We start from the raw sequence: 144,179 nt of genomic DNA, 5'->3' as shown, positions 1-144,179 counted from the left end.
TATTGAACCATTGGTAAATCAATTGAATCCAAGCTCATATGACATCGTAGTTTAAACACAAGCACGTAGCCATGTTTTTCCACAATCTTACATAAGGCTTGGCTAATATCCTGTCGCAACATTATCCTTTGTGTTTTCATAGTAGCTACAACAAGGTCTTTGAAGACTGTTTTGGGTAAGGGAAGAAGCACGTCCATGCTTGTGTTTGGGTCCACATATTTTTTCCTCCATTATTATCTCTAATTTCTTCTCTCTCATCTTCGCTCCTGTCCTTGCTCTTTCCTCATCCTCCCTCTCTTTTCATTCTTAGCATATAATCATTGCTCGCCCTCTCCCCCCTCCCTTGCTCCTCTCTGTAAAAGGGTGCGGTTTGAGCTAGAGGCTCCATGTGACACTCTCCCTCTCTCTCTTGCTTTCACTCCCTCCCCTTTTCCCCTCTTTCTCGTTCTTTTTACCATTTGTCTGTCTTTATATACAGTTGAAGTCAGAAGTTTACATACACCTTAGCCAAATACATTTAAACTCAGTTATTCACAATTCCTGACATTTAATCCTGGTAACAATTCCCTGTCTTAGGTCAGTTAGGATCACCACTCTATTTTAAGAATGTGAAATGTCAGAATAATAGTAGAGAGAGTTATTTATTTCAGCTTTTATTTCTTTCATCGCATTCCCAGTGGGTCAGAAGTTTACATACACTCAATTAGTATTCGGTAGCATTGCCTTTAAATTGTTTAAATTGGGTCAAACGTTTTGGGTAGCCTTCCACATGCATCCCACAATAATTTGGGTGAATTTTGGCCCATTCCTCCTGACAGAGCTGGTGTAATTCAGTCAGGTTTGTAGGCCTCCTTGCTCGCATACACATTTTCAGTTCTGCCCACAAATGTTCTATATGATTGAGGTCAGGGCTTTGTGGTGGCCACTCCAATACCTTGACTTTGTTGTCCTTAAGCCATTTTGCCACAACTTTGGAAGTATGCTTGGGGTCATTGTCCATTTGGAAGACCCATTTGCGACCAAGCTTGAGATGATGCTTCAATATATCCACATCATTTTCCTACCTCATGATGCCATCTATTTTGTGAAGTGCACCAGCCCCTCCTGCAGCAAAGCACCCCCAAAACATGATGCTGCCACCTCCATGCTTCATGGTTGGGATGGTATTCTTTGGCTTGCAAGCCTCACCCTTTTTCCTCCAAACATAACGATGGTCATTATGGCCAAACAGTTCCATTTTTCTTTCATCAGACCAGAGAACATTTCTCCAAAAAGTACGATCTCTGTCCCCATGTGCAGTTGCAAACTGTAGTCTGGCTTTTTAATGGCGGTTTTGGAGCAGTGGCTTCTTCCTTGCTGAGCGGCCGTTCAGGTTATGTCGAAATAGGACTCATTTTACTGTGGATATAGATACTTTTGTACCTGTTTCCTCCAGGACCTTCACAAGGTCCTATGCTGTTTGGGATTGATTTGCACTTTTCGCACCAAAGTACGTTCATCTTCCGGAGACAAAACATGTCTTCTTCCAGAGCAGTATGATGGCTGCATGGTCCCATGGTGTTTATACTTGCGTACTATTGTTTGTACAGATGAACGTTGTACCTTCAGGCGTTTGGAAATTGCTCCCAAGGATGAACCAGACAATTTTTTTTCTGAGGTCTTGGCTGATTTCTTTAGATTTTCCCATGATGTCAAGCAAAAAGGCACTGTTTTAAGGTAGGCCTTGAAATACATCCACAGGTACACCTCTAATTGACTCAAATTATGTCAATTAGCCTAATCAGAAGCTTCTAAAGCCATGGCATCATTTTCTGGAATTTTCCAAGCTGTTTAAAGGCACAGTCAACTTAGTGTATGTAAACTTCTGACCCACTGGCATTGTGATACAGTGAAATAATCTCTCTGTAAACAATTGATGGAAACATTACCTGTGTCATGCACAAAGTAGATGTCCTAACCGACTTGCCAAAACTATAGTTTGTTAATTAACAAGACATTTGTGGAACAGTTGAAAAACTAGTTTTAATGACTCCAAGCTAAGTGTATGTAAACTTCCGACTTCAACTGTAACTCTCTCTCTCTCTTTGTTCTGTCCTTCTCTCTCTCTCCCCCTCACCCCCTTTCTCTGCCTCTCTGTTTTTGAGGGGCTCTGCTGTTCAGATTCCTAAGCAGTGAGTGTATCAGACGCACCCTACTGCTGCCAGACAGACAGTCCGTGCAGCAAAGCCACCTCTACCCAGCCTGCTTCAGCTCCACCCATCTCTATCACTATTAAATATATGCCGATGACCAGCACTTCACTATGCTTAGGACTTGGTCAGCTCACATTACAACACATACAGTACATTCACTGCTTTGTAATCATTACTAATTTCTACATGTAGGCTGTTGTATCTGTATTATATATATACATATGCACAAACACATACAGTCACAAGACCCAGCCCAAACCTTCCCTCACACATGTAGGGGATTTGATTATCTGGCCCGTGTTGCCCCGGTGGGAGGAATTTGCACCAGGTGAAAAGTGATTGCATTAGTTTTGGAACCAGGGTGCCTCCCAGGCGTGATCCAGGTGCCCCGCTCTGGCTGGCGGCGAAGTCAGCTCAAAACAAAAGTGGCGTAGGTTAAGCACGTGGAGTAATGCGTAGGATTCTGTTTTCAAATTCAAAAGTGATTGCTTTTGATAAAAATACTTTATCTGCCTTCCCAATGAGAACAAGTTTGAAAATTCCAACATATATTTTATGTTTCTGAACGATGTACCATGCTGCCTTATTGACAACATGGCAGAGCGGCGCAGATTACTGTTCGATTTTAGAAGGCCGCTCCTCCCTCACCGTTTTTTTCCGTCACGCCACGGGCCATAGACCGGTGAACCGCGGTTTATTTTAATCAAACTCCCTCGGTGGAACTGACTGGTCTTGTTTGTTTTTCCTGGCTAGTCTTGTGAAGGAGGCGGGCACAGTGTCCCCTTTCAACCAATCGGATCCACTTCCTTTTTTGAAAAGGGGAGGGGCTTGAGCAGTACTGTCCTGTCAGACTTGTCCCATTGGGAGGAGCAGATGTTTTTATCTCTAGTCTGTTTATGTGAGTGTGTGAAAGTGTATGCATGTGTGTTTTGTGGGACGTATATGCTTCATCCATAGGGAATATAAGGTAATTTAGCATCAGGACAGAGTCGGGGACTATCCAGATAAATATAGGATACACTCAAATCTATGGTATGTACCTAAACAAAGCTTTTCTATGTGTGTGTGATTTGTGGTTTCCTCTTTTGGTGCCAGCCCTATAGATTTAGTTTGATGGTTTTGTCATATCGCTGAGGTGGCAGTTGACAGACGCTGTTGTGGTGAGTGACGTCATGTTTTATCTGTTATGAGCAGACATATCCACCAAAGACGTTACTTAAGTCAGTCAGACGAAGCCATGGGGCTTCTGATGTTTACATGTTCTTAACATGTTAACTAGAAAACTTGGCAAAGAGCTCAAAACTGCTGTATGTGACCGAGGGGGAAAAACAGATACTTATATGCATCGCTTGGAGGCAAATTGCTTCGTCATTCAGTTGAACTCAGGCAGACTTGTTCCGTACTGTAAGATGTTACTTGGCAAGGGTCTAGGAAGGGAACTCTGTGATGTCATCAGAGTGCTGCTGGCGGTGTAAATATAGTGATCTGTTGAGATTATATTAGGTTCACAATGAGACAGTTAGACTCAAAACATTCTCCACATCATTTGAGGATAAGAGAGAGCCTACTTGTATACACGAACACACCCACACCCACACCCAGTCTTGTACAGCTAACTGTGGGGACACACAATTCAGTCCCATTCAAAATCCTATTTTCCCTAACCCCTATCCTGTACCTTAACCCAAAACTCTAACCCTAAACCTATCTCCTGACCCTAAACCTACCCTAACACTAATTCTAACCTCAACCCCCTAGAAATAGCATTTGACCCTGTGGGGACCAACAAAATGTCCCCACAGTGACCAATCAGAAAAACCTTTCCAAGACAAATCTCATATCATAACTGCTAACCGCTAAACACAGCCTACATTGTTGTCACCAAATTAAGTAACATCAAGTCAACATAGCTGCTAGAACTAACATGTTAGTAAACCGACTACAATCACGCAGAACAGTGTACAGTTAGCAAGCAGTTTAGCAGTTACACCGCCGGCCCGGTGGCAATACATTTATAAAACCGAAAGCTTACCTTGACTTGGAAGAGTTCCAGTGTCGGATAGCCATAGGAAGCTAGGTAACGTATCATCCCTCTCTGTTTGAGTAGGCTAAAATAGCTAGCTGCAATGGCTAATTAAGTAATTGAACATTTAAAAAAAATAGATATATATAGCTACCTCTCTGTCTTTCTCTCTTGCTTTTCCTTCATTTTAAGAAATTAATTTGTTAACTATTCAACTATTGTCTTTATTTTTGAGTCAACTGCTCACCACATTTTATGCACTGCAGTGCTAGCTAGCTGTAGCCCTTCAGTATGATTACTTCTCTGATCCTTTGATTCAGTGGACATCAGTTCATGCTGCAAGAGCTCTGATAGGTTGGAGCACAACTTCCAGAAGTTGTCATAATTACTGTGTAAGTCTATGGAAGGGGGTGAGAACCATGAGCCTCCCAGGTTTTGTATTGAAGTCAATGTACCCAGAGGAGGATGGAAACTAGCGGTCCTCCGGCTACACCATAGTGCTACCCTACAGAGTGCTGTTGAGGCTACTGTAGACCTTCATTGCAATTACTGGGTTTTAATCAATTATTTGGTGACATGTGAACATATTTAGTATAGTTGTACCTTTTTATGAAATTCACTGAGGAGGATAGTCCTCCCATTAATCTTGCCAATGATAAATCTTTAAAGTAGTAGGCAATATCAGTGGGTTTTGTGATGAATGAGCCATCTGATTCAATGAATGCCTTTTTTCCCCAAATTTCATTGAATGGGCTCCAAAGCTTTACTATCATTCTTTGTCATTTATCTTTGTTTCATAGTGTAGTTTCTTCTTCTTTTTATCCAATCAGTTGTCCAGCCAGACCTATTTTCCATCTCTTTTGCCTCATCCATCTCAACCATACAAATGTTTAATACCTCATCAATCGACAGGGATTTAACAGTTGTACAGTCATTTTCTTAATGGGTGCATGCTTAATAGTAACTGGAATAAGCAATTTCATAAATGTGTCAAGTACAGCGTCTGGTTGCTTGTCATTACACGCCACGAACCAACAAATATTCTTCACATCAATAACATAGGAATCACTACAAAACGTATTGTATGACCTCTTATACACAATATTAGGCTCAGCCTTTGGAACTTATATGGCTACTATATTGGGATCACTACAGCCGATGGATTTGGATACTGCTTTCAAACAAATTGATGCAGCATTAGTAAAGATATGATTAATACATGTTGATTTCATTCCTGTACTGTTTGTAACTACCCTGGTAGGTTGACTGATAACCTGAACCAGGTTGCAGGCACTAGTTACAGTTTGAAGCTTTCTTTTGAGTTGTCAGCCTGATGAAAGCCAGTCAATATTTAAATCCCCCAGAAAGTATACCTCTATTGATATCACATACATTATCAAGCATTTCACACGTTATCCAAATACTGACTGTTAACACTTGGTGGTTTATAGCATCTTCCCACCAGAATGGCCTTTAGGTGAGGCAGATGAACCTGTAGCCATATTACTTCAACAGTAGTTAACATGTGATCCTCTCTAAGGTTTACAGGAATGTGGTCCTGAATATAGACAGCCACACCTTTTGGCATTTCTGTCTTTTCTGTAGATGTTATAACCCATGTATTGCTACCACTGTATCGTCAAAGGTATTATCTAAGTGAGTTTCAGAGATTGTCAGAATATTAATGTAATTTATACTAGGAAATTATTGATTTCATGAACCTTGTTTCTTAAGCTACATATGTTAATGTGGGCTATTTTTAATACTTTTGGGTTGGTTGATTGTTTTTCTTGCTTTACTGGGAAGCTTAGCAGAGGTAGACATGCTCAGGTCATTTTTAATAGTGGAGGGTGAGCTGCACATGGTGGACTTCCTACTGGGGCACACCACCTCAGTGCTAACAGTATTACTCTGGTTCATGTAGAGATTACTGCATACTAGGGATACATACTAGGGATGCAACGGTATACAGTATGTTGTCGAACCGTTCGGTTCGGTTCAATACACAATTGCTTATTGCGCTGCAGACTATACTCACGTTGTACATTCAGATCCATAGAACCAGAAGCACAGCCTGTGAACAGGCAAGGCAGGCAACTGCTGGGGGCCCCAGGCCGTTAGGGGGCTCCTGAGGAGTGACACACTTTACTCCACAGCAATGTCTCAAAATGTGGCAACCGCAGTGACCGCAACCCCCTCCCCCTTAAACAACCAATGGAAGACTTGCAATGACATCTCACTAGGAAACCCCCCTAAAGGGGCCCCATGTAGAGAACGGAAACTAAAAACAAATATTCTCTCAGCTCCAACGTGACTATGGCGAGCGCTAGCGAGGCAGAGAGAAGCACATTTGAAGAGGTACCGCCGTCTTTCAAATCCGCTGTGTGGGAACGTTTTGGATGGAGCGTTCAATACGATGACGAGGGTAAGAAGACCGTAAACAAACAAAGTAAGTCTGCAAGCATTGCTTTTCCACTGTCGGCTACTCGAGTGGAAACACTTCTAACCATGTGTCATTTACGTCACCATCACAAAGCCGTATGTCTTGCAGGTGGAGCTGAAACGAGGAGAGTCCACTCGTTAGCGAAAACACAGCAATCCCTCTCTGCTTCCTTCCAACAACAATTAACAACACATTCAGAAAAACATAAAGAAATAACGAAAGCAGTGGAAGTATTCATAGCCAACGATTTGCAGCCCTATTCGGTGGTTACATTTAATATTGCCTATACAAGTATGTACCCTGTTTATTTAAAATAGAGCAGACTTTTTAATTGTAATGTTTTTCTCCCCTTGATTTCATACAGTAGAGACAGAAACCAGGCCTAGTCAGTCATGCAGTCATTTTTCTAAATGTTTTATTTGTCTATAGGCAGAATAAAGAGTTAATTGTTTAAAGGGTGATGTGTTCATTTTTTCTTACAAAGACCGTACCGTTAAAGAAGTTTACATGCACCTTAGCCAAATACATTTAAACTCAGTTTTTCACAATTCCTGACATTTAATCCTAGTAATCATTCCCTGGTTTAGGTCAGTTAGGATCACCACTTTTATTTTAACAATGTGAAATGTCAGAATAATAGTAGAGATAATGATTAATTTCAGCTTTTATTTCTTTCATCACATTCCCAGTGGGTCAGAAGTTTACATACACTCAATTAGTATTTGGTAGCATTGCCTTCCCCACAATAAATTGGGTGAATTTTGGCCCATTCCTCCAGACAGAGCTGGTGTAACTGAGTCAGGTTTGTAGGCCCGCTTGCTCGCACATGCTTTTTCAGTTCTGCCCACAAATTTTCTATGGGATTGAGGTCAGGGCTTTGATGGCCACTCCAATACCTTGACTTTGTTGTCCTTAAACCATTTTGCCACAACTTCGGAAGCATGCTTGTGGTCATTGTCTGTTTAGAAGACCCATTTGCGACCAAGCTTTAACTTCCTGACCGAAGTCTTAAGATGTTTCTTCAATATATCCACATCATTTCCCTACCTCATGATGCCATCTATTTTGAAGTGCACCAGCCCCTCCTGCACCCCCACAACATGATGCTGCCACCCTCATGCTTCACGGTTGGGATGGTGTTCTTCGGCTTGCAAGCCTCCCCTTTTTTCCTCGAAACATAACGATGGTCATTATGGCCAAACAGTTCTACTTTTATTTCATCAGACCAGAGGATATTTCTCAAAAAATTATGATATTTGTCCCCATGTGCAGTTGCAAACCGTAGTCTGGCTTTTTTATGGCAGTTTTGTAGCAGTGGCTTCTTCCTTGCTGAGCGGCCTTTCAGGTTATGTCGATATTGGACTTGTTTTACTGTGGACAGGTACAAAAGTATCTATGTTTTCTCCAGCATCTTCACAAGGTCCTTTGCTGTTGTTCTGGGATTGATTTGCGCTTTTCGCACCAAAGTATGCTCATCTCTAGGAGACAGAACGCGGCTCCTTCCTGAGCGGTATGACGGCTGCGTGGTCCCATGGTGTTTATACTTGCGTACTATTGTTTGTACATATGAACGTGGTACCTTCAGGCATTTAGAAATTTCTCCCTAGGATGAACCAGACTTGTGGAGGTCTACAAAAAAAATTGAGGTCTTGGCTGATTTCTTTTGATTTCCCCATGATGTCAAGCAAAGAGGCACTGAGTTTGAAGGTAGGCCTTGAAATACATCCACAGATACACCTCCAATTGACATCATTTTTCAGAAGCTTCTAAAGCCATGACATAATGTCCTGGTATTGTCCAAGCTGTTTAAAGGCACAGTCAACTTAGTGTATTTAAACTTCTGACCCACTGGAATTGTGATACAGTGAAATAATCTGCCTGTAAACAATTATTGGAACAATTACTTGTCATACACAAAGTAGATGTCCTAACCGACTTGCCAAAACTATAGTTTGTTAACAAGAAATTTGTGGAATGGTTGAGAAACGAGTTTTAATGACTCCAACCTAAGTGTATTTAAACTTCCGACTTCGACTGTAAGTGTTGATATTAGTTGGGTAGGCGTCTTTACTTAAACATGATTGTGTTTTGATTGATTTCTAATACCTTTTGACTTTTTTTTCTGGTAGATGTTGTCTAAGACCCATTTTCCATCTGTTTGACCAGAAATCAAAGCCTTTGCTTATTCCTAATTTGTAGGATGGGAAATGTGTATAGAATGTATAAATGTCTTCATTTCGCAAAAATATAGACTCTTAGCTTTCATTGACACCCAATTTTGACATGCTCCTTTGAACTTCACATGTTGGTGCTCATGGGTCCTTTTGGATGTAAATGTCCATTAGCATAGCTATAACACCAGCTGAACCAGTACATGACACTACTAGGCAGAATTGTCCATATTTTTTATTTTTTTATTTATTTTACCTTTATTTAACCAGGCAAGTCAGTTAAGAACAAATTCTTATTTTCAATGACGGCCTGGGAACAGTGGGTTAACTGCCTGTTCAGGGGCAGAACGACAGATTTGTACCTTGTCAGCTCGGGGGTTTGAACTCGCAACCTTCCGGTTACTAGTCCAACGCTCTAACCACTAGGCTACCCTGCCGCCCCATTTAAGTCAGTATGACATACTTTGCAGCCTACACTGGTTAGCTTACTCATTTGGTATCACTGTAGCATCTAGCTTTCTGTTGCTATCAGGGTTGGAGTCAATTCTGAAGTAATGACATACTTTGTCCCCGGGTTAGCCAAATGCTTTGTCATCACTATAGCAGCTAGCTGTGTTGCTATACCCAGCCCTTTTCACATGTCTGTCTGTGGGGTGGGGCCCAGTATAAGTCAACACTTTTCATAGCCCAGCTCAGTAAAGTAAAGATTATCTTTAACCCTATTGTTGAAGAAGCGCTCCTATTAAACCCCTAGGAGTAACAACCCTACTCCCTCCTGGTTACACAGACTGACATATGAATATATTATTAACCATGGCAGCATTGGGGTGGCAGGGTAGCCTAGTGGTTAGAGCGTTGGACTAGTAACCGGAAGATTGCAAGTTCAAACCCCCGAGCTGACAAGGTACAAATCTGTCGTTCTGTCCCTGAACAGGCAGTTAACCCACTAGGCCGTCATTGAAAATAAGAATTTGTTCTTAACTGACTTGCCTAGTTAAATAAAGGCAAAATAAATAAAATTGGCTCCTGTGCCACGCTGGCTGCCCCTGTATGCACCATTTAAATGGTGCTGTGAGTAATGTTTCTGTGTCACCAATTGATACACACCCTTCTCGGGTGTGGCTATAGGACTGACTTTGTGTGTGTGCGTAGATCGTTTCAACTGGTTTCAGGGCAAATGTCCCTTAAAACAGACATTCTATTCTGGCCCAATGTCCCGTTTTGGTAACGGCTGCCAGTAGCTCCCATTGTGTGTGTGTGTACCTGTACACAATAACGTTACAGTAATGCATGTTTATCCTATGCGTACTCCTCTTTGCAAATAACATTTTCAATGACAATAATACCTTGGACAATAATACCTTGGACAATAATACCATCTCATTATTTCCTTCCTCATAAAAAAGAAGCCTGACAACTCCCGCCCCGTCCCCCTTTCCCGTTATCATGTCAATCACAACCCAGTACAACTGTATGAGAAATGGAGAAGAAATCATTATAACACATGAGCACTCTTCATTATGATGCGGGTTATAATGCATTGTCATTTAAAAAAAAGAAGTTTTATTTAACTAGGCAAGTCAGTTTAGAACAAATTCTTATTTGCAATAACGTCCTAGGAACATTGGGTTAACTGCCTTGTTCATGGGCAGAACGAGATGTTTTTTTTTAAAAAACCTTGTCAGCTCGGGGATTCGATCTAGCAACCTTTCGGTTACTGGTCCAACGTTCTAACCACTAGGCTACCTGCCACCCCATTGTAAGACTTTATAATGCCTTATCTCATATTGACCCCGGACAAAATAACATCCAGTTTGAGACGGTTGAAAAGTTTTTGAGAGAACATTATGTATCTGTCATGTTCTGAACATGTGTAAGAACAGTTTATTGACTGTAAACAAGGGGCTGTCATGGCTAGCATTTTTGGTTTGGTTACCCCCCACAGACCTGTTCACTGTGGAATGCATGAGGAATGTTGAAACGACGTTGGACGCAGGTAGGTAGACAAACACTGAGACTCTGGGCTAGACTCAGGTGAGCTGGAGGAGCGCTAGGTCAGACTCTTGTGAGCCAAAATCAACTACGTTTTTACCTCAGTGATACAGTTTTGGGTTATACTGTCTCGTGAGAAGTAGTAGTGCTTGGTTGGACTTCTAATCAGTAATAGTGTTTTGGAACTGTCTGATAAGGATGATAGTGTTTTTGTTACTCTTTGTTTTTGCTGGAATAGTGTTTGGTTAGCTCTCAGCTAATCAATATTTGTGTTTTGATACTTTCTGATAAGCAGTAGTACAGTAGCTTTGCCACAATTTAGTTATAGAAGCAAGGTTTGGCCTAGCTAGTCTATACATTAACTACTAATAGATTGGCAATAATAGTGTTTTGCTATAATTCAATAATAATAATAATAATAATAGCAGAACAGAATTCCCGGTTAGACTTATGAAGTAGGCCTACTCCAATAAGTTACACCCAGTCTTGTATCACAATCAGCAGGAAAGGGGACTGATTACAGTTTATAACACTGTTTAGGTTGGCCCCTGAGAGATGCATTTGTGTGGTTGACTGGTTTCTGCTGTACAGTCACTGTTGACATTAAGACTTGTTGTTATGCTGCCTGGTACCCGCCCTCTATTCTCTACCCTGCCAGTGCTTTGTGTGATTCTTAATGGACTGTATGCAGTAGGGCTGACTGTTTATCTATCTGCCTGTATTAAAGGGTATCTGGGTGGTTCTGGGAGCTAGGTGAAATAGCCTAACCTGTCTACGTATGTCTGCATGGGTAGAGACCTACTCAGGGATTTTCCCTGAGAGAGAGCCTTGTTGTTGTGACTGGTGGTTTTAATGGTGTGCCACTCAAGCAGATACAAATCCATTTAGCATACTTTTGTGTACACTAGTATGGGCTTAATTTCACTAATTTAATGTCACTCACCTGGTGTCCCAAATGTAAATCAGTCCATTATTGGAGAGGAAGAATGCTGTGGACCTTGAGGCCGGATTTGAGAATAGGGGGACATAGGTAGTGATGGGGGGGGGGGGGGGGCATTGATACATATATCAGGATATTATTTTTGACAATATTTGGTATAGTTTTGACAATATTGCAATAATATCTTTGCGCTAGTTGGCTGTACCTGCACCAAAATTCCAGTGTAGACAGTGCATTCGGAAAGTATTCACACCCCATGTCCGTTACAGCCTTATTCTAACAATTGATTAAGTTTTTTCCCTCAATCTACACACAATACCCCATAATGACAAAACAAAAACTAAGGCTGTGTCCTTAGGGACATTGTCCTGTTGGAAGGTGAACCTTTGCCCCAGTCTGAGGTCCTGAGTGCTCTGGAGCAGGTATTCATCAAGGATCTCTCTGTACTTTGCTCCGTTCATCTTTTGCTTCGATCCTGACTAGTCTCCCAGTCCCTGCCGCTGAAAAACATCCCGATAGGATGAGGCTGCCACCACCATGCTTCACCGTAGGGATGGTGCCAGGTTTCCTCCAGACGTGACGCTTGGCATTCAGGCCAAAGAGTTCAATCTAGGTTTCATCAGACCAGAATTTTGTTTCTGAAAGTCCTTTAGGTGCCTTTTGGCAAACGCCACTAAGGAGTGGCTTCTGTCTGGCCACTCTACCATAAAGGCCTGATTGGTGGACTGCTGCAGAGATGGTTATCCTTCTGGAAGGTTCTCCCATCACCACAGAGGAACTTTGGAGCTCTGTCAGAGTCACCTCCCTGACCAAGACCCTTCTCCCCTGATTGCTCAGTTTGGCTGGGCAGCCAGTTATAGGAAGAGTCTTGTTGGTCCCATTCTTCTTCCATTTAAGAATGATGTAGGCCAATGTGTTCTTGCGGACCTTCAATGCTGCGGAAATTTTGTGGTACCCTTCCCCAGATCTGTGCCTCGACACAATCCTGTCTCGGAGCTCATCGGACAATTCCTTCGAACCCCATGGCTTGTTTTTTTGCTCTGACATGCACTGTCAACTGTGGGGCCTTACATAGGCAAGTGTGTGCCTTTCCAAATCATGTCCAATCAATTGAATTTAATCAAGTTGTAGAAACATGTCAAGGATGATCAATGGAAACAGGATGCACCTGAGCTCAATTTTGAGTCTCATAACAAAGGGTCTGAATTCTTATGTAAATAAAGTATTTCTGATTTTTATTTTTTTTTAATTAATTTGCAAACATTTCTAAAAATCTGTTAACGCTTTGTCATTATGTGTTATTGTGTGTAGATTTGATGTGGGATAAAAAAATATATATGTACTTTTAGAATAAGGCTGTAATGTACCAAAATGTGGAAAAGTGAAGGGGTCTGAACTTTCCAAAGCACTGTTTATATAGCTTGTTCTCCATCTTCTTTTTAAATAGGGTGCCAGTTTATTTTCAGTACTTTTATTTCCATGACTGATCAAAACTTGTTTTCTCATGGCTCTCTCTTGTTCCTCTGCAGCAGATATATGGTGAGAAATGTTTGGAACATTAATTCGCAATAAGGTCACAGTATCGAATCATAATACATATAGAATTGTGAGAATTGCAATACATATTGTATCGGCAGCAAAGTATTGTGATAATATCGTATCGAGAGGTCCCTGGCAATTCCCATCCCTAGTCATAGGCTGTATATAGCTGGAGTGTGGAACGGTATGGCTGGAAGAGCTATAGCGAATCCGTGTGTTCAGCTGAAGTAAGTAACCATGCTGAAGAAAGTCAGTCATCCTCAATCTGCGGCCGTGAGGTCACCGACTACGGCATGTGAATGGGATGTCAAAGGCCAACAGTTATCGCACACTGGTCTGACATCAGCTAGGTGGTAAATGTTTCCCATTCCTGAGGCCCTCATATGCCTGGTTAACATTATTCTTGTCTGGCCTAGCTAGCAGTTAGCACACCAGGGGAGAAATCCCATTGGTACACATTAGCCAAATGTGCTACAATTCTGTTCATCATTACCCTTGTGTAGTGAATGCAGACTAACTGATCCAACTGATTTTTCACTTGACTTGACAAACATGTCTCTGAGTTGATGTCTGGTGTGTACTTTTTGACGCTGAATTAAGAGCTAAGGCAGACCGTGGTAAGTTTGGCATGGCTATTAGCTTGTATGCTGTTGCCAGTGATGTACTAGGCCATACGCACTACCCTCTGTAGCGCCTTACGGACGGTCAGATACCAAGGAGTTGCCATACCAGGTGGTGATGCAACTGGTCAGAATGCTCTCTGCTACAGCTGTAGATCTTTTTGAGGACCCATGCCAAATCTTTTCAGTCTCCTGGGGGGGAGAAGGTGTTATCGTGCCCTCTTCACCACTGTCTTGGTGTGTTTGGATCATGATAGTTCGTTGGTGATGTGGACACCAAGGAAATGAGAACTCTCGACCTGTTCGACTTCAGCCCCATCAATGTTAATGGGGGCCTGTTCGGCCTTCATTTTCCTATATTCCATGATCAGCTCCTTTGTCTTGCTCACATTGAGGGAGAGGTTGTTGTCCTGGCACCACACTCACTATAGGCTGTCTCATCGTTGTCAGTGATCTGTTGTGTCGTCAGAAAACTACATGATGGTGTTGGAGTCGTGCTTGGCCACGCAGTGGTGGGTGAACAGGGAGTACAGGAGGGGGCTGAGCTGTAGTCAATGAACAGCATTCTCACATAGTTGTTTCTTTTGTCCAGGTGGGAAAGGACAGTGTGGAGTGCGATTGAGATTGCGTCATCTGTGGATCTGTTGGGGCGGTATGCGAATTGGAGTGGGGCTAGGGTTTCCGGCATGATGGTGTTTATTTGAGCCATGACCAACCTTTCAAAGCACTTAATGGTTACCGACGTGAGTGCTACGGGGCGGTAATCATTTAGGCAGATTACCTTCGCTTTCTTGGGCACAGGGACTATGGTGGTCTGCTTGAAACATGTAGGTATTACAGACTCAGACAGGGAGAGGTTGAAAATGTCAGTGAAGATACTTGCCAGCTGGTCTGCGCATGCTTTGAGTACACGTCCTGGTAATACGTCTGGGCCGGAGAGCGTGATCACACAGTCGCCCGGAACTGCTGGCGCTCTCATACCTGCTTCCGTGTTGCATGCCTCGAAGCGAGCATAAATGGCCACGTCTCGGTGAAACATAAGATATTACAGTTTTTAATGTCCCGTTGGTAGGAAAGTCTTAATCGTAGATCGGACAGTTTTTTTTATTCCAATGATTGCATGTTGGCCAATAATACGGAAGGTAGTGGTGGTTTGCCTACTTGTCAGTGAATTCTTGCAAGGCACTCCGTCCTGTCCCTTTTTTTCCGTCTTTTCTTCACGTGGATGACGGGGATTTGGGCCTTGTCTCGACAAAGCAGTATATATAATTAGGTTAGGTGTAGACAAACAGTGAAATGCTTACGGGTCTTTTTCCAATGATGCAGAGTTTAAGATACATTTGTTTATATAATATAGACACAAACAATAAATACACAGTGAATAAGGAGTTACAATTAGAGTAAAAAAAATGGCAATATACATGTTAAAACAGTTAAATGCGGACATGAGCATGTGTTCATATAATCTAGCTTTCTACTAAGTCCTAACAGTGATGTGCCAGTGTTAAATCTCTGTATATCTATAGTGTACTGATGTTAGCCTCTGTGTTCAGGTGTGTTATACTCTGAGTATACTTAACATTAACATTAAGAACACCATGACATAGACTGACCAGGTGAATCCAGGTGAAAGCTATGATCCCTTATTGATGTCACTTTAAATTAAACGTTAAATCCACTTCAATGAGAGTAGATGAAGGGGAGGAGACAGGTTAAAGAATAATTTAAAGCCTTAAAACAATTAAGGCATGGATTGTGTATGTGTGCCATTCAGAGGGTGAATGGGCAAGATAAGAACGCTGCTGGGTTTTTCAGGCTCAACAATGTTCTGTGTGTATCGAGAATGGTTACCACCACTCAAAGGACATCCAACCAACTTGACACAACTGTGGGAAGCATTAGAGTCAACATAGGCCAGCATCCCTGTGGAACACTTTCGACACCTTGTCGAGTCCATGCCCCCGACGAATTGAGGCTGTTAACAAGGCAACACTTCATCGTAACTCCTCCTCCACATTTACTGGATTGGTTGAACAGTGCAGAAGAGAACCTCCTCCTACAGTCTTCTCGTCAAGACCAGTATGTAGGGGATCTAGTTTCAGGCATTTGTTTTACGCCTGCTACGTTAGGTTAGGGTTAGGTTAGGTTGGGCAGGGTAGGGTAGTTAGTCATTAGGGTTTGTTGGAGTAGGTTTTGTTGCATTAGAAATGAGAAGTGCAGTTTGTTTACACACCCAAAGCCACTTCCTTTGTCATGTGCTGTCGGTTGGAAGACAGAGGAGAAAGCTCGCAGTGAGATGCCCGTGTTCCTTTGCTGCCATGATCACGAGTAGATGTGCAACCAAATGCCTTTTGAATCAACGTCTTTGTCTCAGTTTTGTTTATAAACCATAATTAAATTTGAAATAAACATGAGTCATACTTGAGTAGCTAGGATCAAACCAGAGTCATTCAAGTAGGGTGCTCTGGTATAGTTTTGCCAACATAGAGATACAGATAACAAACTAATTGTATCTCTTTGGTTGCCAAAAGATGAGCCAGTCAGAATTCCAGGTGCCACGCCCAAGCCTCCACCCTCTCTTTGTCTGTCCTTTCATTCGCCGTCAGTCTGGTGTGTTGCCTAGTGCAAAAATATTTATCCAAAGAGAGGGCAGTGTGACTCGTTAGCCCACTTTCCGCCCCTGGGTGTCTGTGATCTCACTTTCCCCTCCCTACTTCCTCCCAATCCATCTGAGTGGGGACTTGTTCCAATACTTTACAGATGCATCCTTCCTTTCCTTCCTTCCTTTGAGGTTCATTACTGAGTATTACTTACTGGTGAAAACAGCAGGCCGCAACCATTATTTCACATATCTAATCACGTACAGTACAAATCAGCTCGCTAAGGCCCTTAGCTGGGTTTTGACAAGGCCTTTGTGTCAACACCACTCTCCTTCCACAAGACGCACTCTTAGAACAAAGGGTTCCAAAAGGGTTCTGCCTCTGTCCCCATAGGAGAACCCTTTTTGGTTCCGGGTAGAACTATTTTGGGTTCCATGTAGAACCCTCTGTTGAAAGGGTTCTATATGGAACTCAAAAGGGTTCTAACTGGAACCAAAAAGGGTTCTCCTATGGGGACAGCCGCAGACCCTTTTTAGATTCTAGATAGCACCTTTTTTTCTAAGAGTGCATAGATTAAGTAATGTTGTCAGAGTGAACATCAAATCAAATCAAATTTTATTGGTCACATACACATAGTTAGCAGATGTTAATGCGAGTGTAGCGAAATGCTTGTAATCAGTAATCATCTCCAAGTAATGTTGTATGGCAAAATAAAGTTAATCTGAATAGTAGAAGTAGTATACAGTTAGTATAGCGCAGGATTTTACGTGTAAGAATTTAGTATACAGTTTGACTAGTGAGATCGAAACTTCTTAAAGATACTTAGCAGGGTATGAGACACTCACACACATCCTTGGGACTCATACCATAAGAAATACATTATGCTGTGCTGTAACCCTGGGACATTTTGAGACCCTGGAAATCTCATAACACATACTCCTCGCCTCCTTCTCAAAACCCATTGGATAAGAAAGCCAGAAGTCAAATCAAAGGTCCCGTCTCTCTCACCTTCTCCTCTAATGGGTTTTGCGAAGAAAGAAAGTAGAGCGGACATGAGGAGAATGCAATTGAGATTCTCCAATAGGCAGTATGGGTGGAGAGGGTGAAACTCAAACTCCACCTGGTTTCTGCATTCCTCAAACCAGCAATGTTAGTTACCCTCACCGCTTCAGTCACAATGTGTACATCCCACATACACCAAACAGTAGGGATATGGGATGTGCTTGGTTACGTAATATCAGGAGAAAAGCTGTATAGAGGTCCTTGGGCAAACTGTTTTGATTTTATTATATAATGCTATCAGTCCACTGACACGTGGGGTGTCAGTCTTGTCATATCATTTCCCCTTCTCTCTAGAGATCAGCTCCTTCTCATGTCTCAGTTGTAGAGTGTATAACAGGGGATGTAGAACCTCTGGGATACACAACTAAGGTTGGTAATTGACGGGTCCTCTTTGATGTGTGAACATGAGCTAGGGCACGAGAGAAAGATTCCCGATTTCCTGTAATATTGGTTCTGACCAAGTCTAGATACACTTTCAAGGAAATGTATCGTCGACTCCTGTGGTCTTGAATATATAACTGAAAATTGATATCATTAAGAACTACAACTTGGGCATTATAATAACACACGGTTAAAATCCATTTCAATTCAGTCACTTTTTGACAGCAGCCCTTTTGATTTGAATAAAACCTTCCATACTATTTGCTCATTGTAGAAGTACTCAGAAAGTGACTTTTTGGACCTGAATGCCAAAACATTCAAGAGATTAAGGTGTTCAGAGTTGACAGCACCACATCAAAGTTGCGTACCATACCATACCATGAGACATACAGTGCCTTGCGAAAGTATTCGGCCCCCTTGGAACTTTGCGACCTTTTGCCACATTTCAGGCTTCAAACATAAAGATATAAAACTGTATTTTTTTGTGAAGAATCAACAACAAGTGGGACACAATCATGAAGTGGAACGATATTTCAAACTTTTTTAACAAATCAAAAACTGAAAAATTGGGCGTGCAAAATTATTCAGCCCCCTTAAGTTAATACTTTGTAGCGCCACCTTTTGCTGCGATTACAGCTGTAAGTCGCTTGGGGTATGTCTCTATCAGTTTTGCACATCGAGAGACTGACATTTTTTCCCATTCCTCCTTGCAAAACAGCTCGAGCTCAGTGAGGGTGGATGGAGAGCATTTGTGAACAGCAGTTTTCAGTTCTTTCCACAGATTCTCGATTGGATTCAGGTCTGGACTTTGACTTGGCCATTCTAACACCTGGATATGTTTATTTTTGAACCATTCCATTGTAGATTTTGCTTTATGTTTTGGATCATTGTCTTGTTGGAAGACAAATCTCCGTCCCAGTCTCAGGTCTTTTGCAGACTCCATCAGGTTTTCTTCCAGAATGGTCCTGTATTTGGCTCCATCCATCTTCCCATCAATTTTAACCATCTTCCCTGTCCCTGCTGAAGAAAAGCAGGCCCAAACCATGATGCTGCCACCACCATGTTTGACAGTGGGGATGGTGTGTTCAGCTGTGTTGCTTTTACGCCAAACATAACGTTTTGCATTGTTGCCAAAAAGTTCAATTTTGGTTTCATCTGACCAGAGCACCTTCTTCCACATGTTTGGTGTGTCTCCCAGGTGGCTTGTGGCAAACTTTAAACAACACTTTTTATGGATATCTTTAAGAAATGGCTTTCTTCTTGCCACTCTTCCATAAAGGCCAGATTTGTGCAATATACGACTGATTGTTGTCCTATGGACAGAGTCTCCCACCTCAGCTGTAGATCTCTGCAGTTCATCCAGAGTGATCATGGGCCTCTTGGCTGCATCTCTGATCAGTCTTCTCCTTGTATGAGCTGAAAGTTTAGAGGGACGGCCAGGTCTTGGTAGATTTGCAGTGGTCTGATACTCCTTCCATTTCAATATTATCGCTTGCACAGTGCTCCTTGGGATGTTTAAAGCTTGGGAAATCTTTTTGTATCCAAATCCGGCTTTAAACTTCTTCACAGCAGTATCTCGGACCTGCCTGGTGTGTTCCTTGTTCTTCATGATGCTCTCTGCGCTTTAAACGTACCTCTGAGACTATCACAGTGCAGGTGCATTTATACGGAGACTTGATTACACACCAGGTGGATTGTATTTATCATCATTAGTCATTTAGGTCAACATTGGATCATTCAGAGATCCTCACTGAACTTCTAGAGAGAGTTTGCTGCACTGAAAGTAAAGGGGCTGAATAATTTTGCACGCCCAATTTTTCAGTTTTTGATTTGTTAAAAAAGTTTGAAATATCCAATCAATGTCGTTCCACTTCATGATTGTGTCCCACTTGTTGTTGATTCTTCACAAAAAATACAGTTTTATATCTTTATGTTTGAAGCCTGAAATGTGGCAAAAGGTCGCAAAGTTCAAGGGGGCCGAATACTTTCGCAAGGCACTGTACATGTCTTCATCACTGGAAAAGTAAAAAGCTTACAAACAGTATTGTTAAACTATTTTATCCTTTCTTGTAATACATTTTTTATTTTCTATTGTCATTTTTTTTCTCCCTTAAACGTAATTTATCCAAAAAAAATGCATAAACTGATTATTTTCATATTTGCATATGTTATAGCTTAGACCCTTAGTTTACATCATCTGAGGTGTTTGTGTTGTGCTCGCCATCGGTTGAAACACTATGCTCTTGAATATAGCATGGGTGTCATGTTTTGGCTGATAAATGTACTAAAATGGGAATACAATTGAAATGTAGACATTCAAATGGTACCACAAAGGTCCACACATCAGAGAATGTTGACTTGGATGGGAATATCTGTTGTTTTAAATTATACGGTCAATCCTCCATAGGAAACCTATTGAAATCATAGATAATAGAATAAACATGACCATTTAAGTTCACATTTGACGGTGGGTGGACGAGCGAGGTTTAGACATTACTCTGACACTTTGTGGCTGTGGTAACTAGACACAACATGCACTTGAATACAGGGTGGTTGTCATTTTAATCATAAAAATACAATTCATAGAATGGATCTATCCCTTCACACCACTGGTAGACCATTGAAATGTAAATGTAATTTAAATGTTGACTTTTAAATACTACCACAAAGATGGCCGCCATTTCAAATTTAGTTTAAAGCACCAATATTTAACTTTTTGGGCAACCTGACCAAATTCACAAAGAAATGTGAGTTATAGATCTGTCATTCTCATAGAAAGCAAGTCTAAGATGCGGTAGAGCTGTTCTATGTGCACTATTTCCATGCTTCCGTGCTTAAGTTAAACAATTTTGTATTTTACTTTCGGTTTTGAAAATACAATATTTTGGGCTATGGAAAAAATATTTTACAGTGGTTTAAATGGTACAATGACTCTACACAATGATTGCTTGTTTTGTCACATAAACTGAAATTAGACAAACTATTAGAATTATAGCAAACATATTGCCTATTGCACCTTTTAAATGCCAGTGTTGACCAGCTAAATTGCTGTGGTCTGAAGGGATAGGTCCATTCTATTAATGATATTTCTAGGATTGAAATTACGCCTACCTTATGAGGAAATTGTACAGACATTTGAGCAGCATGGAATGTTTTGTTTTGCTGTGGTTAATTTCAAGTTAAGTTTATGCTTAATTGCGTCAGAGATTCTGACAAGGATTAAGTCTGTGTGTCCTACTATAAGTGATACTCCTCCGTTCATTTTATGTTTTTTAACTCTCTTTCTCTCTCTCTCTCCCCAGTCGCAGCCCAGACAATATTCATCCACTTCAGTGGCCCAGGTTGCCGTGAATCCAGCACAATTTGAGGTACCATTACTACACACTCCTTAACTCCTTAACCTATCTTCTCTCATTCTCTCTCACCATGCCCCACTCTCTTTCTCCCCCTCTCTCACACACACACACCTCTTCTTCCTCTGCCCAGCCTTCACCTTCTTTTCTTTGGGATAGGTCCCAGTTTCTGATCTGGCTTCCAGTGTATTTGACCCCTTCTTTGGGCGATGCTTGGTATTGTTAATATCTTTCCTGTTGCGACAGAGTAGCGGCTGCTCAGTGTGTCCCAGTCTGTGTTATTACCATAACACCATAAAGGACAGTGGAAACAAAAAGCAAGATCACATAGAAAAACAACACTCCCCTCTTCCTCCCATTCAGGCAAAGAGTTGGTCACACCCAAATGTTCAGGGAGTGGAACAATGGCTTTAGAATTAGATATAGGCTTATGTTATTCAGCTCATTTTGATTTTGCAATTGCTTCCAACTAGAATGTTTTAAACATATCCTGAATGATTCTATACATTTCCAATAGGCTTGGTATTTTGTGTTTATTTTGTGCTTGTTGCTTTATTGAGGGAAAACATGCAGCACTTGCAACACGTTTTTAAATTCTTGACTCTGTATAGGTGGGGGGGGGGGGGGGGGGCAGTATTTCTAGTTCTGGGGGGTAGTAGCGATGTACTTGGCCAGCCGCAACACTTTCACAACAGTCAGTGTCTTCCCCACTAATGTCAGTGCAAAAGCTCTATGCTAAACAGTAGCACTCTTTTAGTTGCTTTCTCTCCAGAAAAGAGAGAGATTAACTACAGTGAACACCTATAGTCAGCACACATTGCACAGCACCGTCTTTAACTGGTCTCCAGCCCGATATTTATAGGGAACTACAGATTGGACAAACTTCCTTTGGTTGAATGTCGGTTTTTGTTGTTGTGGGGTTGGGCTGGCAGTGAGGGAACTGAAAGTAGTTTTTTTTGTAAATGGGTTTTAATCAACTTGCAAAACACAAAGTTTATAACCTTGGTTAAGGTAGGTCGTTGACCACTCAGGATAAAGGAATTACCAAACTGGTTTCCCTAGAGAAGTTGTATCAGTTCCCTGAATCTCTTTCCTGAATCTATTCCAAAAGTCCTCTCTCCTATGCCCAAACAATTCCATGGTGACAGCAAAGGGCATAGATGCCAACCCGAGGTGGCGTATTCACGTGTCCCCCAACTCCATGACAACACAACATAAAATGTCACCTGTTCTGGTATCTGACGTAAAACCCAGGAAGAGTGAAAATGCCTTTGCCTTGTGAAGATGTGACAGACAGTTTGCCACTTAGGAAAGCTACTAATGTTTCACTTGTATCATATGCATGCACTGCATACCTATGTAGAGATGCATGCATACACACACGGTTATGTATAGTACTATATGCATATGTACATACTCTGCCGTATCGTCTTCATTTTTACTTGTCAGTCATTTGATGTTCGTTTGTTGAGGGGAAAGCATCACTAGGCACGGAATTTTATATAGATAAGCAATTGGATAAGGCAAGCTGAAAATAATCGAATGTTACCGAGCCAATCACAATCCTTGTTGCATTGCAGAGTGCATCTGCCGCCTCGACCATGGCTACGAAGCCAAGGGCGGAGTCCGTGACAATGGGTGGAACCACAGGAAGTGGTGTCGCAGCGGGAGGAAGTCCTACTACAGCCGGGACAAAGCAGAGTGGAGCGGCCAAAGTGATGATGCCAGAGGTAGACTGGAGATTCTTGTGGGACAATCATGGCTTATTCTGACATCTTTAACTCTCTTCCCAAATGCGTTCCCATGCTCGTAGTGTACACTCTGTTAAATGGAATCTCACTCTTTACCATTGCCTCCTTCACAGCTTGGCCTAGGGTGTGTTCCGATCTGCTTACATCACTATTCACAATGACCCCTATGAGCTTATTGATTGACTGTGCTTTTTTACATGCTGGAGTATGGGATTAGGACCCTTCACTGTCCATTGGTGATGTGCATAACATGTTGCTGACAGGTTTTCTGAACCACGTTTCCATAATGTGTTCTACGCTTGCTTCTTGGTTTATAGACGACACTTGTCTCTCCAAACGCTGCTGGAGCAGGTGCTACTATTATTGACATACCAACACCTGGGACCAGAGGCAGTCCTAAAGACACCCCAAAGGTAATGCCAAACACCCCTCCCCTAAATATAGTAATGGTCTCATCCTCTGGCCCTGGACCTCTTAATGGCCTGAATGACTGCTGGGTTTCAGATTCCGGGTCGATGTTGCCCGTAGGCACAGATCTAGGATCAGCTTACCCTCTCTAAATGCCTAACTTAACCAATTTGGGAAGGGAATACAAAACTGACTGTAGTTTAGTGTCTAGGGACAACTTTACCCTACTTTAGATTTGAATGTCCCCTGCACCTCATACTCACTGGGGCCCCATTCACCTTTACATATTTGAATTTAAAGGGTGCCAATACATTGAATCTGCTCTGTTTGTGTTGTAGCCATTGACTTTTAACTCATTCCTCTTAAATATAGACTGCACCCATGCACCCTGCCAAAGCTACACCTCCTGCCCCTGGGGGAGTAAACATTGTCGGAGTGTCGGCGACACCGTGGAGAGCTGACGTACCGAAGCTCCAAGAGTCCCCCAAACAGGCAGCCAAGGTAGATGGCAGACTGTCGATGAGTGTGGGGCGAGGCCTCTTTCTTCTGGATCTTTTATTCTTTGCCCGGCCTGGCTCTCTTTTTAAACTCACTCCCCCTTTCAACACTCTCTTCCTGGGTCACTATTCCACGTCTTCTTCGTCATTAATCTCTCCCCCGTGACCTTGAGGTTTAAGTCATTCTCTTTATCTTCATATTCTTCCACGCCTTTTATATAGTATCCGTTCTCCGGTTTTTCTCTCCGGCGATATCCTTCAAAACATATCTCTTCTTTTGGACTTCCTTACTTCTGGCCCTCGGGTGTCTGACTGGGAATTGAACGGACACTTCTGCTCTAATGCGACTGAGTCTTACCAGCATGTCCACACTTGTGTTACGCTCACCACGTCTAGACAAACGGTGTCTGACACATCACCACAGAGAAGGCACAATGGTATTTCCACCTTTTTAACTTTTTCTTCTGGTTGCGTTGCACCACATCTTGTATTGCTTCTGGCTTTGTTTACCTGGTTTAGGTTGAATGGGGGACCTGTTGTTGTATTTCTGTTTTCGCTGTACCCTCTTTGATGCCTTACGAGGGGGTGCTTACTACCGTCCTAATACTTTTCTTAACGGTGACGGCAAATGACATTCTGATTAGGCACTTATCTTATCATGGTGCCTTTCCTTTGTCATTATCCTTACGGCGATAAGCTGTTTACTATCGTCCTATCACTCTACTAAACTTTGACTCTAAGGCTATGTGCAGCTCTCTGAGCTCTGCACCTCGTCTAATGGCGTGAACCATATGCCTTTTTATAGAGTGTGCCCACCACATCAAGCAAAGCTGACATGGCTAAAAAGGATCTTGCTAAGTTGCCCCAGGCTGTTTCTGCAGGCGGTGCCGCGGCTGGAGGCCCCTCTCAGAAAGGTCCAGAGACCAAGGTAGACTCCGGATTACTGTTCGATATTCACTAAGCTATAGTAGAAGAAGACTCTTGGGGGTGGGGCTATCCCTGGTGTTAGGGGGTTATCATTGATCACTTCCTGTGTCCTTGTCATTCTTTCTCTGTTTTCACACAATGTAGCCATGAATTAAAGCAGTGGAAGCGGTGAAGAATGTTTACTGTACCATTCTATATTTTATTTGACGACAGGAAAAAGAGAGTGCTTTTGCTCCTGCGTGAGTGTTACCTTTGTGGGTTTGGTTGAATTGAGTCCACAGCCACCCAGAAGCTCAGTTGGGCATAGGAGCTGAGCAGTGTCACAGATAGTAACCCAGTGTTGTATTCACTAACCTCTCCTGCTCCGGGTTGCAGGTACAGGTGGAAGTAGGTCCCCCAGCAGCCAAGACCGCCAAAGAGGTAAATCATTGATCTATCTTTTCTCTCTATGTGGGTTTTATATTGCACAAAAAAAAATAATAATAATGGCATGGCATGGAATTTGCGTTGCTTGTGTTTGAGTTGTCGTGTCACGTGTAGGAGCTTGCTGCGGACCCCTTTGATGCCCTGGCTAATTTCCTGCCTTCGTCAGAGCCTCTCGCCCCTGCTGCCCCCGTATACACCGGGCCAGAGGTTATAGAGGTACAGCACCCTCACATAGTGTGTGTGTGTGTGTGTGTGTGTGTGTGTGCGCATGGTGCAAGTTGGATAGATGTATGTGTGTGTCCACCCAGTCACCAAATGTAACAATGTGTGTTATTGCATGTGTCACACAGCATGGCTTGACCCATCAGGAGGGAGTGATATGTGGGGGGAACAACTGCCCACTGCCCCCAGGATACCGATTTGAGGACATGGTCAGTCCCTAACTCTTAATCCCCCTTCTCCTCAAGTCTCCTTCCTCTTGCTCCTCCTCGTCGTCATCATCATCACTTATGTTGCTGTTAGAGAGCTTTACGTTTGTGTGTCTTTAGCGTTGCGCTACAGTACATTACACACTTGACTGGAACTCTTGGTCATCAGGTCTCTTAGCCCTTAGCCTATCCCTGGACACTTGACTTGATAGGTGTAAGCAATAGGGCCAAATGTCCACCAAGCTGATCAGAGACCAAGATGGAGCTACTACCATATCAATGCAATTCTTTCAGATCTACATGATGTGCCCTAGAGGGTCAGAGCCAGGGTTTGTTTCTGGACCAGGTGGGGAAAAGCCTGTGTGTCGTTACCGCCCCTGAATAACCTTTTTGTCATTATTTTCTGAACATGATCAGAGTTGATTTAAATGTAGGCGTACTCAACTATGTAATTAATTAACTTATATTATATAGAATCATTTCTGATTTCTTTTCATTTTCGTAGGCCCCAGTTACAGATGTCAAGCCAAAGGATGTCCCGGTAAGTCATTGTATTTACTACCAGGCGATGCACTGTATGCTGTGGCGAAAACACAGAGATATTGACTCCCCCCCCCCTCTCCTTTCCTCTTTCTCTCTGCCTCTCTCTCTCAATCTCTCACATACCCACACGGACTCACGCACACACACTTTATGAACAAACTAAACCATAGGCCTGATGCCCCGGTCTCTTCTGACAGTGTTGGATACCTCTACAGTGTGGAATGTTGCATTGCGCTGAGGGGTGTTGGCTTTGCAAACAACAGTAGAGCCATCTCAACCAGTCGGTTCTAGTTCTGCCACACCCTTTTGTGCACACACACTACAAGAGGATACATTGTCAACACACAGTCCCTCATTACTCCACGCCTATTCACCCATACACAGACCCCACATTTGTGTAGGAAGTGACGTGTCACATTTTCTGGACTATCCAGATAAATTTGCTCTTCCAACTTTGAGCGGCCTGGGAGACAGCATATGAACGGTGACAGTCTAGTGAATCCAGCCGTTGTGGTTTCATCTCACTGTGATATTTTCTGCCGGATTTAAAGCTCTCAACATGAAAAAATACAAAATAATTTCATAGAATTGAAACAATACCACTTTATTTTGGTCACAGACGGACGAAATTGTGCTTAAAGCTGAAGTTGGAACGAGTCTGCACACATTTGAATGGTGTCGCTCAGTGGACGTTAAATTGAAAATTCTCTGTCGGCAGTTAAATGAAATAGTGCTAATATTGTAATATTAAGTATGATCATATTTATTTTACAGTTATAAGAAATGTGAAAGTTGTTTAGAATTTGATTGTTACTATATTTAGAAAGCATTTCAGTCATTTTAAGCCATATTGTCCGACTTTGTTTTAAATAAAAAGAATATCGTTTGGTTATGTCTATTTTGGCGGAAATCAAAATGTTGCCCTATTATTCAATTAAGTGCCAAATAAAGTAACAGGGTTGACTGCAACAGGGTTGACTGCAACAGGGTTGACCGCAACAGGGTTGACTGCAACAGGGTTGACCGCAACAGGGTTGACCGCAACAGGGTTGACCGCAACAGGGTTGACTGCAACAGGGTTGACTGCAACATGGTTGACTGCAACAGGGTTGACTGCAACATGGTTGACTGCAACAGGGTTGACTGCAACAGGGTTGACTGCAACAGGGTTGACCGCAACAGGGTTGACTGCAACAGGGTTGACCGCAACAGGGTTGACCGCAACAGGGTTGACTGCAACAGGGTTGACTGCAACAGGGTTGACTGCAACAGGGTTGACTGCAACAGGGTTGACTGCAACAGGGTTGACCGCAACAGGGTTGACTGCAACAGGGTTGACTGCAACAGGGTTGACTGCAACAGGGTTGACCGCAACAGGGTTGACCGTAACAGGGTTGACAATTTAATCTTAAATCAGCCATAAATTGTGACAGGGGAAATGGAAGTTTGTTGTGTGCAATAGGGAGTGGCTATTAAATGCAAGCTTTACAAAAACGTTGAAATTGTTAAATAAAAATGTGCCTGTCTAAGTTTTGACGTGTTACACCAGAACATGGCCAAAAACAGTAGAAACCGCTCACCTGCTTTTACTCTATGATTTGACTATTAGATGTTCAATGTTTCTTTTGGGGGAAAAAAATATTTAAAAAGGTATAGTTTCACCATATTAAATCAAGAGTTCAGTACACATAACAGGGTTGACCTTAAAATGAGGGACAGATGTAAATGAATCACTAATCACATGACATAAATAATAATCTTCAGCAATGTGTGTGAGTCGTGTGTGTAGGTGGCAGGGAAGTCAGGCGCAGGAGAGTCAAACGGAGTGTAAAATGGAGTATTTTAATGAATGTCCACGTAAAATGCCCCATAACACTAATAAGAATAGAATATAAACAAACATGGGTACGAGGACCCGTCACGTCACGCATACAATAAACACAACACTGACAATAAACAATCTCTGACAAAGACATGAGGGGAAACAGAGGGTTAAATACACAACAGGTAATGAATGGGATTGAAAACAGGTGTGTGGGAAGACAAGACAAAACCAATGGAAAATGGATCAATGATGGCTAGAAGACCGGTGACGTCGACCGCCGAGCACCGCCCGAACAAGGAGAGGCAACGACTTCGGGTAGAAGTCGTGACAAAATGACTTTGTCAAAGCAACAAATTAACTAGGGCTGTACGATGATGGTGAAACTTGGCGAAATGTTGTTGTTAAATGGGTTAAAATACACAGGGTTGACGTAGGGACATGTCAAAATGCTGAATTTTGCCACTTTGATTTATTCAGATGTATTTAATTCATGTTGTCTATATAAAAGGGCACTTCATTTAATATAACAGGCATTTCAAATTCAATATTGGTGCACTATTTCTACTTTAAATATTTAAAGGGACGCAAAAGAAACCCATTTCGTGGAACGACCCATATACGCACTTATTCACCCTCTGTCCCAACTTTGGGCCACACCTTATCCTGCACTGTAGTTCTCTCTGTTGTATACCTCTGCTTCTAAGAAATTATTTGGATAAGAGGCAAACTCTTTTACCGATCAAGTATTTGGCCAAAGTGAGTTGTCTAAAATTGGCCATTGGTTATGTGTTGTTTTTAAAATTATAATACAACTGATGCTAAGTAAAGGGATTCTTTGCCAAGTGCTTGGTTGCGAGTAAGATCCTAGGGAATGTAATGGGTGTGTCAGTACTTTTCCTTCTGGTCTGCTACGTGTGGTCTGGTCTACATTATTCTGCCCTCTTTCAATTGTTGGAGTTAGTCTAAAGCGCCATCTAGTGACAGATTATGAAAACACAACTTTTACTGTAATCCTTTATGTATAACTATGCTTTGTTTGTTTGCTTGTATCAGAAACCCATGAGCACAGATGAAGCTCTGGACTCCCTCTCCTTTGGGTTCACGACCTCTACTGCTCCCATCCCTCAGAAACAGGAGAAGGTGAGACTTCACTATTTCCAGGTTATAATCACTTATGGGGTCATGTTCCCTGAAACATACATTGGGTAACAGGATCGTTATTAGTCCCATAGTCTTTCGGTTGAGACAGCGGTCCCGACTCTTCATGTTTTAACATATGATAGTGATACAATTTCATCTATTAACAGAAAGTGGAGGACTTGGCTGCCATTGATGCTTTGTCTGCTGGCTTCTCCAACTTCGCTCCCCCTCCACCCGCTCCCGTCAAGGTAACTGAAGAGCGCTGATATTTCACTCGACTCCTCCATTGTAAAACTGTATTCTAAAAGAAATTAGCGTGACATGGTAAACTCTTATGAAAAGCCATGTCAGGGAATGTCAATTGACATAACATGGTCATAATGACACCTGGCAACATTTTGGCTAGCTTGTCGGACTGCTTACTTTCTAGCCACCTACTGGTTACTATGTCATGGATGAATAGCCTGCCCTGCATACTGTTGCAAACAACATGACAGTGTCATGTAATTTTGACGCACACCAATGTCGGCTGTAATAGCTTATGACAACTGTTATGTCATGTAAAGATATGCTGCTGTGAAGACCGCTTTATAGTGAAGGGTTCAAGTGAGCTTTTTACCAAAGGGTTTCCCCATCTTCCTCTCAACTAGAACCCAAGCAACAGTATTCAACGGACTCAAATAATCTCTCTCCTCCATTCCAGAAAGCTGAGTTTAAGTCTCCCGTTGTGACCAAGTCGGCTGCTCCCCCCGCGGACAAGAAAGCTAAGGTGGAAAAGGTAAGTAACCCCAAAGAAAGCAAGTCCTACGTCATGACCACACATTAATACGCCATGCGTAACAATGTCATGAGCACTACATAAACACTGACAAACGCTTATGTCCACTGTTATATTGGGTTGTCCATCATTGCAGCTCAGCCAACGGAAATCAAATAATCTCTCTCCTCCATTCCAGAAAGCTGAGTTTATGTCTCCCGTTGTGACCAAGTCGGCTGCTCCCCCCACGGACAAGAAAGCTAAGGTGGAAAAGGTAAGTAACCCCAAAGAAAGCAAGTCCTACGTCATGACCACACATTAATACGCCATGCTTAACAATGTCATCAGCACTACATAAACACTGACAAACACTTATGTCCACTGTTATATTGGGTTGTCCATCATTGCAGCTCAGCCTGTCATGCTTTGAGGCGGGTTGGGTTCTGTACTGTGTCGGCAACAAAAAATATTTCCATGCAAAATATGTATTCCATGTAATACTTCTGTCGGGTCATGAAGCTGTTATCTATTGACGTTTGTTGCGTTTCAGTTGGCTGACTCCCCAATGGACACCAAGCCTAAGACAGATGAGGTTTGTCATAGGAGGGATACAGTTTCTATCTAACCAATGAAATACTGTTACTGTTGTACTATGTATCATCCTGTGTGCTTGTTGATCATTCAATCTAACCCCTTGTGTGTCCCCCTTTCTCTGTCCCCCTTTCTTTCTTCATGTCCCTCTCTGTCTGTGTCTCTCCAGGGTATGTCCCTGGATGCTCTCAATGCTTTGGGAGACACTCTGGCTGCTCCAGAACCAGCGCCCGAACCTCCCAAGATCAGACCTGAGGACATTGTCACGGTACACTTGATTTGTATTCCGCCTGTGCTACATTTGTGTGTGCGAGTGCGTACGCGTGCGTAAAACGTTTTGGTGCACATTTCCGTTCTGCAGGAGGGCAAACTGACATCGGAGGCGGGTGTGTTTGTGGGTGAGAGGGACGACACTATCCCACCAGAGTACAGGTTCACCAAGGACAAAGTCAAAGACCTGCCTCCTCCCAAGAAAGAGGTGAGCCTTCTGAAGCCATCAAAAGCCTCATGTCCCACACCTATAGTAAATACCAGTGGCGACCTCCAAAGGGATCTGATGTTATAGTATACTGAGATTTGAGTCACAGTACTCATACTTCTCCCCTCTGTACTCTGTTTTCTCTCTCGCTCTCATTCTCCAGCCTTCCATGGACTCTGGCGAGGCTCTGGACATCCTGTCAGGTGACTTCATGTCTTCCTCTGTGGCTCCATCTGTCCAGGCTCCTGTCCTCTGCCCCCCAGCTCCTCCCAAACAGGTGAACAGCACCCTCTATCATTGGTTGTTCACTTATCAAACCATCCACTAATTGGTCAACTCTGTTATGAATCGATTTACCCCTCCAATAGTTAAATTTTCTATGGGTCTATTGGTAATCTTCTAAGTGAAAGTCACTCCAGTGCCATTACTTTAGGGCTATCATAATATGGCATGTGAGTAAGAATCAATAACAGCCATTTTGTCAATCTTATGACAGCCTTAGGAAGGCATTATAAGCTGTAAGTATGTGAGTCTCTCTCTCCCAGGCCAAAATAGATGATTTAGCAGCCCTGGATGCCTTGGCTGGAGACTTTGTGGCCCCTACTAAGGCCTCCGCTGTCCAGGCCCCTGTGGTGCCTCACTTCGACAACCCCCCACAGGTAAACTCACAGGTGTTTTGTATATGTTTAGTTATGTTGTGTGTTCAGTGTATTCAAATCATATTGTTTGTGTGTGTGTGTGTATGTGTGTACAAGTGCTTGTGTAGGTGTGCGTGTACCTTGTGTATTGCCGGCTGTCGGGTCATGGTGTGTGTATGCATATGTACAGTATACCCTGCGTACTGTCAGGTCATATCATATGTGTATGTGTTTTGCTCCTGTCTATAGAAAGCCGTTTGTACATTTGACCTTGAAGCCCCCAGCATGGCCCCTGTTGTACCCGGAGCCACTACTAAACCCGGAGCCACTTCTAAACCCGGAGCCACTACTAAACCCGGAGCCACTACTAAACCCGGAGCCACTACTAAACCCGCTGCCACTACTAAACCCGCTGCCACTACTAAACCCGCTGCCACTACTAAACCCGCAGCACCTACTAAAACCACCACTGATGAGGTAACCACGCTACGTGTAGACACAGGAGAAATCTAAGGCGCAGTAAGAGACTCAACTGAAGAAAAAAAGTCCCTGCACACAGCTGATCCCTGTGTGTGTGTGTGTGTGTGTGTCTCTCTCCAGGGTATGTCCCTGGATGCTCTCAGTGCTCTGGGAGACACTCTGGCTGCTCCAGAACCAGCGCCTGAACCTCCCAAGATCAGACCTGAGGACATTGTCACGGTATACATACACTGAACAATAAAGTTATTATATTAAATTCTTACAATGACTAGCTTACAGTATAGTACATAGTGTAGCAGTCCCAGTGACATTTTTTAAGGATAGAATTCATTTCAGCTCTGTTGTGTGTGTGTGTATATACACGTGTGTTTTTTTGCATGTGCTGTATAGGAGGGCAAACTGACAGAGATGGAAGCTGTGCTTGTGGGTGAAAGGGATGACACTCTCCCACCAGAGTACAGGTTCACAGAGGACAAAGGCAAAGACCTGCCTCCTCCCAAGATAGAGGTGAGCCTCATTTACGCAAAGCACAGGTCATTGGGAGATCAAAAAATACATTACTTTTCACTATGAGAAGAAACAGAACTAAAGATAACCAGGAGTTATTGGTGTAAGGGAATTTGATAATCATAACTATGTCTCTTCTTCCTCTCTTCACTTCTCCTCCCTATCCTCTCCCGTCCGCTCCTCCCCTGCTCTCTCTCTCTCTCTCTCTCTCTCTCCCCAGCCCTCCATGGACTCAGGTGAGGCTCTGGACATCCTGTCAGGTGACTTCATGTCTTCCTCTGTGGCTCCAACTGTCCAGGCTCCTGTCCTCTGCCCCCCAGCTCGCCCAACACAGGTGAACAACACCCTCTACCATTGGTCACTCACTTATCAAACCATCCAGTGATTGATCTGCTCTCTATAAAACTATGACCAGCCAATACGTGTTTTTATGTCTGGTTGCTTTAAGAGTCTCTTCGTTTTTCATCGGTAGCAGAACAACTCACTTAACATATACATTTTCCCTCCATCTCTCCTCTCCTCCTTTGTGTCTGTAGGCCACAGATGACTTTGCCTTGGATGCCCTGGCAGGGGAATTTGTAACTCCAGCTGTTGCCCCTGCAGTCAAATCTGCTGCTAACCGCCAGGTACTGATACACACACACACAATGTGAGATTATTGTTGTCCTATGCCTAATTCACATTTAGTGGCTCAGTCAGATACCCATTGTCAGCAGTGACATGTAACCGTGTGTGTGTGTAGCTGTCTACAGGGACGGTAGATGCTCTGGATGCCTTGTCAGACACCTTAGTGAACATGACTCCTATCCCAGAGCCCGTTCCTGTCTCTGTCAGGGACATCGTCAAGGTACTTATAAAGAGTGATATGAAGGCTTCATTAAGCCTACACATGATGTATTTAGTTTAAAGTGTGACCGACTGGAAATTCACTCTTGTGCAATACAACTGTTTAAGGCTATTCCTTGGTCAAAAAAATAAGCCTTACCTCACTGCAGTGAAACCTTTAGCCTATATGAGCTAATGCTAATGATATCTGTTGTTTTACCTGAGTCTGCTCTCTGCTTATTCTAGGAGAAGAAGATCATGGAGGAGAAGCTTATCAAGATGGGGGAGAGAGATGTCAGCCTTCCAGCTGAGTACCGGCACACAGAGAAAGACCTTAAGGTAACATATACAGGGTTGTAGTAGGAAATAAAAGGGGTATTCCTGAAGATGCTAATGTAATGTGCTAATGATAGCATAAATGCTAACGCTAATACGTGGTAAAAATGCAATACACCAAATAAAATGGTAGTAAACGGCCCTTACGTTATTTTTACGCTCTTCTATCGAAAATATGCAAAAACCAAGTAAGTTAAGAACAAATTCTTATTAACAATGATGGCCTAGGAACAGTGGGTTAACTGCCTTGTTCAGGAGCATAATTACAGATTTTTAACTTGTCAGCTCAGGAATTCGATCTAGCAACCTTTCAGTTACTGGCCCACCGCTCTAACCACTAGGCTACCTGCCACCCCAGGTGTAAGTAAGGCTGTATATTTTACAGGTTTTGTGTCTTTTCTCCTCACAGGCAAAGGCAGAGGCCAAAACCCAGGCGGATGTTAGGCCCAAGCAGGTAGCGTTTCTGTCCAATTGTATCTATAATCGCACAGATCAGTCGTATTCAATGTCGTACTGTGTTGAACACAGTGCCACTCATAAAAGTCATATTGAATTCAAGTAAACCGTATGTACACTTGTGACCCTTCTTCCTCCTACCTTAAAGCCATCTATGGATGACAGCAGTGCCCTCGACCTCTTGTCTAGCGACTTCTCTTCCTCACCTTGTCCTGCTGCAACAACAAAGCAGACACAGCCCAGTCTGGAGGTACGTACACAGGGCCCGATTCAGACTTTTTTGACGCGTTTTGATTTAAGCACTTCTCAGTAGTTGGTATACAGACTTACCGAATGCATGTGCGTCACGCACTCTCCAGATGTTGCTCCCTTGCACGCTCTCTGCATTTGAGGCTACTAAGCCCATGAAGCTGGTCTGCAAAATTCTTGATATTTTTTTTTTAGCTCAGACTCCATGTCATTATCAGATAAGACCTTTATGTGCCTCTGCTACACTATCATGGCCTCTCTTTCACACAGGTACATGTTCATCTTTCTTTTCTTTTTTTTGTCAATGTACTTCTTCAGTGTCATTCAGTCTATTTTTTTTCATCACTTGCTGCTGCTCAAATGGACTTCTTCTCTTACTTCCTTGGCTGCTCTTTCAAGAACCTCCAAGGGGGCCTGCTTGTTTTACGTTTGTATAGACAGGGCATGATGATGTCTGCTCTGTAACAATAAAAAACTATCTTGAGTTCATATGCATGACACCTTGCAAAAATACTTAGCATATTATGCATTACCCGTACCCATTGGGTGCGTAACCTGATTAGGGCCGTCCACCCACGATGCTCAGAATGACAGAAATCCCATTTAGATTATGGTAATTATTTCTAACAGAACAGGCAAGTCGAGGATGCAATGATTTGTGATCCTTCTAACCTAATTCTGATGCGCACTTTGAAGATGTTATACTTACTGTCCACATTTACTTATCCTCAGCCAACAAGATGAGTAACGAACAGCAAAATCACTAGCCTATGTCAATCTACTATTCCCCATAGTAGAAAAGTTAACCTACAACAGTGGAGGCTGGTAGGAAGAGCGATAGGAGGAGGGGCTCATTATCTAGGAGGATGGGCTGGAATGGAATAAACGGAGCGGTATCAAACATATTGAAACCGCATGTTTGACTCCGTTCCATGAATTCCATTCCAGCCATTACAATAGCTCCTATAGCTCCTCCCACCAGCTTCCACTGGAAGATGAACTTGCCATTGATTCTCTGGTTATGGAGCAACAGATATGGTTGTTGGTTGTCTTACAGCGCCCTCTAGTCTTATTGAGACGTATTACAAGTCTCCCGTATCACTTTACCATAGCCCTCCCTGAAGTTATATCCACACTGAACAAGGTGTCAATTTTGTTTATTGCAGAGTAACAGCAAGTCAAGGTCTAAGTCAAAGGTAAGAACTAGACCTTAAGAAAACCAAATGAAATTAGATCCTAATAATCATTTGAGATACATGCCCATATTCATGTGATTTGATATAAATGTCCTCTAATTGACTTGACCTTTGACCTTTTGTCTCAGAAACAACAGGAGGAGAACCCATCAGCCAAAGACCACCTGTCTGGAAAGATGAGTTCAGATGTAGTGCCAGGATCCAAAAATAAGGGTGGCAAGAGCTAGACCTCTAGGTAAGGACTTGACCATCAAGTACCTCAGGAGCACAGATTTCAAAAGTAGCCTACAAGACTCAACCAACTTGAAACAATGTGACCGTGATACTGGAATGCAGGCTTCTATATGTACTAGCATACATACAATTTAGTCTGATTTAATATCATAGTATAGGATTATTTTGTTGTCTTCTGTGAAATTGACTGATGTATGTTTTTATGTATTGCAGGTTTCTAGCGCACTACATGTCCCCTGCCACATGGAGGCGCCACTAGAGGGAGCTGCTGTGAACGATGATTCTATTTTTCTAAATGGTGGAGAATGTATACTGGATGAAAAACAAACATGACCACACACACACACACACAGACACATGCTGTGTGCAATGCCTTTCCTGCTTGGTTTCGCACATGACAGAAGATTGTACTTGTTTTGGTTTCTTTCCTTTGAGATGAGGAGAGCAAAATAAAGAGAGAGTGAGAGAGAGAAGGTGAGAGAGAGAGTTTGTTGTAATTTATTCCTCATGAATGACAGAGCAGCTGTCCAATCCTGTGAGAAAAATAAAATGGAGGTGTTGCCCTAGCTAACAGTCTGTATTGCCCCAATGTTGCAGTGATGTTGCTTCAACATTGCTACAATGTTGGGTAATAGTGAGCGTGATCTGGGTTTAGGAACAGTGTATAGTGGGTATATAGGATTGTGATGTCTTTGCAATCTTGCTGTACACAGAAAAGCATGTTTTCTATTATGTGGACAGCCAACATAAGACACTAGCGTACAGCATAGTCTTGCTTAGTTTGATGATAATACTTAGTTTACAATATTGAAATGTGTAAAAGGATTTACAGGAAGTGATCTGCTTGGTACGGATGCATCTGATAGCTCATGCAATACTATATATTTACTTTCTTGATAGATATCGCTTTACAGAAGGGTCTATATGTGTGTACTTTGCCTCGTAGAAGCATGTATTGGTTTCCGAAAGTGCACTTACAAGTAAACTTGGGTGGTCACTACCTCTGTAAACTGCCTTTGTTTGTATACTGTAAAACAGTCCCAAGAGCTATCACTTCTACTCAAAAAGTCAAAAGCTGGTATGACAGAATTCTACATACAGTATTTCGGTGCAGGTCTCAAACTCAAAACTTGAGAGATATTTTGGAAATGGGAATTCTAATTTAATAAAAATGTCAAAAATAATTGGTTTGCTGTGTGTATTCAAGTGTCTGTAGTAACTGCTTGTGCCTCAACAACAGAAAAACAAACATGTTGAAGCTAACATGGGGTAGCCTAAATGTACTTTGCCCTATAAAATGGCAATAAGAAAATGACAAAAACAATTAATGACTAGTAGAATACACAAGAGGGTAATTTGGTATAGGGAACCTACTGTATATTTTGTTGCAGGAAAGAGAATACTTTTTAATATATTTTAGAAAGGATTTCACATGCAATATTAGGAAAATCTTTATCTTGTGCAAAGCAGCTCCATAGTTTTTACATTTAGTTAAGTTTTACAACGCTGCTTCCTCTGATATTGGCTGTTTTTTGAGTGCAACAGCCTTGGACGCTTGTAGAGTAGAATTTCAATAGATGTCAAGTGCTTGTAAACAAAACATTTGAATAAAAAAAGATGTAGCTTTACCATTTCTGTCTCATCATTCAGATTGTAAGAGATGAGTAATATAAAGTATTGGAGATTTCACATTAACATGCCTTTACAGTTACACGAACACTCACATTTTACATACACTATGTTACAATCATTCAAGTATTCCAAAAATATTGCTTTCCTCCAAATATACAAAAATGAATAGTATGGGGAAGAAGTCCAACAATTTGAGGCATAAAATGTTCAATTAGTTTTATGGGGGTTTCACTGCAGAGCTTGTGTCTTTGGTACTATTTACAGGACATGGAAATCAGAAAGTGAAAAGCATCTTAATACATCTCCATTTATTAGAGTAATGACATTAATCATATTCACAAAGCTGCCGTAAAGCCAGTATGTTGATGAAAGGAAGAGAGTGAGAATTAGGCTATTTCAACTAGATAAATGGTGTTACAGTTGAAATGTATCAAATATAATCAATTGAATGGTTCGTAGCAAAGAGACAACGTTGCGCCATCTTGTTTCCCTCTTTCGCAGTGGAAATCATTGTCTGTGAGAAGAAAAGACAAGGAACAGCCGTGTCATAAGCATCACCAACTACATTGTGAATGTCAGGTCGAAGTTTCAATCTGTTCAATATTTTTTTTATGTAGTTGTTTTGGTCTGTCTAGTTCCCCCCCCCCCCCCCCAGCAATAATTGTAATTACTTTACTACAAACACTGACCAATAATATTCCATAAAATATATTATTATGCAAAATCATATTTCAACTAACGAATATGTTATTTTTGTGTTCTTATGTAGCTTGTACATGCTGGTTTTACTATACCTGGTGTTTTTACTATCCTACACTAAAACACACCGCTCAATTTAAAACAAAGGAATATTTAGATGGTTGTGGATAGTTTAATTCATTGTATACATGTTTAAGATTACACTAGTCTGTTGTTGGCTATAGGATGTTGTTTCCCTGGTGCTCCCATTCTCGGCCTGAGTACAAGATAAAAACATAAGAGAAGCTTGTCTTTCTAACGACAAACTCTGTTAGGTCGTTTAGGGGAGAAAACTCCCAAAAGTGTGCACCTTGTGTGCTGAAAGCAGTCTCCACCAAAGCGGGAATATTGCCTTTAAATTTATGTCACTCTGTAAAGCTGAATTTCCGTGATGCAGATTGAATTGAGTCTTAACAGTCTGGTCCATAATTATTGGCACTCTTGATAAAGATGAGCAAAAAATATAATTTCGGACCTGTTTGCCATAGTAAATAGGTAAAACGTACTTTGTTTTGTAATAATGTGGGCATACAAATAATTGTAACATTTAAAAATAAATCTGGCCTCCTGTGTGGCGCAGTGGTCTAAGGCACTGCATCGTAGTTGGGGGCCGGGTGCTGACACGGTCACCAGGTGTACGGTGTTTCCTACGACACATTGGTGTGGCTAGCTTCTGGGTTAAGCGGGCATTGTGTCAAGAAGCAGTGCGGCTTGGTTGGGTTGTGTTTCGGAGGATGCATGTCTTTCGATCTCTGCCTCTCCCGAGTCCGTAAGGGAGTTGCAGTGATGAGACAAGACTGTAACTACCAATTGGATACCACAAAAAAATGTTTTCAATTAAAACATTTAAAAATAAATATTGATATATTATTATTATTAATAATAATACTAAAAATTAATGTAGAACATTGTGCATTTAAATTATAAATTATAGCTGAGTCAATAGAGCACAAGGACATCCTTTCCGGCCGAACTCCCCCCTAACCCGAACGACGCTGGACCAGTTGTGCGCCACCACATGGGTCTCCCATGGGACAGCTTGGGAAATTCCAGAAAATGATGTCATGGCTTTAGAAGCTTATGGTAGGCTAATTGACATCATTTGAGTCAATTGGAGGTGTACCTGTGGATGTATTTCAAGGCCTACCTTCAAACTCTGCCTCTTTGCTTGATATCATGGGAAAATCAAAAGAAATCAGCCAAGACCTCAGAAAAAAATTGTAGACCTCCACAAGTCTGGTTCATCCTTGGGAGCAATTTCCAAACGGCTGAAGGTACCACGTTCATCTGTACAAACAATAGTACGCAAGTATAAACACCATGGGACCACGCAGCCGTCATACCGCTCAGGAAGGAGACGTGTTCTGTCTTCTAGAGATGAACGTACTTTGGTGCGAAAAGTGCACATCAGGCCTCCCGGGTGGAGCAGTGGTCTAAGGCACTGCATCGCAGTGCTAGCTGTGCGCGCTGTGTTAAGAAACAGTGCGGCTTGGTTGGGTTGTGTTTCGGAGGATGCATGGCTCTCGACCTTCGTCTCTCCCGAACCCATACGGGAGTAGAAGCGATGAGACAAGACAGTAACTACTACCAATTGGATAGCACGAAATTGGGGAGAAAGAGGGGGTAAAAAAAAAAAATTGAATCCCAGAACAATAGCAAAGGACCTTGTGAAGATGCTGGAGGAAACAGGTACAAAAGTATCTATATCCACAGTAAATCGAGTCCTATATCGACATAACCTGAAAGCCCGCTCAGCAAGGAAGAAGTCACTGCTCAAAAACCGCCATAAAAAAGCCTGACTACGGTTTGCAACTGCACGTCCATCTTTCCCACTGCAAAAGCACAAGTCAAACAGGGAACACATTTTTGATCCTTCCAGATCCTTGATATCCTTCGTCTGCACTTCTGGACTGCCCTTTTCAATTCAAACCACGGGTTTTCAATGGGGTTCAAGTACAGAGACCGAGATGGCCATTGCATTTTGATTCTGTGGTCAATTAACCTTTTCTTTGTGAATTTTGATTACTGCTTGGGGTTATTGTCTTGCTAGAAGATAACCTGCGGCCAAGTGTCAGCCTCCTAGCAGAGGCCACCAGTTTTTGGCTAAAATGTCCTGGTACTTGGTAAAGTTCATGATGCCGTTGACCTCAACAAGGACCAGTGAAGGCAAAATAGCCCCATAACATCACTGATCCACCATTTTACTGTATGTATGAAGCATATGCTTCTGTTTTGATATTGTATTTCCATCAACTAGGTTCAATGCTCTTGTTTTGCTTGGTGGGCAAGGGTGTTTCATATGAGTGTATATACTGTAAGTGGGTGTTTCGTAAATACATGAGGGTATGAGTGGGTGTATACATATGCAGGACTCGCGATTGCAGTGGCATATAGGGATGAAGAGGAGGAGGAGGAAGAGGAAGCCACAGCCAGCAGCAAATGGGCCCAAATGATCAGATCACAGGATGCACTAGGGTCCATCTTTCCCACTGCAAAAGCACAAGTCAAACAGGGAACACATTTTTGTTCAGCCACATTGGATAATGGCAAATACCCAGTCAGTGTAACTTTGGTTATCCAAAACAACCCTATCAATCGATGATGATCGATGATTTAAATCATGTTGATGATGATGAAGCAAAACTTGGCAGTTGTAGATCTGGTTACCTCTATGCCTGTGGTCATTGGTGGCGTTGTCGTGGTTGTTTTAAGTGGAGTGAGGTGTGTTAGCATGGATAACTTTCAGACCGTTTAAAACGTATTTAGGCTATAGCTTTGGCTACAATAAACCTCTGATTGAAAAACCCTTGTTGCCATTGTTGTCTGAAACTGGATTAGTCCGATCAAATTAATGTATAAAATGTAGCCCAGCTGGTTTACTCACCTGGCCCAGCAAGTCAAGTTACTTCACCAAATACTTGCGCATTACTGTTGATTGATGCACAGCTGTAGACCACATTATCTCGGGCCTTTTTGAAAGCCTTCAATATCAAGATGTCTTTGTTTATCTGGTCCCCACTGAACACTTCGGAGTCAAAAAAGTATGTGCTTTTCTTCATTCTTGGAATTTAACGTTGCAATAAACTCCATTCCAGCGTTGTCCTTCCCCTGAAACCAAATCAACATGTTGCCCCTAGGTTTCGGTCTCTATCCCCTTTCTCTGTCAGAGAACTCAGTTCGAGAGTTTTTGATAGCGTTTGTGAACATAATTGAGATTCAACAAATAAATACATAAATCATTTCTTATTTAAATATGTATTTAAAAAAAGGAAATGACTGAAACGTGATCAATTATACAACTGGGTTACAAGCTTATAGCCTAAAACCATTTTGTTCACAATAAGACAGTCTAGAGACAAACCTACAACACAAATGAATTTACCCTTCACATCGAAATTTAAATAGCAGTAGACAATGCTATTTATTACAATGGTATTGTTTGTTCCAATAAAAGTTGCCTATTTAGTCAGTTTACTACATGAATGCCAAGAACGTTGTGCATATAGGCCTCCCTAGGCTAATTGTATTTCAGATTGAAAAAGCTAAAACATTATATATAGCCACACTTATGAACTAGGCCTTTTAGAGTGCATGTATTCTGGCGACGTGGAAATCCATCGATTACTTTTGTTTAAACTATCCGCCCTACATTGAAGGGAAAAACTCCATAGGCTATACCATGCTTACCTTGACAAAAGAACGGTGTCTGCATCCACTTTTGGCCCATTTTCATGTATTTTGGCACAGCAATACTTCCAAGATCTCCATCATGGTATGTACAGTAGAACCCGGTATGATGAGGAGCTCAAAACGACCTTAAACCCCGCCCCAAGTCATTTCTCATCACTGTTAAATCGAATCATTTGCAGGAGTCATTGCAGGTGGTCTGTAAAGGCTGCTCAAGCAGAGCTCACCAATCCACGCGGCGCCTCACAACAGGCTGGCGGCTTTGTGCACAAATTGCACGCGGTCTGTGCGCTCACCCACAGCACATTGTGGCGACAAAAACGAGGTAAAGACTAGGCCAAATACGAATGGAGTCAAACTTTCAACGGAGGAGGAATGAATGTAAGACAAAAGCAGCAGCTGCACTTTTGAGGACGAGATTCTGTGCTGCCCGGTTGATAAACATCTGTTGCAAGAATATCCGAATAATATCATCAGCAGGCCTATAATTATAAAGGCTATTATCGAGCCTTGAGACTATTTGTTTCAAATAATGTTAACACATTTTTTAATATGTTATTTATTTGTAGTATTGCTATTATATTTGCAACAAAATGTACTTATCAGGCCTATATTTCACTCATCTACAGCCTAAATCAGTGCATGGTGTCAAAGTTTAATAGATACCCTAGACATTAACAGATTAGACATCTGAAATAACCCTGAAAGAGTTTCACACAGCCATAGATCCTGACATACTGTAAGATAACGTTCAAATACATTTTGTTTTGAAGGGTGAGGCTCTGCTTATAAGATTAGTTAAGGTTCCTCTCTTGTGCAAATACAATAACATTGAATCGAAATTAATTTGGAAAACTTTTGGATCAATTTTGATAACAATCTGACACTATAAAGCTCACAAATAACAAGGCCTATTCATGAATGATAGAGTGATGTGAATAAATGTTTGGTTACATCGCCCCCTAAATGCAAGAAATAGTTCACCAAAAGTACATTTTTGTAAATTATTTTTCCTCAACCCTACCAACCCTTCCCTGATTGGAGTAAACTAATAGACAACACTTACAGCTATTTTTTACTTACACAGTGCACTCTAATCTTAATTTCAACCCTCAGATGTCCACAGACTAACCCATCTTTCCCAGTACTCTACAATTTTAATATTTCCTTTTGCAATACTTCCTACTATTTTACTGGGATGTCTTACGAGGGTCTTGAACGTCTGTATTGGTACAATTTCTACCGAGAATGCCCTAAAAATAAATACTTTACCTAAGAATATAATCATATTTCCCATTGATTGGTCGTGTTATTTGTTCAAGATCTGCTAGCACTGTTTGTAGGTCCATCTGAACACAGACATTATGATTTAACAACCATTCCTGGACCTGACTCCAAGAGCGAGCCACTGAAGGACAGTACCAAATGAGATGATCTGTTGATTGAGTTTCCTCGTGCTGCACAGGGCTGACTGTTCAACGGTAGCCTAGTGGTTAGAGCGTTGGACTAGTAACCGAAAGGTTGCAAGTTTAAATCCCCGAGCTGACAAGGTACAATTCTGTTGTTCTACCCCTGAACAGGCAGTTAACCCACTGTTCCTAGGCCGTCATTGAAAATAAGAATCAAACATCTCCCATCTAAAATCAAATCTAGAGTCGGCTTTCTATTCCGCAACAAAGCCTCCTTCACTCACGCCGCCAAACTTACCCTAGTAAAACTGACTATCCTACCGATCCTCGACTTCGGCGATGTCATCTACAAAATAGCTTCCAATACTCTACTCAGCAAACTGGATGCAGTTTATCACAGTGCCATCCGTTTTGTTACTACAGCACCTTATACCACCCACCACTGCGACCTGTATGCTCTAGTCGGCTGACCCTCGCTACATATTCGTCGCCAGACCCACTGGCTCCAGGTCATCTACAAGTCCATGCTAGGTAAAGCTCCGCCTTATCTCAGTTCACTGGTCACGATGGCAACACCCACCCGTAGCACGCACTCCAGCAGGTGTATCTCACTGATCATCCCTAAAGCCAACACCTCATTTGGCTGCCTTTCGTTCCAGGTCTCTGCTGCCTGTGGCTGGAACTAATTGCAAAAATCGCTGAAGTTGGAGACTTTTATCTCCCTCACCAACTTCTGCTATCTGAGCAGCTAAACGATCGCTGCAGCTGTACATAGTCTATCGGTAAATAGCCCACCCAATTTTACCTACCTCATCCCCATACTGTTTATATTTATTTACTTTTCTTCTCTTTGGCACACCAATATTCATTTATCACTCCAGTGTTAATCTGCAAAATTGTAATTATTCGCCTACCTCCTCATGCCTTTTGCACACAATGTATATAGACTCTCTTTTTTTTCTACTGTGTTATTGACTTGTTAATTGTTTACTCCATGTGTAACTCTGTGTTGTCTGTTCACACTGCTATGCTTTATCTTGGCCAGGTCGCAGTTGCAAATGAGAACTTGTTCTCAACTAGCCTACCTGGTTAAATAAAGGTGAAATTAAAAAAAATAAAAATAATTTGTTCTTAACTGACTTGCCTAGTTAAATAAAGGTAAAATAAATAAAACCTATATTGAGCATTATTTTTGTGGCAAGAATTTTATATGATATTTTAAGTGAAAATAACGGATTGATGTATCGATTGTTGTTTTGTATATACGTTCATAAACCCCTGTTCCCAACTATCTTGAACTTTATACGGCATAGTTGTCAAACCTCTCTACCTTCAGTGAAACTGCTACATTTTACGATTTACACTAGTCATTTTAAGCCATGCATGGTTTTTCACTGAAGGCAGACAAACCCATGCATTCCTTTTTCTTTTTAGTAATTACTTCCATTTTTGTGGCAGAGCTGCGTGAGTTGGAATTACTTTTGTAATTGACAACACGTCTCCATACACATTCGATAATTGCTGGTGTGACAATTTTACCGTCCTTATTTACAATGTCATTCATAAACATGATACCTTCCTTATACCTTTTTATTTTTCAAAGAAACAAGGTCTTTCCTCTATCAGTACATTTACGTTTTTCATTTGCTGTAATATTTGTTCTGTCTCTTCTGGAGGATGTAATTGGAATTGTACCCAACTCTGTATGGTTTAATTTAAAAAGGAGGATACTTTAAACAGGGTTTCATTGTCAATCCACCGGAAATGGTTGGTTTTAATCTGTATGACGGTTAAAAAAAATCATTTTTTTTAAACGTTTTGAAAATTAGATGTGTCTCTCTTAGTAGCCTGCTGGAAACCAGGTTTGGATTTCGAAATCATTTCGGCATAATGTTGGCTTTAAGAGAGAGGTTTAACGCCTTAATATTTAATAGTTTTAACCCTCCAAACTCATCCCACTGGGCACAAACTGGTTGAATCAACGTTGTTTCCACATTGAGCCAACGTGGAATAGACGTTGAATTGATATATCTGCCCAACGGGGATTTCCATATATAAATATGCCCGTTTAACTTTAGCCTACTTCCATTGATGATTCAAGTCGAGGAAACGAGAATGACTGCACCTGTTGTATCGATGACTCAGTGGGGAGGATTTGAGGATGGAGGTCAAAATGAGCAAGGAAACCCGCCTGCAGAACCCAATGTTTTGAGACATTTACATTTTTCAAAAGGCAACTCAATTGTAGTCTAGACTCATTGTAGACTCATGTATCCACTTCATTTATCACCGTTTACGCATATCAACATGGATAGGCTATTACGCTACAGTCTCACCAGCGCTATACTGGCTATTATAATAATTTCTTGCCTAATTGTTGGCGTAGGCGAATGTGTCGCCCGCATTATATTAGAATTTTGGCCACACTCTCAAAACTTAGCCAAGGACATGACAGTTTCAGCACGCTCGACAGAACCAATGACGAGTCTGTTCTCCTCTTCTCTTCACTTCTACTGGTCTGTTCCAGAAAATCCGCTGTCCTTTCTCCTAATACCTTTGTGCCTGTTTGTTTCTCTTCAGTTAGCTAAGATATGTAAAAAGAAGCTTCGATGGAAAGAGTCCTGACTCAAAGACAGATTTACCGGAAGAGTGTAGGCTTCAGAAACCAACTCATGCGATCAGCCAAGTGACATCACCTGTGGCGCAACGCTGTAGCCTATACATCCTGTAAAAGTGTGGAAACATGACTTTAGCTTCAATACACACAGTGCATTCGGAAAGTATTCAGACCCCTTGACTTTTTCCACAATTTGTTATGTTACAGCCTTATTCTAAAATGGACGAAGAAAAAAAAATCCTCATCAATCTACACACAAATTTACTACAAATTAAAAACAGAAACACCTTATTTACATAAGTATTCAGACCTTTTGCGATGAGACTTGAAATTGAGCTCAGGTGTATCCTGTTTCCATTGATCATCCTTGAGATGTTTCTTCAACTTGATTGGAGTCCACCTGTGGTACATTCAATTGATTGGACGTGATTTGAAAAGGCACACACCTGTCTATATAAGGTCCCACAGTTGACAATGCATGTCAGAGCAAAAACCAAACCATGAGGTCGAAGGAATTGAGCAATCAAGCAATCGGGGCAGAGTGGTCTTGGTCAGGGAGGTGACCAAGAACCCGATGGTCACTCTGACAGAGCTCCAGAGTTCCTCTGTGGAGATGAGAGAACCTTCCAGAAGGACAGCCGTCTCTGCAGCACTCTCTACCTTTATGGTAGAGAGGCCAGACAGAAGCCACTCCTCAGTAAAAGGCACATGACAGCCCTCTTGGAGTTTGCCAAAAGGTAACTAAAGGACTCTCAGACCATGAGAAACAAGATTCTCTGGTCTGATGAAACCAATATTGAACACTTTGGCATGAATGCCAAGGGTCACATCTGAAGGAAACCTGACACCTTCCCTACTGTGAAGCATGGTGGTGGCAGCATCATGCTGTCGGGATGTTTTTCAGCGACAGGGACTGGGAGACTAGTCAGGATCGAGGGAAAGATGAACGGATTAAAGTACAGAGAGATCCTTGATGAAAACCTGCTCAGAGCGCTCAGGACCTCAGAATGGGGCGAAGGTTCACCTTCCAACAGGAAAACGACCCTAAGCACACAGCCAAGACAACGCAGGAATGGCTCGGTGAAAGTCTCTAAATGTCCTTGAGTGGCCTGGACTTGAACCCAATCGAACATCTCTGGAGAGATCTGAAAATAGCTGTGCAGCGACGCTCCCCATCCAACCTCACAGAGCTTGAGAGGATCTGCAGAGAAGAATGGGAGAAACTCCCCAAATACAGGTGTGCCACACTTGTAGCTTCTTACCCAATAAGACTTCAGGTTGTAATCGCTGCCAAAGGTGCTTCAATAAAGTATTGAGTAAAGGGTCTGAATACTTATTTAAAATATACATTTGCAACAATTTCTAAAAACCTGTTTTTAATTTGTCATTATGGGGTAGTGTATGTAGATTGATGAGTTAAAAAACATTTTAGAACAAGGCTGTAATGTAACAAAATGTGGAAAAAGTCAAGGGGTCTGAATACTTTCCAAATGCATTGTATCTTCAATATGAAGCAATCTTCACTCGACCTGCAGCTGCGGGCGTAAAAACACTTCCATTTGACTTTCCAGAGAGAGAGATGAAGTGCTCATCTCGTCTTGTTCATGTTGCAATAACAGCGTGTGTTACTTTGGAAAAGGAAAGAGCACTTTTACTTACTTTAGATTATACTATAGTAACCCAAATCTGAATGTCATCTTGTATACTGAGACAATAACTCATAACCTTTTCAGTCAGCAGGGGGGGGATTGTGTTGGTGTGTTCTGTAGTTAGAAGGTGGGTGTCCAGGAAGAGCCAGTCAGACAGAAACAGAGGGGCCCTGACAGTTAGCCAGTTTCCATTCCTTTGTATCGGCATTGACTCACCTAACCATCCATGGTGCTTTCTGTCTACCCCCACCTGGGCTTCCCTGTCTTAGTCACACCAAGGGCTCTCTGACCCCAAACATTGTGTGTGTACGTGAGGGGGATGACCGGGGGATGCCGGTGAGAAAGAGAGTTCCCTGAACATTTAGCACCAAGCACCACATTAGACAAATGGAGAGTGTGAGTAACGTGCCATTGACATGTAGTCAGAAGAAGGCTCCCGTCATTGGAGATGCAACAAAAGCAGTATTAGGATAATTTCCCCTGCCCTTATAGGGGCACTATGGATTGTGGGAAGGGAAGAGACGGAGAAGCTTCAGTTGGGTGAACTCAGCGTACAGTAAGTAGCCCTGGCCGACTAGACAAACAGACAGACAGATTTTAAATACCTTATTTGAATCAACAAATCTCATTACAGTTGAGAAGGATTCAAGCAACTCAAAGGACACAGATATCTGGACACTTATGGACACAGAAAGCACCTCCTTCTCCAAACAACTAAGCTGCCCATGACAGCTGACACAGAGCAGTAGCTTGCTATCTGCTTTGCCTTTGTCCTATGCAGGCCTACAAAAGGACAAATACTTTCAATCTTTGTACACACGTACATGCACCTATGCAAGTATACACTCGCAGATGTGTATCCCCCCAAAAAAGTATATGGAATTGGCTATTTTTAAGACAATGGGACAATGTGTAAGACAATAGGACAATGTGTAAGACAATAGGACAATGTGTAAGACAATAGGACAATGTGTAAAACATTAGGACAATGTGTAAGACAATAGTGATCAAGTATATTATCAGTCCATTGTAAATGAACTAAGGCTACATTAGTTACATACATTTTGCTAAGGGCTTTCTAATTGGGAATGCTGAAGCCAATGACACGAGGCCTTTCAAGATGCAGATTTGAAATATTTCAACATCATTTGTTCTCAGTTTAAGCTGTCTGAGAGAGATATCTATTATCATGGTTGACATTGTTTCCGTTGTTTCTAAAGTTTGATGTCTCAACTTTATGCGTTAAGTTTTGCTAATGCTTTGTCTGTGTTTGTTTAGGACTAAAATGTAAATATAAACTCTATACAGCACTTCATTAAAATGTTTTGTCAAATGTTTTGTCTAGCATTGTTGAATTAATCACTGTGTATAGTCAACTATATTTCAATGTTTCAACAGTACATAACCAAGCCATGGCCGAGTGATCATAGATGAAAAATGTTCGGTAAAGTATTTTACCAAATATGCACAGGGACTGTGGTGTAGGCTATATGCACATAATAGGGGGAAAACCAAACAATAACAAATGTAAATAAATGTGGTTCTTGACATTGCTGTAGATTGCCCATTGGTGTAACAATAGAAAACGTAACAGAAATGGATGTGCCCAAGTTTACTATTATGGCTACTGTCAGAAGGACAATCTACAACTGAGACTACAAATACTAAACATTATGAGACTAGAAGAGCAACATTATCTTCAGCAATACTAAAATAATATTATGTGCAAAGGTTTAAACATGTACTTTTTAAACTAAAATATAATACTATTGTTTTCATCATAAAAAGCTATGTTTGGTTGTTTCATTTTCTCGTCAAATAAGAGGAAAGACCATAAAATTGTCATAGACTGTTTTCTCTGCTACAACCACGGCAAGCGGTACCGGAGTGCCAAGTCTAAGACCAAAATACTCCTTAACAGCTTCTACCCAAAGCCGTAAGACAGCTGAACAATTAATAAAATGGCCACCGGACTATTTACATTGACCCCCCTCCCCCCTTCATTTATTTTGTACACTGCTGCTACTCACTGTTTATTATCTATGTATAGTCACTTCACCCCTACCTACATGTACAAATTACCTCAAATAACCTGTACCCCCACACACTGACTCAGTACCCGTACCCACGGTATATAGCCTTGTTATTGTTATTTTATTGTGTTACTTTTTATATATTTTTTTACTTTAGTCTACTTGGTAAATATTTTCTTAACTCTTCTTGAAGTAAGCATTTCACGGTAAGGTCTACACTTGTATTCGGCATATGTGACAAATAAAGTTTGATTTGATTTGATATCTTTCAAAAGCATAAAAGAGAAGAAGAATTTTAGGAGTACTCTTGTTTTTTCATATAATCCTTATTACACATTACATTCATAGGCTAATAGGCTAATGTGTGTTTGTTGAAGTGGATATTTATAAAAGCGATATAAGTTATTTTTTACTATGCTCATACAGATACCATATATTAAAACATAGGATTACTTTTCAATTATAGTTTTTACTGTATATGCTTCCGTAACAATCATTGATATATGTGATTACTATTCTTTGTATATATTTTTTATTCTAATACACATTCAGTACATCTCTCTTTAGGATAACCAAATACCATTCCAGATAGATGTATTGGCTGTTGTGAACATGTGCACTAAATTGGAACATGTTGATGTGCAGAGCAAGAACATAGGATGCTTGATTTAGGGCAAGTGAAATGAGTAATGCTACTTTGATAGTACTATTTTCTACTGGTGTTTACCAGGACTGTAAAATAAAGTGTTTTCCTACGTATTTAGTATAGTATCAATGGGTACTTTTGTTCTGTTACCTGTGACAAAGAAACATTGTTTGTCAACCATAGGCTACCAAATACATAGTGATGCTTTTTTTCAATTAATCTTAAAAAGAAACTATGTGTAGGGTAACGTGGGGTAACTAGTGCTGTGTAAGGTGCCTCGCGACAAACCATGTCCAAGTCATCGTAAAGTATAAAAGATGACTGTGTAACTCAATTAATTTACTTGTAGATGATTTGGTAAATGCTAGTTTAGGCACCATTCACTTGCATTGGATTGCCGGGTGGGCAAGATGCCCCATTGGAAGGGGGAGGCAGTTACCCCCAACATTCTCACCTTAGTGAGACCTACTGCTTTATTAAAAACGGATAAAAATGTGTATCTCTAAACAAGTGGATTATTTATCTTTAGGCTCCCCTAATGGTATATACTGTATCTACACACAAGTTTATAGATCTAACTTAATCAGATTAATATATATATATATATATATAACTTGAGCTAAATGATGAAATATTTGATACATTTACCTAATAATTGTTAAAGTGACTTAAATGAGACAGATAACATTTTTAGTTGAGCAAGAGTAGTGGCAACTGTGACCTTGGTAACAATGAGTTGGGAGACAGGCGCAGGAATGCGTAATAAGGTTTTTTATTGTACCCAAATTACGGCGTGCCGTGTAAAGGCACGGGGACGAAGACCAAACAAACACTATACAAAAAACAAAGGGTTGAAACCCAAACAAAAGAGCGAGGAGTACCTCGAATAATGAACATACGCGCACAATGATTAACACAAGGGACGAGACCTGTAATCATCTGCGCAATCCACAATGGCACGAAAGCCAAAATACACAGCACAGGTATTCGCACGCACCAACGGACATTGTAACAATAATAGACAGCACCATGGTGAACAAAGGGCACATATATACAAATACTAATCAGTGGGAATAGGGGACAGGTGTGCGTGATGAAAGTTCCGGGGGGATCCGTGACAGCAACCAGGGAATGTGTTGGGGGGAAAAAATGGTTACCCCAGGTGGCTAAATACCCCATGTTACCCTAATTATTACAAAGTGATTAGATAAAAACTCTGTAAAATAAAGTGTAACAATGAACTGACATTCTGTGTACATTTCTGATGCCCACTTATCTTCCACCATCTCAACCACTGCAGTCAACTTTTCCCATTTATTTTGTCATGACAAAATATCAAATGAAATAAAGAATGAGACAACACAATGAGAGGAGTTTTAATAAAGTTGAGGGGTTTTTTCATGTCTGACGACAGTGTTTTCTCTCACTTTTCCTCCCTCCCTCTCTCTCTCTTTCTGTCTCTGCCTGTGGCGGGCTCTGTGGTCGCTCTGTGGTTGTTTTGTTTCAGCGTCAAGAAGAGGGGCTCAAAGTTGAAAGAAAAGAGAAAGAGTGATAGCGTCTCAATGTGCACAGTGCGCTCTCTCCTCTCTCTTTCTCGTGCCCTCTCTTTCTGTCACACAGGAAAGGGTCTTGTTCACTCGCTGAGACCTGAAGAACCACGGAAGACAGATGTTTTTGCTGCAGGTGTGCATGCTGTTTCGTACAAGCCTTATCGTTGTGTTTATTATACATATACACACTAATATTGTGGTTGACATCAAGAAAGACAGTTTTTATATAGTGTGTTACATGTCTCCGCTTTCTGTTCAATGCAATATGAAGTGAAATGGTGGAGCAGGCTTGATTATGTTTGTGTTTAAACGCACAGTCAGATTAAAAGTCTCCCACTCAACAGTTAAACAAGGAAATACCACACACACACACACACACACACACACACACACACACACACACACACACACACACACACACACACACACACACACACACACACACACACACACACACACACACACACACACACACACACACACACACACACACACACACACACACACACACACACACACACACACACACACACACACACACACACACACACACACACACACACACACACACCTCACTCTGGTCCCTATGATAAGATGACAGTAAATGGACATGAAGTAATGAATGATAAAAAAAAAACGATTTTATTCATCAACACATGAACCAGAATACAATGCTTCGTATTGCTTTGACTCAATTGAAAGTACAGTTTTGCCAAATATCAATAGGCAAACCATGGTATTGTTCTTCCAGATGGGCAATGCATGGCAAACACAAAACAATAGATATACAGTATGCACCTATTTACAAGTAATGTATTTTATTTATTTATTAAAAGCTGCATTTGTGGTATACTAGCACATGAGAGTAATACCAGTTCATAAAAAATGTCTTCTGTTAAATACATCCACTTAATTAGAAAACCAGAGCCAGAGGCAGTAACATTGTGGACAGCATCCTAAGAGTTTCATTTTAGACAGTTGCATTTTCAGGTAAGTTCATTGCTGCAATGAACAAAGAATAGAAAAGTGACATGCTAATAAAACTGTGTTCAGATTCAGTCGAATTGGATTCCTAGAAGGAGAGCTAAGGACACATACAGCACTGTCTCAGAGTCTGCAGTGCGGGCTCTCTGTCTTACTTCATTGGTCTTTTCCTGTGAGGCAGATACAAAACAGACAAACCGTCAAAGAGAGTCAACTACACAGAGATGAATACAGGGACAAAGATTGTCTCAATTATAGAGAAAGTCAGATCGATCACACAACACTTGAGATTAGAAGCGTGACCAGGACCTTTATTCACAAAACGTCTCAGAGTATAGGATCAGGTCCCCGCTGTCCATGTACTCACTGTGATCTAAAAGGCAAAACTGATCCTACTCTGACGCTTTATGAATACAGGCTCAGATCAAGTCAAAGAGTAAGTCACAGAAATCGATACAGAAGCAGGTAGAGATATTTTATTGTGTTGTGAGAAAAGGGGAGAGGAGGAGAAGATAAACATCACGTGGAACTTACTTGGCAAACTGATGTCGACACTTTTTGGGTAGTCCTGCAACACACACGCACACAATTAATTCAGAACAGCATACTAACAGTCATAAACATGAATACATTACTGTCTCCCCCTTTCAACCCCATAGGAGCAGCAGGTATACTGATATTCCACACAGAATACATCAATTACGATGTTGTTGCTTACTCCCAAAATAATGCACTTTATTGTCTTTCCCTTGTCAAACGTTAAATGTTGCAGGTTAAAATGTTGTTCGTCCCTGGTCGGGCTTCATTTATAATTTGATATCCACGTAACTCAAGTTTTCCCGCAAATATTCCATTGACATCAATACACAGTTTACACGAGAGTTAAGCACGTACATCTCAAGTAAGGATTAAGCCCTGCGTGAGCAGTGTCTTTGACAATTGACATTCCGAATTACAAACAGCACTGGAGCTGGGTGCTTCTGCTATGTTGCTTTACCGGCAGGTAAGCAAGGCGAAAAGACACTCACGGCTGAAGTAGTACAGTGTGTAGATCAAAGCCACAGCCAGGGTGAGGAGTACTCCGACCAACGGCCACAGAACTTTGTAGCCACAGCCTGGAACCCAATAGAACACACTGTTACAGTGTTTTAGCAGCTTGTAACACAACATACAACCAGTTGTAACATAACTAGACACACAAAAAGTAACCTGTAACACATTCAACTTGTTACGCAGGCAACAAACAACTTATTAGACAGACTTCTTAAAAGTTATGAACCTCACCTTCTGGGGTTTGATAGTTCCTTTTGGTGCAACGGCCGGTTGGGATTCCTGGGGGCTTGGGCTTGGGCTTCGTGACAGGGGTTAATGTTGGGCGAGTTTCTGGTGGGACACAAAAATAGACAGACAAACGTACGAGACACACCGTGAGAGAAACAAAATAAACAAAACATAACGGAGAGAGATTTGGACAGATGAAGAAGCTTAAGGATGACAACTCAAAATACAGGTCTGCAACTGGTCGCAAGGGAAACTTCTAATTGCTTTTATTTTCTATAACAAGGCTGAATTCTGACTTCACAATATTTGGTAATGAATTCCAACCCAGCTCTGAAGGGACACAAAGCGAAATCTGAATCAAAGATTGAACTGTTTCGGGGAGAACATGGAAAATGAGGAAACTGCTGTGTTCCCGGGTCATTCTAAATATAATATGGCAGATGAGAGTGAGTGCATTCCACAGTCGTGTAACTCGTTCTAGGAGGGAAATGTAGGAATTCTGGATTCAGTCAGGAAATCTTCTCATCTCTAATCAGTCATATGAACAATGGGAAGCGTCAGTGCCGTGCGGAGTAATGGCTTCCTCTCACCTCCGGGTCTGAGAAGAACTCCTGGCCTCCACAACTCGTTCTCTTTCTGGTTCTGGAGCATACAGGAGTACAACCCTGCGTCCTCTGCCTTTATTTTAATGATGCGCAGTGTGAAAACCACCTTGCTCCCCATGTCCCTTTTACTGGCCTTGAACCCGTGTTCATCCACCCCGGGTCCGAAGATGGCCCGCTCAGCATTGTTGAGGCTGAGAAGGAACTGGAAGCCGGAGTTGTTGTGGTGTGTGCGGAACCAAAAGACTGTCTGGCAGGAGCGGCTGGAACACTCACAGCTGACGACCTCTGTGTTGTTGATTGGGGGATACTGGACAAAGTGGGACTCGGTTGGTGTCAGGCTGTACACTGGAAAAGGAGAAGTGAATGGGGGTTGAGTTTGGCTGGACAAACTGTTGCCACATCAAAGAAGACCAACAATACTGATGAAATAAGGTCCTATTTTCATTTGTGCATGCTGGACAGAGATCACAATGATAAGAAGACATGGGATGTCCGTAACACTGGTATGCTCTTACATAATTTTTACCTGACAATTTTTTTTTATTAGATTGAAACATTATTTGCTTGTGCTTCACTGTAAATGAATGATTGTGCTTTCAACAGTGTTATTGAAACCTGTTAATTTACGACAGGTACATTTGACCAGAAATACATCAAGCGAGACAGAATTAGATCGGGTCGAGATTGTTCCATTTAAAATGAAGCAAAAAACCTGAAGTGGTGGAGGGATAGACACAAACACTGTGATCAAACCAATCATTTTGCAAGAATGGAAGTGTTAAATTATGGCACCTTGGAACCATGACATGTAGCAACACAACAGAAAGGTTAGACGAGAGACTTATCTATAAAAGGTGACATTCTGAGGCAAACATTGCGAGAGACAATGCTGAACTGTTTCACTTCGCTTCTTTACATGCAATGCTTCACAGAAATATGTATACATATCTTAACTTCAGAGCTCTCGTTTGGATTTAAGAAAAGCTATTGGTTGTCGTTGAATGTCAGTCATGTTTTGGAGATATGACAATTATTGAAGGTCTGTGCATTTTTGGCTCCGGCCTACTGTTTTTCGTTGACGTTTATCCGATCATCACTAAAACAACGTATCAATCAAATCACCCAAAATATTTTACAGGACTTCATACAAAGAAAACACTGGGGCCTCATCCACACTCCTTTAACATTTTACATTTCCTGGTGTCAAACCTTCTTGCAAACATACACAAGTCTAGACAGAAATAAGAACCTTCGCCAAAATGGAATGAGAAGTAAATAACAATAGCGCATACACTTGTCATTCTGACTCTCACTAGTTGTCAAGGTAGGCCTCACGCTGTTCCTGAGACCTCAACAGAAAATAACTTGTTGACCGTGAGGTAGAGAGAATATTGGGGTCCTTACCTGTTTTCCACAAGCACACCGTTGTCCATACCAGTGCCAACGGGGTCATCTTGAGTGGTCGTGTGTTTATGATGCGTGTCGTCTCGAGGGTTAGCTGAGGGTCGGCAAAACTGCTTTCTTTTCCCTTTCTGCATCTGTCAGAGAACAGGGGAGCAACTGAACTAACATGGCCAAGTGTCGCCTGGGTAACACCCCTACGTGACAACACACAGCCACGCACCAGGCCTATCAGAGAGTGAGACACACACACACACAGACTTCTAGTGAAGAGAGGAGATGAAGTTCAATGTATATCTAATGGCAACATGTCAGAAGTTCTCCACATATAAGACGCTTCATATCCTCTTGTTGATTGCTCAAAAGGCTTTGTCTGTATATGTCACAGTATCATACACTATAATCAATAGTGTATATGATACAGTCATGTAAAATACAATTTAAAAAACACATAAACCTTTGAAGTTTGTATACATTAACACTTTTTACTCCTAATTCAAAATGTTTATTGCGGTATGCTGTAGAAGTGCCCAGACACTTTCTAAATCATTTCACTTGGTTTTAAGAAACTTACCTCGCCAGTTATAACCCTCATCAGGAATATACTGCTATTACTTTGCAGTAAAGGGGATGCTACACAAAGATGAATCTACTCAGAATAAAGTAACGCTCATGGACCAACAAAGTGAACAATTCCATAATATCAACAATTACTTTTCCCAACCAATGGACATCTAGAACCATAGGCAGACATTTCAGTCAGGGTCGGCAGTATTTACAATCTGTAACAATAGTGCTGGTCTACACTATTTTTGTACTACGGTGCCTTTGGAAAATATTCAGACCCCTTGACTTTTCCCACACTTTGTAAGGTTACAGCCTTATTTCAAAAAAATAAAATAAAACGTTTATTTATTCCCCTCAAACTACGCACAATACCCCACAATGACAAAACAATAGGTGCTAATTTTTTTTTTTTTATGAACGTAAATATCACATTTACATAAGTATTCAGACCCTTTACTTTGTTGAAGCACCGCTGGCAGCGATTACAGCCTCGAGTCTTCTTGGGTAGGACGCTACAAGCTTGGCACACCTGTATTTGGGGAGTTTCTCCTATTCTTCTCTGCAGATCCTCTGAAGCTCTGTTAGGTTGCATGGGGAGCGCTGCTGCACAGCTATTTTCAGGTATCTCCAGATATGTTAGATAGGGTTCAAGTCTGGGCTCTGGCTGGGCCACTCAAGGACATTCAGAGACTTGTCCGAAAGCCACTCCTGTGTTGTCTTGGCTGTGTGCTTAGGGTCATTGTCCTGTTGGAAGGTGAACATTTGCCCCAATCTGAGATCCTGAGCAGGCTTCATCAAGGATCTCTCTGTACTTTTGCTCCGTTCATCTTTGCCTTCGATCCTGACTAGTCTCCCAGTCCCTGCCGCTGAAAAACAACCCCACAGCATGACGCTGCCACCACGATGCTTCACTGTAGGGATTGTGCCAGTGTCTTCCAGACGTGACCCTTGGCATTCAAGCCAAAGAGCCAGAGAATCTTGTTTCTCATGGTCTGGGAGTCTTTAGGTGCCTTTTGGCAAACTCCAAGCGGTCTGTAATGTGCCTTTTACTGAGGAGTGGCTTCTGTCTGGCCTCTCTACCATAAAGGCCTGATTGGTAGAGTGCTGCAGAGATGGTTGTCCTTCTGGAAGGTTCTCCCATCTCCACAGAGGAACTCTAGAGCTCTGTCAGAGTGACCATCGGGTGCTTGGTCACCTCCCTGACCAAGGCCTTTCTCCACCGATTGCTCAGTTTGGCCAGGCAGCTAGCTCTAGGAAGAGTCTTGGTGGTTCCAAACTTCTTCCACTTAAGAATGACAGAGGTCACTGTGTTCTTGGGGACCTTCAATGCTGCAGACATTTTTGGTACCCTTTCCCAGATCTGTGCCATGGCACAATCCTGTCTCGGAGCTCTACAGACAATTCCTTCGACCTCATGGCTTAGCTTTTGCTCTGGCATGCACTGTTAACTGTGTGACCTTATAACGACAGGTTTGTGCCTTTCCAAATCATGTCCAATCAATTTACCACAGGTGAACTCCAATCAAGTTGTTGAAACATGTCAAGGATAATCAGTGGAAACGGGATGCACATGAGCTCAATTTTGAGATTCATAGCAAAGGGTCTGAATACTTATGAAAATAAGGTATTTGTTTGTTATTTTGAAAAAACTTGCCAATTTCTAAAAACTTGTTTTTGCTTTGTCATTATGGGGTATTGTGTGTAGATTGTTGAGGAAAATGTTTAATTTGATACGTTTTAGCATAAGGCTGTAACGTAGCAAAATGTGGAAAAAGTCAAGGGGTCTGAATACTTTCCCGAATGCACTTTATATGGAATTGTTTTATACCAATACATTTAAAACGAAGGCCAAGCTTTTCTGGTGTGACTAGTTTGCACAATTACCAAGTCTCACCTCTCCTAACCTCTCTGCCCAGGTGTGTGACCTAGCCCAGCTGCAGCCGCACTGAGTACTGGAGCACGGCTGCAGATCAAGCTACTCCAGTTCATGTCAAAGAAATACAAAACCAACCAAAAAGGAAGCTCAATGAGTACTGCTGTAATTGCTAAACCTGATAAATACCTGAAAATGTCTGAGGCTTGACAATTTCAACAAAGCATGAACCTTACCACTGTGAGATGTGAAGCAGCATTGAGGTCACCTTTCCTACAATAAAAGTTAAGTTATAAGTAGCCTATTTTTCATATTCAAATATTCTATTTCACAGCAAATATTGTAACTCACATTTACTTGTTCACAACCTTACAGCAAGATTTTCAATGTTGTGGATACGTTTTTAATGTTGGTTCTCATGAACAAATATATTTAACACCACTCACTTACAACCCACATGTGATCATGCTTTCGTGTTTTGTTCACGTACATTATCTTATATCCTCTTTATGCCTGCCTTTATATGGGCACCCTGAGAGACGCACACAGCACACCAACTAAGGGATACAATTCAATAGAATGTGGAACGATCCGCAAAATTGGTTCATTTTTGTATTTCCAAAATATTTCATTTCGGTAAGAACATTACATCAGATACAGTGAGTTCCAAAAGTATTGGGACAGTGATATTTCATTTGTTGTTTTGGCTCTGTACTCCAGCACTTTGGATTTGAAATGATACAATGACTATGGGGTTAAATTACAGACTGGCAGCTTTAATTCAAGGGTATTTCTTATCCATACCGGGCGAACCGTTTAGAAATTACAGTACTTTTGTACATAGACCCCTAAAATGGGGGGGGGGACGACTAATAGGTATTGGGGCAAATTCCCTTTTATGTATATTAAAGTAGTCAAAAGTTAAGTACTTATTTAGTCCCATATTCACAGCACGCAATGACTACATCAAGCTTGTGAATCTACAAATTCGTTGGATACATTTGCTGTTTGTTTTGGTTGTGTTTCAGATTATTTTATGCCCAATAGAAATGAATGGTAAATAATGTAGTGTCATTTTGGAGTCCCTTTTATTGTAAATGAGAATGTTTCTAAACACTTCTACATCAATGTGGATGCTACCATGATTACGGATAGTCCTGAATGGATAATGATGAGTGAGAAAGTTAGACGCACAAAGATCCTAACCCCAAGATATGCTAACCTCGCACCATTACAATAACAGGGGAGATTATCTATGCATAGTCACTTCACCCCCACCTACATGTACAAATTACCTCAACTAACCTGTACCCCCACACACTGACTCGGTAAAGGTGCCCCTGTATATAGCCTCGTTATTGTTATTGTGTTACTTTTTATTATTACTTTTTATTTTAGTCTACTTGGTAAATCATTTCTTAACTCTTCTTGAACTGCACTGTTGGTTTGTAAGTAAGCATTTCACGGTAAAGTCTACACTTGTTGTATTCGGCGCATGTGACAAATAAAGTTTGGTTTGAATAGCATGTCTTGAGGGTATGATATTTGTGCGTCTTGAGGGAATGATATAAACGTTCTCTCTGATCATTATTCACCATTCATTCAGAACTATCGGTAATCATGGTAGCATCCACGTTAATGTAGAAGTGTTTAGAAACATATTGTATTCTTATTTACAACTAAAGTGACTCCAAGATGACACAATACATTATTTACCATTCAATTCTATTGGGCACAAAATAATATGAAACACAACCAAAACAAACAGCAAATACATTCATCAAGTTTGTAGAGTCACAGACTTGATGTAATCATTGCATGCTAGGAATATGGGACCAAAAACTAAACTTATAGCCTACTTTAATACACATAAGTGAATTTGTCCCAATATTTTTGGTCCCCTACTTTGCACAAAAAGTGCTGCATTTCCCAGACGTTCACCCGATATGGATGAAAATACCCTCAAATTAAAGCTGACCGTCTGCACTTTAACCTCAGTCATTGCAAAATTTCAAATCCAAAATGCTGGAATACAGATCCAAAACAACAACAAATGTGTCACAGTCCCGATACTTCTGGAGCTCACTGTATATATAGCAGGGTGATGGAGATATACAGTTGGGGTCGTGCAAAGTCACCCTGTACTACAATGCAGTAAAAAAGTGCTTAAAAGTCCATGTAACTGAACATTTCAGAAATGCTTTTCATAAAATCGGTTATTGTTATATAATTGCTAATGAACTTCATCCTGCCAGAGAGTTTGTCATAAAGGGAAAGTTCACCCAAATTACAAGTTATGAACAAATATGACAGCAATCCATGCTTTGGTCTATTTACCAGGCCAGTGTTTCCAAATGCTTAATCTAATGCAAGTCAATAATATTGATATTAGCATTTTACATTCTTCATGTCCAAGTAACTTAAGTGAAACTTAAGTGAAAAATGCTCATATCGGTACCATTGACTTGCATTGGATAAAAGGTTAGCATTTGGAAACAGTCAGGTCAGGTAAACAAAACCAAACCCTTTCCAAGGACTGTTTACAGAGTAACAAAATACATTTTGTAATTTGGGTGAACCCTCCCTTTAACAATGTACCTTGCTGCAGTAAAGCAAAAGCATTCTGAAATGGTAAGCTGTTAATGCCTAACTAAAACTGTATGGCTATGGAGCTTGGTTTTTTAGAGTGTGTGTGTGGGGGGGTATAGGGGGAGAAACAAGGCCTAGGTGGGGGTCGTATAGGAGGAGGATGTGGGCACGGCACAGCTCTACGGGGGTCGAGGGTTTGAGAGAGACAAGGAACCAAACCACAGGATTCTTTGAAAACAGGAGATCTCAGAGGGCTTCAGAGCATCTCTACGCGCCTCAGTCAAGCCTTTGTTGGGCTCTTGAGTCGCAAAGCTGAAATGGAGAAATATTTAGTCTCATGTCTGTTCAGGAACACAGTGTAGGAGATCTAAGAATGTTCAAGCATTATTTCCCATCTGTATGTTTGTATTATTGTTTGCAAAAAAAGTAATTAAAACATGGAACATCGGAATCTTGATAACAATGATCCAATTGACATTGTTCAAATATACACCAGATGTAACTGCTGTATATAAACTGTCATTCATTCTACAATAAACCATAGCAAGCCAAGTGTCCTCATTTTTACCACTTGCACCTGTTTGACCCAACACAGACACATTGCATTTTCCGCAGAACATTGTTCCAGAGATCCTCACTCTCTTCGAAACGAGATCTACCGGTATGTAGATCGAGGTATCAGGCAACCTCTACATTCAATCAGAGATACATTTGTTTTTCATTTCCTCCTACAGCTAATGTTATTACACTGAGAGTAACACAGTCCTACAGCATTGTAGCTAACTAATAGTAAAGTCATTTCAGCCCTAATTCCTAAGAACCTGATATCTTTTATAGCCAACATAACAGATATGCATTCTAATTTACAATCTAGAAAAGTAGATTTGTTGAAGACCACATGTGTGCTTGCTCATTTTAGTATTTTTCATGGCAGTGACAGACTCCAAGATTGCAGAGTTGGATTGATCGACTGCTGCCCCCCTGTGGTAAATCTTGGCCCAAGCATAGAAGGGGTAAGATCTTTTTGTTTTTGTTTTTAACAAAAAGCACTCTTCTTTTCTCTCGTGAGATTGTAGGCCAGCATCCCGGAGTCACCTCTTCACTGTTGACGTTGAGACTGGTGTTTTGCGGGTACTATTTAATGAAGCTGCCAGTTGAGGACTTGTGAGGCGTCTGTTTCTCAAACTAGACACTCTAATGTACTTGACCTCTTGCTCAGTTGTGCACGGGGCCTCCCACTCCTCTTTCTAGTCTGTTAAGAGCCAGTTTGAGCTGTTCTATGAAGGGAGTAGTACACAGCGTTGTACGAGATCTTTAGTTTCTAAGCATTTTCTCGCATGGAATAGCCTTCATTTCTCAGAACAAGAATAGACTGACGAGTTTCAGAAGAAAGTTATTTGTTTCTGCCCATTTTGAGCCTGTAATCGAACCCACAAATGCTGGTGCTCCAGATACTCAACTGGTCTAAGGAAGGCCAGTTTAATTGCTTCTTTAATCAGAACAACAGTTTTCAGCGGTGGTAATATAATTGCAAAAGGGTTTCCTAATGATCAATTAGCCTTTTAAAATGATAAACTTGGATTAGCTAACACAACGTGCCTTTGGACCTAGCTATTGGAGTAGGTACAAGGCTAAGTGCAAAACGACATTCAAGTTGGAAAGACGATTGTTTACCGACGGAAATGGGTCCTCTAGGATAGCTGTTAGCTAAAGTTGACCTTATCATAGGCTACAGTGCCTTATTCGACATTTAACAGTTAGTGAACTAACCTTAGCTCCCTAATTTGAGAATGCCCTTGCCTTGGCTAAAGACATTAGCATTGCCACCTAGCTTTTTAGCTACGAACTGTAATTTCACATTCTTATTGAACTCACTTTCAATCTGTGAAACATTGGTATTATTAGTGTTTATACAGAACCCACGTTATGAGTAGAAATGATGCTATTTTCAGTATCTGATTCCACTAGCAGCGGAGAACATACTTTGCTCTTCCACCTTTGTTCCTATCTGAGCAGCGCATGTGCATTGCATAGATAACTAAAAATATGTTGCAGAATGGTCCTTGTTGTCTGGGTTCCTTGGGATGTGACTTTACCCCATTGAAGTTGATATTTAAAATGGTGAAGGTAAATGACCACCATACAAATATTCCTCCCTTAGTGGTCTTATTTTTGTGGACAGACTTGATGTGGAGTAAACCTTCTCGCTTTGCCTCTTCCTCTCTGCTTTTTGAGATCTTATTCACTCTCTGTAAAGTTCGAATTTTGTACTCAATGTGCATATAATAACTGAGAACATGTTTGTTTTTCTTTTTGTTTTGTATTTTCAAATCATGTTTTCAAAAAGGTTAACATTGCTCTCATCATGTGTCTCTTGACCCATTCTTTCGTTGAAACAAATCAATTAAAGAGAGGACAATGATGAAGACATTAATAACAAAATAGATACTTTATTAAAGGAAATGGCATGTGCACGATGTTGCATCTGTAATTGATAGTCTACAGCAGCAAAAAGGGGACAGAAGGAGAATGCAATGGTAAAGAGTGATGCTATATGATTATCAAAGTGGATGAACCACAAAATTGGACCAAATCACATGAGATTAGAATAGAGGTCATGAAGGAAACAGACAGAGACAAGGAAGGATTTAAATCAGCCACGGTTGATAGGTTGTCTAAGGTTATTTTCGCTTCTGAAATTCTCTGGCCAGGGCATCCAACTGCAAAGAGAGTAACATGACATGAATTACAGGTACAGTATTTTTTTGGGGCTTAATTTATTCCACATGTCAAAGTTATTTTACTTCCGGACCCAGTTCCGCCCACCATTTCCACCCCTGGATATGCAACATGCTTGTAACACCTGTAGACAAATAATAATACTATGCTCACACACTAGTGGCATTTCATTATTCACCCTGAATGAGGGACTGATTTAGACTTGGGACACCAGGGCTACAATCATCAGGGCACAACATTATGGAAATATCAGATAGAAATACATTATGTAGAACAAACATGCCTCTGACAGTGAAAAGGGCATCACATATGCAATGTTCCGCAACATTTGCCTATTCATCGACCATGTAGAAAAGAAAAAGAGAAGTATTCCCGCCCCTCAGGCTCAGATTTGAGCTATCCCTGCCCTATATGATTGCCACCTGATACAGTATCATTACATGAATGTACTACTTTCGTCCCGCCACTGCACTCACAATAACGTTTTTAAGGATGTTCCTTCGCTGGGGTCTCAGGTAGCTGCATTCTCCTGCCTCACAGAGTTTAATCTCCTCTGAAATCTGAGACAGAGAGATAACAGCATGATGGTGACACAAATGGCTACTGGGTGTTACCCAGACAGGTGCTAAAAACACCCGTCTTGACTCCTGATGAAAAGTGCTGTATGTAATATCCATTTGAGTCATTGAGATTGTAGTACTGTGACCCACCTCAGAGGTGGTAAATGAGTCCAGCTCCCTCTTGCCTCCAGGGTACCAGCCATGGGACCAGTGCTGGGAGGAAGACAGCTGGGCTCCCAGACACAGCAGCAGCCCCAGCATAAACACCAGTCTAGCCACACTCACCATCACTGGATCTGAGTGGAGAGGGATGGAGAGGTGTAAGGAGAGGGAAGTTGTAGGTGAAGACAGCATGCGACACTTGTCTGTGCAATAAGGCGTACCTTTCACAAGGAAAGAAAGGGAGGGATGGGGGGCTGGTTATACAATTAATGCCTCAGTAACGAGAGAAAGTGCGAGCGGCTGCTTTAACACAGGCTGCTCAATTCCCCCAAAAAATTATCTAAACAAATGTGTCTTTTGACCAATCACATATTTTTCCAATAATTGGGCAAAAGATCAGAATGAGGCTGTCTGTGTAAACGCAGATTATGTGGCCTGTCCTACTCCTGCTGGTAGTGACATTGGTGTCAGAAGTGTGATGGCGCCTTCTGATCGGCCAGACTTGCAAATTAGGGTATCCAAATGTTGGCGAAGAGGAACAATTGGACAGGCAAACAGCAACACGCAACAACAAGCCTTAAAGTTTAAAATGTGTTTTTCTTGTGCCACTCATAACTTATCCAATGCAGGAGATATATTTGACACAATCAAATAATATTTATGCAGGGGGGGGAATTCTCCACAAACACATTTTGCAGTGGGTTTTAAAGATTAGTTTCTCATAGGCAATTGTTGAGGTAATTTCTTCTCAAGATTCCACCAAGGCAGGATTGAAAATAAAGAATATGTGAACAGCGGAATATTTATTGTAAAAGAACGATAAATATCAAGGATTTTTTTTACGTCGAATTATTCATAGACAGCATCAAACCCAAAGCAAATGCAATAATCCTATCCAAGATCTCACTTCATACCCATTAATACTCAAGAGCAAAAATCATAGCAAACCTTACCTTAGACCCTTAGTTCGATAATCACTGTGGTATTTAAATCGGTTGTCACTGTTGATGTCCCCCAGGTACGTCTGTGTCCACTGTTCACTTCTGCCTATTATTAACCTGTTGGTATACAGCAACTCAGTGGCACGTCACTTTTCCTGAGCCGATAATGAGTGTTGTAGAGCTGGTCTCTTATGGCATCTCTGAAGCATCCTCTTCCTCCTCAATTTATGTCCCCACCCCCACGCCACTTGGCCCTGCCCATCGCTGACCCCTTTGCTCCTTCCCCTCCCAGCGGTCAGCTGAGCGGTGTTCAGGGACGTGTGCGTAAGATCCGCTCAATTCCAATTATCATCGCCAAACAGTCCTGACCTCCCTCGGGATGTCCGTCCTCACTCTACCTAATACCCCCATTTCACCCTCCCTCCCTGCCCCCTAACACCTAAATCAACACATTTAGTGACGTAGGGTGAGTATTGGTTAAGTGGGACACATGGCAAAGTGGGACACCTTAGCTTTGTAACGGATATCGTTGCATGTGTACAATAACATAACCAACAATCAATGCCTGTGTGTTAGAGATGATAAAAAAAGGGTTCAGTGGGTATGATGTCATCATTATGGCCGTGGCATCCCGTGTAATGACACGTGTCTCTAGACACATAATGGTTAGTAAAATGACATAGGGTTCTGAGGTGAATAATCAAATGTTCAATTTTGTTTTCCTTGCTAGAAAAAGCTTGCATAGCTGCATTTTACTAAGAAAAATATAACCTAACCAACATAAAAATTCCTAGCTAACTACTGTATACTCATAACCATACATACATATGACAACAACAAAAAAGTTTATTTGGCTGTATTTGACTCTGGTGACAATAAAAGTCATTGAAACTGATGAGGGATAAGGTCTTTCTGGTTTCATTCTATAAAATGTCCATTAGAGTGTAGTGTTTAGAATGTTGAGCTGATAGGCCGAGATTAAGTTCATTTTATTTATAGTCTATACAATTACATATAGGCTACATCATATAACTATAATAAAGTATGACGATAATAATAATAATAAATTATCATTCTTAATGTTCCACAAAAATACATAAAGAATGTTAGTATGAATAATTTAAGTTTATCACAAAAATAATGAAATTACTCATATATCCTCTAATTTATCCTTCTTCACAATAAAGAATTAAGTGTCCCACTTTGCCAATCAAGGTGTCCCAATTTGACAGTATCAACGTAAAAAATGTGGTCTCAGCACAATTTGCGTTTGTAGAAGAGTCATCCATCCTGTGTTTAACATTTCTTGCTTTGCTCTTTTGTAGTGTATTAGAGTTCTTAAGATATTTAGAATGGTATCATGTTGGAGGTTAAGACAATGGGGTGGCTCTGTAAGGTGTTCCAGAAAACACATTTTCAGAAAGTGTCCCACTTTACCGACTCACCCTACAGTATATACACATACACTACCGTTCAAAAGTTTGTGGTGACTTAGAAATGTCTTTGTTTTTGAAAGAAAAACACATTTTGTCCATTAACATAACATCAAATTGATCAGAAATACAGTGTAGACATTGTTAATGTTGTAAATGACTATTGTAGCTGGAAACGGCAGATTTTTAAAGGAATATCTATATAGGCGTACAGAGGCCCATTATCAGCAACCATCACTCCTGTGTTCCAGTGGCACGTTGTGTTAGCTGATCCAAGTTTATAATTTTAAAAGCTGTTAGTAGCCCATGTGCCTATCCCTAACAATTTGGTCTGTTTTCACCTCTTAATTTATCCTACAGTTCTGACTTGGTGTACAGGGAGAACACTGTAAGAACAGCCCATGTTCTGAATTCTGTCGCTGTACATTTCAAAAGTGCTGAACAAATAGTTAGTCATATTGACTATGTCCGTCCTAGCTTGCTCATTAATGTCTTAATCGATAGCATTATATCTGCTTGTCGTCCCCTTTTGTACATCTCAATTGTCAGTAGAAACCACATTTGTTTAAGCAAGTCAGCCATATCAGCTATGTTTTTTTTAAAGGCAGTAAATGAGGCTGAATGAACTGTTTCGTTGCCAGATAAGGCTCCGCTAATAACCAGGTGTAGCACTGGTAAGGTGTTGGGACTGCTGTTGGGATAGCTTTATGTAGATCCTAACAGTTTGTAGGCACCGTTTGTTACTGGTATAGTGCAATTAATGTATTGTTTGGTGTTGTGTTGTGTAGTGGCTTTGCTGGCCTGCATCCCACTTTTTTGTTTGTTTAGCCCCACCAAGATTTACATGCTAAAATTGCCACTGACAAGTACAACTATCACTTGAGAACTGACCAAATTGGTGTCATTTAGCTAACAGTATGTGGGACCAGTCAACATCATCCCAGGGGTCAGTGTTGGTCTGCAGTCCGGGGGTTGAGGATCACTGACCTAGGCCAAATCCCATTTCCTCTGTATTTGCCCATGCTTAAAGTGGTGCCGTGGCCTGTCACATGACCTCCATCACACTGGAGTGACCGCCAGGACACGGTGACCATGGGGACACCAGACGAGCAAACACGAGCACGATCAAACATACCAGCCGCCACCATCACTCTCATTTCCGGTCTGACAGGCCTTTTTGCTTGGGGGAAGGGGTATCAATTGGAGAGTGGCTAATTTTCATGTTTAAAATGCATAGGGGGAGTTCCTATCAGGCAGTTGTTTGACAGTGTCGTCTCTCTGTTGACTTAGACAGAAATACTTTATCTGCTGACTGACACGGTGCTGACAGCGCGAGGGGAGAGCAGGAAGCAGAAGGACATGATGACAGAGCACTGCATGAGTCACCGAGGAGACATCGCCTTGTCCGCCAAACCTTTCTGAGACGCGCCAACGGAACCGGAGAACCTGGGCCCGTATTCACAAAACATGTAGGATTAGGATGTAGGAGTAGGATGTATGATCAGTTGATCTTGGATCAGTTGAGCCTTTTAAACCATAATGAATAACAGGAGGGACCTGATCCTTATTACTCTAGGGGCGTCAAAACTCATTTTGTCCTGGGGGCCCGCAACGAGGTCTGGAGGGCTGCACAGAAAATTGGTTATATTTCCTCACCGGTGAAATTTGCTAAAAAAATCTATAATTTGGGGAAATGTTGATACTCATTGACTGTCTAGCTTTCATTTAGGTGATTATTAGCTAGCTGGACACAGTCAAGGATCTCTATGAATGTAAGTCCACTATAATTTCTACAGTTTCCATTTGGTTTCAGTCATTTTAAAGTAGGGTATAATGAGTTTGTTTGCTTGCCCACCCGTGGGATAGACCGTGGTTAGTTGGATTAGGTGTGTTAGTGCATAAAAGCCTACACACACAGGCCTTCCAGGTCCAGATATCCATATCCTTGCATGAGTAGGCTCAATCAAGTTCTTACGACAAGCTGCATAATTTAGATCATGTATTATTTTGATGTGGATTAAAATAGGGGTCTTCAACATTTTCTTGCCCAGGCAAACCAGCGTCCCCCATTATGTTTTTATTTTATATTATTTATTTAACCTTTATTTAACTAGGCAAGTCAGTAACATTTTTATTCACGCTGTGGTCCAACTCATCCCAAACCATTTAAATTGGGTTGAGGTCGGGTGATTGTGGAGGCCAGGTCATCTGATGCAGCACTCTATCACTCTCCTTCTTGGTCAAATAGCCCTTACACAGCCTGGAGGTGTGTTTTGGGGCATTGTCCTGTTGAAAAACAAATGATAGTCCCACTAAGCTCAAACCAGAAGGGATGGCGTATCGCTGCAGAATGCTGTGGTAGCCATGCTGGTTAAGTGTGCCTTGAATTCTAAATAAATCACTGACAGTGTCACCAGCAAAGCACCATCACACCACCTCCTCCATGCTTCAGGAGTGGGAACCATACATGCAGAGATCATCCGTTCACCTACTCTGCATCTCACAAAGACACAGCAGTTGGAATCAAAAATCTCAAATTTGGACCCATCAGACCAAAGGACAGATTTCCACCGGTCTAATGTCCATTGCTCATGTTTTTTGGCCCAATCAAGTCTCTTCTTCTTATTGGTGTCCTTTGATGCAATTTGACCATGAAGGCCTGATTCATGCAGTCTCCTCTGAACACTGGATGTATCTGCTACTTGAACTCTGTGAAGCATTTATTTTGGCTGCAATCTGAGGTGCATTTCACTCTAATGAACTTCCTCTGCAGCAGATGTAACTCTGGGTCTTCCTTTCCTGTGGCAGTCCTCATGAGAGCCAGTTTCGTCATAGTACTTGATGGTTTTTGCGACTGCACTTGGAGAAACTTTCAAAGTTCTTGACATTTTTCGGATTGACTGACCATGTCTTAAGACAACAAGGGTGAAAAATGATCTGCCACTATGTTTAACAGCAGAGAAACCACCTAAATTATATTTTTTCAACTTGAAATTGGATTACTTTTCCTAGAGTGACCCCAACATTAGAAAAAATGAAACAACTCGTTTGTTCATATTTCCATGAAAGCTGTACACCACCAGGGTATAAAGATTGTCTTAGGGTCATAGACCCGACAGTTATAAAATCATGCACACACCACAAAAACACAATGAGAAATTGAGATTATGTGTGCTACTGATTGAATTCAGCCAGCAGCTCCTGAAGAGGAAGATCACCATGGTTGGCACAGTTAGAAAGAACAAGCCTGAGTTACTCCCTGCAATCCTCTCAACAAGTGGGAGTGAGGCGTTCTCATCAAAGTTTGCCTTCACCCCCACCCCCACTCTAGTTTCTTACCTCCCAAAGAGGAACAAGAATGTGGTCCTCCTGAGCTCACTGCACAAAACGGCTGAGACCAGTGATCGTGAGGACAGGAAGCCAGCCATCATCCTGGACTTCAACCACAACAAAGGAGGCGTGGACAACCTGGACAAGGTGATTGGAACTTACAGCTGCATGAGGATGACTGCCCGCTGGCCCCTGGTCATCTTCCATAACATCATTGATGTGTCCTCATACATTGCCTTCGTGATATGGAACAAGATCAACCCTACCTGAATGCCTGATGAGCGGAACAAGAGGAGGGTGTTCCTGGAGCAGCTGGGAAAGGCACTTGTAACTCAACACATTCAAAGAAGGGAGCGCCCCGCACAGAAGCCTCTGCAGCGCGTGTGAAAACTGTGCAGGGGGCTGAATCTCGTCCTGATCCACCTGAGGCTGCAGCTGGTGCAGGCAAGAGGAGGAGATGCCAATTCTGCCCCCCAAAGGACTGTAAAACAAATACTATGTGCGGCACATGTGAGAAATACATCTGCAAAGTTCATGCACCCACACTTGCATACTGTCCTACATGTGCTAATTAGAGTTGATTGATTTATGTTCTTCACGTTTTGTTTTGTATCCATTGTCTTATTTTATTCTTATTTATTGTTGTTGTTTATACACCTTGTGGGTGGGGGCAATGGTTAAAAAAAATAGGAGTAGACTACTATTTTGCAGTTGAATTCCTCATTGTACAGTTTAAAAACATATTATTTTGTCAAAAAAGTTCAAGACTGTTATTGTTTCCCTTCAATAAAATGGCTATACAAGTGCTATCTTTCGCAAACAAAAAAATTGTTTACACCTATGCAGTACCTTTAGTAATAATAATAATAAACATCTACTTTAGTAAAGAAAACAATTATGACAGGTGTGTTGTAATAAAAACGAGTGGTGTCCACTGATTAGATGCAGTCTTTCTGCATTGTGAAGAGGGAAAACCCAGATATTCAAAGTTTGTGATGAAGGACAGGTTGTTTCTTCATACAAAATATATTTGGGGTTTAAAATTTAATTTAGCTGATTTATTTTAGGCGTTTAGTGAAGGCGGGTCCTTTTTGACCCTTAGGACAAGGGGAGTATACAGAATGTTAAGACTACACAAAGGGTTAAAGTAATGATGGACGGTCGTTTCTCTTTGCTTATTTGAGTTGTTCTTGCCATATTATGGAGTTGGTCTTTCACCAAATAAGGCTGTCTTCTGTATACCACCCCTACCATGTCACAACACAACTGATTGGCTCAAAAGCATTAAGGAAATAAAATCCACAAATGAACTTTTAACAAGGCACACCTGTTAATTGAAATGCATGACTTCCTCATGAAGCTGTTTGAGAGAATGCCAAGAGTGTGCAAATCTGTCATCAAGGCAAAGGGTGGCTACTTTGAAGAAACTCACATATAAAATATGTTGATTAGTTTAACACTTTTTTGGTTACTACATGATTCCATGTGTTATTTCATAGTTTTGATGCCTTCACCATTATTCTACAATGTATATAATTGTCAAAATAAAAACCTTTGATAGAGTAGGTGTCCAAACTTTTAACTATATATATATATATATATATATTAATATATATATATAATAATTAAATAATATATATATATATTAATATTTATATATATATATATATATATATATATATATATATATATAAATATATATATATAAATATATATATATATATAAATATAAATATATATAAATATATATATATATATATACATAAAATATATATATATATATATATATATATAAATATATATACATAAAATATATATATATATATATATATATATATATATATAAATATAAATATATATATATATATAAATATATATATATATATATACACATACACATACAGTTGAAGTCGGAAGTTTACATGCACTATAGCCAAATACATTTAAACTCCGTTTTCATAATTCCTGACATTTAATCCTAGTAAAGATTCCCGGTCTTAGGTCAGTTAGGATCACCACTTTATTTTAAAGAATGTGACATGTCAGAATAATAGTAGAGAGAATGATTTATTTCAGCTTTGTTTATCACATTCCCAGTGGGTCAGAAGTTTACATACACTCAATTAGTATTTGGTAGCATTGCCTTCAAATTGCTTAACTTGGGTCAAACGGTAGCCTTCCACAAGCTTCCCAAAATAAATTGGGTGAATTTTGGCCCATTCCTCCTGACAGAGCTGGTGTAACAAAGTCAGGTTTGTAGGCCTTTTTTAGTTCTGCCCAAAAATGTTATATAGGATTGAGGTCAGGGCTTTGTGATGGCCACTCCAATACCTTGACTTTGTTGTCCTTAAGCCATTTTGCCACAACTTTGGAAGTATGCTTGGGGTCATTGTCCATTTGGAAGACCCATTTGCAACCAAGCTTTAACTTCCTGACTGATATCTTGAGTTGCTTCAATATTTCCACATAATTTTTCTGCCTCATGATGCCATCTATTTTGTGAAGTGAACCAGTCCCTCCTACAGCAAAGCACCCCCACAATGATGCTGCCACCCCCGTGCTTCACTGTTGGGATGGTGTTCTTCGGCTTGCAAGCGTCCCCCTTTTTCCTCCGAACATAACGATGGTCATTATGGTCAAACAGTTCCATTTTTGTTTCATCAGACCAAAGGACATTTCTCCAAAAAGTACAATCTTTGTCCCCATGTGCAGTTGCAAACCGTAGTCTGGCTTTTTAATGGCGGTTTTGGAGCAGTGGCTTCTTCCTTGCTAAGTGGCCTTTCAGGTTATGTTGATATAGGACTTGTTTTACTGTGGATATAGATACTTTTGTACCTCCAGTATCCTCCAGCATCTTCACAAGGTCCTTTGCTGTTGTTCTGGGATTGATTTGCACTTTTCGCACCAAAGTAGGTTCATCTCTAGGAGAAAGAACGCGTCTCCTTCCTGAGCGGCATGACGGTTGCGTGGTCACATGATGTTTAAATTTGCGTACTATTGTTTGTACAGATGGTACCTTCAGGTGTTTGGAAATTGCTCCCATGGATGAACCAGACTTGTGGAGGTCTGCAATTTTTTTCTGAAGTCTTGGCTGATTTCTTTTGATTTTCCCCATGATGTCAAGCAAAGAGGCACTGAGTTTGAAGGTAGGCTTTGAAATACATCAACAGGTATACCTCTAATTGACTCAAATGATGTCAGAAGCTTCTAAAGCCATGATATAATTTTGGGGAATTTTCCAAGCTTTTTAAAGGCACAGTCAATTTAGTGTATGTAAACTTCTGACCCACTGGAATTGTGATACAATTCACTGTAAGTGAAATAATCTGTCTGTGAACAATTGTTGTAAAAATGACGTGTCATGCACAAAGTTGATGTCCTATCTGACTTGCCAAAACTATAGTAGATAGGACATCAACTTTGTGCATGACACGTCATTTTTACAACAATTGTTTACAGACAGATTATTTCACTTACTTGTGGAGTGGTTGAAAAACGAGTTTTAATGTTTCCAACCTAAGTGCATGTAAACTTCCGACTTCAACTGTATGTGTGTGTGTGTGTGTGTGTAATATATATATTACACGTACATATGTAAACTCAGCAAAAAAAGAAAACGTCCTCTCCCTGTCAGCAAACCTAACGTGTAAATATTTGTATGAAAATTAGATTCAACAACTGAGACAAACTGAACAAGTTCCACAGACATGTGACTAACAGAAATTGAATAATGTATCCCTGAAGGGGTGGGGGTCAAATTCAAAAGTAACATTCAGTATCTGGTGTGGCCACCAGCTGCATTAAGTGTTGCAGTGTATCTCCACATGGATTACACCAGATTTGCCAGTTCTTGCTGTGAGATGTTACCCCACTCTTCCACCAAGGCACCTGCAAATTCACTGACATTTCTGGGGGGAATGGCACTAGCACTCACCTTCCGATCCAACAGATGTTGTTGCCGGTGATGTCTGGTGAGGACCTGCCTCACAACAGGCCTACATGCCCTCAGTCCAGCCTCTCTCAGCCTATTGCAGACAGTCTGAGCACTGATGGAGGGATTGTGCGTTCCTGGTGTAACTCAGGTAGTTGTTGTTGCCATCCTGTACCTGTCCCACAGGTGTGATGTACCTATCCTGTGCGGGTATTGTTACACGTAGTCTGCCACTGCGAGGACGATCAGCTGTCCGTCCTGTCTCCCTGTAGGGCTGTCTTAGGCATCTCACAGAACAGACGTTGCAATTTATTGCCCTGGCTACATCTGCAGTCCTCATGCCTCCTTGCAGCATGCATAAGGCATGTTCACACAGATGAGCAGATACCCTGGGCATCTTTCTTTTGGTGTTTTCAGAGTCAGTAGAAAGGCCTCTTTAGTGTCCTAAGTTTTCATAACTGTGACCTTAATTGCCTACCGTCTGTAAGCTGTTAGTGTCTTAACGACCGTTCCACAGGTGCATGTTCATTAATTGTATATGGTTTATTGAACAAGCATGGGAAACAGTGTTTAAACCCTTTACAATGAAGATTTTTGGATTTTTACAAATTATCTTTGAAAGACAGGGTCCTGAGTTCATATACATATATGCGCATCCACGCACACACACACACACACACACACACAATTAACTGAAATGACCACTGAACTGCAGTCTTTTGCAGACTGCACCAGATAATGCTGTGTAGTCAATAAACAATCTCAAGCACTTTATTTAGGTTTGAACAGTATCTTGCTTTGAAAGGCCATTTGGCATTATATAATTATATATAATTTTATCATATATATAATTATATATACACATATATTCAAAATTTTGAACAACAAAACACTATAAAATGAAACAAACGCAAATCAAAAATGATTTAAGACAATAATACAAATTAAAAATAGCCAAAACAAAAAACATCAAATACATTTCAAAATGGTCCCAGTACAGTTTTAATATAGATTCTTAAAAAATGAGAAAATAAAATAAAAAGCAAGGCAGCAGACAGGAATGAAATATAAATAACCCTACATTATGTACAGAAGGGAGTGGGACAGTGACCGGTTGGTTATAAGGGAGACAAAACCGGCCCAAGGGGCAAAGAGAACGAGGCGGAGGCGGAAGGAGAAAGAGGATAGGAGTTAAGAGAAAGAGCGAGACAACTTTGGGCATCTCAAAAGGGACAGGTAAATGGGCTCAGAGGAGAGACAGGTTTAGGGGGGAGAGAGGTTTAGGGGGCAGACAGGTTTAGGGGTGGGGGAGAGACTGGTTGAAACCTATGAAGTCCCACTCCTCCAGTCTGTTTCGCTATCGTTCACTGTCTCTGGAGAAAGGTGTGCCCTGTAACTCAGACAGGGATATTCAAAATGCTCTACGGGGGCATTGCGTCACATTTCAATCTGCAGACGGTATGGAACAAGGACCCAGACACGCTAGGCTGTCCTCTGTAATAACCAGTAAACTATGTCTTTGTGATTGCAGTAACTCAGGGCAATGTATTATACCAACTATATTTGGTTAGGTGGAGGACTCAACGAGTGGCCATAAAGAAGGAATAGTCAAAGGTCCAGCACTTCAGTGACATGGAGTGAAGACGTAGCTGGAACACAAAACAATGGGTTTGAATTGGAATGGAACCCGGCGTTACAGCATGAAATGGAAAGGGGGAAACCTAGTCCGTTGTCCAACTAAATGTATTCAACTGAAATGGGTCTTCCGCATTTAACCCAACCTCTCTGAATCCGAGAGGTGCAGAGGGCTGCCTTAATAAATCGGCATCCATGTCGTCGGTGCCTGGGGGAAGTGGGTTAACTGCCTTGCTCCGGGGACAGAGTGACAGATTTTTACCTTGTCAGCTCGAAGCTGGTTGAGCATGAACAGAAGAATAAAAAGGCCCTGATCTTGGTCTCAAGAGTTACAAAGCCAAGAGGCAGCTCGGGCTTTGTACACAGGTGCTTTGGTCGACAGAGTTCTATACGATGGCTCAGAGATAGTGGGAAGGGGGCAAATATATGTACTAATCTGTAAAGTGAAACTGGTTTACCAAGCTTCTATACACCAACACTCAACCAACTCACTGAGGGAGAGGTGCAGTCAACATTTACCATATAAAAATCAACCTGTGAGGCACTTTCAACCTGTGAAGCTTTAAGTCAACAGGGTTGGGGGTTGGCACAATGTCATTGGGAAAAAGGGATTATTACATTTGGCTAAACATTCAGACACAGCCAATGACAGACATAACCATAGCATGGAAGCAAGGTGGCTAGAACCGCAAACCTTCGGGCTCAAAAGAAGAGTAAAACCCTCCCTCCTCGTGGAGCACACAAACACCCACCCTGATGACTACAAAGATCCAACACACCCATGAAGTAAAACAAAAAGGTAACCAATTGTAACCCACGGGCACTTGGGTAGAACGGGGTCTGCAATGACGGTGACAGTTGAAGTGACTGGTCCAAATGAGACATCTAGTTTGAAGTTCTCTACCTAGCTATTTATGTCCCATGGTTTAACCTAGGTTTCCCAGTCAGAACTAGAGGCCTAACTAGAGGCCATAACCAGAGGCTTTTATAAGGCCCCTCCAATGTTGACATTAGGGTTGCAAAATTCCTCAAAAATGTCCCCAAAAAAAAGTATTGGAGGATTTCTGGAATCAGAAGGGAATAAAGCAGCAAGGTAATCCTCCAAACTGGAATTATTTTAAACAGGATAATAAAATCAACAATTGCAACCCTAGTTGACATCAAGTAATTTCCTATCTAAAGGGCCATGTTACCCATCTGGCCATTGTATCATTGGTTCAGTCATATCAAGGGCTTTTTTTTGGTGCAACTAGCACAAGCTTTTTGAACAATCAACAATAAACCAACAATTTCTCAATAATGGTGCGTTTTTTTGTGTGCAGAATATTTAGGGACTCTTGTCAAATTCAATGATCCGAACACATCGACAGAGTTGGATTCTGCTCCTTCCTTTCTGCTCTATAAAAATATATTAAAAAGGGAGAAGTCAAACCGATCTATTCCAACTACTGAACAGTGGGGGTTGTGCGCGGTGCAAGCGTTTGTCTACACACTGCTGGCTATCTTAATGACAAAAACGATGCCGAACCTCTTTGATGGGACAAATAGAGCCATCTGCATATAAGAGAATGAGTTTGGTATCGACTAGGCTTGGCAGATCTTCATGGCTCTCTAGCAGCCCTGGCAACTCCACAGACCATTGGAGAAACTAGGATCAAAATGGCAGCTCTCACAATTGACCAATAATCCCTGATCACAATTGACAGCTAAAAACCTCAAATCAGTTCCACCCCATTCACCCATACCAGGGTTGACACCTTGGTTCATGGGAAGGGGGTGGGAATCATATGACCTGCACTCTACACACTATTACTGTTTACTACAATCCTTTGGGGCCAATTGGTAGCTATGATTGGCTAATGGACCAGGGGCAATTCCATTTCCACTCAACCAACTAAGTAGACAAATTGAAATTCTATTCATACATTGAGAGAACATGTACGAGAACCCCCCCTCCCCCCCAACAACTGGCAATTTCAAGTAATTTCCTGAGTTGACTGAGATGAGATGGAATTGACCTCAAACTTGTTGCTAGCTAATTGACATCATTTATATTTCATTACAATCGCAACTAAAGACGGCGGCCTCATCCACAAACCCAGAGCGTGTTTCTAGCCAAGCTGCCCTTGTAGGTAGCCATTTTGAATGAGAAAAAAAAACAAACAAAAAAAAAACACTGCAAACATTCCATGTCACATGTTTCAACAATAAAAGTAACAATGCAATCCTTTGGGGTGGGAGTATCAAAGCAACAGCATTAAAGTATAAAACATTGCTCAGTATTAGTCATAAAAACACTAACAGCACAGTATTGAGGTGCCACAACAGATGGTGAAACATTCTAAATGTTGCAGATAGAAATATATTGAATAGAGCTGACAAATCTCCATTACATATGACAAACAAACAAATATGTTCTAAAACAGCACATTTCTATAGGAACATTCTATAACATTTCATCATCCTGAACAGGCCCCAGTTGAAAAACAGAGAGGGATGTCTTCACATTTTGACGCCATCTTCTCAAACAACCTATACCGAAAATAAATATCTGCAATGGAGTACAAGTAAACGGAATGATACGTAAATAATAGATAGGAAATGTCTTCCCCCATTCTAATTGTAAGCAATTAAATATATGAATACATGAGAATCTCCATGACGTTACAAAATGATAGGAAATGCACAGTAATTGCGTGGTTAGTTTATTTGACCCTTAATTTATGTAGTTTTCTAAACGGAAATTCTGAAATAATAATTGTATTATGGCAACATTCGGGCCTCCTACTCATTATCATTATGCATAGGCTATTTTGAATGCATTGTTGGCCTAATCTTCAACAGGCCCATTACATTTAAATATATTTGACGTTTGATATTCTATTTATTTTCGGTATGGGCAACTTCAAATTCCATAAATGTTTTACACACACAGAATCCACTGTGACGGCAAGCATGTGCAGGTACACCTAAACTACATTGTTTTCTATGTCCTTGAACACAAACGCAGCAAAGCCACAATGTCTTGGACTGTGTGTGAGATGTGGCTTGAGACGGCCTGGCTCGCAGATGGAGACACGCTCCTAGGAGGAAAAGTGGCCCCTAGGTTTAGATCTGGGATCAGCTTGCCCTCCCCAAATCCTATGCTTAACTATGAATGGGGGAAACGCAAAACTGACCCAAGAACAGCATCTAGGTGCAACTTCACCCTTCATCTGAAGAGACTGTTTGGCACATGGCTCCCTTTTAAAACACACACACATACAGTGTGTTTGTGCCCTGAGAAATCATTGGCTGTGTGATGCTATGCTCTTGTGTAACGGTGGGTTTAGCTAATGCCATGGCTCCTTGACCTCTGTGTGAACTGTGAACTCAAAGGAAAACTAGTGGAAAGAGTTTAGATCATGTGATTGGCTAGGCCAATTCTGGAAGTGCTCCTGGCCAGCTGTAACGTGTTTGTGTGTGTGTGTGTGTGTGTGTGCGTGCGTGTGCATATGCACAGATTCATTCTGATTGGCTGTGTAAATCCATTCCTCTAAGGAAGATCTATCAGCTTTTAGCTTCAGCCTGAATCAGATAAAGCCATCAACAACGTAAGTCTCAAATCACAACCGCAAAAAAACTAAAGAGAACAAAGAAAACCCAAAACACCATTTCCTCGACTCTCGATTTGACATACACCTCTAAAGAATACGATTTATATACAGTACCAGTCAAAAGTTCGGACACACCTACTCATTCAAGGGTTTTTCTTGATTTTTACTATTTTCTACATTGTAGAAAAATAGTGAAACAATCAAAACTAATGAAATAACACATATGGAATCATGTAGTAACCAAAAAAAAGTGTTTAACAAATCAAAATCTATTTCCTATTTTAGATTCTTCAAAGTAGCCACCCTTTGCACTGACAGCTTTGCACACACCTGGCATTCTCTCAACCAGCTTCATGATGTGGCCTGGTATGCATTTCAATTAACAGGTGTGACATGTCAAGTTAATTTGTGGAATTTCTTTCCTTCTTAATGCATTTGAGCCAATCAGTTGTGTTGTGACAAGGTAAGCGTGGTATACAGAAGATAGCCCTATTTGATAAAAGACCAAGTCCATATCAGGACAAGAACAGCTAAAATAAGCAAAGAGAAATGACAGACACGAAGGTCAGGAAATCCAGAATAATTTCTAGAACTTTGAAAGTGTTCAAGTGCAGTTGCAAAATCCATCAAGCGCTATGGCGAAACAGGCTCTCATGAGGACCGCCCACAGGAAAGGAAAACCCAGTTACCTCTGCTGCAGAGGATACGTTTATTAGAGTTACAAGCCTCAGATTGCAGCAATAATAAATGCTTCAGAGTTCATGTAACAGACAAATCATAACATCAACTCTTCAGAGGAGACTGCATGAATCAGGCCTTCATGGTCGAATTGCTGCAAAGAATCCACTACTAAAGGACACCAATAATAAGAAGAGACTTGCTTGGGTCAAGAAACACGAGCAATGGACATTAGACCGGTGGAAATTTGTCCCTTGGTCTGGATGAGTCCAAAGTTGAGATTTTTGGTTCCAACCGCCGTGTCTTTGTGAGACGCAGAATAGGTGAACGGATGATCTCTGCATGTATGGTTCCCACCATGAAGCATGGAGGAGGTGGTGTGATGGTGCTTTGCTGGTGACACTGTCAGTGATTTATTTAGAATACAAGGCACGCGAACCAGCATTCTGCAGTGATACGCCATCTCATCTGGTTTGCGCTTAGTGAGTCTATCATTTGTTTTTCAACAGGACAATGACCTCACACACCTCCAGGCTGTGTAAGGACTATTTGACCAAGAATGAGAGTGATGAGTGCTGCATCAGATGACCTGGCCTCCACAATCACCTGACCTCAACCCAATTGAGATGGTTTGGGAGGAGTTGGACCGCAGAGTGAAGGAAAAGGAGCCAACAAGTGCTCAGCATATGTGGGCACTCCTTCAAGACTGTTGGAAAAGCATTCCAGGTTAAGACAACACCAAGAGTTTGCAAAGCTGTCATCAAGGTAAAGGATGGCTACCTTGAAGAATCTCAAATATACCATCTCTTTTGATTTGTTTAACACTTTTTTGGTTACTACATGATTTCATATGTGTTACTTCATAGTTTGTGTCTTCACTATTATTCTACAATGTAGAAAATAGTACAAATAAAGAAAAACCCTTGAATGAGTAAATGTGTCCAAACCTTTGACTGGCACGGTCTATGTACACACACATACCCATAAAACACATTATGTCACCCTAAAAATGCAGCCAAACTTAAACTTAACCTAAAAACAAAACCCCCAAATGTGACAGGGTAAAGTACAGTATATGTACATTGGGTGGATTGGGGAGTGTCGATGTGGGGGGAACAGGGACAAGGGGCCCGTATTAACAAGCTCAATATGACAAAATATTCAAGAAGGCATCTCTGATATTCACTCCCTCCGGTACACTGCAGCGCTGCACTTGGATCCGTCACAAAACTTCAATTCCCTTTTCCTCTGTGCACGCAGGCTGCCCAGTTTGTTTCTTTCCGTCGGGTACGTGTGGGTTTGGTGTGTGTTTATGACTGTGTACGGATGTCCGTCCCGTGTGGGTCCCTACTTGAAGTTGGCGTAGTCAGAAAAGGCATCGATATACTCCTGGACCACTTTGTAGCAGAACTCGTACTGCTCCTAAACACGAGAGAGAACATCCCAATGATGAGTAGAAAATATAAAGTACACAACCAAGATCAATTCATTTTCACAAACTGAATTGCAAAAGTCGCCGAAAAAGTTGTTTCCGATGCCGTCTAAAAACAGCAGAGAAAAGGGCGGCCTAGCGGTTAAGAGCATTGGGCCAGTAACCGAAAAATCTGCCGATTTGCCCTTGAGCAAGGCACTTAACGTCTGCTAAATGATTCAAAAGTAAATGAACTCAAGCACACACACAGACAATGTCTCATTTGGTGATGATCACCTATTAAGAAGAAATGGAGGGGGGAAAAAATACATGTGAAACAGAGGGAGTTTCTAACTAGGTGAGCCAAGAGCTCGTTGAGGAGTTTACGCTAGCTTACTTGTGTTCACATGTTGTTGTTGACAACAAACATGGTATGCTAGACACGAAGCAGCACCATTTTCACAATACTTTCCACATTATTCACGAGGTGACATTTAGCACGAGGATTTTTGGCCGTGAGTTAACCATAATAATAAAAAAAAGACAGGAAGGCATATTACTGAATGCGGGTTCCTAAGCTTGCAACTCCTAAATGCATCACATGCAGTTAACAGCTGGCCAAACACATTTAAAAAAATACATCATTAAAGGTGTATAATTACATCACGCAGCAGATTATAATGAGCTTTACAGTATATATATATTTTTTCTCTTTTTGTGTGATAAATTATGTCCATAGTGTGTCCTCACCAGTGTCTGCACCATGTGGGGCCTCTGCAGCCGGAGGCTCTTGACAGTCTGAAAGACATCCAGGATGGCCTCAGCCTTCACCCGCTCCAGGACCGTGCTCAGGGCACAGAAGGTCCCCGTCCGCCCCGCGCCCGCACTGACAACACACACACACACAGAGATAAACCAAGGTTAGACGCACGCGCACCCACAAAATATAATAAATGGCAAATGCTACAGAGTTGGACGTTAGGTTACACATTTCTGTAAAGGTATTGACTCGAACATTGTTAGAACGTTAGGTGAATGTTACCTGCAGTGGACAGTGATGGGGTGGTTGCCAGATTGTTGCTGCTGCTTCTGGACCGCGGCGATGATGTTGATCATCCCCTTTCCGTCGCTGGGGATGCCCACCTCCGGCCAGCCATGAAAATGGAACTGCCTCACCGCACGAGCCTTGTTCTCCTAAAGAGAGCGAGCGAGTAAGAGAGAGAGCGTAAGGGAGACACACCCACACTCTGAAGACACACAGACGTGACTGAATTCAGTTGACCTTGGCTTAGGGTGTGTGTGCAGATGTTGTTTTGAATGGGTTGTGTTGACTAGAGTTTTTTTGGGGGGGGGTTTCGAGGTGGCCTCTGTCCTCACCCGGTTGTTGGTGACTAGAAGGTCTCTAACAGTGTAGCTCTCACTCTCCTCCTCCCTCTTCAGCTCGATGGAGAGGTCACCACACACCATCACCCCATCACTGGGCCAATACTGAGCACACTTTTCCTACAGAAAGACAGCGGGGGATGGAGAGAGCGGGAGATGGAGAGAGCGAGAAATGGGAGAGAGAGCAAGGCAGAGAGAGCCGGAGGAAAAAGAGACAAAGTATGTGAAGCGCAGTCGTTTCCCAGGCTCATGGCACTGTGCATTCAGCTCCAGGAAGTAGTTAAACTAGCAGAGAACGATCCTCTAATGACAAGACAGAACCGGGAAACGGACCAATAAGAGGACTTTCCCCTTCCAATAATTGTTCTCTCTACTTCTGGCATGGCATGACTGGGCTGAGTAAAAGGTCCATCTCTCCATACCTGTCCTCTCTCCTCCAGCTCAGTGAGCATGACTATGGAGCAGCTCCTCCACTCCCAGATCATCCTCCAGAAGTCTTCGATGGTGTGCTGCAGGGGGCCCTGACTGGCCATGTACGAGTCCTTCTGACGGTAGCCCTGGACCAGAGACACAGGTCAGCTAGGACACACGAAACCACACACACACACACCTCCACAACAACCATTGTAGGAGCCATTTCGTCCTTTATCAGTTGTGTAACCTTCCCAGACTCTTGCCAATGTTCTCTACCTCCACGATCATTTCAAGACAGGCTTATCCTTACATTCAACCTACATGTGAATAGTTACTTGTATTGGCGCTAAAGTTCTGTTAATTTGTCTAATTTTCAAAACCATCAAAACCCGTAACGCAGTACGACTGTCTACTCACATCAATGAAGGAAGCGTTGACATAATCCGTGCTCTCCTCCCCTCTCTTGACTGGATTGATCACTCTGTTGAACTCGTCTACAAGACACCCACAAACAGGTTACATTGCACGGAGTTCTGTGACCGACTTTAACATTAGATTGCAGTAATCTGCTACGCTAAAGCCTAGGCATTAGCTCGGGGAGCTAACACAAGTCTTCAGGTCTCAGGCGAGGTATCTGGAACAATAGAAGCCGTCAACTCACATGGGATGATCTGGAGAACTCGGTTCTTCTTCATGTTTGCCGGCAGGTTGCCCGTCCTCATCTTGTCGTTCTGGATCTTGATGGAGGTCAGCTTCTGTGTGGGGAGACAAAACCAGAGGCGTAGCATTCAGAGACTCTGAAAAAAATTACCCAGGGGGAAAAAATGCTCTCAAGTCAACTGCCACTGCAACAGTTTAAACTTTAAATCATATTCATTAGTGCACACCGTAGCAAAACATTTTGCAACATCAAACAAAAACAACCATACATTTTCTTCCATTTGAGTCAAATAGATGTGCTATGGTCAAATCCTTTTAAACACTTGTAGCTGAGGTGCGCTTGATTTAGCTTGCACTTTTGGGACTATTCCATTACACCAGACAAACAAAATCACCTTGAACTCTGCTTCCATGCCCCCACAGCCGGCGGCGGAGGGGGCGTAGAGCTTGGCCAGGTGGGACTCCAGGGAGGTCACCTCCAGCTCTGTGTCTCCGTACAGGTAGTGCTCCAGCATGGCCTGGAAGATGAACACGTATTGCATCTGTGGGGAGAAGGAAAGAGGGTGAAGTAGAGAGAGAGGGACGAGAGAGCGAAATCCTTATAGACTTTTAGTATACTTGCGATGCTCATATTATACATCCACAAGAGGTGTCAGAAGAGAACACAACATGAACAGGTAATACCCACACACTCAAAGCTCCCAATTTGAGACTTGAATGGAAACCTGTTTATTTAATTCATACATTATAATGATGTGAGTGTGTGGTCTTTATTCAAGTCAGGGTAACATTGTGGTCTTATTCAAGTCAGGATAATGTTGTGGGGTCTTGTTCAAGTCAGGGTAATAATGTTATGTTGTAATCTTATTGCAGTCTGGGTAATGTTGTGGTCATAACAACTTACGTCGGTCTGGACCATTTGGCAGCGCTGGGCTCTGATGCGAGTGACGAAGCCAAAGACGTCCACCTTCCTCTCGGTGTTCATCATATCCAACATGGCGTCTATCACTATGAAGGTACCTGTCCTCCCCACCCCCGCACTGATACAGTCCGACACACACAGGTAGAGAGAGAGAGCGCGAGTCAGAAACTAACGTAAACAGAAAGCTACTTTGTAGTGTGTGACTGAACCTGGGTCGTGTTAGCCCACTCAGCTTAAACCTAGGCATTAGCTTGGCATCAGTGAACCACCTCGGCTGCCACCAATAAGACACACACACACACACACACACTGACCTGCAGTGGACCACGATGGGGCCGGAGTACTGGGGGTTGCAGGTCTTGACCTTCTTGAGGAACTTAAGCATGCCGATGGGTGTGAAGGGAACGCCAAAGTCTGGCCAGCTGGTGAAGTGGAACTGGGTCACCAGCCGCTGGGGCTTCTTACCCCCCACATCCCCTACCTAGAGAGAGGGGTGGGGGGTGGCATAGACACCTTTAGTATAACTGTTTTGAAGTATCATACAAGCTTAGTGCCATCTTCACCTTAACCATTACCTCGCTCACATTTTCACAAACTTTGCCATCAGCGTACCAAACCTGCTAAGCGTGTTGTTCATTAGAGAATGCTTGGTGTCTGTAGGGCATGGGTTTGATAGATGGTGTGGTGAGAGGAGCCAGGAGAAAAGAGGATAAACGAGGGAGGGAGGGAAGAGAAGCGTACCTGTGGATACAGAGGTGAGAAGAGGGGGACGCCAGGGTTACCTGTTGGATGCAGAACTTGCGGATGGTGTAGTCCACCAGCACCATCATGTCTTCCACAGAGACCCGGATGTTGCCGTAGGTCCAGCAGCCCTGGTCAGGCCAGTACTGGGCACACTTACACTGAGACACACAGAGAGATTGCCGCTGTATGGATTTCTTTCAAATGAAAAGAAACAAACACTCATAGTTGTACACTCATACGTTCACGTTGGAAATTTGACATGCTGAACATACCCCATCATCTTCATATAGCCTCTACTAAGAAAGACCGAGCCGGGGTCTTTTCAGGAGGGTGCAAGTTTACAGAACGGTTCAGATCCAAATACATTTCTTAGACCATATATGATAAATGCCTTTAAACTGTTAAAATAGGCAACGTTCTGAACGTTTCACCTTCCTGAACACACCCCAGTTCTCACCCCACCCCCTTCTTTCCCTACCTCTTTTCTCTCCTTCAGGTTGGTCACCATGACGATGGTGGCGGTGTTCTGTTCCCAGATCATTCTCCAGAAGTCGTTTACCGTCTCCTCCTTTGGCCCTGAGACAGAAGAGATATATTATCATCACTGATTAAATACAAACCTGTACGTTTGATTTGGCATTGTAATATGTCGTCATATTACGATGCCAATAAAGCTCATCAGATTGAATGGAACCGAGAGACAGGGTACTTTAATCCGGGGCCTGCGTCCCATACGGAACACTATTCCCTATTTGGTGCACTACGTAGTGAATAGGATGCAATGACTCTGGTGCAAACGTAGGGCACTAAATTGGGAATAGGGTGCATTACATGAGCCTATCCCAGCGGCTAGCTAGAATAGCCACCTTACCTTGAGCTGCAATGAACTTGTTCTTCTCTTGGTAACCCTGAGAACAAGAGGACGGCAGAAAGGGAAAAGGGTTGAGAAAAAAACCGTTTTGTTTGAACGCTGAATCCGTTTACTGACCATGTCTTGCATCGTTAAGTAAAGTTCTGATGTCTCGTCTGTGTTTCTCTACTTTCTGATGTATTGATGCCGTTTCAAAACTTCATGCGCGCCGAGAGCGGGACATGCGTTCTCCAAATGAAATAGTATTTTTATAAAAAGAGAGAGCAAAGGAGAGCGACACAGAGGGACAGCGAGAGAGCAAGAGTGATGAATATGTCACCATTCTAACGCAACCTTTTATCGATCCGTTTAAACTTTATTTATCCAGGGAGCCCCATGGAGGTCAAAAGACCTCTCTGACAAGGGAGAACTGGCCAAGTGTAGCTCAATATAAAAAACTATTTTAAAAAAACACGTCAGACACAGCTTGTCATCGATGTCCATGGCTTGTGGCGTCACTCACGTTGATGAAGGACGCATTGATGAAGTCAGAGTCTGGAACTCCCTCTAGAGACAACAGATGCACCCTGGAGTGGTCATCTGAAACACACACAAACAGAACCTTGATTAGATGAACGGCAAGCCTGCGTTTTAAAAAGGAGCTACATGTAACATTTACATAATAGCGCCAAATGTCAAATACATGCCGATCGAAGCCAAGGAATAGAAATCCACGAGAGTAAAACATACTTTGTAGAACACCGCTCGATGCTGCTAATTAGCTCTTTTACAGAGACTAGCCGGGTCTAGCTGTTGCTGTATACAACTTCCCGAATTACGATTCGTTCTTGTTCGCAACGTTGATGTTTTCTGGATAAGGTAACAAGCGGTTCTATGCCATGCTAGCTATTTCTAAACAGAATTGGGCTTTAGCTCGGCGTTGGGGACTCACATGGCAGGATGTTGACGTATCGGTTCTTCTCCTTGTTCTCCTCCTTAGAGGCTGCGTCGCATGACGCCTGGATGGGACACACCGGCAGCGCCTGGACACACAGACAGAGGGCCATTAGCCACACAGACAGGTAACAATTATTTGAGATGAATGCCCTGTAATGCATGTTCCTATCGGTGTGTCCCTAGAGTGATATTCTTCTTTGCAATTCCACGAAAAGCAAATAAGGAAAGGAAGCTAAGGGTATTAGGTATTATTGGGACACAGCTTAAAGGCTCTGTGTAGGGGAGTATACCACTCCAATCAGTAGCTAGTCCCACGCATAGTGTTCTAGTTGCAAATTCTACCCGCCTATTGTCCTGACAGGGCCATAGATGACTAATGTGTGTAAGGCGTGTGTGTGTGCGCGTGCATGTGAGAGTATATATCGATATATATAGTACCAAAGTTTGTACACACCTACTCAATGAAGGGTTTTTTATTTTATTTACTATTTTCTACATTATAGAATAATAGTGAAGACATCAGAACTATGAAATAACACATACGGAATCATGTAGTAACCAAAAAAAAGGTTTAAGCGAGAAAAAAATATATTTTATATTTAAGATTCTTCAAAGTAGCCATCCTTTGCCTTTATGACAGCTTTGCACATTCTTGGCATTCTCTCAACTTGCTTCACCTGGAATGCTTTTCTAACAGTCTTGAAGGAGTTCCCACATATGCTGAGCACTCGTTGGCTGCTTTTTCTTCACTCTGCGGTACACCGCATCCCAAACCATCGCAATTGGGTTGAGGTTGGGTGATTGTGGAGTCCAGGTCATCTGACGGAGCACTCCATCACTCTCATTCTTGTTCAAATAGCCCTTACACAGCCTGGTGGTGTGTTTTGGGTCATTGTCCTATTGAAAAACAAATGAAATTTCCACTAAGCGCAAACCAGATGGGATGGCATATCGCTGCAGAATGCTGTGGTAGCCATGCTGGTTAAGTGTGCCTTGAATTCTAAATAAAATCACTGACAGTGTCACCGGCAAAGCACCATCACACCTTCTCCTCCATGCTTCACGGTGGGAACAAAACATGCGGAGATCATCTGTTCACCTACTCTGCGTCACAAAGACACGGCGGGCCGGAACAAAAAAAATAATCAAACATTTGGACTCATCAGACCAAAGGACAGATTTCCACCGATCGAATGTCCATTGCTTGTGTTTCTCGGCCCAATCAAGTCTCTTCTTATTATTGGTGTCCTTTAGTAGCGGTTTCTTTGCAGCAATTCGACCATGAAGGCCTGATTCACGCAGTCTCATCTAAACAGTTGATGTTGAGAGGTGTCTGTTCTTGAAGAATTTATTTGGGCTACAAATTCTGAGGCTGGTAACACTAATGAACATATCCTATGCAGCAGAGGTAACTCTGGGTCTTCCTTTCCTGTGGCGGTCCTCATGACAGCCTGTTTCGCCATAGTGCTCTATGGTTTGTGCGACTGCACTTGAAGAAACGTTCAACGTTATTGAAATATTCTGCACACTCTTTTACCAAATAGGACTATCTTCTGTATACCACCCCTACCTTGTCACAACACAAATGCATTAAGGAGGAAAGAAATTCCACAAGTTAACTTTTAACAAGGACCACCTCTTAATTCAAATGAATTCCAGGTGACTACCTCATGAAGCTGGTTGAGAGAATGCCAAAAGTGTCTAAAGCTGTCATCAAGACAAAGGGTGGCTACTTGAAGAACCTCAAATATAAAATATATTTTGATTTGTTTAACACTTCTTTGGTTACTACAAGATTCCATATGTGATATTTCAAAGTTGAGGTCTTCACTATCATTCTACAACGTAGGAAATAGCACAAAGAAAAACCCTTGAATGAGTAGGTGTGTCCAAATGTTTGTCTTGTAGGTTTGACTTGTATGTATGTATGTATGTATGTATGTATGTATGTATGTATGTATGTATGTATGTATGTATGTATGTATGCATGCATGCATGCACGCACGTATGTATGTATGTATGCATGCATGTATGTGCACGCAGACTCCATACATTGAACTCCTCCCGGAAGAGCTTGTTGTCATCAGCCATGCGACGATTCATATCCTCCTCCAGCTTGTCAACAACAAGGGGTGGGTACTTCCTGTTGGTGCTAGGCGAGCGGGCCAATAGCGGCACACTCTGGAGCTCTGCAAGAGCAGGAAGGGAGGGAAGTAATGGGACAGGAAAGATAGGTGGCGATTGAGGCCCACGGGGGAAGGGGGGGAGAGAAAAACCCTTATTGTTGAGACACTGCCAACAATAAAGATAGTGAGACATTCACCAACCAATTATTATAAATGAATGAACTATAGAAAATGTTATATTATGATAAATATGTTATACATTAAAACAGATTCTAATCTACACATGCAACTTCTCCAAACTGACTGTGTGTGTGTGTGTGTGTGTGTGTGTGTGTGTGTGTGTGTGTGTTAATAAAAGCCCACAAGGGGGCGCCATAAACCAATCCAACACTGCTAGTGTGCCACAATTCATCATATTGAACAACTGCTTTGCCCAAGAATCAGTAAATGATCAGAAAACCAATGTAATTTTATCTGAACACAGAACAATGGAGAAAGTTGGCTATGATAGAGACATGCATAAAAATTCCGGTAAATGTACGACCACAGAAAAAACATGCACGTTCTCACACAGAAAACACACGTGTATATACACACACACACACGGTTACCTGTATCATCTGATCTACCGTTGGTCAGCCTGAAGGAGTTGGAATGGCTGCCGGCCTGCTTGTACTTCTTAAACCTGTCAATCATACGACACACACGAATACTCACACCCTTTGACTTTTTCCACATTGTGTAGTGTCACAAAGTGGGATTAAAACGTCAACGACCTACACAAAATACACGGTTATGTAAAAATGGAAGAGATTTACTACTTTTTGGTAACGTAAAACAAGTATTCAACCACCCCCACCCCAAGAGTCAGTACATGTTAGAATCACCTTTGCCAGCAAATACAGCTGTGAGTCTTTAGGGGTTGTACAACGCCTGCCCATTATTCTTTAAAAAAAATATTAAATATCTGTCAAATTGATTGTTGATAATTGCTAGACAGCCATTTTCAAGTTTTCCCATAGATTTTCAAGCCGATTTAAGTCAAAACTTTAACTAGGCCACTCGGGAACATTCAATGTCATCTTGGTCAGCAACTCCAGTGGATATTTGGCCTTGTGTTTTAGGTAATTGTCCTGCTGAATGGTGAATGTCCCCAAGTGTCTTTGGAAAGCAGACAACCAGGTTTTCCCCTAGGATTTTGCCTGTGCTTAGCTGTAGTCTGTTTCTTCTTATCCTAAAACTCCCTAGTCTGTCCTGATGACAAGCATACCCATAACATGATAGAGCCACCACCATGCTTGAAAATAGGAAGAGTGGGACTCAGTGATGCTACAATGTTGTTAATACCTCCTCAGTCACTTCCTAACCGGCAACGGAGTTAAAAAGGACGTCCATCTTTTCTTTTTTTAGGCCAATAGGCTATTTGTCAACCATTGGAAAACATCCCTGGTCTTTCTGCTTGAATCTGTGCTTGAAATTCACTGCTCGACTGAGGGAACTTACAGATAAATGTTATGTGTTGGGTACAGAGAGCTGCAGTAGTCGTTTAAAAATCAACCCTATTTTTTGCACACAGGAGGAGTCCATGCAACGTGTGACTTCTTGTTAAGAAACTTTTTACTCCTGAACTTATTTAGGCTTGCCATAACAAAACATACTTTATTGACTCCAGACATTTCAGCTTTTTATCAATTGGTTCACATTTCTAAAAACATAATTCAACTTCGACATGAGAGTATTTTGTGTAGATCATTGAAACAATCTCAATTTAATCCATTTCAATTCAGGCTGTAATAACAAAATGTGGAAAAGTCGAGGGGGTGGGAATACTTTCTGAAGGCCTTGTACATGCAGAATATCACCCACACAGTCACACACACGGCCATTGCCATGGTAACTACTATGACACTTGGTTCATTCACACTGGCCTCTATAGGGTGTTTGTATATGAAAGAAGACAAGCAAACTGTTTCCTGCTCTGCGCTTTTACAATGTGTAATGAATTGTGTGAGTAGGTGTGTACGACACCATTAGCATGGTACATGGGTCTCATATCTGACTATTGTATAGCTCTATTTCAAAGATAAATCATGCCTGCATCCAAACTTTTCTTTTCTGTTTAAAAATGCTTCCCTGAGACATAAGGCTGAAGGCACGACTGTGGGGGAGAAAACTGGGGTGTATTCATTATGGTACACCATATCAAAATGTCCAATAAAAGTTCAAAAAAAATATTGCTACAAGTTCAGGAACCCCCTCCCATTTTCAGTCCGTTTCTTCTATTTGGTGCCTGATAAACACGATCCAGGGACGAGTTTCTGCTGGACCACACAGGCCAAGTACAAGCTGAACTCCAGTGAGATAAGACTTCTGGTTTAGATACAAAAAGTTTTGAACACAACCCAGATGAGTGGTGTGGGTTGTTTCTGCCAGAGGAACATGACTGACCTGAGCATATAGAGGATGATGATGATGAAGACGATGACGAGCAGGGATGACAGAGCCACCATCACCGCAATGATGGGCGTGTCATCTGATTGCGTATTTTGGTCTGAGAGAACGAGGGAGAGAGAGAGAGAATTTAACAACATTCTAAAAATGAGTACAAGTTCGATTTGGCATTTGATTGAGCCGGTCTCGGGTGCCCCAATGGGGTTTGGGTTGGCACTTTTTGGACAATTCATTGGATCCATCGCACCAGGCAAGCTCGATCAAGCGCACAAATCAGCTCAAGTATTTGAAAGAAAACCAATACTATTCAATACTGTTAATAGTTAACAGTATGCGTCAGACAGGCTGTATGAAACTGTCCACTCCATGATTTCTGCACCGATTAAATGAGCTCCTAAGTAAGGACATCTTGGTAACAGTTTTTTGGACAGCATCGTCATTAGTCTTACATAACATTTTCATAATAATGACAGTAGCGATGCCGTTAACTGTAGTTACAGAGCAGAAAGAGTCAACATGACACAAACGATGAGACTTTACAGAAGCAGAGGGGTTAACCAAATAGATGAGGAACAGTCATATATTGCAAATACTTAAGCAATAAGGAATGGGGGGGGGGGGGGTGGTACATGGCCAATATACCACGGCTAAGGGCTGTTCTGGATACAGCCCTTAGCCGTGGTATATTGGCCATATACCACAAACCCGAGGTGCCTTATTGCTATTATAGTCATTTTTGGTTATTCTGTGGAATGTTCAGTGTTCTCTGTGGGACACTGTACACATTGAATGGTGCTGCACCATGTTGGTAGGAAGGTAAGTGAAACTGATGAGCAGTAGAGGACTATTCAACCCATTCCAATTCAACGGCTCATACTGCGCGCACAGAGGACAGATACAAATATATACAGACAGAGGAGAGATGCAGAGCTTGAATACTGCGTGTGTTCGACAGGCCAGTTTAATTATTGGCACGGCGCTGCCACGACTGCTTATGACTTCAGAAAAGCAGTCACACCCCTGGACTTTTCTCTAAACGTTGTGTTACAGCCTGAACTTAAAACAGAATCAATTGAGATCTTGTGTCACTGGCCTACACACAATACCCCATGATGTCAAAGTGGAATGATGATTATAAATGAATGAAAAATGAAAAGCTGAAATGTCTTGAGTCGATAAGTATTCAACCCCATTTGTTATGGCAAGCCTAAATAAGTAAAAATGTGCTCAAATCACATAGGTTGCATGGACTCTGTGTGCAATAATAGATTTTTCAATGACTACCTAATCTCTGTACCCCACACATACACTACATGACCAAAGATATGTGGACTCATGCTCATCTTACATCTCATTCCAAGATCATGGGCCTTAATATGGAGTTGGTCCCCATTTTCTGCTATAACAGCCACCACTCTTCTGGGAAGGCTTTTCACTAGATGTTGGAACATTGCTGTGGGGACACGCTTCTCTTCAAACACAAGAGCATTAGTGAGGTCGGGCACGGATGTTGGGCGATTAGGCCTGGCTCGCAGTTGCAATTAATCCCAAAGGTGTTTGATGGGGTTGAGGTCAGGGCGCTGTGCAGGCCAGTCAAGTTCTTCCACACCAATCTAGACAAAACATTTCTGTATGGACCTCGCTTTGTGAACTGAAACTGCAAAGGTCCTTCCTCAAACTTGCCACAAATCACAGAATCATCATTGCTGTAGCGTTAAGATTTCCCTTCACTCGAACAAAGGGGCCTAGCCCAAACCATGAAAAACAGCCCCAGACTATTATTTCTCCACAAACCTTTACAGTTGGCACTATGTATTCGGGAAGGCAGCTTTCTCATGCCATCCGCCAAACCCAGAACCGTCCATTAGATTGCCAAATGGTTAATCGTTATTAATTCATCACACCAGAGAACGCATTTCCACTGGTCCAGAGTCCAATGGTGGTGAGCTTTACACCACTCCAGCCGACACTTGGTATTGTGCATGGAGATCTTAGGCTTGTGTGCGGCTGCTCGGCCATGGAAACCCATTTCATGAAGCTCCCGACGAACAGTTCTTGTGCTGAAGTTGCTCCCAGAGGCAATTTGATGCTCGTCATTGAGTGTTGCAACTGAGGACAGATGATTTTTACGTGCTACGCACTTCAGCACTTGGTGGTCCCGTTCTGTGAGCTTGTGTTGCCTACCACTTGTTTCCACTTCATAATAACAGCACTTACAGTTGACCGGGGCAGCTCAAGCAGAGGAGAAATTAGATTAACTGACTTGTTGGAAAGGTGGCAACCTATGAAGGTGCCACATTGAAAGTCACTGAACTTGTCAGTAAGGCCATTGTACTGCCCATGTTTGTCTATTAAGATTGTATGGCTGTGTGCTCGATTGTATACACCTGTCAGCAACGGGTGTGGTTGAAATAGCCGAATCCACTAATTTGAAGGGGTGTCCCCATACATTTGAATATATAGTGTATAATTATCTGAAGGTCCCACAGTCGAGCAGTGAATTTCAAACACAGATTAAATTCACAAAGGAGAAAACTGAAGATCGATCAACAATATTGCAGTTACTCCACAATACTAACCTAATTGAGAGAGTGAAAAGGAAGCCAGTACAGACTGAAATACTACAAAACATGCATTCTGAATGCAAAAAGTAATACTGCAAAAAATGTGGCAAAGAAATTAAATGTCCTGAATACAAAGCACTAGGTTTGGGGCAAATCCAACACAACATCACTGAGTACCACTCTTCATATCTTCAAGCATGGTGGCTGCATCATGTTATGGATATGCTTGTCATCGGCAAGGACTAGAGAGATTTTAGGATAAAAATAAACCTAATAGAGCTAAGCACAAGCCAAATCCTAGAGGAAAACCTGGTTCAGTCTGCTTTCCAACAGCCTCTGGGAGACAAAATCGCCTTGAAGCAGGACAATAACTTAAAAACACAAGGCCAAATATACATGAGTTGCTTACAAAGACAACATTGAATGTCGCCGATTGGCCTAGTTACAGTTTTGACTTGAAAATGGCTGTCTTACAATGATCAACAACCAATTTGACAGAGCTTGAAAAAAAAAAAAAAAAAAAGGCTAATATTGTACTATCCAAAGTTCTTAAGAGACATACCCAGAAAGACTCACAGCTGTAATCGCTGCCAAAGGTGATTCTAACATTGATTCAGGGGTGTGAACACTTATGTAAATTTGATATTTCTGTATTTAATTTTCCATACATTTGCTAACATTTCTAAAATCATGTTTTCACTTTGTCATTATGGAGTATCGTGTGTAGGTGGGTGAGATTATTTTATTTAATCTATTTTGAATTCAGGCTGTAAAAACAAAACTTGGAATAAGTCAAGGGGTATGAATACTTTCTGAAGGCACATTATGTTGTGCTCATGTTAACATACAAACACTCTTACCCGTGCCGTCTTCTCCACCACCTGGGTGTAAAAGAGTATCATTACTATCCAACATTAAAAAAAACATCCTGCACATCACACAGACCTGCTCGCCTTTCACTCACAAGCACACACACTCACACACCTGTTGTAGTATCACTAGTAGTGTCGGGCGACGTGGCTTCCACCGTAGGTTCTATGGTGGTCTCCAGCGAGGGATCTGTGCGACTGTCCGGAACAGAGGGTGTGGTCCCATTCTCCCCACCCCGACTGACCGTGGTCGGAGCAGGGGGTGGTTGCGGGGCAGTGGTTGCACCCGTGGGGACTTGGGGGGCTATGGTGGGGCCAGGGGGTGGTGGAGGGGGGATGGGCACCTGGGTGACACTGGGGCCTGCAGTCAATATGTTCCCCTCTGCGGTGCTGGTTGTTGTCAGTGTCGTTGCGGCTGTTGGAGGGGTGGTGGTTGTTGCCACTGGAACATTGTGGAGGGTGGTGGCTGGGGAATCCGTGGGTTTGGCAGTGGAGACTGGACCTTCTATGAGAGAGATACAGTTCATCAAGGCCACGGGTTCTGTGATAGTTAATTCATCGGGGACCATTTCATAATCAGAACACAACTTCAGTGAGATGAGAATAACATACAAGGAGTTTAATTATAACTTCGCAGTGCATGGACGGACGGACAGACCAAGTCTCGGGCACTGGGAAGGAACATTTTAAAGGCCTGCCTCTGAGAAAATGAGAAAAACACAACACATTTTGTCGTGGGGCAGAGAGATGTTTTGTTGTTGCAGCTTTAACGCCAATTCTACACATTTTGCCATGAGGCAGATAGAACTTTGAAGTTTAAGTAAATTACGATGCATTTTATATAAAAAATAAAGAAAATATTTGGGGAAATACATGAAGTATTGAGTTGAAAAAAAGTATAATTGGTGGAGTAATGTGGATACCAATATTCCCATGTTGCCCAGGGTCAAGAAAATACATTGTAGATGAATAATTTTACATTGTATTATAGGACACCCTCTGAATTCAATCTGTTAGTAATATTTACAGTTGAAGATAGAAGTTTACATACACCTTCGCCAAAAACATTTAAACTCAGTTTTTCACAATTCCTGACATTTAAATCCTAGTAAAACCACCCTGTTTTAAGTCAGTTAGGATCACCACTTTATTCTAAAAATGTGAAATGTCAGTACAATAGTAGAGAATTATTTATTTCAGCTTTCATTTATTCCATCACATTCCCAGTGGGTCAGAAGTTTACATACAGTGCCTTGCGAAAGTATTCGGCCCCCTTGAACTTTGCGACCTTTTGCCACATTTCAGGCTTCAAACATAAAGATATAAAACTGTATTTTTTTTGTGAAGAATCAACAACAAGTGGGACACAATCATGAAGTGGAACGACATTTATTGGATATTTCAAACTTTTTTAACATCAAAAACTGAAAAATTGGGCGTGCAAAATTATTCAGCCCCTTTACTTTCAGTGCAGCAAACTCTCTCCAGAAGTTCAGTGAGGATCTCTGAATGATCCAATGTTGACCTAAATGACTAATGATGATAAATACAATCCACCTGTGTGTAATCAAGTCTCCGTATAAATGCACCTGCACTGTGATAGTCTCAGAGGTCCGTTAAAAGCGCAGAGAGCATCATGAAGAACAAGGAACACACCAGGCAGGTCCGAGATACTGTTGTGAAGAAGTTTAAAGCCGGATACAAAAAGATTTCCCAAGCTTTAAACATCCCAAGGAGCACTGTGCAAGCGATAATATTGAAATGGAAGGAGTATCAGACCACTGCAAATCTCCCAAAACCTGGCCGTCCCTCTAAACTTTCAGCTCATACAAGGAGAAGACTGATCAGAGATGCAGCCAAGAGGCCCATGATACCTCTGGATGAACTGCAGAGATCTACAGCTGAGGTGGGAGACTCTGTCCATAGGACAACAATCAGTCGTACATTGCACAAATCTGGCCTTTATGGAAGAGTGGCAAGAAGAAAGCCATTTCTTAAAGATATCCATAAAAAGTGTTGTTTAAAGTTTGCCACAAGCCACCTGGGAGACACACCAAACATGTGGAAGAAGGTGCTCTGGTCAGATGAAACAAAAATTGAACTTTTTGGCAACAATGCAAAACGTTATGTTTGGCGTAAAAGCAACACAGCTCATCACACCATCCCCACTGTCAAACATGGTGGTGGCAGCATCATGGTTTGGGCCTGCTTTTCTTCAGCAGGGACAGGGAAGATGGTTAAAATTGATGGGAAGATGGATGGAGCCAAATACAGGACCATTCTGGAAGAAAACCTGATGGAGTCTGCAAAAGACCTGAGACTGGGACGGAGATTTGTCTTCCAACAAGACAATGATCCAAAACATAAAGCAAAATCTACAATGGAATGGTTCAAAAATAAACATATCCAGGTGTTAGAATGGCCAAGTCAAAGTCCAGACCTGAATCCAATCGAGAATCTGTGGAAAGAACTGAAAACTGCTGTTCACAAATGCTCTCCATCCAACCTCACTGAGCTCGAGCTGTTTTGCAAGGAGGAATGGTAAAAAATGTCAGTCCTTCGATGTGCAAAACTGATAGAGACATACCCCAAGCGACTTACAGCTGTAATCGCAGCAAAAGGTGGCGCTACAAAGTATTAACTTAAGGGGGCTGAATAATTTTGCACGCCCAATTTTTCAGTTTTTGATTTGTTAAAAAAGTTTGAAATATCCAATAAATGTCGTTCCACTTCATGATTGTGTCCCACTTGTTGTTCATTCTTCACAAAAAATACTGTTTTATATCTTTATGTTTGAAGCCTGAAATGTGGCAAAAGGTCGCAAAGTTCAAGGGGGCCGAATACTTTCGCAAGGCACTGTACACTCAATTAGTATTTGGTAGCATTCCCTTTAAATGGTTTAACTTGGGTCAAATGTTTTGGGTAGCCTTTCCCCAACAATAAGTTGGGTGAATTTTGGCTCATTCCTCCTGACAGAGCTGGTGTAACTGAGTCAGGTTTGTAAGGCCTCCTTGATCGCAAACGCATTTTCAGTTTTGCCCACACATTTTCTATGGGATTGAGGTCAGGGCTTTGCGATGGCCACTCCAATACCTTGACTTTGTTGCCATTTTGCCACAACTTTGGAAGTATGCTTGGGGTCATTGTCCATTTGCGACCAAGCTTTTACTTCCTGACTGTTCAATATATCCAACTAATTTTCCTACCTCACGATGCCATCTATTTTGTGAAGTGCACCAGTCCCTCCTGCAGCAAAGCACCCCCACAACATGATGCTGCCACCACCGTGCTTCACGGTTGGGATGGTGTTCTTCGGCTTGCAAGCCTCCCCTTTTTCCTCCAAACATAACAATGGTCATTATGGCCAAACATTCTAGTTTTGTTTCATCGGACCAGAGGACGTCTCCAAAAAGTACGATCTTTGTTCCCATGTGCAGTTGCAAACCGTAGTCTGGCTTTTTATGGCGGTTTTGGAGCAGTGGCTTCTTCCTTGCTGAGTGGCCTTTCAGGTTATGTTGATATAGGACTCATTTTACTGTGGATATAGATACTTTTGTACCAGTTTCCTCCAGCATCTTCACAAGATCCTTTGCATTTTTCACAACAAAGTACGTTTATCTCTAGGAGACAGAACACCTCACCTTCCTGAGCGGTATGACGGCTGCGTGGTTTCATGGTGTTTATAATTGCGCACTATTGTTTGTACAGATGAACGTGGTACCGTCAGGCATTTGGAAATTGCTCCCAAGGATGAACCAGACTTGTCAAGGTCTACAATTTTTTTCTGGGGGTCTTGACTGATTTCTTTTGACATTCCCATAAGGTCAAGCAAAGAGGCACTGAGTTTGAAGGTAGGCCTTGAAATACATCCACAGGTACACCTCCAATTGACTCAAATTATGTCAATTAGCCTACCAGAAGCTTCTAAAGCCATGACATAATTTTCTGGAATTTCCAAGCTGTTTAACCTGTTGAGTATAGGGGGCAGTATTTTGATGTTTGGATGAAAAACGTACCCAAATTAAACTGCCTATTTCTCAGGCCCAGAAACTAGAATATGCATATAATTGTCAGATTAGGATAGAAAACACTCTAAAGTTTCCAAAACTGTCAAAATATTGTCTGAGTATAACAGAACTGATATTGCAGGCGAAAACCTCAGGAAAATCCAACTAGGAAGTGCCTCTTATTTTGAAACCTCCCTGTTCCATTGCATGCCTTCCCTCCATTTAAAAGGGATATCAACCTTTCCCTATGGCTTCCACATGGTGTGAACAGTCTTTAGACATAGTTTCATCCTTGTATTCTGAAAAATGAGCGAGAGCGATCACATCGCGTTAGTGGATGGCTGGGTGCCAGCAGAGTTTTGCATGCGCCAACAGCTTGGAGCAGACATTTTCTCTCTCTCTCCTATTGAAAAAGCTACGGTCCTGTTTAAATATTATCGACTATTTATTGTAAAAACAACCTGAGGATTGATTATAAAAAATGGTTGACATGTTTCTACGAACTTTACGGATACTATTTGGAATTTCCGTCTGCCCCGTCGTGACCGCTCGAGCCTGTGGATTACTGAACATAACGCGCCAACCAAATGGAGGCATTTTGGATATAAAAATAATCTTTATGGAACAAAAGGAACATTTGTGTAACTGGGAATCTCGTGAGTGCAAACATCCGAAGATCAAAGGTGAGCGATTCATTTTATTGCTTTTCTGACTTTCGTGACCAATCTACTTTGCTGCTAGCTGTTTGTAATGTTTTGTCGTCTGCTGAGAGAGATGTCCTCACATAAACACTTGGTTTGCTTTCAGAGCTACACTGTGTTTTGCAATATTGCACTTGTGATTCCATGAAAATTAAATATTTTTTGTAATTTATTTTGAATTTGGCACTCTGCAATTCGGATGTTGATGAAAATGATCCCGCTAATGGGATGGGTGCGTCAAGAAGTTAAAGGCACAGTCAACTTAGTGTATGTAAACTTCTGACCCACTGGAATTGTGATACAGTGAATTATAAGTGAAATAATCAGTCTGTAAACAATTGATGGAAAAATTACTTGTGTCATGCACAAAGTAGATGTCCTAACCGACTTGCCAAAACTATAGATTGTTAACAAGGAATTTGTGGAGTGGTTGAAAAACGAGTTTTAATGACTCCAACCTAAGTGTATGTAAACTTCCGACTTCAACTGTATATATAAAAATATATATATTATAATTTTGTTATATTAAGAGATCTGGCTGGAGACCCCCTGCCGTACCTCCATGACCGAACTTTGAGAACCTGTGATGTTTGTGTTGAGTCATTTAATGGCTCAACTGCAACTTGATTGGAGTTGCGGTGATACAAACAAGAATTTTACAATACAAGAACGTTCAATATGTCAAATGGTGTCAAGCGGTAGGTTCTGACTGTTCAGGTGATAATGTCATGTGGGTCCTCCTTACCTGTGGGGGTGAGAGATGGTTCCTGGGCTGAGACAGAGACCCCGAGGGCCACACTGAGCAGCAGGAGCAGGGGACACACACCCATACTGCCCTGGGAGAACAGGGACAAACGCCTTACTGACAACCCAAAAATGACCCTTTCACAGTGCAGCTGGTCATGATCGGATTATAAATTAATATGCGTGGTACTTGTAACTGGAGGCCTAATCGTAAATCCTTCATGATCACATTTAGAGAATAATCCAACAAAATTTGGGTACTTACATTTTTGGGTGGGATCAAGATTTTTTTTACAAGAAAATGCATCGATTATAGAGTAAATCATTTTGAATTCAAACAGTTTGACAGCAACGCTTTTTGATTTAAACCAAACTTTCCAGACATGTTTGCCCACGGAAGACATGGTCAGAAACGGACTTTTTGGAATGAATGAGGTGCTCAAACTTAACCAATTTTGCATACCCCAACATACCACGAGACATCCATGTCTTTCACTGGAAAAGATAAACGGTTGAGATTTATACCATTTTTAATCTCACACACAGGGTTGTCAAACTATTATAATTTCTGGATAATTTTTTTTTTAAATGCAAGAAATTATAAAATAGTTTAACAATGTTTTGTTTAGACCAAAAATGGGTGCAGTCAGAACATGATTGAAATTATATGGATTTACCCTATAATGATGAGTGGCACAAGGAGTTGATCTCTTACCTTAAGGAGCGAATTTGGCATCAATCACTCATTCGCACAGTGTGGTCCTGGATGCAAACAGAAAAGGAGGAAGACACTGTTAGAAACTCAAAGAGGTGCTTAGAAATGTTTCACTAGTTAGTTTAACTAGTTTTGTACTATTCGTTTAACTTGGATCTTGCTGGTTTGCCTGTTGAGAACATTCCTACTATACTGAATGAAAATATTGTTCATATACAGTGCCTTGCAAAAGTATTCATCCCCCTTGGCATTTTTTTGCATTACAACCTGTAATTTAAACCGATTTTTATTTGGATTTAATGTAACGGGCAGACACAAAATAGTCCAAATTGGTGAAGAGAAAAAAAGTAATAAAAAAAAAAAACACAAAAAAATGGGAAAGTGGTGAGTGCTTATGTATTCACCCCCTTTGCTATGAAGCCCCTAAATAAGATCTGGTGCGACCAATTACCTTCAGAAGTCACATAATTAGTTCAATAAAGTCCACCTGTGTGCAATCTAAGTGTCACATGATCTGTCACGCGATCTCAGTATATATATATATATATATATACACACACCTGTTCTGAAAGGCCCCAGAGTCTGCAACACCCCAAAGCAAGGGGCACCACCAATCAAGCAGCACAATGAAGACCAAGGAGCTCTCCAAACAGGTCAGGAACAAAGTTGTTGAGAAGTACAGATCAGGGTTGGGTTATTAAAAAAAATATCCGAAACTTTGAACATCCCACAGAGCATAATTCAATCCATTATTTAAAAAAATGGAAAGAATATGGCACCATAACAAACCTGCCAAGAGAGGGCCGCCCACCAAAACTCACAGACCAGGAAAGAAGGGCATTAATCAGAGGCAAGAACAAAGAAAACCCTGAAGGAGCTGCAAAACTCCACAGCGGAGATTGGAGTATCTGTCCATAGGACCACTTTAAGCCGTACACTCCACAGAGCTGGGCTATACAGAAGAGTGGCTAAAAAAGCCATTGCACACAGTAAAAAATAAGCAAACACATTTGATGTTCACCAAAAGGCATATGGGAGACTCCCCAAACATATGGAAGAAGGTACTCTGGTCAGATGAGATTAAAATGGAGCTTTTTGGCCATCAAGGAAAACGCTATGTCTGGCGCAAACCCAACACCTCACATCACCCTGAGAACACCATCCCCACAGTGAAGCATGGTGATGGCCGCATCATGCTGTGGGGATGTTTTTCCTATCAGCAGGGACTGGGGAACTGGTCAGAATTGAAGGAATGCTAAATACAGGGAAATTCTTGAGGGAAACCTGTTTCAGTCTTCCAGAGATTTGAGATTGGGATGGAGGTTCCCATTCTAGCAGGACAATGACCCTAAGCATACTGCTAAAGCAACACTCAAGTGGTTTAAGGGGAAACACTACTGTGACCCATGCGGGAATCTTACCTACAACCCCGATGTTGCCAGTACCATGCTGCAACCAACAGCCATCAGACCCGCATAGAAGCCCACCATTCTGTGTCTACTAAATCCCAGACGCCGCCTCTCTCACCGATTTCTAGATGTGTCTTGTATCCAGGTGGTGCTCCGTAACATAAATAATAAATTACCACATTCTGGGACACAGCGAAGGGAACAAAAAAAAAAGCACAATTTTATGTAGGCATATATGCATTTCAACTTGGGCTATACGCAAGACTGCAGATAGCCTAGTTACCCGAGCTCTGGGGATAAATCAAGAAGTTAGAGACTGAGAAGGAACGCAGAGACTGGATTGGAACGCAGAGACTGGATTGAGACAAATTTGTCCAGATTTGGACACGGATTTGGCAAAATTGCCATTATTGCGCAATAATTTCAAATCAAACGTTGTATTTCTGCATTGACTGCAGTGGAGCTGCTATGAAAGGGAGTCAGTTGAAATAAGGGCAAGTGTGTGTAGGAAAGGGCCTAAAGTGCAGGCTGGGTGGGCTGACAACTGTGTAATCCCACCAGTCCACTGGGTGCGGCCTCACTGACTGAGCTGTGATAGTCTCGTGGTCTTGATACAAGAATAATCCAGCCCGTCTGGCTCTCTGTACTGCGTTCCAGCTCCGCGCACACACAAAGTATGGTTATCAGGGATTTACTGCCAGAGCATCAGAATTGGGTGGGAAAAAAACACTACTGTGCCATTTGTATCTAGGGGGAATAACTGTGATCCATCCTTACTGTTTTGGGGAAAGCAAGTGGTTAAGATGGGTCTATCAACGAGTAGTATGTATTCTGTTTTGTTAGGGGCAATTCCACGTTAATGGAATTACGCCGAGACTCAGATTTTTCATGTTAGAATGTGTGCCAAACCAAATCTATTGATTTCAGAGTTTAACAAAGCATACAACTCTACGCACAAGGTCTACTAATTTACACAGAGAACTTCACAAAAACACATTTGCTGGAAGAACTGTTGGGTAACAGAATCTCCCTCCGCATTTTATGCGACCACATTTTCCAGAAAAATGGGGTGTCCGCTATGACTGACACCTCGAGTTTTACAGAACTACGGTAACGGAATTATGTCATGGGTCCCTGATCTGTACTATACAGAAATGCATAATTATGGATATGAATTTCATGCTCTTCATGGTGATGTATCCTGAATAGCTACAAAGGTAGAAATATGCAATATCCTTATTTTGCATCTTTGAATATTATTCTAATGAGCTCCGCCCCCAAACACGACAACATATGGTTGGTCCAGACCAGATCAAATCTGAACCAATCATAGACATTTATGATTCACAAGTTTGGACATCACAGTATAGTAGAACTTCTGTCCAAACTTGTGAAACATAGACGTCTATGATTGGTTCAGATTTGGTCCAGCCAGGGCGGACTGAACTAATTTCACCGTCCAAGGATGTCCGATGTCGGTCAGTGCTTAGTGGGCGAGGATGCTCGCTACAGTAAACGGAAAGAGGGTAGGTGTCACTAAGAACCAGGTTGAGGTGACATTAAGGAGAGCGAGCGAGAAGTTGTCCAGAATGTTTTTCACAGTCTTGCTTTGACCACCAGACAACAGAAAGAAAACAGTTGAGCTGAACATAACAGCATGCTAGTGGAAGGGAGGACAGTAGCAGGTGACCCAACTGTGGTTTGTGACAACGATGATTTCCTATTGTAGCCAATTCAATTGCAGTAATTCCACTACCAATTTGGTAACAGAATTACGAGTTTTAAACACTTAACTATTCATAAGCAAACTTGACATCAATAAATACACTAACGAATTGGTAGGTCTACCTTTACTTGTTACTTCTGTGAACTTTTATTATCCTGCCTTACGAGGGAGCAAAATTAGAAAATATCTTAAAGTTATGTGGGCTTTTGGTAACAGAATTACAAGGCAATGTTTCTTAAATTTACAGAAGGCAATTCATTTCTCTAAAACGAAATATAAGTGTTGATATTAGTTGGCAGGGGTCTTCAACATGATTGTGTTTTGATTGATTTCTAACACCTTTTCTGGTAGATGTTGTCAGAGACCCATTTTCCATCTGTTTGACCAGTATTCATTTGACACCCAATGTGAGACACTGCTCCTATGTATTGCACATGTTGGTGCTCATGGGTCCTTCTAGAAGGAAATGTCCCTTAGCACAGAATCATTTTAAAATGGATTGTGAAAACCACACTTGGTATTCAAGCTTGCAGACTCATGCTGCATATTATTTAGCCTAGCTCTGTACCTACCCTTCCCCCAATACTTTTGCCCTTTGCCCGCTTCCCTTCCCCGGTCTTACCCACCCACATTTACGCACCCACAGCTGACAAAAAACATCCACAATTACAGTTCTCCCTTCCATGCCCAAACCGTGCCAACCACCTCCCCAGAAACCTCAACCAGTGCTGCAGTTTCCCCTCAGACCTCAGCCAACTCTGCTACTGCTGCACACAGGGTGAATTTCACTTGTGCCGTTTTCCACCTCTAAACGAGAACAGGGAATGAGGATTCGTCCGTGCTAAATTTAGAAGAGGTGTTCCTAAAATCAAAGGGTGGCCTAGTACATCGGGAGTGTTTGTTTCACTTGACTTTAAAGCAAACTAATCGCTGAAGACCGCACTGAGCTGAATCCAGGATAGAATCAAAAGGAAAACCAACAGATAGCCTAGGCCTACAAACTCAACCCACTGGGCAAAAACTGGCTGAATCAACATTGTTTCCACGTCATTTCAACCCCCCCAAAAAATCTGTGATGACTTTGAATCAATGTGGAAAATTGATTGGATTTGCCTCAAGTCATCAACATAGGGGCATTTTTTTTTTTTTAAATGTCCAACTTTAAACCTAAATCCAATCATGTTTTCAGTTTATTTTTTATTAACATTAGTTGACAACAACCAAACGTAAATCAAAACTAGACGTTGAACTGAGGTATGTACTTAACTGTAGCTTATGCATGTCATACTAAAAAGAAATTGATCAACTTTCCTTCCTCCTAAATAAAACACTTAAAAAGACGTGCCCAATAACGTGCAGAAAAAAAGGATGGAACGGCGCATTTGACCCCTTTCTCTGCATCTCTCCCTCAATAGTAGGCTAGGCTGTCGATCCAGCTGACTCAGACTGCAGGAAAGTCTTAAAACGACGAGAACCCAGCACATTGCTTCCTTCGCCTGCAGTCTGGCTGCTAGTACCGCAAACTCCTCACTCATCCAAAGTCAGCCTCTGACCCTTGAACCCTTCCTGTACAATGCCCCAGCCTCCCCTCACCTGACCCATAGAGCAACCATCCTCATAACCAATGACTCAGCTATGACACAACCATTCCCCATTGACATTAGTGACTTTAAAATCACATTAGCCTGATTGAAGTAGAAGCTTCCTCTCTAAATTAGGCTAAATGTAGCATGGTTGCATCATCGGTCTGGTATGAATCAGACTTTGTGCTTATGAATCAGCATGCATCATTGGGAGCCTAAACAGCCTTTTTGGACAAACATGACTCACTGCTGTCACTCTGCTGTGATAGGGTGGCGTGTTCATGTTGGTGAGGTGAAGCTGTCCGACGCTAACTGGAGCTAGTAGCCACATGAATGCAGTTTATGAGTGTAGTGTCTACCAGTCTGATCTATAGGTCTGAGTGCATCAGTCTATGGGGACCTGGTTAAATGCGTTTTGCCCACCAAAGCAGTCCCCAAACCCTTTCAGTGTGTGTGTGTGTTCATCCACAGAGGAGTGTGTGCTGTGAGAGGGATGTCCCAGTGACTTAAGTGGAGAGAGGACATTATTAATTCAAGGAGGCACTGGTCAAGTGTTTCTACTTCATACCTAGGCTATACCCACTCAACACAACAAAGTGCCATCTTTTATAGTCAAGTAAGAGAGCAGCCACCCTTTGGCGTGATGGATCTCTCCATTTGTAGCGGAGACGGCAGAGAAAGCTTTCTGAACAATTTCTGGTTGTAGTAGCAGTAGAATGGGAGGGGAACGGAATCACGCACATCCATATGAGCATACGCAGCCTCATCACTAAGCTGCCGATACAGTCTAGCGTTCTAAAAATACAAGTTGGACAACACAAACATCTTATATGCCTAGTAGCCTATGCCAGAATACTGTGCACTGTACTGCACAAAAGGTACAACGTTCTCCTCTTGCGCTTACCAGTTTCCTGTTACGAAAGCGGTGTTGACAGCCGTGCCCGACCAAGATATTCCACTAGCGCAGAGAACAAAGAAGTGGGTCCACAGCGGCTTCCTCTCACTGCTTCATTTCAGATTGCAATCTTCCGCTATCTAGGCCTAGTTCCACACAAGCACATCCCAATTTGATCAAGGCTATATTGACCACGTCTATAACGTTCTAGCAAGCTCCTGTGGAACTAAAATACGTTTTCTTAACATTACGCCACCTGGGTTTGCTCGGGCCTGAATCTGCATAACTTTTCCAAAAGTGCCCCATTCTTCACTTCCTATGTTTCGATATATCTTGCTGCATTCTCATCACAGCAACCTCCTGAGATGAGATGTCTCGCCAAGTGGTCTATTTCTAGGTGGCTAAACAATTCTTCTACTGCGAGACTGATTACTGTTTTGATGCCACCCCACCTAAAAATGGAGAGTGAGTGTAGATTCAGAAGTGACTACAATACGTTCTATTAATTAGCCTAACTTTCATGACGCTTCATTTAGTCAAGTGCTATAATAAAGCCGTCCACAAAACAGTCATGTTCGATACTGCACCAGAAAGCCTGTTTTCTGTATTTTTTCCTCATGCTTTGTTTAGTTGTCATCTGATTTCAAAAGGATCGAAAGAGGAACGATCTAAAATTTCTTTGCAATTGTCGATAGGACAGAAAGGTGTTAAAGTGCGACCGAGCGCCCACCCAACCATCTTCATATTCGGACAAATGTGCCTCTAAAATAAACAGCAACAGTGGTCCATACACAGCCTATTCAGAACTCTGACTCCAGATAGAATGCAGAGTTCGCCAAGATATTCCAAAAGCATCATGCATGTTAGTCACTGTGGGTGACTGTTGCCTCAAACAATATGCTCCCAGGGGTTGAAGCTACAACATCTAACCTTTGGGGCAGCCTGAGTGGGATCTCTGCTAGTTTTTATGGCCCATTTCCATGGCCTCCTAGGCCATGTGACAAATCACAGCCCTCCTTTTAGGCTGGGGCGGTATCCAGATTTCCATATCGTCACACTGTCCACTTACCCTGGGATTGATGGTATTACCAACACAGCACGCAAGGGGGCGCTAACACCACAAGAAAAGACAATCGGGTCTCTTACCAGAATGCTAATAAAATTAGCACAAACTAATAGCAAAAATCAGACAACTAACTAAATGCAAAGAGAGGCAAATCCAGCTCATAAAGTTACACAAGCATAGCTAGAAGCTACCGAATGTCATTTTCAGTAAGTGTGGCATTTACAAGTTTAAGTGAACGAGAGAAATTGTTCAAATGAACAAAGTTGTGACGCTGCTCTTCCTTAAGAAAAGCATGCACGTGTACACAGAGCAGAGAAGAAATATAGAAGAAAATTGAAATCTAAATACTACTCATATTACAGAAAGTTGTAAAGCGTCATATGACACCAATGTTTGCAGCGTAGCACCTACAGATGAAACACTACGGCGTCTTAAAGGAGGCCAGGGTAAACCCAAAATGTCATAAGTCAACTTTGATATATTATTAATCAATTATGCTTTTAGATACAAAATGCCAAATGTGTCAACAGTCCTTCCTCCAAAGGACTGTTCTATGGATAACAAAATCCCCAAATTCATGTTCTTTTTTTTATGTCGGTTTCGTGAGGAATCACTCTTATCGAGCGTCTCTGCTCCTTTTCTTTCACATGGATTGTGCCTAGGCTAATACACAGAGGCCATTCTGTCCCGCTCCGTCCAATTAGGGATGCCAACGAAGAGACGATTGGGATGAAAACAAAGACACTTTGTGGCACAGCAGGATTAGAGTAGCCCCCCCCCATGCCTACTTTGCAGGTGTTAACATTAACCAATGAACGGATCCATTACAGAAGGTGAGCCTAACTTATCACAACGGTGACAGAAGGCTAAAGAAGCCGACGTGGGAATCTCAAAGGACAGTCCGATTTTAAGAGCAGTCATTTGACAAACATTTGACCATGACACAAAGAAAGAAACAGCCTGTTACTTCAAAGTCTTCCCTGCAATTGCAGTTTTAACAACCGTGGATATGGATGCAGACCTGTGTTTGTTTTTTTGTATGAGAGTGGTGACCACAGCATGACCACAGAATAAATACATGGTTCCCTCTCCGCCTGTGGCCAAGTGTCAGCCTAATCGGTGTGAAATTACTGCGTGGTCACAGGACTGTGTTTCTCCTCATGGTATTTCATTCACACAATGTGAGAGATTTACTTCAAGGGGCATTTTACCATTCGTTTCGTATCTCTTGTCCATTTGGTCTCTAAATATCACAAAGAAATGAAAACAGCTAAATCACAGTGCATTTAAAAAAAGGTACGCTAGATCCTCCCACTTGTTCACGTCTGCTTTGGGTTTAGGCAATGCTCGTATTAAGCAGGCCTACACTGATCGACAATCCTCTCCTCACCTTATAACATCAATCTGAGCAGCTGCACTAGACTCAGCGGATTCACCTAATTCTCTAAAGTAAAATTCTCTACAGTTGATACAGATATGGAAACTCAGCGCATCTGATAACAGCCATTACATTTGACTGAGTCACTCTGTAGACCTACAGCTCAAGCAAACAAGCTCATGAGTGTACATGGCGTGCCAAACAACATCAACTCTAGTTCATCCAAGGCGGGTAGCTTAGATTGTCAGGACACCGGCAGCGCCCGCTGATAAGCAGCCCAACGGCCTTGATGAACTGACGACAGCAAGAAAAGCATGTACTGGAGCAGCGCAAATTCCCCCCTGCTCACTCACTCGAGGGTGCACGGCTTCACGAGTCATCGCGAGGAGAGATAATGGCAGTCTGTCTGCCCTCATTCATGGCATATTAATACTCTGCCTGTGTCCTGAGGGGGATCCGCTGAGGCAGGAATACTCTGAATGATCCTCTTCATGGCGGCTCAAGTAGGCCATGCCCAAGACTCTCCCTCGCCCCCAACACAGACCACAGATTATACATCCTCAACGCCACACACATCACCCACAATACTCTGGACTTCCCTTTTTTTAGGGCTAGTACTGCTTCTAGTATGCTCTGTGACAGTGTTCGCTCACCTCATTCATATGAGCCAGGAAATTGGTGAAACGGAGTGAAAGATCCAGGATTTGCGCCAAGGCAAAATGTGCTGTCAGCCAAAGCTTGTGGGAGCTACAGTGTGTCCGGATCAAAGGACCAAGCGCAAATGTGGTGACTCAGTCAGGCTGTGCATGTAGGCTGCTTCTGCTTTGTTGTGGGGTTTCTCACAGAGCACGCCAGGGGACTCCACAGTCTACCCACATCACACAGAGGAGAGGATGTGGTGGCACTAAGCAGCGGCCTTCCCCTAAAGCCACTGTGACCCGGGAGCGTAGTGTGGGCTGAAGGCCACAAACCCACACTTACTCTCACTCCATCAGCAAATGTAGGGACGACGGGCTTCCATGCATTGGCCTGCATACAAAACTATAACAAAGGGTCAACATAGGGAACTTGTGCATTTCTAATGGTTTGAATTCCTTAAGCCTCCATGGAAACTCATGTGCCGAGTTAGCTAGGATTGGAAACTGTGGCCATCGAGTTGTAAAGTGCAATGGACAGTCTCATTGCTGCTTGCAGTCCTTCATACAATTTTGCTAGCATTAGCCTACTTTCATATTTACATGTTAGTCATTTTGCAGACGCTCTTATCCAGAGCGACTTATTGGAGCAATTAGGGTTAAGTGCCTTGCTCAGAAAAATGTTACCTAGTCGGCTAGGGGATATAATTTGAATAATCAACACACCGTCTTCTTTGCCAGCTACCCCGATTGGGAAGTGGACTGCAGTGTGAGGGGATGCAAAGAGGCTTGCCCCCTATGTGGACTGTTCGGATTATTGCCATGGGGTGGTGGTCTTACTGGTGCTTTTACAGTCGCCGAAGCATCACCCAGGTGGTTACTACAACACAGTAGTGGAAGATTCAGCCTACCAACGGGGGAAGAGCTGTGAACGGGAAATGACCAGGTGCCTGATGAAGATCTCCGGGGCCTGTAAGTCTGATGTTTCTACCTCCCTGCCTATGCAATAAATGCTCCCTATGCTCAAGATTCTACATTTCCAAATTGGCAATCACCTAAAAATGTGGAAGACTATCTCCCAAGAACTGCCAGATCCCTAAAATGTGTTTGTTGTTTATTTTTTAAAGCTACTGATTAAAATGAAGGGACCACAATGGAAATAAGTCATCGACTTACAGTATGCACTGTGAGTACAGTGCATTCGGAAAGTATTCAGACACCTTCACTTCCACAGTTACTCTAGAGCCTTATTTTAAAATGGATTAAATTAATGTTTTTCCCTCATCAATCTACACACAATAGCCCATAATGGCAAAGTGAAAACAGTTTAGAAAATTTGACAAATTATGAAAAATAAACTGAAATATCACAATTCGTATTCAGACCCTTTGCTATGAGAGTCGAAATTGAGCTCAGGTGCATCGTATTTCCATTGATAATCCTTGAGATGTTTCAACAACTTGATTGGAGTCCACCTCTGGTAAATTAAATTGATTGGGCATGATTTGGAAAGGCACACACCTGTCTATATAAGGTCCCACAGTTGACAGTGCATGTCAGAGGAAACACCAAGCCATGAGGTCGAAGGAATTGTCCATAGAGCTACGAGACAGGATTGTGTTGAGGCACAGATCTGGGGAAGGGTACCAAAACATGTTCCAAGATTCCTCCGATGGCATTGAGGAGTACACCACATCAGTCACTCGCTTCATCAATAAGTGCATCGATGACGTCGTCCCCACAGTGACCGTACGTACATACCCCAACCATTAAGCCATGGATTACAGGCAACATACGCACTGAGCTAAAGGCTAGAGCTGCCGCTTTCAAGGAGCAGGACTTATAAGCTTATAAGAAATCCCACTATGCCCTCCGACAAACCATCAAACAGGCAAAGCGTTAATACGGGACTAAGATTGAATCGTACTACACCGGCTCTGACGCTAGCTGGATGTGGCAGTGCTTGCAAACTATTACAGACTACAAAAAGGGAAGCACGGCCGAGAGCTGCCCAGTGACACGAGCCTACCAGACGAGCTAAACTACTTATATGCTCGCTTCAAGGCAAATAAAACTGAAACATGCATGAGAGCACCAGCTGTTCCGGAAGACTGATCACGCTCTCTGCAACCAATGTGAGTAAGACCTTTAAAACAGGTCAACATTCACAAAGCCGCAGGGCCAGGCGGATTACCAGGACGTGTACTGTGAGCATGCGCTGACCAACTGGCAAGTGTCTTCATTGACATTTTCAACCTCTCCCTGTCCGAGTCTGTAATACCAACATGTTTTAAGCAGACCACCATAGTGCCTGTGCCCAAGAACACTAAAGTAACCTGCCTAAATGACTACCGACCCGTAGTACTCACATCTGTAGCCATGAAGTGCTTTGAAAGGCTGGTCATGGCTCACATCAACACTATTATACCAGAAACCTTAGACCCACTCCAATTTGCATACCTCCCTACAGAGCCACAGATGAAGCAATCTCCATTGCACTCCACACTGTCCTTTCCCACCTGGACAAAAATAACACCTATGTGAGAATGCTATTCATTGACTACAGCTCAGCGTTCAACACCATAGTGCTCTCAAATCCCATGACTAAGCTAAGGACCCTGGGACTAAACACCTTCCTATGCAAATGGATCCTGGACTTCCTGACGGGCCGCCCCAGGTGGTAAGGGTAGGTAACAACACATCCGCCTTGCTGATCCTCAACACAGGGGCCCCTCTGTGGTGCATGGTCACTCCCCTCCTGTACTCCCTGTTCACTCATGACTGCATGGCGAGGCACGACTCCAACACCATCATTATGTTTGCCGATGACACAACAGTGGTAGGTCTGATCACCGACAACGATGAGACAGCCTATAGGGAGGAGGTCAGAGACCTGGCCATGTGGTGCCAGGACAACAACCTCTCCCTCAACGTGATCAAGACAAGGAGATGATTGTGGACTACAGGAAAAATAGGACCAAGCACGCCCCCATTCTCGTCGACGGGGCTGCATTGGAACAGGTTGAGAGCTTCAAGTTCCTTGGTGTCCACATCACCAGCAAACTAATATGGTCCAAGCATGCATACCAAAGACAGCCATGAAGAGGGCATGACAAAACCCATTCCCTCTCAGTACACTGAAAAGATTTGGCATGGGTCCGCAGATCCTCAAAAAGGTGCTACAGCTGCACCATCGAGAGCATCCTGACTAGTTGCATCACTGCCTGATATGGCAACTGCTTGGCCTCTGACCGCAAGGCACTACAGTGGGTAGTGTGAACGGGCCAGTACATCACTGGGGACAAGCTTCCTGCCACCTCTATACCAGGCGGTGTCAGAGGAAGGCCCTCAAATTTTCAAAGACTCCAGCCACCTTAGAGAGAACAGTGTATGACTGCTAAGTGGTACCGGAGCACCAAGTCTAGGTTCAAGAGGCTTCTAAACAGCTTCTACCCCCAAGCAATAAGAATTCTGAACACCTAATCATATGGCTACCCAGACTATTTGTCCCCCCCCCCTCTTTTACACCGTTGCTACTCTCTGCTGTTATCATTATGCATAATACTTTAATAACTCTACCTACATGTACATATTACCTCATCTAACCGGACACTAACCGCACATTGACTCTGTACCGGTACCCCCCCTGTATATAGTCTCTCCATTGTTATTTTACTGCTGCACTTTAATTACTTGTTACTTTTATTTCTTATCTGTATTTTTTAAAACTGCATTGTTGGTTAGGGGCTCGTAAGTAAGCATTTTCACTGTAACACCTGCTGTATTCAGCACATGTGACTAATAAAATGTGATTTCATTTTTAAACATTGGCACACACAAAATAACCAGTTGTTTCTTTGTCACTATGGGCTATTGTGTGTAGATTGCTTTTTTTTCTCCCCTCATCAATTTAATCAATTTTAGAATAAGGCTGGGACAAAATGTAGAAAAAAAATCAAGGGGTCTGAATACCTTCCGAATGCACTGTATATGAAAAATAATATGAATCTATTTATCTAATACCAGGCAGGCAGGCATTAAAAATATACGAGCACATCAGTTTGAGCGACGCACCAGGAAAGCAGAGTTTTCCCTTTAAACATTTCACTCCCCTTCCCAGTGCACAGCCAAATCAAGCACATCCTCTATTTTCAAAGGACTAGCCCCACCCATAACCTCCAGGCATATGTGACTTTGCCACACTGACCAACCTCTGCAGAGACCATAATCACACTCCCTCAGCCTTTGCAAGATAAGAGACCCATCCCAGGCCCATCAAAGACCCAGAGCTTCTCTACACCCTGTGAATCAGTGTTCCCTCTAGATTTGTTTTCTTATGTAGGGCAGGAACAATTGACACCAAATAACTTTTCCACTGATACCATTTGAGGACAAGCCTAACTGGGCTATGGTCAGAGCTAGGTGAGGTGGGAGGCCCACCATAAATTGGCAAATAGGTTGAGAATATTGTAGGACCTACATACCATAATACAACCCTCTCCAGACAGTTCTTGTGCGACCTTTTAATCCATAGGTGAATTAATGTCAGTGGTTTGGGTCCCCATTGAAAAGACACAGAAAAGAGAAGTGTTAGCGTCGAAATGAGACCATTACTCTTAACACTCACTGTGGAATTTAGCCTATATCAAAACCTTTTAATAGGTCTAAATTCTGCAACGAGTGCAGGTGACAGTGCAAGTTATCACGGTCAAAAATGAGCCTAAATAGGCTAATGTGTTTTGAAAATAGCTCCACTAGTATTTACAAGGTCAAACTGTCACTCAAAGTGCACTTTCAATGAGCTGCTACTACCGTGTGTAGACTCTGGGGCACTAGAAACTGTCCAACACCCCATAGTTGTTAGATAGGGCCTAAATATTTACCCTAGCATCTGATGTTATTTACATCAGTAGCTAGGCTTATGCTAGTGTTGCTATCTAGGGGCGTTGCTAGGATTTCAGGACATTGGGGGCTAACCGGGGGGAAAAAACTATTTAAAGTTTCAAAAGTTAAATGTATCAATCTAGTGAACTTTGAGATGAACATTGAGTGAGATTAAATCTACTAAGAATACTGAAGAAAGTAGAGGTCGACCGATTAATCGAAATTGCCGATTAATTAGGGCCGATTTCAAGTTGTCACAATCGGAAATCGGTATTTTGGGCGCCGATTTGCCAATTTTTTTTTTTATATACCTTTATTTAACTAGGCAAGTCAGTTATTAAGAACACTGTTATTTTCATTGAGGGCCTAGGAACAGTGGGTTAACTGCCTCGTTCAGGGGCAGAATGACAGATTTTCACCTTGTCAGCTCGGGGATCCAATCTTGCAACCTTACAGTTAACTAGTCCAACGCAATAACGACCTGCTTCTCTCTTGTTGCACTCCACAAGGAGATTGCCTGTTACGCAAATGCAGTAAGCCAAGGTAAGTTGCTAGCTAGCATTAAACTTATCTTATAAAAAACAATCATAATCACTAATTAACTACACATGGTTGATGATATTACTAGATATTATCTAGCGTGTCCTTGGTTGCATATAATCTGACTGAGCATACAAGTATCTAAGTATCTGACTGAGCGGTGGTAGGTAGAAGCAGGCGCGTAAACATTAATTCAAACAGCACTTTCGTGCGTTTTGCCAGCAGCTCTTCGTTGTGCGTCAAGCATTGCGCTGTTTATGACTTCAAGCCTATCAACTCCCGAGATGAGGTTGGTGTAACCGAAGTGAAATGGCTGGCTAGTTAGCGCACGCTAATAGCGTTTCAAACGTCACTCGCTCCGAGCCTTCTAGTAGTTGTTCCCCTTGCTCTGCATGGGTAACGCTGCTTCGATGGTGGCTGTTGTCGTTGTGTTGCTGGTTTGAGCCCAGGGAGGAGCGAGGAGAGGGACGGAAGCTATACTGTTACACTGGCAATACTAAAGTGCCTATAAGAACATCTAATAGTCAAAAGGTTAATGAAATACAAATGGTATAGAGGGAAATAGTCCTATAAATCCTATAATAACTACAACCTAAAACTTCTTAGCTGGGAATATTGAAGACTCATGTTAAAAGGAACCACCGGCTTTCATATGTTCTGAGCAAGGAACTGAAACGTTAGCTTTCTTACATAGCACATATTGCACTTTTACTTTCTTCTCCAACACTTTGTTTTTGCATTATTTAAACCAAATTGAACACGTTTCATTATTTACTTGAGGCTAAATTGATTTTATTGGTGTATTATATTAAGTTAAAATAAGTGTTCATTGTTCATTCAGTATTGTTGTAAATGTCATTATTACAAATAATAACGTTTTAAAAAAATTGGCCGATTAATCGGCATCTGCTTTTTTGGTCCTCCAATAAATCGGTCTCGGCGTTGAAAGAAAGAAGAAAGTAAAATCAACTCATGTCAATTCTATTCAAAAGTCAATACAATACAAGACATTCTGGTAACTTGCACCATCCCACCTGCCACAGCAGACACGGCCAGTTCCAATTACAGTAGCTGTGGGTCACTACGCTGGAACACACATCTACAGTGTATTGCCAAAAACCTCCATACCACTCAACAACTCTGACTTGTCCAATGAGCCAAACTGCTTAAAGAGTCAGTCACTCTCTCGGAAAATGATATCATAATCGAATGACTAACTTACTTTATCTTTCAAAGGAGAGATGTGGCAGACTTTAACGCCGAAGTACAGTGCTTTCCACTGAACACAATCATTTTCTGCCCTATATATTTACTGCTCTATTAAAACATGTGTTTTAGAATAGAACCCTAGGTGTATCTGAAACAAATCTGTAAATAGATTTGATGGCGCTTTATAAACAACACAAAGATATGTCAAATCAGCAAATGCCTGAATTAAGTATGCTTTCAAGTTATTGAAATGCACCATACCGGTAATGGAAAATTCATGAAAGAAAAAGGAAGATTATCAGGCAATCATTGTTTATGTAATCTTTCTGAGAACAGAAGATATGTTTCTGAGAGTCTTAGCTTTCAGGAATGGGGTCATAATTGCTAATTGCCCAAACCGTCCCAAGGCTGGAGCCAAATTCATAGGAAGAAGATCACAATTGAATTAGCATTTTGCCAAGGCAGCAACTACACTTCCTGGGGTCCTAACACATTAAAGCACTTACATTACATACAAAAGAAAACAGTACATCATATAACATCATTACACCACTACATATCTACAACACAAAATGTACAATACCACCATACAACAATATGTGTGTGTCTGTACCTTTGTGTGTGCCTCTTCACAGTCCCGGCTGTTCCATAAGGTGTATTTTTTCATGTTGATTTTTAAATTCTGCTGCTTGCATCAGTTACCTGATGTGGAATAGAGTTCCACGTAGTACTGTGCGCCTCCCAAAGTCTGTTCTGGACTTGGGGATTGTGAAGAGACCTCTGGTGGCATGTCTTGTGGTGTATGCATGGGTGTCCGAGCAGTGTGCTAGTAGTTTGAACAGGCAGCTCGGTACAATTCATTTCCCCCAGTAATTCTGTGCAGTTTTATAAAAGTCCTTTCTAATGAGTCATGCGTGACTTGTGAACATTGTAGAGGGAAACAGAGGGGAATCTTAGCTTTCATTTGTGGGGTCATAATAGCTAATAGCCCGAACAATTCACACGCTAGAGCCAAATTCATAGGAAATAAACTCAACATGCCACACTGGCTTTAGAAACGGCTGGGTGCAAAGTTAAACAGCCTGTCAGCCCCTTCCGATGCGTCTGCATTGTCCTAAACCACACTGAATCATTTTTATTTTTATTTTTTTTTTATTTTTTTTTACAGCAGGCAATTTGACAATTCTTCAAACATCAATAGGTTCGGGGCTGCACTGTGCCACACCCTTTTATCCATTTAGCTGATATCCTGTTTTTATTAAATGGATCACTAAATTTCCTTTGCAACTTTGGGTAGAAAACCGATAAATAAATTATGTGGTCATCACAATTCAAGCCAGTCGTCCATGAAAGCAATCAATTAGCTTAATTTCTCAGAGATCAAATTCTATTTCAACAAAATAACGTTTCAGCAACGCTAATCTTATCTGTTTCTAACTACATAAACAGATATCCTATTGATTCCTGTTTACTTGCAAAAACAATAGCAGGAAGCACAAGTGACTGTCAACAAAGAAGTGGTCAGACGACGCAGATGCTAAGCTACAGGACTGTTTTGCTAGCACAGACTGGAATACATTCCGAGATTCTTTCCGATGGCATTGAGGAGTACATCACATCAGTCACTGGCTTCATCAATAAGTGCATCGATGACATCATCCCCACAGTGACAGTACGTACATACTAAAGGTCGACCGATTATAATTTTTCGATACCGATTATTGGAGGACCAAAATAGGCCGATACCGATGAATCGACCAATTATACACGCGCGCGCACACACACACACACACAGTTGAAGTCGGAAGTTTACATACACTTAGGTTGGAGTCATTAAAACTAGTTTTTCAACCACTCCACACATTTTTTGTTAACAAACTATAGTTTTGGCAAGTCAGTTAAGACATCTACTTTGTGCACGACACAAGTAATTTTTCTCATTGTTTAGACGTATTATTTCACTGTATCACAATTCCAGTGCGTCAGAAGTTTACATACACTAAGTTGACTGTGCCTTTAAACAGCTTGGAAATTACAGAAAATGATATCATGGCTTTAGAAGCTTCTGATAGGCTAATTTACATCATTTGAGTCAATTGGAGGTGTACCTGAGGATGTATTTCAAGGCCTACCGTCAAACTCAGTGCCTCTTTGCGTGACATCATGGGAAAATCAAAAGAAATCAGTCAAGACCTCAGAATTTTTTTTTGTCTGGTTCATCCTTGGGAGTAATTTACAAATGTCTGAAGGTGCCACGTTCATATCTACAAACAATCGTACACAGTATAAGCACCATGGGACCACGCAGCAGTCATACCGCTCAGGAAGGAGACGCGTTCTGTCTCCTAGAGATCAACGTACTTTGGTTTGAAAAGTGCAAATCAATCCAAGATCAACAGCAAAGGACCTTGTGAGACGCTGGAGGAAACAGGTACAAAAGTATGTATATCCACAGTAAAACGAGTTCCATATCGACATAACCTGAAAGGCCGGTCAGCAAGGAAGAAGCTACTGCTCCAAAACCACCATAAAAAAGCCAGACTACGGTTTGCAACTGCACATGGGGACAAAGACCATACTTTTTGGAGAAATGTCCTCTGGTCTAATGAAACAAAAATAGAACTGTTTGGCCATAATGACCATCGTTATGTTTGGAGGAAAAAGGGGGAGGCTTGCAAGCCGAAGAATACCCTCCCAACCGTGAAGCACGGCGGTGATAGCATCATTGTGGGGGTGCTTTGTTGCAGGAGGGACTGGTGAACTTCACAAAATAAAAACTTCCAAGTTGTGGCAAAATGGCTTACGGACAACAAAGCCAAGGTATTGGAGTGCCCATCACAAAGCCCCGACTTCAATCCAATAGAAAATTGGTGGGCAGAACTGAAAACACGTGTGAGCAAGGATGCCTACAAACTTGACTCAGTTAGACCAGCTCAGTCAGGAGGAACGGGCCAAAATTCACCCAACTTATTGTGGGAAGCCATCTGAAACATTTGACCCAAGTTGAACAATTTAAAGGCAATGCTACCAAATACTAATTGAGGGTATGTAAACTCCTGACCCACTGGGAATGTGATGAAAGAAATAAAGCTGAAATAAATCACTCTCTCTACTATTATTCTGACATTTCACATTCTTAAAATAAAGTGGTGATCACAACTGACCTAAGACAGGGAATTTTTACTTGGATTAAATGTCAGGAATAGTGAAAAACTGTGTAAATGTATTTGGCTAGGGTGTATGTAAACTGCCGACTTCAACTGTATGTATGTATGCATGTTTGTATATATACTTGAAATAATGACAATTACAACAATAATGAATGATCAATGAACACTTATTTTAACTTAATATATAAAATCTATTTAGTTTCAAATAATGAAACATGCTCAATTTTGTTTAAATAATAGAAAAAGAGTGTTGGAGAAGAAAGTAAAAGTGCAATATGTGCCATGTAAAAAAAAAGCTGACGTTTAAGTTCCTTGCTCAGAACATATGAAAGCTGTTGGTTCAATATTCCCAGTAAAGAAATATTAGGTTGCAGTTATATGGATTATGATACGTCGACTATTTCTCTCTATACCATTTGTATTTCATATACCTTTGACTATTGGATGTTCAAATAGGCACTTTGGTATTGCCAGCCTAATCTCAGGAGTTGATAGGCTTGAAGTCATAAACAGCACTGTGATCAAGCATTGCTAAGAGCTGCTGGCAAACAGTAAAGTTTGAGTGAATACTTACGAGCCTGCTGCTGCCTACCACCGCTCAGTCAGACTGCTCTATCAAAAATTCAATCATAGACTTAATTATAATATAATAAACACAGAAATACGAGCCTTGGGTCATTAACATGCCAAATCCGGAAATTATAAGTTCGAAAACAAAACATTTATTCTTTCAGTGAAATACGGAACAGTTCCTAAGTCTAAATACTGCTGTTACATTGCACAACCTTCAATGTTATGTCATAATTATATACAATTCTGGAAAATTAGTTCGGAACGAGCCAGGCGGCCGAAACGGTTGCATACACCCGGACACTGCGTGCAATGAACGCAAGAGAAGTGACAATTTCCCTTGTTTATATTGCCTGCTAACATGAATTTATTTGAACTAAATATGCAGGTTTTAAAAAAAAAATGCTTCTGTGTACTGATTTTAAGAAAGGCAAAAGATGTTTATCTTTAGTCACATTCATGCACTGAATGTGCCATCTTCGCAAATGCGCCTTTGTTAAATCATCACAGGTTTGGTGAAGCAGGCTGTGATTTGATGATTAATTAACAGGCACCGCATTGATTATATGCAACAAGACAAGCTAGTTAACCTAGTAATATCATCAACTATGTGTAGTTAACTAGTGATTATGTGAAGATTGATTGTTTTTTTAAGATAAGTTTAATGCTAGCTAGCTAGCTAGCTAGCTAGCTAGCAACTACCCTTGGCTCCTTGCTGCACTCGCGTAACAGGTGGTCAGCCTGCCATACAGTTTCCTCGTGGAATGCAATGTAATCGGCATCCAAAAATGCAATTGTTGTGAAAACTTGAAAAATCGGCCCTAATTAAATCGGACATGCCGATTAATCGGTCGACCTCTAGTACATACCCAAACCAAAAGCCATGGACTACAGGCAACATCCACACTGAGCTAAAGGCTAGAGCTGCCGCTTTCAAGGAGCAGGACTCTAACCCGGAATCTTACAGTGGGGCAAAAAAGTATTTAGTCAGCCACCAACTGTGCATGTTCTCCAACTGTGCATGTTCTCCAACTTAAAAAGATAAGAGAGGCCTGGAATTTTCATCATAGGTACACTTCAACTATGACAGGCAAAATGAGGGGGAAAAAAATCCAGAAAATCACATTGTAGGATTTGTAATGTAAGTATTTGCAAATTATGGTGGAAAATAAGAATTTGGTCAATAACAAGCTTATCTCAATACTTTGTTATTTACCCTTTGTTGGCAATGACAGAGGTAAAACGTTTTCTGTAAGTCTTCACAAGGTTTTCACACACTGTTGCTGGTATTTTGGCCCATTCCTCCATGCAGATCTCCTCTAGAGCAGTGATGTTTTGGGGCTGTTGCTGGGCAACACGGACTTTCAACTCCCTCCAAAGATTTTCTATGGGGTTGAGATCTGGAGACTGGCTAGGCCACTCCATGATCTTGAAATGCTTCTTACGAAGCCACTCCTTCGTTGCCCGGGCGGTGTGTGGATTTCTTCAAACCAAGCTGCTTACCTATTGCAGATTCAGTCTTCCCAGCCTGGTACAGGTCTACAATTTTGTTTATGGTGTCCTTTGACAGCTCTTTGGTCTTGGCCATAGTGGAGTTTGGAGTGTGACTATTTGAGGTTGTGGACAGGTGTCTTTTATACTGATAACAAGTTCAAACAGGTGCCATTAATACAGGTAATGAGTGGAGGACAGAAGAGCCTCTTAAAGAAGAAGTTACAGGTCTGTGAGAGCCAGAAATCTTGCTTGTTTGTAGGTGACCAAATACTTATTTTCCACCATAATTTGCAAATAAATTCATAAAAAAATCCTACAATGTGATTTTCTGGATTTTTTTTCTTCTCATTTTGTCTATCATAGTTGAAGTGTACCTATGATGAAAATTACAGGCCTCTCATCTTTTTAAGTGGGAGAACTTGCACAATTGGTGGCTGACTAAATACTTTTTTGCCCCACTGTAAAAAAAAATCCCACTATGCCCGCCGACGAATCATTAAACAGGCAAAGCGTCAATACAGGACTAAGATTGAATCGTACTACACCGGCTTTGACGCACGTCGGATGTGGCAGAGCTTGCAAACTATTACAGACTCCAAAGGGAAGCACAGCCGCAAGCTGCGCATTGATACGAGCCAACCAGACGAGCTAAATTACTTCTATGCTCGCTTCGAGGTAAGTAACAAGCAGACCAACATAGTGTTCTTGGGCACAGAGACTAAGGTAACCTGCCTAAATGACTACCGACCCGTAGCACTCACGTCTGTAGTCATGAAGTGCTTTGAAAGGCTGGTCATGGCTCACATCAACACTATTATCCCAGAAACCCTAGACCCACCCTAAATTCCATACCGCCCCAACAGATGATGCAATCTCTATTGCACTCCACACTGCCCTTTCCCACCTGGATAAAAGGAACACCTATGTGAGAATGCTATTCATTGACTACAGCTCTACAGACTACAGTTCAACACCATAGTGCCCTCAAATCTCATGACTAAGCTAAGGACCCTGGGACCAAACATCTTCCTCTACAACTGGATCCTGGACTTCTTGACAGGCCTCCCCCAGGTGGTACGGGTAGGTAACAACATATCCGCCATGCTGATCCTCAATACGGGGGAGCCTCAGGGGTGCGTGCTCAGTCCCCTCCTGTACTCCCTGTTCACTCATGACTGCATGGCACAACACCATCATTATGTTTTCCGATGACACAACAGTGGTAGGCCTGATCACCGACAACAACGAGACCGCATATAGGGAGGAGGTCAGAGACCTGACAGTGTGGTGCCAGGACAACAACCTCTCCCTCAACATGATCAAGACAAGGAGATGATTGTGGACTACAGGAAAAATAGGACCAAGCACGCCCCCATTCTCATCAACCTGCAGATGAACAGGTTGAGAGTGTCAAGTTCCTTGGTGTCCACATCACCAACAAACTATCATGGTCCAGACACACCAAGACAGCCGTGAAGAGGGCACGACAAAACCTATTCCCCCTCAGGAGACTGAAAAGATTTGTCATTCGTCCTCAGAAGGTTCTACAGCTGCACCAGTGCCTGGTACGGCAACTGCTCGGCCTCTGACCGCAAGGCACTACAGAGTTTAGCGCATACAGCCCAGTACATCACTGGGGCCAAGCTTCCTGCCATCCAGGACCTCTATACTAGGCGGTGTCAGAGAAAGGCCCTAAAAATTGTCAAAGACTCCAGCCACCCTAGTCATAGACTGTTCTCTCTCCTACCGCACAGCCAGCAGTACGGGAGCGCAAAGTCTTGGTCCAAAAGGCTTCTTAATAGCTTCTACCCCCAAGCAATAAGACTCCTGAACAGCTAATCAAATGGCTACCCAGACTATTTGCATTGTCCCCTCCCCACACACTTTTACACTACTGCTACTCTGTTTATTATCTATGCATAGTCACTTTAACTCCACCTATATGTACATATTACCTCAATTACCTCGACTAACCTGTGCCCCTCCACATCGACTCTGTACCGGTACCCCCTGTATATAGTCTCTCTATTATTATTTTACTGCTGCTCTTTAATTAAGTGTTATTTTTTACTTAACACTTATTTTTCTTAAAACTGCATTGTTGATTAAGGGTTTGTAAGTAAGCATTTCACTAAGTTCTACACCTGTTGTTTTCGGCACATGTGACAAGTAAAATTTGTTTTAGTTTTTTGGTGGAATGACCCTGTATCAAGGTATCCCCTCCCCTCCCCAATCACTACTAGATTCCTAATTGCGAGGAGCAGTGATGAGCCCAGACATGACGAGGTTGGGCCAGCCCTGTCGGCATGCTAGGGCAGTCCAGGTCTGACGAGTCAATGTCAGATCGAGGCAAGCAGCTTCTGCTTTGCACTTGAATAGTCAAGACATGACAAGCCGAGCTCGGTGGAGAGGAAACTGCATTCTGGGATAGCGCATAGTGGGGCAAGACCAATGCAACTGCTCACACTGAAGCAGTCCAGACATGACTCGTCAGCTTCCTTTGTACACAGCTGCACACAACTCATTTATGATATGATGACACGCCAAGCTCTGCCATAGGCCTACTTCCTACTTGGAGTATTGCCGTAGTCAATCTATTCTTTCTTAATCCATTCCTTCCTTTCTTGACATAATGTTGATATTTGACCATGTTATCATGCTTCTTTGACCCAAATACTGAAAACCATAGTCTGTTCCCTTTTTGTAAGCTGTTGAGTGTTATCCATGCTGCTGGTTGTGACCGACAGTGAGCATACATGCATGTAGCTTTTATAAATAAAGCTTATGTGCATTAGGCCATATTCTATACATATAATATATCTCCACTGTCACCATGATTAAGTCAGGTCTCATGAGAACGAAAAAGACTCAAGTTGCACTACATTCTCAAGCTTTGCTGCAAATATCGGCTAATGATGAAACACAAATGGCATCAAATGACAGTTGTCTCCAGCTTAATAAAATTCCTTGTTTCAAAAGGTAAAGTGACAGAATGTAGCAAATTTTCCTGAATGACTCCTGCTTTGCCAAATGTATTTTCTGTGTTTAGTAACCTTTGTTGATTAGATAATTGAGGGAACTACAACATGTCACTACAACACTACCTACAGTATGTGGTAAGTAAATACTAAGGCCCTGCCCTGAAACTTTTTGAAACCAACCTACCTGCATAACTATATTTAGGCTTGACTAAGTCGACTCAGGATCCAGTCAAGCCAGAATAATTCGTATGAGAAGAGGAAATGGGGAGTGCGAGGCCGTGTCAAGCAGTATGATGCTTGTCGAAGCTAAATAGAGAATATCTGCTGTGATTTGAATGGGCCTGGCTGTCTAAAACGATCTAATTCCTGCGCTGTGGTCGCACTCAGCCCCCTATCCACCCCACCCCGGCAACAAAGCATTAATCAATATGTACTTTTCAGTGAGGTAGAACTCACTGGACCGCCTATTGGTTTTATTTCGCATTGTTACAATGTATGCGTTCACAGAACACACTAACATACGGACTTCCAATCAAAAAATAACTATGTAGACACTATTCCTCTCCCCCTTTCTCGCCAGCCCCCCTCGAAAAATGTCCCTCCCTGCCTCCGAGCTAGTTGTGTGAATGTTCTCTGTCGCAACAAACATTATTTGAGCTCCTATGATGATAGCCATGGAACGTTACTTAAAAATAAATCACCTAGCTTCCCTCTCCGCCTTATCGCGCTCATCACAACGATGTTCGCCGTGGAATACTTTGCTATGATAATGTGTGGGACAAGCCAAAAGTGCTCGTTTGTGACCGAGTAGTCGGACCTTATTACAACTAAATGAAGCACGCTACACTGTAACTAGTGACAATTTACAGCAGAACAAAAACAAAACTCACCACGACTTCCGTTTGGTTTTGCACAATCCTGAATATTTACAGTTGTGCAATTCCTTTCTTCCTTTTTTCCACGTTCTTAACCCCAGCCCCTGTCTTCACACCCCAGGAACCAATAGTGTGTGTATGTGGGGTGGGGGGCCTGGGTGATATGAACGAACTGGGACAGACCGCCAATTTGGAGGCAACAGATCGCAAGTATGTTTATGTTAACGAATGACTAGAACGGTCCCAAAAATTCCTCAATGTTCCCGAGGGTGTTTCTAACAAATTGGTGTCTCTCCGTCTTCGTTGAGCATAGGGGGCGTGAATCCCACTGTTTATTCGCTGTATCCGGGCGGGTCAGCCGTATCTTTTAGTCCGCCATGTTGTCTGCATTAAGGAGGGATGGGAAGCAGAGAATTCCCAGTCCTGGCCCCTCCTCTCCCTCCATCCATAGCGCCGGTGCGACATCTGGCGGTGAATCTGTGACATCGTCACGAAACCGAGTCAACAACAGCAGCCCTATGCAGAAGAGCAGGAGTCCGCCATCTGGTCATGTCTATCACATAGGCTGCGTTTACACAGGCAGCCCATTTCGGATATAGATAATTTTCACTAATTGGTATATTGACCAATCAGATCTGAAAAATATCAGAATTAGGCTGTTTAAACAACGAAAATTGGACAGGCTTATTAATAGCTAATATACTGCCTGGGCACACAATCCCATTTAGTTTACAACAGCAGCTTGCTCTCAACATAGGCCAGTGGTGGTCACTAACCCTGGTCCTATTAGTGGGTGCAGCCTTTTGATCCAGCCCACTGAGCCCAGCACTACCATACCAGATTAAACGAATCAAGGTCTTGAGACTTGATGCTCAATTGATAAATTGAATCAGGTGTAGTGCTAGAACAAAAGCCTGCACTCTAATAGGACCATGGTTGGTGGGTGAAGCAGGCTTGACTAAAACTCTCAAACTTAACTCTGGACCACGAAGCCAGTTCCGCCACATTTAAAATAAGTTGTTCACCTCTAGTCGGGGACTGATTTAGCCCCGACACCAGGTGTGTGCAATTAATTATCAGGTAGAACAGAAGACTCAGGGTAAGAGTTGAGTACCCCTGTACTAGAATGTAAATGTTTCTCTTGACAACTTCAAAGTTCTAAGATGGAAAACAGTACTGTCCCAATCAGCTTTTTTTCTGTAAATGGTATCCATTTCTGGAACTTCAAGATTACTTTAAAACGTTTGCAAGATTTACATACATTTTACTGGAGGTTTCAAACCCAGCATCACACTGTTGCAATTCAATATTTATACAACACCTAAATTAACAAAAAACAATTACATTTCTGTCTGCACTAATATCAGTCAATATATTAAATTACAACACACTTTGTTAACATTGATTTTCCACACAGCAAAGTATCAGGTATAGGAATATGTTTATTACTAATTATGAATGAACAAGTCAATAATGCATATAACACTTGTAGTGAATAAATAAAATATACTGATATAGTACATGTATCTTGTATGAATATCTAAACAAGACCCATTCATTGAAGAACACCACTCTGGTAGAGAATGTGGAATGTGACTTACAAGTTCCATACAACTATTGTTGAATGGGAAAACATTTATTTTGGTACCGTTCACAAGACTGTAGGTGTCGTCCCCATATTGTCTTCTCATTTATGTAACCGGTCCTCAATTTCATTGTGTGTATTTTTACATATTTTGAGGTTTGTATGCATTTCAGTCTATGGGTGTTAGCTGTTGTTGAGCATGGGTCAGGATTTAATCTGGTGCGCAGCTGTTTGAGTGGTCAATGCAGAGAGACTAGTTTGAAGGGAGTAAAATAAAGAATGTGTGTTTGAGAGGCTAGCTCAGATGGCTAGGTTGGCGATGACAGCTCTGGTGAACTCGTCGCTTGTGGCATAGCCCCCCAGGTCTCCTGTGCGCACCTGCCACAAATGAAAGAGTAGTGTCATACACACACAGGCCTGGTTTCCCCAAAATCAGCTTAAGGCTGCTCATCCTTTGGGAAACTAGGCCCTGGTCCATTCCCGGAAAGACAATGGTACTCACAAATATACACACAAAACATGACTAGTGTGTAAGAGAGCCTTTTTCACCACCAAACTCAGACACACATAAATAGGGTAGAGGAATATTAGCTTATGTTGAAGCAACTCAAGTCCATGGTCGTATGTATGTATTTACTCAGAAAACAGTTAACGACCAAACATACTAAATAAGAATGGATGACTCAGGAATCTACATTTATGGCTAGCGTAGTCTATGTTGGTCTTTCAACAGATGCTGCACCACTCATCCTACGCCTGGAAAACACAACAATGCGAGATTAAATCACACCTTTGATGACATTTTTTGTTGTTGAGAAAACAGGCCAACACAAACATTTCCCCATCTTTTATTCTTCAGTATTTGACCATGATAATATGACATAAGCCAATACATTTGAAGTCCCAATGACTGACTGACACATGCCAGTCTAAGTCTCTAATAGAAATGCTACCACTGAGATCAGCAACATAACCAATATATAATTTAATGGACTTTTGGCACAAAGTCCAAAGCCAAAGTGAACTCAGGCAAGGCTGGTCGTAGGCTCGAGTTACAGTGGCTTGTTCGTTTGCAAATTTAATGATGAAAGAGCTTTGCCTGACTGAACAGCCAAACACGATGGATCTCCAAGGTCACAACTCCAGCAAAAAGCTACCTAGATATTGACCTCTACGATACACATTATGTGCGTTTTACAGCATACACAGTGAACAAATTATTAAGATTTATTTTTAGTCACTAGTGATGACTAGAGTATGCAGATGAGCGACAATTCATAATTAAAAGGTTCTATGAAGCTAGCTACAAATACCAAACGGTGAAATTGGCTAACGTGTTAGCATCCCTGCTAACGCAACAATATCAAAACATTGATTGTAGATTCTGAAAAATGTCACCCATCTCAGGAATGACCTCTACATCCTGCCTCCTTTAAGACAGTGGTGCTGATATGTGTTCGTGAGAAACTTCCATGTTTATGATGACTCAGTGGAAACCAGTGCAGTTTTAAAAAAACATTTTTTACAGCAACTAAAACAGTCTTAACCTGACTGTGCACGTAATTAAAGGTTGTGATTGAAAAGGCCAGTTAAAAAGGATACTGGAAGATTCTGGCAATTAAGCTGTTTTTCTACTTACCCAGAGTCAGACGAACTCATGGATACCATTTTTGTCTCTGCGTACAGAATGAAGGCAGTTAGAGTAGTTTCAAGAGCCAATGCTAACTAGCGTCAGCGCAATGACCGAAAGTCTACAGCTACGGTAGTCTACGCATATGCTACCACGGTAGCCTGGACTCCAAGCCAAGAAAAGTCTGCACATAGAGTCAAAGGGCTATGAACGACGTACTGTATATGCCTAGCACGACTCAGGACTGTGAAATGGCAGGCCAGATATCCATTGATACAGTGCTGTGGTAGAGATTTCTCACTCGCTTTGGCGTCGGTGAATTGTCCCCGTGGCTCGAAACCTGCTTGACCAATACTGCTGAATAACACACGGCCCCGACCGGTATGGACTGCGAGGCTGGACTAGTGGAGGTCAATGTAATATAAGATCATATGCTTGTCCACACAGAGACAATGAAACAGCTCAGAGAGAGAAGAGGAAGAGTTGGAGTGGAGGGAAAGAGAGTTAGCTGACAAATAGGAGAGTAGACTATAGGGAGTTAGTAGAGCCGACAAAAACAGAGAAGATTCTAGAACAGCTTATAGAAGAGTGCAGCCAACAGCAGAGGCAGTACAAAAGAACAGGCTGACATGGAGGAAAAGAGAGAAGCAAGAAACGGCACCAAGCAGGGGGTGCTCAGTTGGAGAAAGGGTTCCACAAGGAAAAGACTGGGAGAAAATAGAAGTCCACAGCATAAATGGACGATTTTGGTAAAAATAAATTTTAAAAAAATGACGATAATTATCTGCTTTGGCCAATAATTTTTGAATTTGAGTAAGAGAGAAAAACAAAATAGAGGATACGCCGAGCGCGTAAAGAGGAATATGAAAAGAAAGCGGAGGGGAGAGCTGCCAAGAGTGACGTAAGTGTTAGTTTAGTGGGAAAGTGAGCAAAAAAGTTAGTGGGGTAAAGTTTAGGGAATGTGGCAATATTGGGTTCAATATATCCAAATTATATTTGGTTGGCCGTCCAGTTTACAGAAAAGGGCAGGGCGTTCAGGGGATCGGGACTTCTTTAGCACATGGGTCGGTGGCGGAGGTTCCCCACAACGGCTTGCACAAAGTCCCCGGTCGTGCTGTAACCGCCCAGGTCTCGCGTCCGCACCTGGGACACACACACACACACACACACACAGGGTGCAGGGGAAGAGGAGGAGCAAAGGAGATGGAAAAGGGGAGGGTACTTCAGGCACTAGTGGACTGACAAACACCATACTTCACACATTCAGATAACCCGTCCTTCAAAACTCAAATTGAAATAGCACACTTTGCCCACATTCAAACCACAAAGGCCGGTCTGTCGAACAGAAATCATTCCCCTACACTCCTTCTGCAAAAGTACACCTTCTGTGCCATGGCTGACATGACAGAGCCATAGCTTAGCATACTGGTGTTTTGACCCATGTGCCTCCCTAAGAACCATGGTATTAGTTTGGGTTAGTGTTGCTGCTATTAGTGCAAATAAGGGCTGGGACGCACACCACAGTTAGTAGGATCTTTGTTACCAGTCAGTTTCTATGGTTACAGAGCTGTGTTCCGTCACCTCACTGTGCCGGCTGAGAACAAGGACAATGTTTAGCAGGACACACAGAGGGGTGTATACGACACCACCCACGTCAACATGCATAATCAAAAGGCTCTCTCACACACACACGGGTTATCGATTGTTAGGTGTAATTTCATGGCTAAATGCAATTTGAGAGTCATGAATTGATGTTTGGATCTGAGTATTTCTCTTTACACTTTGACAATTTTCTTATTTTTTTTAATTGATCCACAAAATGCATGGACAAATATGTTATGTTGCAAGAACACTTCTTAACCATTGAACTTTAGAATTAGTCATACTGTATACATTTAGACAAACACTCACTCCCAAACATACACATTTGCATGCACACAAACCAATAAGATTGAACAGGATGTTGATACAATAGTCACACACACACTCTTACCTTGCCCTGTTTGATGACCTTCCTGACAGCATCTGACACCATATTGGAGTGGTATTCCAGACTGTAACACAAAACAGTCAGTTGAGATTGTGTGCGCGCTCAGACACACACACTACACGCACACACTACACTTCCCATTGGAAGCAGTGCCCACTCACTTGAGGTGATGGAGCATGTTGGCAGCACTGAGCAGCATGGCCGTGGGGTTGGCGATGTTCCTGCCTACAGCCTGGGCAAAGGGGTGCCGAGCTCCCTAAGAAGGAGAGGAAATGTTTATTTTCAGGCTATTTTACACATGCTTATTGTAGCACTATACTGACGGTTGAATGTCTAATGTAACAAGTGTATGATTGCAGCTGACTGGTTAAGATGGATCTCCGGCAGACAGACACTCACGGTCTCAAACACGGCGTACTCGGCGCTGTAGCTCTCTCCTGGCACCACTCCTGCCCCACCGACCAGCCCAGCGGCCAGGTTGTCAATGATGTTGCCATAAAGGTTGGGCATCACCAGCACGTCAAACTGGTATGGGTTCTGGACCAGCTACAGAGAGAGGGTGCATATTTGAGTGAGAGACAGAGAGAGAGAAAGAGACAGAGCGCAAGAGAGAGAGCGAGGCATACCTGCATGCAACAGTTGTCTATGATGATGTTCTCATATTTGATCTTGGGATACAGCTCTGCCACCTCAGCACAGCACTGTAGGAACAGGCCATCTGCAAGCTTCCTGTAGAAAGACAGAAGGAGACTAAATCAGATGTACATTCTACATGTCAGTGCAATGGTGCTGTAACGTACCTAAAGCCATTTGAATTTAAAAAAATAAATAATTAACAGCTACACAAACACTGTGTTTCTGATTCCACGTGTCGATCCGGGACCACCTACGTCCACCATCCTTAGCAGGGATTGACATTCATTTAAGTTATTGTTACATTTATTTTACGCCTGTCATTTGGGCAAGGAGGACAGACTTTTGTCTGAAAGCTCCAGTCGCTTCACAACACACACACACAAAAAAAGTCTAACACCATGCGCCAAAAAGGGGCCTGAAAATTGTGTTGTATGATGTAAGGAACCACTTTACAAAATAACATTTATCATCATCATACAGAGAATCAGGACAAAAAGTTATCACGGTATTAACCCATTTTGGTCAATAACGATAAATATCCTAAATATATATATTTTTAATGCAGTTGCTTTCCATTAGTGGCAGGGCTCTAGCTTGACTTTTTCCAGCGCCAAGACAGACATGAAAGAAGTTAGCCATTTCATCTAACATGTTCAGGGAATGCATGTTGAATATTTTGATGTGCAACAATAGGATTCAGAATAAGCAGATTTCTGCATCTTTATTAAAAATGTTTTGCATATTGGCTACAGGTTACATAATTCACCACCTGAGGAAGTGGGAATTCAAAACACATTAGCTAGATTTCTAACCGTAAATATATTGTTGCTAGATAGCTATGTAATTGATCTAAGAGTAAATTCAATGTCCAAATTCTTTTTTATTTTTCACCCCATTGGCAGGCCGAATAGGCTACTTGATGTCTTCACCGCAAACGGCGTGCTCCGCTCCGACCTGCGCATCATCTCAATACAAATGCTGTATAATGGTGCTATTTCCTCAAGATCGAGTGTCGAGAAAAAAAAAAAATTATACTCTGAGACTAGCTGAGACTCCCCTCTCTAACAGCATTTATACATGCTAATAGCTAAATAGATGTCGGCTCGGGTATTCGAACCAGCAACCGCTCAGCTCTAACCACAAGGCAACATGCCGCCTTAGTTTACTACAGAGACAACTAGGAAGACTAGGCTATATGGTTTTAATTGGCTCTCTCCTCGAGCAACGGTACATGACTGTACAAACCCTGTTTGCTGACCAAAAAGTAGCTGCAACTGGGCAAATAACTCACTAACTAGCAAGGAATATCAACAACCCGCCTCAGGGTTTGAGCTCAAAAGTGCATCTCGTGACCACAGGTGATTAAAAAACCCTTGTACCTCAATGCAATTCAATAATTCTACTCATGCGCTTTGCAGAGATAGGAAAAACAGTGTGCAACATCGTCTCCAGAGGAAAATTTGATCAGAGTAATTGTTTGATAGTGATTGTGTGTTATTTTTTTTACTTGTCCATTCAAACAACTTAATCTATATTCTGCTTGCCCCACAATTATATATATTTTTTTACTTGTCCCGGACAAGAGGGCAAGTGTTAATGTCGAGCCCTACATAAACAGTTGGGTTGGCTGTAGTTGGATTGATGTGTAGAAGCCTTTAAAATGAGGTTGCTTATTTGGCAGCGAGACTCACATGATGTTGGCCTTGTGGACCGCCGTGACCTTGCTGCGACCCTTCTTGGTGGCGTAGTCGAAGGCAAACTTGGCGATGCGCCGAGACTTCTCCCTAGTGATGATCTTCAGACATTCAATCACTCCAGGCACGCTCTGAGACAGAGAGCACAGTTCAGACCAGGACACACTTCCATCTGACCATGTTTTGACCATGGTGTTGGAGAGCTTAAATGTGATAATTTTCTGCCCAGTGTACACAGGCACACGGCGATGTGGACTGGAGCTTGATTTGGCCTCTGCATGCCTCCGGAGACTCTGCAACTGCGTCAAACCCTCCAATACGAAGCCTCTGCCCACATTTTGGGATCTACCACAAATTGGCTTTTAGCGGTGTGAATGTTGAAATGAAATTGGGATCCTTAACGTTAAGATAAATCCCTAACCGATTTCAATTTCCGTTGGAGTGCGAGGCTCAACTTCTCCCCTGTTTAGTTTCCCTGGCTACCACACTGAACAGCATGAAGCAAACCCGTGCACAGATACTGTGTGACAGTGTGAGAGCGAAGTGTTGCATCTCGCTCATCTCAATGTCCTAGTCCATTCATTGATGATAGGCCCTGCTTTACTGAAGTTGTGAGCCCAAAAATAGCAAGGTACAGCATTTCATTGCGAGAGACAGCTTTGGACTGCCAATAGATAGGTCTAGTGCACGGTTCTGACTAGCTGCCTGGTGGCCGACCTTCCTATACTGTACACCTCCCCTCTCTCCACCCTCGCTAGCTCGCCATGAAAGATGCAAGTGTTTGTGTTCTCGGAAGTACCCCAACTAATCAGTGTCCCCCATTCCAAAAAATACTGAATCTTACGAGTCGATTCCTGGCGGAATAGAATCTGAAGACTCATAAATGGGAGTCGATACCGGGAGTCAACGAAACAATTATTTTGGAATCTATTCTCCACCACGTCATCATTGTTAACAGTAGGAAAAATGGCAGAGAAAGTTAAATAGTACTTTTAGAAGTTAAATGAGAAGTAAAAGCAAACTGAGGTGGAATTGAGGTACAGTAATGGTAGTACAGCTGCAATGCTTAACCATCTGAAAGAGACACACCGTGTGACCCTAACGGTTGCCAGCAGCACAGCTGCATTGTAAATTCTATACATTTTTCTTAACGTTTTAACAGAAAAAAGTAGCGCCCGCTTTACTTAAAGTAACTAATATTATTACTCAAACTTGAAAAGTAATGTTACAGTAATAATATTACTTTTGAGTAACATTAATGTAACGCATTACTTTTGAAACACGTTACACCAACACTGGTTGTGATAGATGATTTCATCTAAAAATGTGTGTATTACCCATACAACAAACTTAAACATGGTTAGATTTCAAATGCGGACTGGGTCAACTGGTTTTACCTAGCCAGGCAGGGTGAGTGGCGATTTCCATTTAGGACCAAAGAAACTTCATCCACCTAACACCCTTGTCGAGCTGAAACCAACACACCCATTTGTTGTGACAGTGTGTGGTGATGTACCTCGTGCTCCAGAGAGCTATACTCTCCCTCAGTCTGCTCTCGGATGATGACCAGGTCCAGGTTGTTGTGGCGGGTGCTGTAGCCGGGCAGGCTGTTCACGTGTACCACGTTTGCAAACAGGTCCAGCCTACGCCTGAGCAGAGCACAGGAGGGAGAGGCTCACTAATAAGGACAGCCAGCCACACACTAAGAGATCTCATTAAAATATTCATTTATTGTGTTGGATTCATGCTAGCGCTAGATCTAATATGGACTTACCTAATCTTCATCTCGAAGCCAGCCAGCTCCCCTTTGAACTCCATGGGGGTGTTAATCTTTCCTACACACACGGAGAAAAGAAAAACACTCAGTCAGAACACACTGATATGGTAAAAGCAGACAAAAGGAAGCAAATCCCCAACAGGGGAGACAAGTTAGTTACCTTTCATTGCCACCCTGTTGGTCTTCATGGAGGCCAACACCTGCTCCAGCTTCTCGTCGCTGTCCATGTGCTGCACCTCACTTAGGTGGAACTCCTCAAACTCCACTGGGACGTCACCCGCCTGGAGAGAGAGATGGAGGGAAGGAAGGAAGGAAAGAGAAAGGCAGGGTTAAGGGTGGAACCAAGGAGATAAGACAAGGGGACGAGAAACAGGATGGAAATAGAGGATGGATGAATGAATAAATAAATAAATAAAGGAGTGAGCGAATGAAGGCAGGCCCCCCAAAAATTGTCAAAGACTCCAGTCACCCAAGTAATAGACTGTTTTCTCTACCACCGCACAGCAAGTGGTACCGGAGCGCCAAGTCTAGGTCCAAAAGGCTTCTACCACCAAGCCATAAGACTGCTGAACAATTAATCAAAAATGGCCACCCCCACCCCCTGCTACTCACTGTTTATTATCTATGCATAGTCACGTTACCCCTACCTACATGTACAAATGACCTCAAATAACCTATAGCCCTGCACATTGACTTGGTACCAGTACCCCCTGTATATAGCCTCATTATTGTCATTTTATTGTGTTACTTTTCTTAACTCTAATTCTTGAACTACATTGTTGGTTAAGGGCTCGTTAGTAAGCATTTCACGGTAAGGTCTACACCGGTTGTATTTGGCACGTGTGACAAATAAAATGTTATTTGATTTGAATGGACTATAAACATTATGAATTAGTCTTGCATATTCAGTTATCAATGAACACAGAAAGTATTGGATTGAGCTCAGAGCATGCTTGGCGCATGGTGCTGGCAATAGTGAATTCCATTCCCACATGGGCCACATAATGTGTGTATTGACTGCTGAGACAGGGTCACAAGCATGGGGGTGAGGTGGGGTGTAATAGCATACCTGGAGGAGAATGTGCTAAGGAGATGAGTCCGCTATATGTCAACAGAGGGACGACACATCCACACCAATCTGCACTCTCAGTCAAACTGTCACTCCAGGTCAGCCTTGAGAAAGTGGAGCCACCATAATGTACATACCTTGAACACCTCCTTGACAGCAGTCATCAGTTCAGGTCCTACTCCGTCCCCGGGCACCATGGTGACTTTGAATGTGGCGTCGGCACGGGCCGGGGGTGCCTCAGGCCCACCCAGACTGGCGGTCATATTGAGGGACCGGGCAGCCAGCTGCTGCCACCGCGGACCAATGCCAGTAAGGCCCTAGACCAGGACACAATAGTTAATTAGGTCCACTGTAGAAAGTAAGCATAATCACATGGTCTTGTTGTCGTTATAGCTAATGTGTCTTATCTGCCAGTGGCTATATTCTTTAAAAAAAATCTTTCTATAAACATTTTGGATATGCTTGGTTGGTCATTTTCAACATACTTTCGTGTCGTCTTCATCAACAAACCACATACCTAAACACACTTTCATTCTAAATGTAAAAATGTTGGCATGAACAGAGACTGTCACGTAGAATGTACGTCACGATTATCAGACAATTACAGACTTTAACTAGCTAGCTAACCCTGCTTTCACAATGTCGAAAAGCTGTTGCGTACCATTTTGTTTGAACAATAGGAGAAAGAGACCACCAAATCAAGTTTAATCAACTGCCCAAGGACCAGGTTAGACAAACCTCTTGATTTCAGGCTATTACGGTGTGATGAAGTAAAGCTGTGGGCTCCAGTTACTTATAACATGTGTGTTCGAAGCACTGCATCACTGGTAAGTTAGTCACACTTGTTTGTATCCAACTAGTTAAAACTTTCTAAGGCTAGGGGGCAGTATTTTGACATCCGGGTGAAAAGCGTGCCCAAAGTAAACTGCCTGTTACTCAGGCCCAGAAGCTAGGATATGCATATAATAGATAGTAGATACTATAATAGATTGGTTTAGAAAACACTCTAAAGTTTCTAAAACTGTTAAAATAATGTCTGAGTAAAAAAAGGTCATAGGATTTCCCAATGGTTCCATGGGAAGCCCTATTTGAGGAACCTGGTTGCAGTTCCTGTGGCTTCCACTAGATGTCTTCAGAAATTGTTCAATGTTTTTCTTTTGAGAAATGAAGAAGTAGGGCTATTCATTCCATGTGTCACTCTGAAGGTCCCTACTATTTTGGTGCGCGTGAACAGGAATGCGCTTCACGTTGTTTTTATCCGGTATTAGAAACAGTTTATTCCGTCTTAAATTTTATTGATTATTTACATTTTAGGAATACCGGAGGTTGGATTAGGAACGTTGTTTGAAATGTTTGGACCAAGTTTACAGGTAACTTATTAGATACTTTGTAGTCATGTTGGGCGAGTTGGAACCGGTGTATTTCTGAATCAAACGTGCCAAATAAAAATTGACATTTTGGGGATATAAAGAAGGATTTATTATTTTTTTTAAACGACCATTCGTTGTGTCACAGACATTTGGGATTGCAAAAACAATTAGATCTTCAAAGGCATTTATTATATGGTTATTTCTGACTTTTGTGTCGCACCTGCCTGGTTGAAAAATGATTTTCATGTGTTTGTATGCAGGGCGCAGTCCTCAGATAATCGCATGGTCTGCTTTCGCCGTAAAGCCTTTTGAAAGCTGACACAGCGGCTGGATTAACAAGAAGTTAGGCTTTATTTTGATGTATAATCGATCCCGCTAAAGGGATTGGCGCGTGAAGGGATCCATGAGAGGTTTTAACTTGCAGTAAGGACTAGTGATATGTATCCGTCAAAATAACAGCTATAATATTCTTCTGCATTTGGAAATGTATGCAAAACTGGAGTTTCCACCAAGTAGGTGTAGATATGGCAATAGGCTACTTTGGGACATTTGGCAGGGTTGTCTCCCCAGCTGGTCGCCGGCAAGTTGAAAGGACATTGAGCATTTGGGAAGTATTCAGACCCCTTGACTTTTTCCATATTTTGGTACATACAGTATTATTAGAAATGTTTTTTTCCCCTCAATATATACACACAATACCCCATAATGACAAAGCAAAAACAGGTTTAGATTTTTTGAAAATGTATTTTAGGGTCTGAATACTTGTAAATAAGGTAGTTCATTTTTATTTACTTTTTACTTTTTTTAAAATCCATTTTAGAATAAGGCTGTAACGTAACAAAATGTGGAAAAAGTCATAGGTCCAGAATACTTTTCGTATGCACTGCATAGGCAAGCCAACAAGAATCAACTTTTCTAAATACTTAGACCAAACAAAAATATAAAACATGTAATGCAGTGGTTTCATGAGCTGAGCTAAAAAGATACACAAAAAGCTTATTTCTCTGAAATTGTGTGCACAAATTTGGTTACATCCCTGTTAGTGATAATTTCTCCTTTGTCAAGATAATCCATCCCCTTGACAGGTGTGGCACATCAAGAAGCTGATTAAACAGCATCATCATTCAACAGGTGCACCTTGTGCTGGGGACAATAAAAGGCCACTAAAATGTGCAGTTGTCATGACAACACAATGCCGCAAGTTAAGGAAGCATGCAATTGGCATGCTGACTGCAGCAATATCCACCAGAGCTGTTGCCAGAGAATGTAATGTTAATTCCTCTACCACAAGACGCCTTCAACGTCGTTTCAGAGAATTTGGCAGGACGTCCAACCAGCCTCACAACCGCTGGCCATGTGTATGGGGTCGTGTGGACGAGAGGTTTACTTAAGTCAACATTGTGAACAGGGTGCCCCATGGTGGAGGCGGGGTTATGGTATGGGCCGGCATAAGTTACAGACAACAAACACAATTTTATTTTAAATCAATGGCAATTTGAATAAACAGAGACACCGTGACGAGATCCTGAGGCCCATTGTTGTGCCATTCATCTGCCGTCAGTCATGACCTTATATTTCAGCATGATAATGCACAGCCACAAGTTGCAAGGATCTGTACACAATTCCTGAAAGCTGAAAATGTCCCCGTTCTTCCATGGCCTGCATACTCACCAGACATTGAGCATGTTTAGGATGTTCTGGATCAACGTGCATGACAGCATGTTCCAGTTCTCGCCACTATCCAGCATCTTCGGGCAGCCATTGACGAAGAGTCAGACGACATTCCACAAGCCACAATCAACAGTCTGAACAACTATGCGAAGGAGATGTGTTTCGTGCTGCATGAGGCAAATGGTGGTCACACCAAATACTGACTGGTTCTCTGATCCACGACCCAATCTTAATTTTTAACTTCTACAGGATTGGTCTCCCTATACCGTGACGGTTGATGCTAACGTACGCTAATGTGACCTTGTAAGTAACAGCAAACTTTCCAGGACATAGACATGTCTTGTATGGGCAGAAAGCTTAAATTCTTGTTAACCTAACTGCACTGTCCAATATACAGTAGCTATTACAGTGAAAAAATACCATGCTATTGTTTGAGGACTGCGCACAACAACAACTTTATCACGGCAACTGGTTTGATACGTACACATCTGAAGGTAAATAATGTACTTATATTCAGTAATCTTTTTCTGATTTGTCATCCTGAGGGTCCCAGAGATAAAATGTAGCACAGTTTTGTTTGATAAAATCAATTGTTATATTCAAATATAGGAACTGGGTTCTACAGTTTGAACCCCTGCCGTCTCTGGCTCCACACCCACCCCGCCCGGCTATCTAGATGTGTGAAAGTTAGCGTATAAGCTAATGATCCATCATGTATGACATTCCTGGGAGTATGTAAACTTACAAAAATGATATGGTAATACAAAATAAATGTTCTCTATAGTTATGTACTTGAAAAATGTATAAATTGACCAATTCGACACATTTGGGAAGACTTGATACAAAATAGTGTGCAGTATTGCAATCCTTCACTGGATCGACAGTGCTGCCATCTAGTGGCCAAAATCTAAATTGTGCCTAAAATGCAATATTAGATTATGGCCTTTCTCAAAGATGGGGGAAAAAAGAAAAGAGAACATACGTTTTTTTATTTTATGATCTTTTATCAGATCTAGTGTTTTATTCTCCTACATTAATTTTACATTTCCACAAACTTCAAAGTGTTTCCTTTCAAATGATTTCAAGAACATGCATATAATTGCTTCAGGCCCCGAGCTACAGGCAGTTAGATATGGGTATGTCATTTTATGCGAAAAATTGAAAAAAAGGTTTAGATCTTTAGGAGGTTTTAAGCTGTCTGTGACCAACAGATGCATATCTGTATTCCCAGTCATGTGAAATCCATAGATTCGCGTCTAATTAATTTGTTTAAATTGACTGATTTTCATATATGAACTGTAACTCAGTAAAATCGTTGACATATAGTTACGCGGCATATCTAAGAGTAGCAAATTAGATTAATTTATCTCGCTAGCCAGCCAGCTAACATCAGCTTACGCAAGTATAATGTGATAGCTTTACTCTCTGTGTTAGCAGGTCGGGTAAGAAATTAGTGGCAGAATAAGTATTATGCAAATAATTTGTTGTTGTGACAGTAAAGTATGTTAATAAAGACATGTGAGGCTACTGAGAAGGTTAATTGAAGATGACCAACAAAAAAAAAATGTCAGTTTACTTAGGATGCTGCCAAAGTTAGGCTAATTACATGGGAGTAACAGGAGTACCCTACTGCTGTACACCTACTCAGGGTGTGGTCACGTTTAGCACATTTTTCATGACACTGACATGCGTAATGAAAAATAGCTTAATAGCCTACGTGATAGGCTCATGTTTTACCAGTACTGCATTACCCCCAATACTTATTTGCCAGTAGGCTACTCAGTACTGGACCATAACTGTACTGACTTTCACCCCTGGGTTTAACCTACTAACCTAATATGCCAGACATACACTACACGATTTTGCAACGTTTATGCAGTCCCAGACTAATTTTCACGATCGAGGTGAAATCCTATGAATTTGGGCTAGGATCAGTATGTCGGGACTCGCTTAGTTTGACTTGGCTAAGGACGCACCGATGATGGCTGTTCCATTTTCCAGACCCCTGTTGGATGTCCAGATAATTTTCTGACATGTCAGAAGTGTTGGTCATGTATCTTGTAGAATGAGCAGTGCTACGACGCAATTGGGCAAGGACCGCTGCCAATAGCATTTAGCATTTAAGACCAAAACAATGATAGCGAAGAGAATAGCGACAACACCCACCGTGTGGACAGAGATGATTGGAAGACAGATTAGTAGATTAGTGGAGCTGTGGAGAACGCGGCTGCCTTTTAAATGGGGCAGTTCATTTGACATGGTGTCACGGATGAGCGGCGTTGACTAATTGTAAACTATTCATTGGTCCTTAAGTGAAACCTCCACCCACATGGAGCATGCAAAACTAACTCCACCAAAAATATATGAATTAATATTATGAAATTAAGTCCATATTCTGAGCCTCTGACTCTCTTTATGTTTCTCCACACTAATAAAAGCAGCTCACTGTTTGCGTATCTGCATTTTTTTCCTCTGACAACTAAGAAAACGCGGGGGGAGAGGAGCGGGGGTTTAACTTGACTAGGTTATTATCTTAGCGTAACGTGAGCACCCACGTTCTGGGTTTGAAGATGGGATGAAAGGTTTGGGACTGGGAAATGTGAGCACGTTCAAGTTGTTCAAATTGTACAAATCGTGTAACGTTACTAGTGTATGCCCTGCATAACTGAAGCTGTGGTCTGAAGCTGATAACCATGAGACATCAATCTGTTAGCAGGTTGTTCATTGATACGTTGTTAGATTGCTGATTAACGTTAGTGACAACATTCAATGGCATGTGAATGCGACAACCATCCAATTTCAACCTGGATGCGTATCTTAGTTAGCTAGGTAGCCGTATCGTACTAGGAGCTAGCCAGCTATGGACATTATCCTGTCGCATTACCATTGGTGACTAACGTTATAAACTGCTTAATATAAATTCCCCTAACAAAACAATGGTAGTCCTCAATAACACATACGAAAAGATTTGTCCACAATTTGATGACTGTAAACATCATCTACCGACTCACCTTGGCCAATGTTACAACGCTTCCTCTCAAGGCGGCAGCCATCATGATCCAGAAAGAATGTGGAGGAAATGAATTCTTCTTCGAGGTTTAAGCGCAGTTGGCATCCAATAAATGTTGTATTACCGCCACCTACTACACTGGAGTACAATTTCCTTACACTTTGGTTGAAAAAATAAATAAACAAATACCCTACCATCTAACGCTACACTCACAAAAAAACTTACTCCACTAATTAAATCTATTTAGTCCTACCTCAGGCCAACCACCTGAAAGGATGGGACACCACCACTTAACACACCCTGTAACTCCTCTGATGTCAAGTCTCGCACACCCAAATACATCTCTGCAGCTGCCACCACAACCTCCATTTTCTGTGACTTACGTTCCATCCCTGCAGTAAAGTTGATAACCATTGCTATAATTGCTAAAAATCCAATCTTACTGAAATGTATCACTTGTTGGCCTATCCCTTTGTACTGGTACAGATCTACTACTCACACCACTCCTCTCACAGCCCTTCCCCCTTGACCCATCTTCCTCTACTTTCTTCGCTGCCTCGGCATATGACAACTTCTGCACTACTCTAACCCTGGAACCTGCCTCTCTCGCACAGGACATTTCTGCACTAAATCTTTAAATTCTTCTTCTAAAATATCATGGTGGTCTGCAAACAAACGTGTAAAGTGCATGCCACCACCTACTGTGCTGGAATGTAAGATCAATCATGATCTGCCCAATTCTATACTACCATGAAAATGTAAAAACAAAAAATCCCTAATAACTTCTACAACACCCTCCCCAACCCCCCTACCCAATTAAACTTGATCTATATCATGCTGAAACACTCCACTGTTAGGATTGTTCAGCATGTCAACCATTTAAACCACAGCCACGGGAAGTACGGGTGTTGAGGGTGCTGCAGCACCCCCTGAAAAATCGGGAATTAAAATATTCAACAAAAAAAAAATATATATATATATATATATATATATATATATATATCCACAGCTCTGGAAAACAATTAAGAGACCCCTGCAACATTATCAGTTTCTTTGGTTTTACTATTTATAGGTATGTGTTTGGGTAAAATTAATTTTTTTGTTTTATTCTATAAACTACTGACAACATTTCTCCCAAATTCAAAATAAAAAGATTGTCATTTAGAGCATTTATTTGCAGAAAATGACAACTGGTCAAAATAACAAAAAAGATGCAGTGTTGTCAGACCTTGAATAATGCAAAGAAAATAAGTTCATATTCGTTTTTAAAACAACAACACTAACGTTTTAACTTAGAAAGAGTTCAGAAATCAATATTTCTAAGGAGTAATGTTAGACTCCTTTGATCCATTATTAGACTAGGAGATCCCTCATCCGCATTGGAATGTGCTGGGTACCAAAAGGGATCAAATAAAAAAAAAAATGGTCACATGCTTGGTAAACAGTTGTAGATTAACAGTGAAATCCTTACTTACGGACCATTCCCAACAATGCAGAGAGAAAGAAAATAGAAGAAAAAAAAATAGAAAAGTAATAACAC

The 144,179-nt window shown here is 41.9% G+C and overlaps 5 protein-coding genes and 1 long non-coding RNA gene across 13 annotated transcripts; 1 reads left to right on the top strand and 5 right to left on the bottom strand.

The window, feature by feature from the left end:
- Positions 1–32,028: 32,028 nt before the first annotated feature.
- Positions 32,029–37,192, top strand: LOC100136674 (calpastatin; the record flags this gene model as incomplete). The annotated part of the gene is given in 12 exon segments (NM_001124645.1): positions 32,029–32,202; positions 32,326–32,424; positions 32,596–32,712; positions 32,933–33,046; positions 33,249–33,338; positions 33,455–33,559; positions 33,784–33,876; positions 34,283–34,327; positions 34,478–34,579; positions 35,745–35,774; positions 35,903–36,009; positions 36,222–37,192. Coding segments are annotated over 10 exon segments (891 nt in total). The 5' UTR covers positions 32,029–32,202; positions 32,326–32,328.
- Positions 37,193–37,933: 741 nt separating this feature from the next.
- LOC118940470 lies at positions 37,934–42,499 on the bottom strand. The gene is made up of 3 exons (XR_005036992.1): positions 42,066–42,499; positions 41,263–41,486; positions 37,934–38,154 (listed from the first exon to the last, which is right to left on the bottom strand). It is a non-coding gene; the product is annotated as an uncharacterized LOC118940470 (long non-coding RNA).
- Positions 42,500–52,626: 10,127 nt separating this feature from the next.
- LOC100136222 (CD8 beta) lies at positions 52,627–56,323 on the bottom strand. The gene is given in 6 exon segments (NM_001124008.1): positions 52,627–53,123; positions 53,488–53,521; positions 53,982–54,068; positions 54,238–54,336; positions 54,825–55,184; positions 56,244–56,323. Coding segments are annotated over 6 exon segments (648 nt in total). The 5' UTR covers positions 56,293–56,323; the 3' UTR covers positions 52,627–53,104.
- Positions 56,324–63,695: 7,372 nt separating this feature from the next.
- LOC100135862 (chicken II type gonadotropin-releasing hormone precursor) lies at positions 63,696–65,702 on the bottom strand. The gene is given in 4 exon segments (NM_001124245.1): positions 63,696–63,989; positions 64,485–64,568; positions 64,719–64,864; positions 65,684–65,702. Coding segments are annotated over 3 exon segments (261 nt in total). The 5' UTR covers positions 64,857–64,864; positions 65,684–65,702; the 3' UTR covers positions 63,696–63,950.
- A 15,498-nt stretch (positions 65,703–81,200) lies between these two features.
- Positions 81,201–126,858, bottom strand: LOC110493993 (receptor-type tyrosine-protein phosphatase alpha). Of its 6 annotated transcripts, none has more exons than XM_021568643.2 (23): positions 126,223–126,858; positions 101,793–101,839; positions 101,079–101,169; positions 95,741–96,127; positions 95,617–95,637; positions 92,190–92,292; positions 90,353–90,426; positions 89,668–89,804; positions 87,611–87,701; positions 87,182–87,258; positions 86,680–86,716; positions 86,287–86,384; positions 85,847–86,002; positions 85,379–85,545; positions 85,047–85,182; positions 84,538–84,684; positions 84,144–84,237; positions 83,900–83,976; positions 83,491–83,625; positions 83,063–83,188; positions 82,728–82,879; positions 82,436–82,571; positions 81,201–81,696 (listed from the first exon to the last, which is right to left on the bottom strand). In XM_021568643.2, exons 2-23 carry the CDS (start codon positions 101,811–101,813, stop codon positions 81,622–81,624), a joined length of 2,538 nt encoding a protein of 845 aa, XP_021424318.2. In that variant the 5' UTR covers positions 101,814–101,839; positions 126,223–126,858; the 3' UTR covers positions 81,201–81,621. The 6 variants fall into 6 exon arrangements, with proteins under 6 accessions (XP_021424318.2, XP_021424316.2, XP_021424320.2 ...); XM_021568641.2 differs by having other exon boundaries at positions 95,741–96,130; positions 126,223–126,854; XM_021568645.2 differs by having other exon boundaries at positions 85,847–85,966; positions 95,741–96,130; positions 126,223–126,854.
- A 773-nt stretch (positions 126,859–127,631) lies between these two features.
- Positions 127,632–142,790, bottom strand: idh3b (isocitrate dehydrogenase (NAD(+)) 3 non-catalytic subunit beta). Of its 3 annotated transcripts, XM_036949991.1 has the most exons (12): positions 142,641–142,790; positions 136,726–136,905; positions 135,680–135,800; positions 135,517–135,577; positions 135,259–135,391; positions 133,740–133,873; positions 132,039–132,141; positions 131,812–131,958; positions 131,574–131,668; positions 131,416–131,476; positions 130,440–130,565; positions 127,632–128,170 (listed from the first exon to the last, which is right to left on the bottom strand). In XM_036949991.1, the coding sequence occupies exons 1-11, from the start codon at positions 142,683–142,685 to the stop codon at positions 130,476–130,478; spliced, it is 1,170 nt and encodes a 389-aa protein (XP_036805886.1). In that variant the 5' UTR covers positions 142,686–142,790; the 3' UTR covers positions 127,632–128,170; positions 130,440–130,475. The 3 variants fall into 3 exon arrangements, with proteins under 3 accessions (XP_036805886.1, XP_021424315.1, XP_021424314.1); XM_021568640.2 differs by lacking the exon at positions 130,440–130,565; XM_021568639.2 differs by lacking the exon at positions 127,632–128,170 and having other exon boundaries at positions 128,625–130,565.
- Between the last annotated feature and the right edge of the window lie 1,389 nt (positions 142,791–144,179).

Source organism: Oncorhynchus mykiss, chromosome 17 (assembly GCF_013265735.2).
Source record: "Oncorhynchus mykiss isolate Arlee chromosome 17, USDA_OmykA_1.1, whole genome shotgun sequence".
Lineage (NCBI taxonomy): Eukaryota > Metazoa > Chordata > Actinopteri > Salmoniformes > Salmonidae > Oncorhynchus > Oncorhynchus mykiss.
This window is presented reverse-complemented; position numbering and strand designations above follow the sequence as displayed.

What these genes read in the sequence shown, in the direction of transcription:
- LOC110493993 (XM_021568641.2), bottom strand. Translation starts at nt 101,813, where the DNA reads ATGCCAAATTCGCTCCTTAAG. An exon ending in GCCAAATGGTCCAGACCGAC is followed by an intron (nt 84,685 to 85,046) that starts GTAAGTTGTTAT and finishes TTCTCCCCACAG; the next exon opens with ATGCAATACGTGTTCATCTT. An exon ending in TCAACGCTTCCTTCATTGAT is followed by an intron (nt 83,626 to 83,899) that starts GTGAGTAGACAG and finishes TCTCTGGTCCAG; the next exon opens with GGCTACCGTCAGAAGGACTC.
- idh3b (XM_036949991.1), bottom strand. Translation starts at nt 142,685, where the DNA reads ATGATGGCTGCCGCCTTGAGAGGAAGCGTTGTAACATTGGCCAAG. An exon ending in GGCTTCGAGATGAAGATTAG is followed by an intron (nt 135,392 to 135,516) that starts GTAAGTCCATAT and finishes TGCTCTGCTCAG; the next exon opens with GCGTAGGCTGGACCTGTTTG. An exon ending in ATAGCTCTCTGGAGCACGAG is followed by an intron (nt 133,874 to 135,258) that starts GTACATCACCAC and finishes TCTCTGTCTCAG; the next exon opens with AGCGTGCCTGGAGTGATTGA.